The sequence below is a fragment of the Salvelinus sp. IW2-2015 genome, linkage group LG8 (assembly GCF_002910315.2).
Source record: "Salvelinus sp. IW2-2015 linkage group LG8, ASM291031v2, whole genome shotgun sequence".
Classification (NCBI taxonomy): Eukaryota; Metazoa; Chordata; class Actinopteri; order Salmoniformes; family Salmonidae; genus Salvelinus; species Salvelinus sp. IW2-2015.
In genome coordinates, this window is record NC_036848.1 from 5638289 (window position 1) to 5781440 (window position 143152).

Below are 143152 nucleotides of genomic sequence, written 5' to 3' on the forward strand. Positions count from 1 at the left end.
AGGGCAGAAATATGACAAACTGACTTGTTGGAAAGGTAGCATCTTATGACCGTGCCACGTTGAAAGTCACTGAGCTCTTCAGTAAGGCAATTCTAGTGCCAACATTTGTCTATGGAGATTGCATGGCTGTGTGCTTGATTTTATACACCTGTCAGCAACACGTGTGGTTGAAATAGCCGAATCTACAAATTTGAAGGATTGTCCACATACTTTTTTGTTATTTATATATAGTGTAGCTCAAAGAGGTAGCCTGTTTTTATATCCCTCATCTCTATGGATCTCTCTTCCAGCCGCATAATCCATTTATCTTTATTTCCTTTTACAGCAAACTGGCTTAAGGTACGGAGGGAGTAAATATACTGGCTTAAGCTATAGAGGGAGTCAACATACTGGCTTAAAGTAGAGGGAGTCAACATACTGGCTTAAGCTATAGAGGGAGTCAACATACTGGCTTAAGCTATAGAGGGAGTCAACATACTGGCTTAAGCTATAGAGGGAGTCAACATACTGGCTTAAAGTACAGAGGGAGTCAACATACTGGCTTAAAGTACTAGAGGGAGTCAACATACTGGTCTTAAAGTATGGAGAGTCAACATACTGGCTTATGGTATAGAGGGAGTCAACATACTGGCTTAAGTACGGAGGGAGTCAACATACTGGCTTAAAGTACAGAGGGAGTCAAACATGCTCGCTTAAAGTACGGAGGGAGCCAACATACTGGCTTAAAGTATAGAGGGACAACATACTGGCTTAAAGTACGGGGGGAGTCAACCTACTGATTTAAGGTACGGAGGAGCAAACCTACTGATTTAAGGTACGAAGGGAGTCAACATACTGGCTTAACCCTTGTGTAGTCTAAACATTCTATATACTCCCCTTGTCCTACAGGTAAAAAATGACTCGCCTTCACTAAACCCCTAAAATAAAGTAGCTTAATTGAATTTTAAACCACAAATATATTTTGCATGAAGAAGCAACCTGTCATTCATCACAAACTTTGTGAATATCTTTGGTTTCCCTCTTCACAATGCAGAAAGACTGCATTTAATCATTGGACACCACTCGTTTTTATTACAACACGTCATAATTATTTTCTTTACTAAAGTAGAGGTCTATTACTATTATTATTATTATTGCTAAAGGTACTGCAAACAGTCGTGGCCAAAAGTTTTGAGAATGACACAAATATTCATTTCCACAAAGTTTGCTGCTTTCAGTGTCTTTAGATATTTTTGTCAGATGTTACTATGGAATACTGAAGTATAATTACAAGCATTTCATAAGTGTCAAAGGCTTCACATCCTGACTGATGGCAGCCCATTCCTGCATAAATCAATGCTTGGAGTTTGTCAGAATTTGTGGGGTTTGTTTGTCCACCCGCCTCTTGAGGATTGACCACAAGTTCTCAATGGGATTAAGGTCTGGGGAGTTTCCTGGCCATAGACCCAAAATATCGATGTTTTGTTCCCCGAGCCACTTAGTTATCACTTTTGCCTAATGGCAAGGTGCTCCATCATGCTGGAAAAGGCATTGTTCGTCACCAAACTGTTCCTGGATGGTTGGGAGAAGTTGCTCTCGGAGGATGTGTTGGTACCATTTTTTATTCATGGTTGTGTTCTTAGGCAAAATTGTGAGTGAGCCCATTCCCTTGGCTGAGAAGCAACCCCACACATGAATGCTCTCATTGATTGCTTTACTGTTGGCATGACACAGGACTGATGGTAGCGCTCACCTTGTCTTCTCCGGACAAGCTTTTTTCCGGATGCCCCAAACAATCGGAAAGGGGACTCATCAGAGAAAATGACTTTACCCCAGTCCTCAGCAGTCCAATCCCTGTACCTTTTGCAGAATATCAGTCTGTCCCTGATGTTTTTCCTGTAGAGAAGTGGCTTCTTTGCTGCCCTTCTTGACACTAGGCCATCCTCCAAAAGTCTTCGCCTCACTGTGCGTGCAGATGCACTCACACCTGCCTGCTGCCATTCCTGAGCAAGCTCTGTACTGGTGGTGCCCCGATCCCGCAGCTGAATCAACTTTAGGAGARYGTCCTGGCGCTTGCTGGACTTTCTTGGGCGCCCTGAAGCCTTCTTCACAACAATTGAACCGCTCTCCTTGAAGTTCTTGATGATCTGATAAATAGTTGATTTAGGTGCTGGCAGCAATATCCTTGCCTGTGAAGCCCTTTTTGTGCAAAGCAATGATGACGGCACGTGTTTCCTTGCAGGTAACCATGGTTGACAGAGGAAGAACAATGATTCCAAGCACCACCCTCTTTTGAAGCTTCCAGTCTGTTATTCGAACTCAATCAGCATGACAGAGTGATTGCCAGCCTTGTCCTCGTCAACACTCACACCTGTGTTAACGAGAGAATCACTGACATGATGTCAGCTGGTCCTTTTGTGGTAGGGCTGAAATGCAGTGGAAATTTTGTTTTGGGATTCAGTTCATTTGCATGGCAAAGAGGGACTTTGTGCAGAAAGTAGTTTTGAATGCATTTTTTTGAAGGGAAACAACAACTGTCTTCAACGTTTTTGGCAACATAGTGATATATTCTCATATATTGTACAATGAGGAATTCAACTACAAAATACTAGTCTTCTCCCATTTTTTTAACCATTGCCCCCACTAGGGTTGCACATTTTGGGGAATATTCAGGAAGTGCAAACTTTCCGTGGGAATTAACAGGAATATATGGGAATTAACGAGAATATATTAACGGAAATATGTGGAAATTAATATTAATACCATTTAATTGTAATGTTTTTTGCATTGGATATATTTACCATATCATATGGAGACAGAAACATAAACCTTTTACCTTATCATAAGTTGACATAATTGCAAATGATTAAATCCTTCCAATAGAAATAAAAAATAAAAAAATTGTTACGAATTGAACTTTAATTAAATGAGTTGACTCTTCACACGGGATGATTTTACTGAACAACAAAAGAAAGGGAATACTGAATGATCCCCAATGATCCATCGCATCTCCCCAAAAAGTTTTCAACATACATCTGTAAAACGATAGTCCAGAAACTAAAGCTTTGGTTGTCTTCCTCTCAGGCTTCCATGTCTTCTCCCTGGATCGATGTCCAACTCTTGAACATCCGACTCTGAGTTCTCATCTTCACTGTCACTTTCCAACCTTGTTGAGGATGGCTCGTGGTCAGGCTCACAAAGCCTCAAATTTGCCTGGATGGACATCAATTTTTCAATCCTTGTATTGGTCAGCCTGTTGCGTGCTTTGGTGTGTGTGTTCCCCATCATGGACCAGTTGCGCTCTGAGGACGGCTGATGTTGGTGGGATTTGGAGGACGATGGAGGCAACAGGGGAAAGAGCCTCAGATTCACAAAGTCCCTTCCACCAGGTGGCTGATGAGATATGTTGGCACGACTGTCATATTGCATTTCCATCCCAAAGCCCTTGCTTGGAAGTGTACTTTGCCAGACTGTCAAGAACCTTGCCCTCATCCAGGCCAAGGTGGCGAGACACGGTAGTGATGACACCATAGGCCTTGTTGATCTCTGCACCAGACAGGATGCTCTTGCCAGCATACTTGGGGTCCAACATGTACGCTGCGGCGTGTATGGGCATCAGGCAGAAGTCTTCACGCTTTTTGATGTATTTCAGAACTGCAGTTTCCTCTGACTCAAGCAACAGTGGAGTGTGCAGGGCAGTACGGATTTCTTCTCTTACATCTGCAAGCAAAGTCTGAACATCAGACAGGATGGCATTGTCTCCCTCAATCCGTGCAATGGCTACTGCTATAGGTTTCAGGAGTTTCAGGCTGCTTACCACTCTCTCCCAAAATACATCATCCAGGAGGATCCTCTTGATGGGGCTTTCCATATCGGCAGACTGTGATATGGCCACTTCTTGGAGAGACTCCTTCCCCTCCAGGAGACTGTCAAACATGATGACAACACCACCCCAACGGGTGTTGCTGGGCAGCTTCAATGTGGTGCTCTTATTCTTCTCACTTTGCTTGGTGAGGTAGATTGCTGCTATAACTTGATGACCCTTCACATACCTAACCATTTCCTTGGCTCTCTTGTAGAGTGTATCCATTGTTTTCAGTGCCATGATGTCCTTGAGGAGCAGATTCAATGCATGAGCAGCACAGCCAATGGGTGTGATGTGAGGGTAGGACTCCACCACTTTAGACCAAGCAGCCTTCATGTTCGCAGCATTGTCTGTCACCAGTGCAAATACCTTCTGTGGTCCAAGGTCATTGATGACTGCCTTCAGCTCATCTGCAATGTAGAGACCGGTGTGTCTGTTGTCCCTTGTGTCTGTGCTCTTGTAGAATACTGGTTGAGGGGTGGAGATGATGTAGTTAATTATTCCTTGCCCACGAACATTCGACTATTCGAGATGATTGCAATACAGTCTACTTTCTCTATGATTTTCTTGACCTTCACTTGACATCTGTTGAKCTCTGCATCCAGCAAATTAGTAGATAAAGCATGTCTGGTTGGAGGGGTGTATGCTGGGCGAAGAACATTCAGAAATCTCTTCCAATACCTATTGCCTGTGAGCATCAGAGGTGAACCAGTTGCATACACAGCTCGAGCAAGACATTAATCAGCATTTCTCTGACTACGTTCCTCCATTGAGTCAAAAAAGGATGACCATGACCTGTTGCTATCGATAAGGTGTCTGATTCATAATTTTCACCTCGAATAGAAGTAGAGGGACTTTTGTCAGAGGTTTCTTGTTGTGAGCGCTGAGGGAACTTTATGCACTTGGCCAGATGATTCTGCATCTTTGTTGCATTCTTCACATATGATTTGGCACAGTATTTGCAAATGTACACAGCTTTTCCTTCTACATTAGCTGCAGTGAAATGTCTCCACACATCAGATAGTGCCCGTGGCATTTTCCTGCAAAATTCCTGGGCTTAACTTCCCATGGAAAAATTCCGGACATTTACCGAAATGTTTCCGACTCTTTGCAACCCTAGCCCCCACCCACAAGGTGTATAAACAACAACAATAAATAATAATAAAAGAATAGATACAAAACAAAAATGTGAAGAACATAAATCAATCAACTCGAATTAGCACACGTAGGACAGTATGCAAGTGTGTGTGCATGGACTTTGCAGATACATTTCTCACATGTGCAGCACATAGTATTTGTTTTACAGTCCTTCTTTGGGGGGCAGAATTGGCATCTCGTCCTCTTGCCTGCCCCAGCTGCAGCCTTAGGTGGATCAGGACAAGATTCAGCCCCCTGAACAGCTTTCACAAGCGCTTTAGAGGCTGCTGTGCGGGGGAGGTGCTCCCTTCTTTGAATGAGTGGGGTTACAAGTGCCTTTCCCAGCTGCTCCAGGAACACCCTCCTCTTGTTCCGCTGATCGGGCATCCAGGTAGGGATTATCTTGTTCCATATCACGAAGGCATTGTTTGAGGACACATCAATGATGTTATGGAAGATGACCAGGGGCCATCGGGCAGTCATCCTCCTGCAGCTGTAAGTTCCAATCACCTTGTCCAGGTTGTCCATGCCTCCTTTGTTGTGGTTGTCGTCCAGAATGATGGCTTGCTTCCTGTCCTCACGATCACTGATCTCAGCCGTTTTGTGCAGTGTGCTCAGGAGGACCACATTCTTGTTCTTCTTTGGGACGTGAGAAACTAGAGTGGTGGTGGGCTTGTTCTTTCTAACTGTGCCAACCATGGTGATCTTCCTCTTCAGGAGCTGCTGGCTGAGTTCATAAGAGGTGAAGAAATTGTCACATGTGACATTGTGCCCCCTCAGTCCATCTGTCACATCAAGCATAACCCGCATCCCCTGGTTCTTCTCCGGGCCTCCACTGGTCGGCTTCCCTGTGTAGACTTGCATCTTCCAAGCATAGCTGGATTGTGCGTCACAGGCCACCCATATCTTGATGCCATACTTTGCTGGCTTGCTGGGCATATATTGCCGGAAAGGACAGCGACCTTTTGACAAAAGAGATTACTATCAGTAATTAGTATCAGTGTCACAGATAAATCAAAACATAAATCAATGATATTACAGATATTACAGACACATAATAAAATTAACAGTGAAAATCACTTACATTACAGTTGCTCATCCACTGTTACTTCAGGCCCAGGGTTGTAGAGGTATGGCAGACGCTCCACCCACTTCTCCCAGACCTCTCTTATGGCCACCAGTTTGTCTCTCACACGTCTTGCAGGTCTTGACTCACGGTAATCAAATATTAGCATTCTTGAGAAAGTGTGAAAGACTTTCAGTGGCATCGTGGCACGGAAAACCGCTCTTCCACTTGCTGCATCCCAGAGATTACATGTAGACTCGCCTCGGGACCTATACACACCCGCTAAGATCAGCAGCCCTATGTAGGCACGCAGGTCCATCTCATCAATCCTTTCCATCAATCTCATCAATCCTTTTCCAGTTGTCTCCATATTTATGGAAATACTCCAAATGTGTCATCTCCAGGATGATTTTTTTGATGGCTGGTGTGATGAACATGTAGAATGTTGAGGCGATGTCCTGGGCAACTGCATGTTTTGTGGGCCCTGGGGTCATCCTTATGACATCTTGTGCTGCCATCCTGCCCTGGTTGTCATATGGTGACAAGGACAATGTTATTTTGCTGCTCTTTGACAAAAATGTCTCTCTTTCAGCTTGGGGGATTTCCTTTTCATCTGAAGATGATGCATCATACTCTGGGTTATATTCTTCCCCATCTTCTTCTTCAGACACCTCCTCCTCTTTTAAATCACTGTTCTCTTGTTCCTCCTGGACCTGTTGGGCACTGAAACGTGCATTCATGGATTCAGCAAAGAGAGAACTGGGGGGACTACCATCTGCAACACCTTTATAGCCTCTGACTGCATTCCCCATTAGTAAACAATGCTTTCAAGAAACGTTTATTTTGTCTGAAATTTTGTTTATTTTGTCTGAAATTGTGTTTATTTTGTCTGTGAACTTGAGTCATGTGTGGGGTCGTGGAGGGGTCGTGGAGGGGAGATGCTGCACATGCACAAGAAAGTTTTAGTTTTGTCTGTGTTTAATCAGTAGCACACAATTTCAATTTCTCATTGTGTGTGTGTGGTTGTTGTGGTGTGTGTGCTGTGTGTTGTGTGTGTGTGTGTGTGTGTGTGTGTGTGTGTGTGTGTGTTTTTTGTGGTGTGTAAATTATTTTATAACTGCCGGGTCAAAAATGACCCTAAGAAATCTTTTACCCTGGTAGTGTACAGCTTTCATGGAAATATGAACAAAGGCGATGTTTAACTTTTTCTAATGTTGGGGTCACTAGGAAAAGTCATACATATTCTCTGCTGGTTAAACATAGTGCGGGTCACTTTTGACTCTTAAAACAACACAAGGGTAAGGCAGTGGTTCTTACCTGGGTTCGATCGAACCTCAGGGGTCGGTGAGTCAGTCTCAGGGGTTTGGCGGAGGTCAAGACACACATCCGACTCATATGATTCGAGGTGACACGCCCCGCTTGGCCATCATTGCTGCAGGTGATCACGCTACATCGCTTGGCTATCTGTGCTGCAGGGAATTTGGTGCGCTCAGTAGTCGACTTGTGACTGTCTGATGAGTACGTCTGTGTGATTTCTTTCTTATTATTAATCCCTTCATACTTGAGTTACTATGTCGAGCAAAAAAAGAAGTGATCGGACGAATATGTACATATGGATTCACAGGTTATAACGGAACGTGATGGGAGTCAGCGTCCTAACTGCATGATTTGCACTGCCAAGTTGGCAATTCTAGTCTAGCACCGGCAAAACTAGAAGAACACTTCCTTAAGCTGACGATGGAGATGGAAAAGTACAAGAACACAAACGCTCGCTGAATTCAAGGTGAAGAGAGCCAGATTTCGATGAAAAGGCTACTCATGCCTGTTCTCGGCTTTGTACCCATCCACAAACCGATTCCTCACAGCATCGTACGAAGTTGCTTACCTGATCGCAAAAGCAGGGCAAACCACACACCATTGGTGAAAACACTCATAAAACCAGCTGTGTTGAAGATGGCGAATATCATGCTGGGAAAGAGGCTGAAGTTATAAGTATGTTGGCTCCCTCTGTTTCAATGACACCATCAGCCGACAGAAGAGGACATGAGCAAAGACATCTTGGCTCAAGTAGGTGCAGATCTGATTTCAAGCCCGGCAAAAATATTAGCCTTCAACTCGACGAGACCACAGACGTTTCCAATCGTAAGCCATCTTGCTGTATTCGTGCTCCAATGTGAAAGACGACGTGTTATAAAAGGAAGATTTTTTTATTTGTACAGACAAACAACTAAGGCAGCCGATGTGAAGAAACTTGTGGTGACTTCTTCAAAGACAAACAATCTTTCGTGGGATATGCGTTTCTGCAGTTTGTTCGGACGGAGCTCCAGTCATGCTGGGAGGAAAGTCTGGGTTTTGGTGGCTAGTGAAAGCCGATGCACCACACATCATTGTTACGCAATTGTATTCGCACAGGGCATTGCTGGGCAACAAAAACCTTGCTCACAAAACTGGCCAGAAGTATTAAAAATTGTAGTGGGAATGCGTGAACTATGTGCGAACTAGTGCTCTGAGGCACCGGCATCTTCAGTGAGCTGTGTAAAGGAAATGGCTCTGAATTCGAGGTGGTACTTCTGTACCATTCTAACGTTCGGTGGTTATCCGGGGACAGTGCTGAATCGTTGTTTTGCCGTGCGTGTGGAATTAGTCCTGTTTTTGCAAGACACCAACATTGTCATGCCAGGATTGTGTTCAAAAATTTCTGAGTTCATTCTCATTTTAGCGTACATGGCTGATATCTTCGCAGCTCTCAATCATCTCAAGCAAAAGATGGCAGGGCGTGGAGTCAAAATCATCGAAGCGGAGGAAAACCTGAGGCTTTTCAAAAAACCTACCGTTATTGAAAACGGCGAAACAGAGAACGATAACTTCGCAAACTTTCCCCTGCTGGACGACTGTGTAAAGTAAGATCGAAGATGTATCTGAATCGAGACATTTATGTACCCGCCAGAACTGAAGCAAGCAATTGCCACGCACTTAGATGAGCTTGCAAAGTCTCTCGACGGATACTTCCCTACAAGAGAGTCATATCCAGCATGGGTGAGACAGCCGTTCACGTTAGTGTTTGAGACAACAGATGTCAATGGATGAATAACCTCGATGAAATCATTGAATTCAGCGAGCCAGGTTTTCAACAGCAACTCTTCAGAACAACAACGCTTTCAACGTTTTGGTGTCAACAAATGGTAACGTACCCTGTTATTGCTAAGAAAGCTCTGGAGATTTTCATACCGTTTGTTACAACATATCTTTGCGAGCAATCCTTTTTCGAGTGCTGGACATGAAAACGAAGAAAAGGAACAGACTTTGTTGCGAAAATGACATGAGAGTGGCACTTGCCAAGTGAAGCCGCGCATTTCTGAAACTGGTCTCTGAAAGGCAACAGCAGAACGTCACCTGATTTGCAGTAATATTCATTATTATGTTTTTGTTTTTGGATGAAAATCATGTTTTGATGATTTTGTTTTTGAACACACGGTGTTGATGTTTGATGCACGGTCATTTTGATGCACCAGTAAAATATATACCTATGTTTTTGAATTTGAAAAAATCATATTATTTTTCCAATTAAGAAGGGTTCGGTGAAATGCGCGTATGAAACTGGTGGGTTCAGTACCTCCAACAAGGTTAAGAACCACTGGGTTAAGGTTTAGAAGGAAGTGGCAAGTACATCAACATACTGCTTAAAGTACAGAGGAGTCAACATACTGGCTTAAAGTACAGAGGAGTCAACATACTTGCTAAAGTACAGAGGAGTCAACATACTTGCTTTGAAAGTACAGAGGGAGTCAACATACTCTTAAAGTACAGAGGGAGTCACATACTGCTTTAAAGTACAGAGGGAGCCAACATACTTGCTTAAAGTACAGAGGAGTCAACTACTGGCTTAAAAGTACAGAGGGAGTCAAATACTTGCTTAACATACAGAGGATCAACATACTTGGCTTAAAGTACAGGGTGAGTCAACAGTTAACTGGCTTAAAGTACAGAGGAGTCAACATTACTTGCTTAAAGTACAGAGCGGAGTCACATACTGGCTTAAAAGTACAGAGGGAGTCAACATACTTGACTTAAAAGTTTACAGAGGGAGTCAACTACTTGCTTAAAGTACAGAGGGAGTCAACATACTTGCTTAAAGTACAGAGGGAGTCAACATACTGGCTTAAAGTTACAGGAGGAGTCAACATACTTGCTTAAAGTACAGAGGGATCAACTTACTGGCTTAAAGTATAGAGGGAGTCAAACATACTGGCTTAAAGTATAGAGGGAGTCAACATACTGGCTTAAAGTAAGAGGGAGTCAACATACTGGCTTAAAGTATAGAGGAGTCAACATATGGCTTAAAGTATAGAGGAGTCAACATACTGGCTTAAAAAGTAGAGAGGGAGTCAAACATACTGGCTTAAGGTATAGGAGAGTCAACATACTGTTAAGCTATGGAGGGAGTTGAGTCCACAACCGTTTAACCTCTCTCTGGGGGAATTAAATAGAAACTACCAAAAAAACATATTTTTCATGAATTTCTGTTCAGTGTGATTGCAGGCTGGACCTTTTAAAACACAATCTGTTTTGTCCATTTAGGGGGGGGGGGGGGGGGGAAGCGCGAGGGTGAGAGAGCGGGAAAGGGAAAGAGAGAAAGAGTTGTGTGAGGGGATGATAGGGAATTGTGGGGAGAGGAAATTGCAGGCTGGACCTTTTAAAACACAATCTGTTTTGTCCATTTAAACCTAAATGCCTTACCCTATGCTGCTGCTGCTGGCTCCACTTGGGGGATCTAAAGTGGCCAAAAAGTATGCAAAATGGCCAAAAATATGTGGACACCGGCTCGTCGAACATCTAATTTCAAAATCATGGGCATTAATATGGAGTTGGTACCCCTTTTGCTGCTATAACAGCCTCCACTCTTCTGGGAAGTCTTTCCACTAGATGTTGGAACATTGCTGCGGGCACTTGCTTCCATACAGCCACAAGAGCATTAGTGAGGTCGGGCACTGATGTTGGGCGATTAGGCCTGGCTCGCAGTCTGCATTCCAATTCATCCCAAAGGAGTTCGATGGGGTTGAGTTCAGGGCTCTTTCCAGGCCGGTCAAGTTATTCCATACCGATCTTGACAAACCACTTCTTTATGGACCTCGCTTTGTGCACAGGAGCATTGTCATGCTGAAACAGGAAAGGGCCTTCCCCAAACTGTTGCCACAAAGTTGGAAGAACAGAATCGTCTAGAATGTCATTGTGTGCTGTAGCGTTAAGGTTTCCCTTCACTGAAACTAAGGGGCCTAGCCCGAACCATGAAAAACAGCCCTAGGCCACTATTCCTCCTCCACCAAACTTTACAATTGGCACTACGCATTCAGGCAGGTAGAGTTCTCCTGGCATCCGCCAAACCCAGATTAGTCAGTCAGACTGTCAGATGGTGAAGCGTGATTCATCACTCCAGAGAACCGGTTTCCACTGCTCCAGATTCCAATGGCAGCTTACTTTACACCAATCCAGCAGATGCTTGGCATTGCGCATGGTGATCTTAGGCTTGTGTGCGGCTGCTCGGCTATGGAAACCCATTTCATGAAGTTCCCGACGAACAGTTCTGTGCTGACGTTGATTCCAGAGGCAGTTTGAACTCGGTAGTGAGTTTTGCAACTGAGGACAGCACTCGGCAGTCCTATTCTGTGAGCTTGTGTGGCCTACCACTTCGTGGCTGAGCTGTTTTTTCTCCTAGACATTTCCACTTCATAATAACAGCACTTACAGTTGACCGGGGAAACTCTAGCAGAGCAGAAATTTGACAAACGGACTTGTTGGAAAGGTAGCATCCTATGACCGCGCCACGTTGAAAGTCACTGAGCTCTTCAGTAAGGCAATTCTACTGTCAACGTTTGTCTATGGAGAATGCATGGTTGTGTGCTCAATTTTATACACCTGTCAGCAACACGTGTGGTTGAAATAGCCAAATCCACTAATTTGAAGGACTGTCCACATACTTTTTTGTTATATATATATATATAGTGTAGCTTAAAGAGGTAGTCTGTTTTTATATCCCTCATCTCTATGGATCTCTCTTCCAGCCGCATAATCCATTTATCTTTATTCCCTTTTACAGCAAACTGGCTTAAGGTACGGAGGGAGTAAATATACTGGCTTAAGCTATAGAGGGAGTCAACACACTGGCATAAGGTACGGAGGGAGCCAACATACTGGCTTAAGGTACAACGGGAGTCAACATACTGGCTTAAGGTACGGAGGGAGTCAACATACTGGCTTAAGGTACGGAGAGAGTCAACATGCATGTCTGGAATGCCTACTAATGAAAGGAAAGAAAGTGAAGTCCAGAATTCCAAGTAGGGCCAACAAAAGTATAATTCCTTCCAGTAATACTCTCTCTCTCTCGGCCTCGGCTCCGTCCGCTGACCAGCGGTGATTAACATTGTCAATGAGGTGTGACTGTCCTTGTATCCTGGAGAGTCTGGGCTCTGATCATAGACTGTAAGGAAGAGGAAGAATTCCACAGCAGATACACTGTCTATTGGCCAGTGAGTCCGGTAGGGGCATTTGGTCTGTCGAAGAGTCCAATGCACAACAAAGCTGTTGGCATGCGCCTGTACTCTGAGCTTGGAGAAAGGGAGTTGGGATCTGTGGAATGTTTTTGATTATGAACTCTTAAGCAGGACTTAGGTCTAATGTGTTCTCTGTGCCAGAGTCTTTGCCTTCAGGAGGTCAGGGTGAGCCTGGTGAAAACTGATAGTCCTACCACACCAAGACCACAGGATAACCCTACCATCCCCATAGGCTAACCCTACCACATCATCCCAGACCACAGGATAACCCTACCATCCCCATAGGTTAACCCTACCACATCATCCCAGACCACAGGATAACCCTACCATCCCATAGGTTAACCCTACCACATCATCCCAGACCACAGGATAACCCTACCAAACCATCCCAGACCATAGGTTAACCCTACCACATCATCCTAGAATATAGGTTAACCCTACCACACCATACCAGACCACAGGTTAACCCTACCACACCATCCCAGACCATAGGTTAACCCTACCAAACCATCCCAGATCATAAGTTAACCCTACCAAACCATCCCAGACCATAGGTTAACCCTACCACATCATCATAGAACATAGGTTAATCCTACCACATCATCCTAGAACATAGGTTAACCCTACCACATCATCCTAGAACATAGTCTAGTCTATATACAATAACACCAAGCCTAGTCTATATGTATTAACACCAAGCCTAGTCTATAGGCATTAACACCAAGCCTAGTCTATAGACATTAACACCAAGCCTAGTATATAGACATTAACACCAAGCCTAGTCTATAGACATTAACACCAAGCCTAGTCTACAGGCATTAACACCAAGCCTAGTCTATAGGCATTAACACCAAGCCTAGTCTATAGGCATTAACACCAAGCCTAGTCTGTAGACATTAACACAAACCCTATAGACAATAAAACCAAGCCTAGTCTATAGGCATTAACACCAAGCCTAGTCTATAGACATTAACACAAACCCTATAAAAATGAACACCAACCCTATAGACATTAACACCAAGCCTAGTCTATAGACAGTAACACCAAGTCTAGTCTACAGGCATTAACACCAAGGCCAGTCTAGACATTAACACAAACCCTAGACATAAATACCAAGCCTATAGACATTAACACCAAGTCTAGTCTATATACATTAACACCAAGTCTAGTCTATAGACAATAACACCAAGTCTAGTCTATAGACAATAACACCAAGTCTATTCTGTAGACATCAACACCAAGTCTATAGACATCAACATCAGGCCTATAGACATTAACACCAAGTGTAGTCTATAGACATTAACACCAAGTCTATAGAGATTAACACCAACCCTATAGACATTAACACCAATATGATGAAAATATGTTGTTGAACACAGCAATACATTTATAAAATGAATCCATTATTTAAGATCAGTGTGTGGTACGGAAAAGAAGGACATAGGCCTACATACTGGGTTGGACCTGGTCGTGAGATGATTTCACCAACAACTTGATGTTGTTAGGTGACTGTAGACATGTGATGGTGTTAGGTGACTGTAGACATGTGATGGTGTTAGGTGACTGTAGACATGTGATGGTGTTAGGTGCTGTAGAACATGTGATGGTGTTAGGTGACTGTAGACAATAGGATGCAAAATAGTAGAGAGAGACACTAGAGAGAGAGCGAGAGAGCGAGAGCGAGGAGCGAGAGAGAGAGAGAGAGAGAGAGAGAGAGAGAGAGAGAGAGAGAGAGAGAGAGAGAGAGAAAGGGAGAGACACTGATCCAGCCTGTGTCTCCTTCTCCCTCCAGGAGCCCTGCAATTCTGGGCTGGTGGAGGGCCTCAGTGTTAGCATCATAGGGTTCTGGGAAAGCTGAGGGGTGTGGGCACTGAGCAGATCCTGTTTCCACACCGACCAGTCAGCAAATTGCGCACAGTCTTTAAAGTTCCACTTGCTGTTTTCAGGAGCAGGGCAGGTCGGAGGTCCGTGTGAGCGTGTCAGGCAGGCAAAATGAAACATCAGTGCTCCTGTGACGCAGCCCTCCAACACTTTTTTCCTGAAATGATGTTTGAGCGATGCATCATTGTTCTGCCTGAGTAAGAACACTCTAACTGCCTGGTTTGGAAATAGGCTAACTCTTTAGACTCATCACATACGCGGCTGTTACTGTTTATTATCTATCCTGTTGCCTAGTCACTTTATCCCTACCTATATGTACATATCTAACTCAACTACCTCGTATCCCTGCATTCCTTGTGTTATTCTTTTTCTACTATTTCTCTTTTTTTTTTTCCTCTGCGTTGTTGGGAATGACCCGTAAGTAAGCATTTCACTGTTAGTCTACACCTGTTGTTTAAGAAGCATGTGACAAATATAATTTGATTTTGATTTAAAGAAGATGTCATGTGTCCATGGGATTCAGAGGGACAAAAGCCTGACCATGTCATCATGAGACCCACAAGCAGCAGGACTTCACCCAGACACTTACAGGTCTTTCTCAATACCACAGTGTGAACTCCATTGTCCTTGCTCTGAGTAATGGCAGTAAGTGATCTGAGTACTGGAAGTAATCCAGACCCCCCAATTTCCACTTGTTTTGTATAAAATCTACAAACACACCTGTCGTTTTTCAAGTGAACAGATCAACAAATGAAGAAATGTTGCCATCAGACCTGGAACATGCGCTGAACATACAGTGGGTGGAAAAAAATAGTCTCAGAAGCATTTTAAAAGAGTAACCAAAAAGGCAAGAACCCGAAGAAGAGTTCAATCAAAAAGGAATCTAGTGGAAGAAAACTTGGGCCTGAATGACAAGTATCCAGATGTATTGGAAGCGAAAGGAGTGATAAAAAAAAGTAAAGTTTACAGATAATTCCCAGGCCTGTGACCTGGGTTTAGGAGGGAAAGAAGCTGGCCGCAACTGTGTTAAAGGCTACAACTACTATTACACTGCCACTATGGAGCTTTACACAGTATTTCACTGGGGGTGGCTAAAAATGACCCTCCATGAGTAGCAGCCCATCCCCCCTCCAGCACTGGGTCCAGTGACTGACAGACAGACAGAGAGCGAAACAGAGAGCGAGAGAGAATACCTGACCACTGTGACTGACCCAAAATGAAGGAAAGCTTTGACTATGTACATACAGACTCAGTGAGCACATAGACTTGCTATTGAGAAAGGCCACGGTAGGCAGACCTGGCTCTCAAGAGAAGACAGGCTATGTGCACACTGCCCACAAAATGAGGTGGAAACTAAGCTGCACTTCTTAACCTCCTGCCAAATATATGACCATATTAGAGACACATATTTCCCACAGATTACACAAAGAATTCGAAAAACAAATCCAATTTTGATAAACTCCGATACCTATTGTGTGAAATACCAGTTTGCAATCACAGCAGCAAAATTTGTGACCTGTTGCCGCAAGAAACGGGCAACCAGTGAAGAACAAACACCATTGTAAATACAACCCAAATTTATGTTTATTTATTTCCCCTTTTGTACTTTAACTATTTGCACATCGTTACAACACTGTATATAGACATAATATGACATTTTAAATTCCTTTGGAACTTTTGTGAGTGTAATGTTTACTGTTCATTTTTATTGTTTTTTTCACTTTTGTTTATTATCTATTTCACTTGCTTTGGAAATGTAAAACATTTCCCCATGCCAATAAAGGACTTTGAATTGAATTGAGAAAGACAGCTGTAAGAGAGAGAGAGAGTGAGAAAGAAATCAACAGTAGAAAGTCTGAGGACTGAGATAAATTAATGCATCACTTCACCACATCCAACCTTTACTTTTTGGCCTGTACCTGTTTGATTTTGCTAAGGCAGCAGGACTTCACAGGACACAAAGAGTAACTGTGCTGAGAATAGGATACAAATAATTCAAGTATTCTGCTTCTCCAGCCTCAGCCTAGCATGCAGAGGCACATGGAAGGTAGACCAGGAGTAGTGGGCATATATTCTGAGGAGAGTTCCACCCACCCGCCCACCCACCCACCAACACACACACGTCAATATCTGAATTAGGTCTAGACAACTAGACTAGAGGAGCTTTGCATTTGCCATCTTAAAGACAGGAGAGAGGTCTGAGTTCATGAATCAAAATCAAATCAAATTTGATTTGTCACATGAGCCGAATAGATGTGTAGACCTTACAGTGAAATGCAAACTGACAAGCCCTTAACCAACAATGCAGTTAAGAAAATATTTACTCAATAAACTAAATTATTTTTTTAAATAAAAAGTAACAATATAACAACATAAAATAACAATAACGAGGCTATATACAGGGGTGTACTGGTACCGAGTCAATGTGCGGGGGTACAGGTTAGTCAAGATCATTTGTACATGTAGGAAGGGGTAAAGTGGGGTAAAGTGACTATGCATAGACAATAAACAGCGAGAAGCAGCAGTGTAAAAACACTGAAAAATTTGTAGACCTCCACATGTCTGATTCATCCTTGGGAGCAATTTTCAAACGCCTGAAGGTACCACATTCATCTGTACAAACAATAGTATACAAGTATTAACACCATGAGACCACGCAGCCGTCAAACCACTCAGGAAGGAGTGGTTCTGTCCCAAAACCACGTACTCTGGTGCGAAAAGTGTAAATCAATCCCGGAACAACAGCAAAGGACCTTGTGAAGATGCTGGAGGAAACAGGTACACAAAGTATCTATATCCACAGTAAAACGAGTTCTATATCGACATAACCTGAAAGGCCGCTCCGCAAGGAAGAAGCCACTGCTCCAAAACCACCATAAAAAAGCCAGACTACGGTTTGCAACTGCACATGGGGACAAAGATCGTACTTTTTGGAGAAATGTCCTCTGGTCTGATGAAACAAATATAGAACTGTTTGGCCATAATGACCATCGTTATGTTTGGAGGAAAAAGGGGGAGGCTTGCAAGTCAAAGAACACCATCCATACTGTGAAGCATGGGGGTGGCAGCATCATGTTGGTGGTGGGTCGCTTATTGTTGACAGTAAGGGGATGGTGACTTCACAAATAGATGGCATCATCAGGGAAGGAAATTATGTGATATATTGAAGCAACATCTCAAGACATCAGTCAGGAAGTTAAAGCTGGTCGCAAATGGGTCTTCCAAATGGACAGATGACCCCAAGCATACTTCCAAAATTGTGGCAAAATGGCTTAAGACAAAAAGTCAGGTATTGGAGTGGCCATCACAAAGCCCTGACCTCAATCCTATAGAAAATTTGTGGGCAAAACTGAAAAAGCGTGTGCGAGCAAGGAGGCCTACAAACCTGACTCAGTTACACCAGCTCTGTCAGGAGGAATGGGCCAAAATTCACCCAACTTATTGTGGGAAGCTTGTGGAAGGCTACCCGAAACGTTTGACCCAAGTTAAACAATTTAAAGGCAATGCTACAAATACTATTTGAGTGTATGTAAACTTCTGACCCACTCGGAATGTGGATGAAAGAAATAAAAGCTGAAATAATAATTCCTTCAACTATTACTCTGACATTTCACATTCTTAAAATAAAGTTGTGATCCTAACTGTTTTAGGTAATTTTCTCGAGGATTAAATGTCAGGAATTGTGAAAAACTGAGTTTAAATGTATTTGGCTAAGGTGTATGTAAACTTCCGACTTCAACTGTAAGCATTACTTTTTCCAGGTGGAAAGGGCAGTGTGGATTGCGATTGAGATTGCGTCATCTGTGGATCTGTTGGGGCAGTATGTGAATTGGTCTAGGTTTTCCGGGATGATGGTGTTGATGTGAGCTATGCCCCAGCCTTTCAAAAGCACTTCATGGCTACTGACGTGAGTGCTACGGGGGGGGGGGGGTACACGGACCATCTTCCGTATTGAGCGAGTCACGTGTACTTCCAGCTTTAGTTTTGCTTGTAAGCAGTAATCAGTAGGATAGAATTATGGTCAGATCTGCCAAATGGAGGGCGAGGAGAACTTGTACGTGTCTCTCGTGTGTGGAGTAAAGGTGGGTCTCGATATTTTCCCTCTGATTGCACATGTGACATGCTGGGTAGAAATGAGTTAAAACGGATTTAAATTGCCTGAATTAAAGTCCCGGCCACTAGAGCACCACTTCTGGATGAGCATTTTTATTGTTTAATTATGGTCCTATACCAGTTTGTTTAGTGCGGTCCTTAGTGCCAGTGTCGTTCGTGTGGTAAATAGACGGCTGAGAAAAACATAGATGAAAACTCTCTTGGTAGATATATGTGGTCTACAGCTTATCATGAGGTACTCTACCTCAAGCGAGCATACCTCGAGACTTCCTTAATATTAGACACAGTGCAGCAGCTGTGATTGACAAATACCAGCACGCCCCCCCCCCCCCCCCCCTTGTCTTACCTACGGCTGCAGCTGTTCTGTCCAGCTGATGCACGTATAACCCGGCCAACTGTTATATTCCGCGTGTCGACTCCGTTGTTCCGTTGTAGGATAGTCTCGAACCGAGCTATCCCAGTTTACCTTCCAGTGATTGCACGTTGGCCACCATAAAGACAGAAGAAGGTCTGAGTTCATAAAGCCAGAGATATGGATATACTCTTACATTAAATTTGTTATATTTAATAGTTGTGTTTTTCATGTGTGAATTATTACACCAAAAATGACTTCAAATGCTTAAAATTCAAATGCCACAATAAAATGATGTTGTAATTTGGTAAGGCTTTGGAGACGTGCTTCCTATTCTCTCTCCCCACATGTCCCTTCTCCTTATCCTCCTCCATGTTTCTGCTCCACTGGGTTCCTTGGTCTGACAGCATTCCCCCCACATCACACACACCTCCACCCTCACACGCCCATAATGTACCCCAGACCCCAGTCTCCCCCCTCACACACACACACCTCACCCCCCCACGCCCATATGTACCCCAGACCCCTACCTCTCTCACACATTCCTCACCTCCTCTCAGACATGACTAACTACATTTGTTATGCGCAGGTCTCTGTTAGAAGAGGTTTCATCCAAAATCTTCACAGTCAATTGAGTGCCGGGCAACCTGGCCCTGACAATGAGGCTAACTCTGTTCCTCAGGGAAACATTAAAATGATGTGTACCTACAGACAGAGACAAGCACTGAGGGGTATCTCCCTTTCTCATCTTGCACTCATCACTGACATCTTAATGAGGCATACATACAAACTAGCAGTCAGCTCAAATCGACATAGAAAGCATTGACAACATGTTTTTTTTTAAGAAAAGAGGTTAAGCCAGAGAAGTGATGTACACAATATGAGCTCACAAACATTTGTAATAGTTGAGCTCATCATATGAGATGACGGCAGTACTTGGCGCACACCCCACCAACGATGCTGTCCTTGGTGTGTGACTGTGTGTTGAGGGCCAGTGTGGATTGGCACAACTAGACATGAATGCCATGAGTCAGAGGCAGGGGCTGAGCCAGGTAGGGGCCCACAAAGTGACCATTGACACGCCGAGGCACTCACGGTGCAAACAGTTCCAGAATATCGTCTCAAATGAATCAGTCATCTTGCCACTTGTACCTGTCAGTGGAGGCTGAGTTTCATCCCCAGAGGAGTGGCGTTACGTCCCCGACGGAGTGATGTTCACCGCGGCCCTGGCGGAGTGGTACTCTGTTCATCACGGCCCGTCGATCTGTTCACCACGGCCTCAGGTTCGTTTCCCCCTCGGCTGCTGTCACTCAGGGGTCACACTCACAGAGACGACGACCGCGCCTCCCCAAGCCCCTCCTCTCCCCTTCTCAAAGTTAAAGTCTTAAAACCCAGGGCAGCTGGCCAGAAAAAATACTTAAAGGTCCTGCTAATATAGAGTATTTTGAAATATGGACCCTGAAGAATAGAGCTATTTTAGACTCTGACATAAATCTCAGTGTGATAATAGGTGACAACTCTGAGCCAGAATATGAGGATTATATATGGTTAATAGAGGACTTCAACATTGTGCTCGTGTAACTTTGTGCACAGAAAATAATCATGGCTAGCACTCAAGTTTTGCCATCTGCACAACCTGAGGGTGATGGTGGTGGAATTCCATACTGAAGAGACAGAAAGACAGACACAGAGAGAGGAAATGGGGGACGACATCAAATGTGCAGAGTTTAAATACCTTGTAGAGGATCTGCTTACGTCTCTCACTTCACGGTCTTTGAGAAACACACATTTCTCAGGCCCATTCAAATCCTTTTGAGGAAGACTGGGGGAGACAATAGATGGCGTTGCCCTAAGCTTAAAGACAAACCAACTGTGAGAACAACACCGTGAAATAGCGAGACCTCCAGCAGACAACGGATTTAAAACTGGGGGAAGAGACAGCTGCTCATAGTGAGCCACGGTCATATCACATGGTCCTTTTATCAGGCCTGATCCACCATGGGACTGGGGGAGAGATATAAGAGGCAGCAACAGATGAGAAATCCCACAGGTGCAAGCCTATTCACTCCAGACAGCCACCCTGACACCCAAAAGCTCCTCCACTGAATTCGGACCAGTCAGCCAGGTGGTTCAGATTTCCTGGTTGGAGCCTATGGGTTTGGCTGGGTCTGTGTCCCGACTGCATCCTTGAAAAACCCACAACACTGCACCTAACAGCCCAAGCAACACAAGCTCCTCAGTTGCTAAAGCCTTCAAATTCCCAACTTTCAAACCACCCCACAACTCCCACACTCCTTATACATTCCAACAGCAGTGTGGATTCCACTCCGACAGCTGGCGTAATGAACAAGCCATGTGTGTGTGTGTGTGTGTGTGTGTGTGCTATGCTTTTGATTCTCTGCCGACGTGAGACCGAAATCCATGTGGCTACGGGCAAGAACACTACAGATCCATTGTCAGTTCACTCTGGTGCTGTCCAACAAGAACCACACAACTATGAAACAACCTCTGGTGTGAGTGACATATTTCCTGATTTAAGGAGACAACAACCTGGGCTCTGTGATGTCATTCAGACATACATCACCTGGGCTTACGGGGGGAGGGGGCTCTGTGATGTCAATCAGACATACATCACCTGGGCTTGCGGGGGAGGGGGGGGGGCTCTGTGAGGTCATTCAGACATACATCAGCTGGGCTTTCGGAGGGGGGCTCTCAGATGTCATTCAGAAATACATCACCTGGGCTTATTAGGGGCTCTATGATGTCATTCAGACATATCACCTGGGCTTATGGGGGAATCTGTGATGTCATTCAGACATACATCAGCTGGGCTTATGGATGGCTCTGTGATGTCATTCAGACATACATCAGCTGGTCTTATGGGGGGCTCTGTGATGTCATTCAGACATACCTCAAACCTCTCAGACATTAAGTGGCTGTTTTTTGGGGGGTAATACAGCTGACCTTTCACCCTAGCACCAAAGGAAATGCCTTTGGAGGCTGATTGGTTCAGGTTGTTTAGAAAGAGCGCAGGGGGCACTGGGTTAGTCCCACACACTGAACAAACCAGCGGTATGCAGCGAAGAGAGAGACTGACTTAGTCTATGGCTGTGTCCCAAATGGTACCCTATTCCCTATATAGTGCACAACATAGGGCTCTGGTCAAAAGCATTGCACTATGTAGGGAATAGGGTGCCATTTGGGACACTTAGAAAAGTAGAAAAATAAAAAAATATGTTATAAAAATGTATGCACTCTACTGTAAGTCGCTCTGGATAAGAGCGTCTGCTAAATGACTAAAATGTAAATGTAATGTAGTGTAGAGCAGGGGTTTCCAAACCTCTCCTCTGGGACCCCCAGCCGTTCCATGTAGTTGAACTATTCCAGAGCTAGCACACCTAATTCAAATTGTCAACTAATCAGCAAGACCTTGAATAGGTGAATTAGGTGAGCTAGTTCAGTATTACAACAAAATTGTGAAATGTCTGGGGGTACACAAGGAGAGGTTAGAAAACCACTAGTGGACACAGTATGACTGCCATCCGTCAATCACGTTAATGCTCAGTTTAGGTCCCAGAATGCTTGCGGGGGTCTCTCTCTCTCTCTGTCTCATCCTTCCTTACAGTCTCACACACACACACACACACACACACACACACCTGCTTAGGGGTGCAGGCCCCAACACAAACTGACACAGAAAATCCAAAAGAAAACAAGGAGAGCTGTCTCCGGTCCCAGGATTGCTTTTCAACATCTCATTTGTAATGCGACCAGGAGAACAGCTGGGAAGGTGGGGGAGGAGGGAAGTACATGCATACATATATACAGTGCCTTCAGAAAGTATTCACACCCCTTGCCTTTTTCAAAATAATGTTGTGTTACAGCCTGAATTTAAAATGGATTAAGGTTTCGATTTTTGTGTCACTGGCCTACACACAATACTCCATATGTCAAAGTGGAATAATAATTTATTTATATTTTTACAATTGAATTGTCATGCCCTGATCCTTTTTATGTCTATTTGGTTTGGTCAGGGTGTGATTTGGGGTGGGTATTCTATGTTCTTTAGTTCTATTATTTGTATTTCTATGTTTTGGCCGGGTAGGGTTCTCAATCAGGGACAGCTGTCTATCATTGTCTCTGATTGAGAACCATACTTAGGTAGCCCTTTTTCCCACCTGTCTTGGTGGGAGGTTAACTCTGTTTGTGGCATTAGCCCTTTAGCTTCACGGTTGTTTTGGATTGTTTATTGTTTTTGTCGGCGTCATATAAATAAAGGAATATGTACGCTCACCACGCTGCACCTTGGTCTACTTCTGTTGACGGCCGTGACATGAATAAAAAATGAAAAGGTATTCAACCCCTTTGTTATGGCAACCTTAAATAAGTTCAGGACAAAAAATGTGCTTAACAAGTCACATAATAAGTTGCATGGACTCACTCTGTGTGCAATACTAGTGTTTAACATGATTTTTTTTATGACTACCTCATCTCTGTAGCCCACATTTACAATTATCTGTAAAGCCCCTCAATCAAGTAGTCAAGGTATTTTATTATTATTATTTTTCCTGATATCCAATTACCATCTTGTCTCATCGCTGCAACTCCCCAATGGGCACGGGAGAGGCGAAGGTCGAGTCATGCGTCGTCCGAAACATGACCCGTCAAACCGCGCTTCTTAATTAACACCCTCCCCTAACCCGGACGACGCTGAGACAATTGTGCGCCTCCCTATGGGACTCCCGGTCACAGCCGTTGTGATACAGCCTGGGATCAAACCCGGGTCTGTAGTGACACCTCAAGCACTGTGACGCAGTGCCTTAACTTCTTATGGCTGGGGGGCAGTATTGAGTAGCTTGGATGAATAAGGTGCCCAGAGTAAACTGCCTGCTACTCAGGCCCAGAAGCTAAGATATGCATATTATTAGTAGATTAGGATAGAAAACACTCTGAAGTTTCTAAAACTGTTTGAATGATGTCTGTGAGTAAAACAGAACTCATATGGCAGGCAATAACCTGGGAGAAAATCCAACCAGGAAGTGGGAAATCTGAGGTTTGTAGGTTTTCAAGTCTTTCCTAGTGCTCGCGCCTCATGAATTTGGATTTGTGAACTAAACGCGCAAACAAAAAGGAGGTATTTGGACATAAATGATGGACTTTATCGAACAAAACAAACATTTATTGTGGAACTGGGATTCCTGGGAGTGCATTCTGATGAAGATCATCAAAGGTAAGTGAATATTTATAATGCTATTTCTGACTTCTGTTGACTCCACAACATGGCGGGTATCTGTATGGCTTGTTTTGGTCTCTGAGCGCTGTACTCAGATTATTGCATGGTGTGCTTTTTCCGTAAAGCTTTTTTGAAATCTGACACAGCAGTTGCATTAAGGAGAAGTTTATCTATAATTCCATGCATAACACTTGTATCCTTTATCAATTTTTATTATGAGTATTTCTGTAAATTGATGTGGCTCTCTGCAAAATCACCGGATGTTTTGGAAGCAAAACATTACTGAACATAACGTGCCAATGTAAACTGAGATTTTTGGATATAAATATGAACTTTATCGAACAAAACATACATGTATTGTGTAACATGAAGTCCTATGAGTGTCATCTGATGAAGATCATCAAAGGTTAGTGATTCATTTTATCTCTATTTATGCTTTTTGTGACTCCTCTCTTTGGCTGGAAAAATTGATGTGTTTTTCTGTGACTAGGTGCTGACCTAACATAATCTTATGGTATGTTTTTGTCGTAAAGCCTTTTTGAAATCGGACACTGTGGTGGGATTAACAACAAGTGTATCTTTAAAATGGTGTATAATACTTGTATGTTTGAGGAATTTTAATTATGAGATTTCTGTTGTTTGAATTTGGAGCCCTGCACTTTCACTGGCTGTTGTCATAACGATCCCGTTAACGGGATTTCAGCAGTAAGAAGTTAAGATCTCTGAGCCACTCGGGAGGCCCAGAGTAGTCAATTTCAAGTACAAATTCAACCACAAAGACCAGGGAGTGCCTCACAAAGAAGAGTCTTGATGATCATCCAGGTGCTTTAAAAAAAAACTTGAGTCAACTTTTTGGATGACATTTGTTTTTGCCAGACATAATGTTACCAAACACTGCATACCACATTAAGAACCTTATTCCAACGGTCAGGCATGGTGATGGTAATATGATGCTTTGGTGAAGCTTTACTGCTTCAGGACCTGGATGACTTGCCTTAATAGAAGGAACTATGAATTCTGCTCTGTATCAGAGAATTCTACAGGAGAATGTCAGACCATGTGTCTGTGAGCTGAAGCTGAAGCACAGCTGGGTCATACAGCAAGACAATGATCCAAAACACACAATCAAGTCTACAGTGCATTCGTAAATTATTCAGACCCCTTGACTTTTTCCACATTTTGTTACGTTACAGCCTTATTCTAAAATTGATTAAAACATTGTTTTTTTCCGCACACAATACCCCATAATTACAAAGCAAAAACAGTTTTTTAGGAATTTTTGCCAATGTATAAAAAAAATATCACATTTACGTAAGTATTCAGACCCTTTACTCAGTGCTTTATTTAAGCACCTTAGACAGCAATTACAGCCTCGAGTCTTCTTGGATATGACGCTACAAGCTTGGCACACCTGTATTTGGGGAGTTTCTCCCATTCTTCTCTGCAGATCCTCTCAAGCTCTGTCAGGTCGGAAGGGGGGGCGACGCTGCACAGCTATTTTCAGGTCTCTCCAGAGATGTTCGATCGGGTTCAAGTCCGGGCTCTGGTTGAGTCACTCAAGGACATTCAGAAACGTGTCCCGAAGTCACTCCTGCGCTGTCTTGGCTGTGTGCTTAGGGTCGGTGTCCTGTTGGAAGGTGAACCTTCACCCCACTCTGAGGTCCTGAATGCTCTGGAGCAGGTTTTCATCAAGGATCTCTCTGTACTTTGCTCCGTTCATCTTCCCTTCAAACCTGACTAGTCTCCCAGTCCCTGCCATTGAAAAAGTGTCAGAGTGACACTCCCCTGAATACTCAGTTTGGCCGGGCAGCCAGCTCTAGGAAAAGTCTTGGTGGTTCCAAACTTCTTCCATTTAAGAATGACGGAGGCTAATGTGTTGTTGGGGGCATTCAATGCTGAAGAAATTGTTTGGAAGCCTTCCCCAGATCTGTGCCTCGACACAATCCTGTCTCGAAGATCTACGCACAATTCCTTCGACCCCATGGCTTCGTTTTTGCTTTGACATGCACGGTCAACTGTGGGACCTAATATAGACAGGTGTGTGCCTTTCCAAATCATGTCCATTCAATTGAATTTACCACAGGTGGACTCCAATCAAGTTGTAGAAACATCTCAAAGATGATCAATGGAAACAGGATGAACCTAGAGCTCAATTTTGAGTCTCATAGCAAAGGGTCTGAATACTTATTATTCTTTTAAAAAATTAAAAAATTTTGCTAAAGTTTCTAAAAACCTGTTTTCGCTTTGTCATTATGGGGTATTGTGTGTAGATTGATGAGCAAAAAATGTCATTTAATCCATTTTAGAATAAAGCAGAACATTACAAAATGTGGAAAAAGTCATGGGGTCTGAATACTTTCTGAATGCACTTTACATGAAAATGGTTAAAAAGTTTTGGAATGGCCTAGTCAAAGTCCAGACCTAATACCGATTGGGATGTTGTTGCAGGACTTGAGACAAGCAGTTCATGCTTGAAAACCCCCAAATGTTGCTGAGTGAAAGCAATTCCTCCACAGCGACGTGAGAGACTGATCAACAACTACAGGAAGTGTTTGGTTGGAGTCATTGCAGCTAAAGGTGGTACAACCAGTTATTGAGTGTAAGAGGGCAATTACTTTTTCACACAGGGGCATTGGGTGTTGCATAACTTTGTTTAATTAAATAAATAAGTATAATTGTTATTCGTTATTTGTAAACTCAGGCTCCCTTTATCTAATTTTAGGTTTTGGTTGAAGATCTGATAACATTCAGTATAAAAATAATAGCAAGAAAATCAGAAAGGGTGCAAATACTTTTTCACAGCACTGTACAGTATCTAATCAAGAAAGTGTTCAATTTTTCATTTTTTGTTTTGAAATTAATTTTATAATTTTTCTTCAAATTTGACAGTACAAATTTGACAGTATTTTGAGCAGATTATTGACAAAGAAAAGACAATCAAATCCATTTTAATTCCACTTTGTAACCCAACAAAATGTGGAAAAAGTACCGGGGTGTGAATACTCTCTGAAGGCACACAAAGAGGAGAAAAAGCAGAATCTGCAGGAGGACTGGTGTGTTATTGTAAGCCCCTGGTGAAAGGTCAGGCATGCACACTCCCTGCTGCCCTCTGACCTGTAGCAATGACCAAACACAGGCTCCAGCCACCAACAATAAACTATTGTTTCACCACTGTACGACACAATGCACTGTCTGTGAGAGTATGTGCTGCCCAGCCTCCTCACCCTCGTGCTGCCCAGCCTCCTCACCCTCCTGCCACCCAGCCTCCTCACCCTCCTGCTGCCCAGCCAAAGCTGTGTCTGACCTAGACTCAACAGACCTCTAGTCTGCCTGTCTATGTTGTGGCTATTTCAGGCTGGAAAGTATGTCAGTGTGGGTGTGGCATAATTCCAATACATCCGCAACAATATAAAGATGTTGCCTTCAGTGGCTAATGTGTTTGCAACATTGATTGACGCAGACTGGGGTAGATGCTTCTGGCTAGCCTAATGGAAGTCATGTCAGACAAGATTGGAGGACTGCAGGGAGGACTGGTGAAAACAGTAGGCCAGTTGGACTGCAGGAGAACTCTCCATCTTTCACTCCTCTATTCTAATTGAGCTGTTTCTCCTCATTCCTACACAGGGCACCTATCCCAGTCGCATTGAACACCATGATTCTGTACCAGGAGGACTAGTGCAGGGTGTCCCCATACCACCCTCTGCCATTGTGGGATTTAAAAACCATCAACCTACCCCTGAGGTGTCTTGATGGACACATTAAAACACAAACACCAGACGTGCTAAACTAACATTGACTTTATAGCTCCTGTTTAATTCAGTTCCTTTTGAAGCCAGACTTTGTTTCCTAATCACCACATCCTCAACTCAGCAACATGCTGTTCCCAGTCTTAAATCAATTTACGACCTCCTGGGTAACACAGCTTCATTACTGGGGAATGTGATTAGCAGCCCGGTGCTAATAAGGAGAAGCGAGAGAAAGATGGTTGCTGTGTAAACACCATCTGACATGCTAATAATCACTTTATGGCCTGTAGTCTGACAGAAGCCTTGCTTTATGGATCTATACTCCCCATTGACATGAACTGGAGCAGATCTCTCATTCCTCACTCACACTCAGCTCTGTTTGTCATGTCTGGAAGACGGCTTATGTCTGAGCTTTGCCTGATGGTTTTGTGTGCATCATTTCCTGGAAATGCCAATAGGAATTTATTATAACAGTGCAATATAGTATTTACATTTTATGACACATTTGTCTCAATACACACACTTTGTCATTGTTAATAACATTGACTTTAATCAAGACATATGCATCAATCCCTATTCTAAATGTAACTACTGTTTGCTTAACCCACACTCCAGGCTCTGTGGATATTCTACAGAGCTGTGAAGGGACCAAAGGCTACCCAGTGGCTCAGCTATGTTTCTCCAACACTCTAAATTAACTTCACACATTCCCTCTGGCTTAGAGCTAGCCATAAACTGCTGCAGTGGGAGGAGTGTGAGGTGGGAAGGGAGAGATGGAGGGAGGGACTGAGGGAGAGATGGACGGAAAGAGGGTGAGATGGAGGGAGGGAAGGAGAGATGGAAGGAGAGAGAGGGACTCAACCTCATCTATATTTCTATTGACTTTTAGAAGGCTCAGAGGAATACAAGATAGTTAGATAAGCAGACTGTATTTATGTTCATTGTATACGTTTAGAGCATCAGCCCATTTGGTGGTTTACTCTATAAAGATGTGTCCAGATGCTCAATCATGAATCCTGGAGGTCTGCCTCTCATTGACACACCAGCATGTAGCCGCACGGTGGTCCTAGTTTGTACAAACAGCACAGCAGGCCCCTACAAACCAAACAGCTCCACCTCCAAAAGCCCCCACATCTCCACGTGTCCATATGGCTGCCCGTCTCCATTGACTAAATGCAATGCTGGTAGTATTTAGTCTACCTTTTCTGCACCACGATCCTGTACGTCATAATGAGTCGGACTTTACTAAACAAGACAACGATACCAAATTGAATGCAGTTCAATTTCATTTGTGATCATAATTTAGTTTTTTTTAACTGTTATGGTAACTATCCCATGACTTACTTGTTTCCCCATTTAGTTGGCACAGATGTTAATACCCACATTTCGGCATTAATGGTCTCTCTCTCGACCATGCAGACCCTGAATCATTGCATAAGCTTATACAGTTCATATGCCTCTCTGGCAGCTGGGCCCAAACTGTGCTTCCGCATGTAGCGGAAAATATTTGTCATCTGACGTGATGTTCTGCATTCCCCGTGCACCAAGGACACACAGGACCAGCAAACTCTTATTTAGGAGGGGAGAACTCAAATGGGGTCATGGGTTATTGTTGTTCCTTTGGAATGACATGTTAGTCATTTAGCAGACGCTCTTATCCAGAGTTGGCTCGAGGCCAGGGTCATCATTGTCCAGCACCCCTGGAGCAATTAGGGTTAATGGCCTTGCTCAAGTGCACAGACAGATTTTTCACCTAGTCGTCTTGGGGATTCGAACCAGCAACCTTTCAAAATGCATTCCCTACTCCACATCATAGCAATCAACCTGAACTCTAAGAAAAGTGTTGTTACGTGTCCTGTAGTTTTGAAAGTATGTTCCTTTTCTACTCCTGAAGTTCCCATCTGAAGGTATGAAACTAAGGTCACAAAATAATTATAGAATGTCAGCATATGTTTTGATGTGGACTCAAAATGTTCTACTGTATGTTGAGTTGTCATTGTTGAACGCCCACAGTATGTCCAAAGCCCAGCATTGGGTCAAATGGAGTGCAAAGTATCTCAGATCACGTGGAAAATAATCTCTGATTCGGTTTTAGTATCTCTGAGCTATTTTGTTTTCTGTACAACCACCATGCTTGTTTCAGTCTTATCAAACCTGTCATATCAGACTTCATGAAGAAAGGAAGAAGTTTGTTTCTCTAATATCCGCATGCCATCGTCTATCTCTCCCTCTGTGTACCCAGTGAGGCGCTAGCTAGGCTAACCCCAGTGAGGCGTTAGCTAGGCTAACTCCAGTGAGACGCTAACTAGGCTAACCCCAGTGAGGAACCCCCTCCGATATCATCACCAGGAAGACCAGTAAGTTTGTCTCTTCTACCTTTAAGCCCACAGCTATCTTTGCCGCATTGCTCCATTCACGATCAGAAACGCTGTGGCATTGCACAGCAAACAAACATAAATTGCCTAATCTAATCGCATTGCTCTCTATGGGTCTCTGTTGACTTTTGCTTAAGCGTCTCCGTGACTGCTTGGCTGTGTGACTCACTGATCCTATCTGCCTGAGCGCTGTGCGTTTGGCTCCCCATGTCCCCTTGCTTTCCCCACAAACAGACAGACAGAGAGGCAGACATACAGAAAGGCAGGCCAGAGCAGGCAGCAGGAGGGGTGAGGTGTTTGGGCAGCAGGAGGGGTGAGGTGTTTGGGCAGCAGGAGGGGTGAGGTGTTTGGGCAGCAGGAGGGGTGAGGTGTTTGGGCAGCAGGAGGGGTGAGGTGTTTGGGCAGCAGGAGGGTGAGGAGTACACTATCTGCACACTGCGCTGCAGTCAATAGGTGTGATTTAGGCAGGGTCCATTAGAAAACAGAGGGTGCCAAAAGCTGTGTGATCTAGGCAAGGTCCGTTAGAAAATGGAGGGTAGGCCCTAAGCCCGAATGGACTATATCACTAACTTGAGTTACACAACCACAATTGTGTACAGAAAAATACAAAGTTGTGAATCAGCTGCTTGCCGTAGATATCATCAGTCCTCACTGTGGTGAGGCACTTTTTGAAGATTGTTGCCTACAGATCTACTTCAGGTGAAAGGTTGTGGGTAGAGGGAATTGCTCATAAATATTCATTTTTGTAAACTAATTGTATCTGATCCCAACACTTTTTCACTAAAGCATACTTACCAGAAGTCCACTGGAAAGCTCTGATAATAAAATGATGTGCATTGCGAGCAAATACGGCTCTAGACAGTTAGCGTACAGTGGTAAGGCGCTGAGTTCCTGCTATCTATTACCACTTGCAGTGTAAATTCTTTTCCCCATGGGGTGCAAAGAAAACATTTGAAACGTGGACTTACATTTATTGAGGTATTGTTTTGGAAAGAAAAGTGTAATACACACCTTGAAAATTAAGATTAGGGGCTCAATTCAATACAACCCGCATTGCCGTATTTACGGAGTAGCTCTTTTTCCCAATAGTCAAATTATCTCATAGATCCGTCTTGGGTACTGTATAAAAACCTACTACTAGGGTGACTACTCTCACAGGTATGCTTTCACTTTTCAGAATTAAAAAGTGTGTCGGCATGAGATGAATGTTGTCAATAAAGGATAAGACAAATGTATACCTGCCCCATGTGGTATTACAAATCTCAACCATTGAACTATGAGCCAACAGTCTTAGCAGCCTGCACCACCAGTCATAGCGGTTAGGAAAAAATACAATGAGTTGACACGACCACCATTGTCATCCATTTCTTGTTACGATGGATGTAGCTACGAATAGAAACATATAATCCTCATAGTTTACATGTTTTTTTTCCTTAGTAAAAGCCCATAGATATGTATGAAATGGTAAGCAAAAACGTTGTATTTGGTCATATGTGGAAATGTGCCCTACTGCCTTTTAGAATGTTGTGTAACGTCAGTAGTCTATTCAAGGAAGCATCGTGCAAAATATATTGGCACACTCCACTTACCAAGACCATTGGCAAATAAGGCCCGCTGTCACCTGCTTTTATAGTAAGCCTTGCGGTGGTACCACCCAGCACATCTAGAAGGGAGTGTATTTCACACCGAACCCCTACCTTAAGATGACGTAGAGGCACCTTCTCAAGGTGCCTCTACATCACAAAAGTTCAATGGTAGAGTTGAACCGCTAGGAGGAAAGAGCTAGATTTACTACTAAAAGACCAAAATATATCACTTTTGCAATGAACTGTCAAAACGAAGACCAGAACTCAGGTGTCTCACTATAACTTAGCCTTAAACATCTGGTTTTCCATCAAAAAAAGTTTTAATTAAAACACTTTCAGTTGTTATTGTTGCTTCCTACTAAGTTACTACTTACCCCGTGCACAGTCCGACAACAGGATTATTTCACAAATGAGCAGGCAAATCCATAAATGCCCCATTCTTTCTGGATCGCAGGTTTCAGCACTTCAAATCTGGGATAAGGAGAAAACAAGACAATTCACAGTGAGACGAGGTGCGACAACACATACTGGTTTTATCCACATCATCTCTAAGCTACTGGATACGGTTTTACAACAACAATATTATCTCAAAAACGTTTCTTTGGAAGTGGGAGAGTCAAGGCATTGAGTAAATATAACAGACTTACAGTCGTGTAACTAGTGACATTAAAACAAGTTGTTAATCATTTAACTGGAAAATACAAGACTTCTGTTCCCAACACTAGAAAATGTGTTTCTGGAAAAGCAATTTAGGCTTTTTATTTATGATCTTCATTCAAACGAGCAGCTCTTATTCTGTTCATATGACCCTCTGTTTCTGGATAGAGGAGTTATTCTTTCTGCCACTTTGTACATCAAATTGTAAGTCATTTGAAATTATGAACATCCTTTAGAGTTTTGAATGTAATCTTTGATAAGAATTATCAACATAACATAACATTGACTGTTATATTAAAGCATCTGCTATTGGGGAACTAGACATGTCCTCCTAACTCATTGTATTAGAATTGGTTATAGATGCTGATGTATAAACTAAAGTTAATCTACCTGCTAATGAACCATCCACATAGATCATAAAATAAACATGTCCTATGTGAGTTGGGTCGAGGCCAGGGTCATCATTGTCCAGCACCCCTGGAGCAATTAGGGTTAAGTGCCTTGCTCAACAGATTTTTCACAGAGTCGACTCGGAAGTTTGGAACTACCTTTCGGTTACTGACCCAACTCGCGAACCACTAGGCTACATTCCGCTCTAGATCAGTGAGACATGGTGAATCAGTGGCATGACAACATTCTACACTCAAAAGTGGACAACAAATAATAGCTTTTATAAGGTAATATAGACTAACTATAATGTATGATGAACACAAACATTTTGATTTATGCAATACAGCTGTGTACTGCCCTATTAGTAAAACATTAGTAATAATCTGTAGTAGCAATTAACAGTTGTCTACTTATGCATTTTCTAAAACAAACATGCATCCTTCTAAAATCAGCTGCTTAAAAATAATCACATTGTAACCAGGGCCAATAACACATCTTAAAATAATACAAGTTAGTAAGTAGTGACTTACCTGAAATGTCCTGCAGCAATGATTTGTATTGAATCGGTTTCCCACTAACGGCAAGTCTATCATTCTTATTGCCTTTACATTTGCATCAAAGGTGATCTAATCCAAATAATCAACAAATCAATATCCACTAAATGTTGAACTGCACGCACTGTCGCTCAAGTACCTGTGGCTCAGTTATTGAAAACAATTGTACCCTCCAATACAAAGAACACTATTGAACGTCAATATCAAACATTCGAGAGATCAAATCTAGTTAGTTTTTTGAATGACAGTCATCACATAACGCTCGTGCGAGACCACCACACCGGACAGAACGCGTGCGTAAAAACTAAATAAATAAAAGTCCTCTGCTCGCGGTAGGCTACAGTTAACTCCTACCCTTATGAATTTCGGAAGAGACCCTGTAGGCCTAACCTGTTAATTTATTTTTTATCGCAATTTTCATTTGCATCCAAATATCTTTTTGCAATAATTGAGCTAACAGACCTTGCCATCCAGTAATCGACCACAGGCAAACAAACAGCCGAGGGAAAGGCGGTCCATCCCAGCTCAGAACTTTTGCCCAATCACAGTGTAGCCCTAGTCACAGCTACTCAACAAATTTTAAGAATTAACTCTTTCGTATTAGCCTACACTTAGGGCAGTTCTGCTGAAAACATGGACTACATTATAATAATACATATGATAGTTAATATTCAATTGAATTTCTATTCCCACTATGTAATCAGACAGATTGATTAATTAATGAAATGGTATGGTTTGGGTGTTAAAAATACACACTTGGCTAGCATTAGAAAATTGGTCAAAAACATTCATAAGAGAAAATTGTCATTTAAAGAAAAAATGTAATATGACAGTGTCATTTTATCAGACCCAGATGAAGCATTATCCTGGATGAAAACAAGCTCCATGTAAAATCTCCATTGAGAATTTACTCCTGGACTAGGTTAAATCTGCGTCCAGGAAATCGGCCCCATGTGGTTCCTAATAAATTCATCAAGTAACACACCGATGCACTGAGAAGGAACATTAGATGAACCTGCATAACAATAATTAATTTAATTTGTAAGGCGCTTCTCACACCCAAGGTGCTGAAGAAAATAACAAATGTAGTACAAATAATAATAAAAACAATCCAAAACACAGACGATTGTAAGCAGACAACAATCAAAGCTATATACAGGTGTTGTCAGATTCGGTGGGCAGGAGAACTGAATTAACAGAGGTCTTTGAAAGCTTTTCTGAAGAGCTCTGTCTTTAGCTGTTCCTTAAATGAGGCCAGAGACTCTGCAGCCCTGACAGTGACTGGAAGTGCGTTCCATAGCCGAGGAGCTGCACAACTGACAGCCCTGTCACCCATAGTTTTTAGTCTGATGTCGGGATGCTGAAGGGAGATGGACCTGGAGGAGTGAAGGCTGCAGGATGGTAGGATGTCAGACAGGTACTTGGGTCAGAGTTGTGGATAGCTTGGTAGGTGTGAATCAGGATTTTAAAGTCAATGCATGAGCATATGGGGAGCCAGTGGATGTTGAACAGCACTGGAGTGATGTGCTCACGGAGGGAGGTGTAGGTGAGGACACGTGCAGCACAGTTCTGGACATATTGTAGCCTGTTTAGACACATGGCATACGCACCAACAAACAGAGCTATTCAATAGTCCAGGCAGAGCAAGATACAGACGTGGATGAGTCGTTCAGCTGCATGTTGTGAAAGCATAGGTCGTAACCTGGCAATGTTCTGTAGATGGAAAAATTCAAGTTTGGTCACACTTTTGATGTACGCCTCAAACGAGAGCGGACTGTCAAATATCGCACCCAGGTTGAGAACCTCACTGGAGGAGAGGACCTTGTCACCAATATATCAATTATCATTGATCCTACTTGAATGAAGGGACTTGTAGTCAAAACAATGTTTGCTTCTTTGCTCTCAAACTTTAAAGCACAGGAAACAACTGAAGGGGATTGTTACACAGACAAAGTTCAATAGTTGCCCTCAAATAAAAGTTGAATCCATTGACATAGAGCAGCTGCTATATTATCAATATATATTATAATATACTGTATATTGTTTAGCCCTCAAGCTTACAGTGCACTCGGAAAATAATCTGATTTTTCCCACATTTTGTTACGTTACGGCCTTAGTCTAAAATTGATTAAATTGTTCCCCCCCATCAATCTACACACAACACCCCAAAATGTGCAACTGAGCAAGAGGACAAGTACATTCGTTTTTGCTCTGACATGCACTGTCAACTGTGGGATCTTATATAGAAAGGTGTGTGCTTTTTCCAATCATGTCCATTCAATTGAATTTATTTAATTGTAGAAACATCTGAAGGATGATCAATGAAAACAGGATGCACCTGAGTGTCACGTTCCTGGGGAAATGGCTACCTAAATATGATCCCCAATCAGAGACAACGATAAACAGCTGCCTCTGATTGGGAACCACACCAGGCCAACATAGACATACAATTCCCCTAGATAACCCACCCTTAATCACACCCCGACCTAACCAACATAGAGAATAAACAGCTCTCTATGGTCAAGGCGTGACACTGAGCTCAATTTAGAGTCTCATAGCAAAGGGTCTGAATACTTATGTAAATATGGTATTTCTGTTTTTTATTTAATACATTTACAAAAATTTCAAAAAACCTGTTTTCACTTTGTCATTATGGGGTATTGTGTGTAGATAGATGTGGACCTTTGTTATTTAATCCAAAATAAAAATCTGAAATATCACATTTAAGTATTCAGACACTTTACTCAGTACTTTGTTGAAGTACCTTTGGCAGCGATTACAGCCTTGAGTCTTCTTGGGTATGACGCTACAAGCTTGGCACACCTATATTTGGGGAGTTTCTCCCATTCTTCTCTGCAGATCATCTCAAGCTCTGTCAGGATGGATATGGAGCATTGCTGCTCAGAGATGATTGATCAGGTTCAAGACCGACTATGGCTGAGCCACTCAAGGAACCTCAGAGACTTGTCCCGAAGCCACTCCTGCATTGTCTTGGCTGTGTGCTTAGGATCGGTGTCCTATTGGAAGGTGAACCTTCGCCCCAGTCGGAGGTCCTGAGCACTCTGGACCAGGTTTTCATCGAGGATCTCTGTACTTTGCTCCGTTCATCTTTCCCTCAATCCGGACTAGTCTCTCAGTCCCTGCCGCTGTAAAACATCCCCACAGCATGCTGCCGCCACCACCATGCTTCACCGTAGGGATGGTGCCAGGTTTCTTCTAGACGTGACACTTGGCATTCAGGCCAAAGAGTTCAATCTTGGTTTCATCAGAACAGAGAATGTTGTTTCTCATGGTCTGAAAGTCTTTAGATGCCTTTTGGCAAACTCCAAGTGGGCTGTCATGTGCCTTTTACCGAGAAGCGGCTTCCGTCTGGCAACTCTACCATAAAGGCCTGATTGGTAGAGTGCTGCAGAGATGTTTGTCCTTCTGGAAGGTTCTCCCATCTCCACAGAGGAACTCTAGTGCTCTGTCAGAAAGACCATTTTGTTCTTGGCCACCTCCCTTCCTCCCTGATTGCTCAGTTCGGCTGGGCAGCCAGCTCTAGGAAGAGTATTGGTGGTTCCAAACTTCTTCCATTTAAGAATGATGGAGGCCACTGTGTTCTTGGGGACCTTCAGTGCTGCAGATCTGTGCCTCGACACAATCCTGTCTCGGAGTTCCACAGAAAATTCCTTCGACCTCATGGCTTTGGTTTTATTCTGAAACGCACTGTCAACTGTGAAACCTTATATAGACAGGTGTGCCTTTCCAAATAATTTCCATTCAATTGAATTATCCACAGGTTGACTCCATCAAGTTGTAGAAACATCTCAAGGATGATCAATGGAAACAGGATGCGCCTGAGCTCAATTTCGAGTCTCATAGCAAAGGGTCTGAATACTTATGTAAATAAGGCATTTCTGTTTTTTAATTAATACACTTGCCAAAATTTCTAAAAACCTGTTTTTACTTTGTCATTATGGGGTATTGTGTGTAGATTAATTGCTGTTTTTTATTTCATCCATTTTAGAATGAGGCTGTAACGTAACAAAATGTGGAAAAAGTCAAGGGGGTCTAAATACTTTCCAAATGGCCTGTATATAAAAAAAAAATCCTGATAAATAAAATGGGTAAGAATTCAATGATATTATGCTATTTATATGCTTTAATTACATAAACAGGTAAATGTCTTAATGACCTTGGTAGGCTGCTTTTGTGTTTATCCTATGGATTCTTGGACAACTGAGAGCATGTGCAAAAAGATAGTGACCCTTAGTGGAGATTTGAGGGAATGCATGCCACAAATGAGTCAGCCAACAGTAGCTGGTAGTACAACATATTTAAATACTTAAAAAGTTACAAATTACCGTTCAAAAGTTTGGGGTCACTTACATATTTCCTTGTTTTTGAAAGAAAAGCACATTTTTTTGTCCATTAAAATAACATGAAATTGATCAGAAATACAGTGTAGACAATGTTAATGTTGTAAATTACTATTGTAGCTGGAAAAGGCAGATTTTTAATGGAATATCTACATAGGCCTACACAGGCCCATTATCAGCAACCATCACTCCTGTGTTCCAATGGCACGTTGTGTTAGCTAATCCAAGTTTATATTTTTAAAAGGCTAATTGATCATAAGAAAACCCTTGTGCAATTATGTTAGCACAGCTGAAACTGTTGTGCTAATTAAAGAAGCAATAAAACTATACTTCTTTAGACTAGTTGATTGTCTGGAGCATCAGCATTTGTGGTTTCGATTACAGGCTCAAAATGGCCAGAAACAAAGAACTTCCTTCTGAAACTCATGTCTATTCTTGTTCTGAGAAATGAAGGCTATTCCATGCGAGAAATTGCCAAGAAACTGAAGATCTCGTACAACGCTGTGTACTACTCCCTTCACAGAACAGCTCAAACTAGCTATAACCAGAATAGAAAGAGTGGGAGGCCCCAGTAAATAACTGAGCAAGAGGACAAGTACATTAGAGTGTCTAGTTTGAGAAACAGACACCTCACAAGTCCTCAACTGGCAGCTTCATTAAATAGAACCCGCAAAACACCAGTCTCAACTTCAATAGTGAAGAGGCGACTGGGATGCCGACCTTCGAGGCAGAGTTCCTCTGTCCAGTGTCTGTGTTCTTTTGCCCATCTTAATCTTTTATTGGCCAGTCTGAGATATGGATTTTTCTTTGCAACTCTGCCTAGGCCAGCATCCCGAAGTAACTTCTCCACAATCCTGTCTCGGAGATCTACAGAGAATTCCTTAACAGGTGTGCCTTGTTAAAAGTTGATTTGCGGAATTTATTTCCTTCTTAACGTGTTTGAGCCAATCAGTTATGTTGTGACATGGTATAGGATGGTATACAGAAGATGGTATTTTACCAAATAAGTCCATATTTTGGCAAGAACAGCTCAAATAGGCTTAGAAATGACAGTCCACCATTACTTTTATACATGAAGGTCAGTCAATACGGAACATTTCAAGAACTTTAAAAGTTTCTTCAAGTGCAGTTGCAAAATCCATCAAGCGCTATGGTGAAACTGGCTCTCATGAGGACAACACATGAAAGGAAGACTCAGAGTTACCTCTGCTGCAGAGGATAAGTTCATTAGAGTTACCAGCCTCAGAAATTGCAGCCCAAATAAATGCTCCAGAGTTCAAGTAACAGACACATCTCAACATCAACTGTTCAGAGGAGACTGCGTGAATCAGGCCTTCATGGTCAAATTGCTGCAAAGAAACCACTACTAAAGGACACCAATAAGAAGAGACTTGCTTTGAGATTTGAGATTTTTGGTTCCAACCAGTGTCTTTGTGAGACGCAGAGTAGGTGAACAGATGAACTCCGCCTGTGTGGTTCCCACAGTGAAGTATGGTGGAGGTGTGATGGTGCTTTGCTGGTGACACAGTCTGTGATTTATTCAGAATTCAAGGCACCCTTAACAAGCATGGCTACCACAGTATTATACCTAGGAGTGATGGAGTGCTGCGTCAGATGACTTGGCCTCCACAATCACCAGACCTCAACCCAATTGAGATGGTTTGGGATGAGTTGGACCAGAGTGAAGGAAAAGCAGCCAACAAGTGCTCAGCATATGTGGGAACTCCTTCAAGACTGTTGGAAAAGCATTCCAGGCGAAGCTGGTTGAAAGAACGCAAAGCTGTCATAAAGGCAAAGGGTGGCTACTTTGAAGAATCTAAAATATATATTATGATATGTTTAACACTTTCAGTTACTACATGATGCCATATGTGTTATTTCATAGTTTTGATGTCTTCCCTATTATTCTACAATGTAGAAAATAGTAAAAATAAAGAAAAACCATTGAATGAGTAGGTACATCCAAACTCAGGTTAGCATGAGTGCTCAACAATGCACTCTCCTACCTCGGGGTCTCTTCTCAGTTTCTGTCACAAAGATACCTGAAACAATACTTTCAAATCAACATTTTTATTGAACCTTAAATTAACGTATCCTTTATCTATCTCTATCCACACATACACAAAATTATTTACAACAACGGTGATGACCAAATTCAAGCAACACCCACCATTCAGACATCCACGCAGCAATAATCAGATGTTTCTACTGGAGCTAGAGTTGGGTCTCCTGTGGCAACATGTAACTTTTTGGGCAACCCGACCAAATTCGCACAGAAATTTGGGTTATAGATCTATTATTCTACTTTAAAGCAAGTCTAAGAAGCGGTATATCTGTTCTATGCTTAAGTTTTGTTTTTGAGTCTTACGTTCAGTTTTGTACACACGCTTAAAAAAGCTGAAACAATATGTTTGGCTATGGAAAATAGATTTCAATGGTTTAGATGTACAATGATTCTCTACACTATACTAGCTTATTTTGTTATATAAACTGATATTAGGCTAACTATTAAGAGTTTTAGCAACCAGGAAATGGTGGCGGGATTTCTGCATAGTGAAACTTAAGTGCCATTCACATGTGCTATTGCCATCGACACAACATGTGGCACCTTAAGATAAAAATAAAAAGAGCAAGTTGCTAAATGAAAATAAAATTCTAAAATGTGGCATTTCATAAAAACAGTATCTGATCAAAGGTAATATAGCTTCTGAGCTTAGTTTTTTCTTGGTTGTGGTCACTGGTGATGCAGATCCACAACGATCTGATTACTATGAAATGAATGACCAGCAGTAAGAGAATAGATGGAATACATTTTTTTTTTAAATGTAGGTGAATGTCTGCTGGCATAAGAGTGAGTCATTGTAGAAGAAACATCGGTTGAATGTGTATGTAAACGAAAAGGTATGCTTGTCCAGTAGGGAGCAGTGATAGTCGGCTATGACTCAAAGTGTCGCAGGTTTGGAGAGGGTGAAACCAGTGGATGAGTCATGGGTGTTTGGCTTTAGATGTATATGGGGTGGTATTGCTTGTGAGTCAGTTTCTTTCTGCAGGTTGGACAAGTGTGGGATCTCGACAGCGAGTCGCGGAGGCACTGACTGCAGAAAAGGTGACCACATTTTGTGGAGACCACTAGTCTGCCACTTTCAATGATCTAGAGGAAGAGGAAAACAGGATCTTAGTTGAAGAGACAACTTCACATTCTGGTAGCTACACAGCAATTACAGAAACAGTTTGGCATAGTCACCTTCACACACACAATGAAGTATGTTTCTCTTACCTCAGCATAGGAGTCCATACACACTGGGCAGCTGACTGTACCTGGCGTAGACCTGTGGAGAACAACAGACAATCAGGATCTACCGCAACTCAAGGTCATGATTTCAGTGGTCACATGCCAATATTATGAGTGGATAAATGGATGGATGAGATTGATGCTTTTATGTGCCCTAATGCAAATATTCTAGTAAAATTGTTTAAAAAAAACAATTTTATATGTCACCTGATAAGATTATCATGGTCAGAGAGGTTGTTAGTTAGTACCTGGCTCTACTGCTGGCCTGTAGAGAAGATAGGAGGTCAGCACTGAGGCTCCCATTGGCATCCCCCTCCTCATCACTGCTCAGCACGTAACTCTCACCGCCAAGTCCACGTCTGCCCCGAAGCCCTGATGTGCCATTTAGCAGATAAACATGCATTTTTCTAACTGAGTTTGTCTGATGTAGTGATGAATGATTACTTGAGGGTCAAAACGTATAGTTAATCTAAATATAAATCTCTGTGATTAAGGAAAACAATGAATTACCTTCATCGACAACCTGGTCTCCCCATTCGCAATCATAAAGTGGTGGAAAATAATAAAATAGAAACATAAAATGTCAACATTTCAGTCTTTAAACAGTGACAAAAGCTTATTGTTATCAATACATTTAAAACAGCTAATGCATACATCATTATTTGCATAGAGAGAGCTCCCAAACTCACCACCACAGAATCATTGTTGGTCAAGTCAACCACAGTTGACTCAGAACCTTCACATGTCAAGTCCACCACCTCCTCACCTGCACAGCCAAAAGAAGGGTTTGAAACATATCCATAATCAACAAGAGAGAAAGGCATAAAGCATTTGGTACTCACTGCTAGTCCTACTGCTCTCCAGCACAGCAATGGTCTCAGCAGCGGCTGCTGCACGAAGTGGCACAGTGGTGGTGACTCTGCTACTCTTGGCTGTGCGTCTGGAACTTGAGGGGGCTCCAGTCCTTCTCTTCCTCTGTGTCTGTGACAAAGTACTGCTTCTTAGTAACCAGACCACTTTGCTTAAGTGAAAATGAAACTTTTGGAGGGTTATCATGTGGCAGGAATGTAGGCCTACAACAAACACTACACATTGCCTGCTACCGTAGGCTGAATGCTAGAACAGCCATTTACATGTTAAAAATGTTATGGGATGCATTTTCTCTGTCGTTTTTGACGTTAGGCCACTCTGGTAGGCCTACATTATGATCAAATAGCCTCAGCAGGTACAGCCTCAGTGTACACAGTAAACGCACACTGAAAGTTGCAAGGAATTTTCACAAACAGAACTGACATTTTCTCTGTGCCTAAAAAAATGAGAGGGATGTAAAGGTGAGAACTTACTGTACTGCTCATGTTGTGATGGGAAAGGTGTGGATGAAAATCGGTAAAATATAGTACACGCTGAAAAATCTACATCTGTTCCAACTCAAGCTCTTGAGACCAATTTAAGAGTAATCTGGGGAAATAAAATAAACCAATGACGTTACAAAACAAGCAGTCACATCTGATAAACACAACACACACTAGGCATGAGCCTTTACAATATTTAGTTTTTTTGTTGTTGAAAAATAGAAACCTATTAACATTAGCTAGCTAATAAAACCAAACAGCACCACAATCCATCTCAGTCTCTGTGCTTCTCTGCTTAGAGAAAGAAGGTGAGTTTAGATACTAGCTACGTTTATCCACAAACATTATAAGTAACCAATTGTTGTGTGGTTTAGTTGCTGTGATAACAAAAACCACTGGTTAGCTAGCTAATGAGGTTAGCTTGCATATTAGTTGGGTCTGAGCAGGGCAGTTCATCAAGCGTAGGCTTATCCCGAGAACATGGTCATTAACACGGTTTATTAAGCATGACATGTGTCTAAACAACTAGCTAAAGTATCTGGTTATCACAAATGCAGTGGATAATGAAAAGACGAGCTATAGTAGCGAGAATTAACATTTTAGCTAACGAACAAAGCAAAGATAGCTAATTTAGCTAGTAACGCTAACACGCTCCTATGCAAACTCTACCTCCTTGTAAAATAGGCTTACAACCTGAGTCAGCTTTACCTAACGTTAACAAAAACATTCAACATTTGGGTGAGTGACTGGTGACAGCTAGATGTATCAAATTATAAATAGTCCTGGTTTAAAATGGGGTACATACCTTTTCAATCACTTTTTGAAAATCAACTTCCTCTCTCCTGCAGCCTGCTAACCAAATACAACCGGAAACGCTTCTTCTTCTTTGGGGTTGGGTTGGCGGATCGTATCCACACGCCCCCCCTTCATAGAATGAGAAAATGCAGCAGCAGCCCCGGTGGGCAGAGCTGGGCACGTTGGATTGGGACACGTTTTTTTTAAGCTTGTCATTTTACCATGGGTCCGCAATGGTCATGTGTAGCCTAGTTGAGATCAGTGTATTGCATTTAATTTCGTCTTTGAGTTAAGTAAAAATATATTTCAGTAGTAAACAGGGAAACAACAACGAGTCCCAGGCAGTTCACAATAGAAAATACCAGAGGGGCATCATTTACTAGGCTACCTAAATTATTGGGATCATCTGGTTACCACCAGTTTTTAATTTATTTGTATTTTATTTCACCTTTATTTAACCAGGTAGGCAAGTTGAGAACAAGTTCTCATTTACAATTGCGACCTGGCCAAGATAAAGCAAAGCAGTTAGACACATACAACAACACAGAGTTACACATGGAGTAAAACAAACATACAGTCAATAATACAGTAGAAAAATAAGTCTATATACAATGTGAGCAAATGAGGTGAGATAAGGGAGGTAAAAGGCAAAAAAAGGCCATGGTGGCGAAGTAAATACAATATAGCAAGTAAAACACTGGAATGGTAGATTTGCAGTGGAAGAATGTGCAAAGTAGAAATAGAAATAATGGGGTGCAAAGGAGCAAAATAAATAAATACAGTAGGGGAAGAGGTAGTTGTTTGGGCTAAATTATAGATGGACTATGTACAGGTGCAGTAATCTGTGAGCTGCTCTGACAGCTGGTGCTTAAAGCTAGTGAGGGAGATAAGTGTTTCCAGTTTCAGAGATTTTTGTAGTTCGGCCAAAGGAGGAATTGGTTTTGGGGGTGACCAGAGATATACCTGGAGTATTTGTGTTTGGAATACATTGAGTTAGTTGACAACACAGACCATGGGACGCTTTTTCTCACGAAGATGTATTTGTCAAAGGTCCGCGGTGGGTCTGTGTAAACTATACGATTATATTTGAGACAGGTTTATAGCAGTGCATGTCATCTATTCCTTTACTCATATAGCATTTCTAAGTAACAGCCATGTCAGCAAGGGAAAATAATGGTTCTCACTTTATGATAGAACATTCAGATTTTCTGCCTGACTGTGGCGCTCTTTACCTGAATTGTTAGGATTTTCATGTGATCACAACAAAAATACTTATTTTGCTCAAATAAGAGATATAATTACATTGTGTTTTTGAGAAGATGGGCCTGGCTGAGAATATAACATTCCGTTTTCTGCCTGATTGAGGCGCTGTTTACCGTTATTTTCTGGGTTGTCTAGTGAACAGAACAAAACCACTTATTTTACTCAGCTAGAGATTTAATGAAATTGTGTTTCTTTTAAAAGGTGGGCTGACACGAATAATACATTAAGGGGAAAGTATCCAGAGGCTGATTATCGTTTTGCACCTCTTTTTATTTACAATGCTGCCATGGTTTACACAAACACAGGACATTGAATGCTACCCAAATTGACTCAGCGAGGTCAAACAGGTGTGTGTCTGTGTTAGTCAGATTATCCAGTGTCCATAGCAACCCTATTGATTATTCTCTATCCCCAGTGCATGTGGTGTATTTGTATTTATTATGGATCCCCATTAGTTCCTGCCAAGGCAGCAGCTACTCTTCCCGGAGTCCAGCAAAATTAAGGCAGTTAAACAATTTAAAAAACATTACAATATATTCACAACACATTTCACAACACATTAAGTGTGTGCCCTCAGGCCCCTACTTTACTACCACATATCTACAACTAAAATCCATGTGTACGTGTATAGTCAAATCAAATTTTATTTGTCACATGCGCTGAATACAACAGGTGTAAACCTTACAGTGAAATGCTTACTTACAAGTCCTAACCAACAATGCAGTTTAACAAATACCTTTAAAAAAGAAGAATAAGAAATAAAAGTAACAAATAATTAAAGAGCAGCAGTAAAATAACAATAGCGAGGCTATATACAGGGGGTACCGGTACAGAGTCAGTGTGCTGGGGCACCGGTTAGTCGAGGTACTTGAGGTAATATGTACATGTACTGTAGGTAGAGTTATTAAAGTGACTATGCATAGATAATAACAGAGAGTAGAAGCAGTGTAAAAGGGGGGGGGGGGCGCAATGCAACCACTTGCCGGAAGCTTTGCCCCAGTGATGTACTGGGCCGTACACACTACCCTCTGTAGTTCCTTGCGGTCAGAGGCCAAGCAGTTGCCATACCAGGCAGTGATGCAACCCGTCAGGATGCTCTCGATGGTGCAGCTGTAGAACCTTTTGAGGATCTGAGGACCCATGCCAAATCTTTTCAGTCTCCTGAGGGGGAATAGGTTTTGTCGTGCCCTCTTCACGACTGTCTTGGTGTGCTTGGACCATGTTAGTTTGTTGGTGATGTGGACACCAAGGAACTTGAAGCTCTCAACCTGCTCCACTACAGCCCCGTCGATGAGAATGGGTGCATGCTGTCGTAGCTGACATGTATAGTGTTGAGTCATCCACATACATAGACACACTGGCATGTGGCATGTTGTTAGTAAAGATTGAAAAAGTAAGGGGCCTAGACAGCTGCCGTGGAGAATTCCTGATTCTACCTGGATTATGTTGGAGAGGCTTCCATTAAAGAACACCCTCTGGTTCTGTTAGACAGGTAACTCTTTATCTACAATATAGCAGGGGGTGTAAAGCCATAACACATACATTTTTCAAACAGCAGTCCATGATTAATAATGTGAAAAGCCGGACTGAAGTCTAACAAAACAGTCCCCACAATCTTTTTATTATCAATTTATCTAAGCCAATCATCAGTCATTTGTGTAAGAGCTGTGCTTGTGGAATGTCTTTCCCTATAAGCGTGCTGCAAGTCTGTTGTCAATTTGTTTACTGTAAAATAGCATTGTATCTGGTCAAACACAATTTTTTTCTAAAAGTTTACTAAGGGTTGGTAACAGGCTGATTGGTCGGCTATTTGAGCCAGTAAAGGTGGGCTTTACTATTATGTAGCTGAATTACTTTTTCTTCCCTCCAGGCCCGAGGGCACACACTTTCTAGTAGGCTTAAATTGAAGATATGGCAAATAGGAGTGATAATATCGTCTATTATCCTCAGTAATTTTCCATCCAAGTTGTCAGACCCTGGTGGCTTGTCATTGTTGATAGACAGCAATATTTATTTCACCTCTTCCACACTCACTTTACGGAATTCAAAATGACAATGCTTGTCTTTCATAATTTGGTCAGATATACTTGGATGTGTAGTGTCAGCGTTTATTGCTGGCATATCATGCCTAAATTGGCTAATGTTGCCAATGAAACAATCATTAAAGTAGTTGCCAATATCAGTGGGTTTTGTGATGAATGAGCCATCTGATTCATTGAACGATGGAGATGTTTGCCTTTTTGCCCAAAATGTAATTTAAGGTGCTCCAAGGCTTTTTACTTTCATTCTTTATGTAATTTATCTTTGTTTCATAGTGTAGTTTCTTCTTCTTTTTATTCAGTTTAGTCACATGATTTGTCAATTTGCAGGATGTTTGCCAATCAGTTGGGCAGCCAGACTTATTTGCCATTCCTTTTGCCTTATCCCTCTCAACCATACAATTTTTCAATTCCTCATCAATCCACGAGGATTTAACCTGACAGATGGGGAGCGTCGCTGCACCTGAGTTCAATTTCGAGTCTCATAGCAAAGGGTCTGAATACTTATTTAAATAAGGTATATATATATTTTTTATTCTAAAAACTGTTTTCGCTTTGTCATTATTTGGTATTATGTGTAGATTGATGAGGAAATGTATTTAATCCATTTTAAAACAAGGCGGTAACGTAACTAAATGTGAAAAAAGGGAAAGGATCTGAATACATTCCGAATGCACTGCATATACAGAATAGGGTGCCATTTGGTACACATCCCATCTGTTGATGAAGCCACCTGAAATCAATGGCTGCATACCAATTGTCCATCCCTCTCCTCATGGATATCCAAGCATTGGATAGGTGTAAACATTAGCTTCAGCTACTTTACATCATTGTTAAATCCCTGAGATGAGAAGAAATGTGCAAGTCCACACTTTGGAAGAAGGACAATGGATATGCAGCCAATGTTGATAGTCACACACCTTGGAGTCATTAGTAAAAAATAATATTCTATAAAAGGTCAAATGATTGACACAAGATGTTGCAGTACTAGGTAAGACAATGGATCCAGATCTGTACATGTTAATTATGGACTTTAAAGTAACAGGCAGGTAGAGCGGGGCCAGGTGGGATAGGGCCAGGCACGTCCAGGTGTCAGGCCAGGGTGTCCTCAGTCGCGGTCCAAGAGCCTCAGGCCCTCCGGAAGGGGAGACAGAGAAAGATTATAGATGACGGTTAGTGAGAACATGACTAACACCATAGTACACTACATACACTGGGGGTAGAGAATAATCAATAGTGTTGCTATGGACACTGGATAATCTGACTAACACAGACACACACCTGTTTGACCTTGTTGAGTCAATTCAGGTAGCATTCAATGTCCTGCGTTTGTGTTAACCATGGCAGCCAGCATTGTAAATAAAGAGATGTGCAGAATGATAATAAGACTCTGGATCCTTTCCCCTTAATGTCTTTAAAAATATATATACGTATATATATATGTGTTTTACCCGCTTTTCTCCCCAATTTAGTGATATCCAATTGCAATCCAATTACAATCTTGTCTCATCACTGCAACTCCCCAATGGGCTTGGGAGAGGTGAAGATCGTGTCCTCGGAAACATGACCCGCCAAACCCGCTTAACCCGGAAGCCAGCCGCACCAATGTGTTGGAGGAAACACTGTTCAACTGACGACTGAGGTCAGCCTGCAGGCGCCCGGCCTGCCACAAGGAGGTGCTAGAGCACGATGAGTCAAATAAAGCCCCCCGGCCAAAGCCTCCCCTAACCCGGCGATGCTGGACCAACTGTGCGCCACCCTATGGGACACCCGGTCACGGCCGGTTGTGACACAGCCTGGGATCGAACCCAGGTCTGTAGTGACGCCTCAAGCACTGCGATGCAGTGCCTTAGAACGCTGTGCCCCTCAGGAGACCCCTTAATGTATTTTCATGTCAGCCAGGCCCACCTTTTCAAAGAAACACCATTTAATTAAATCTGTAGTTGAGTAAAATAAGAAGATTTGTTCTGGTCACAAAATAATCCAGAGAATTATGGCAAACAGCGCCACATTCAGGCAGAAAACGAAATGTTAGATTCTCAATCAGGACCATCTTTTCAAAGAAAACTAATTATCTCTATTTGAGCAAAATAAGTATTTTGTTGTGATCACAAGAAAATCCTAACAATTCAGGTAAAGAGCGCCACAGTCAGGGAGAACATCTGAATGTTCTATCATATAGTGAGAACCATTATTTTCCCTGGCTGATATGGCTGTTACTTAGAAATACTATAACAGTAAATTAACAGATGACATTCACCGCAATAAACCTGTCTCCAATATAATCGCATAGTTTATTTACACAGACCCACCACGGACCTTTGACAAATAAATATCCGTGTGAAAAGGCGTCCCATGGTCTGTTATGTCAACAAACTCAATGTATTCCAAGACTTGTGGTAACCTATGATCCCAATAATTTAGATAGCCTAGTAAACGATGCCCCTCTGGTATGTTCTATTGAGAACTGTCTGGGACTAGTTGTTTTCCTGTTTACTACTGAAATATATTTGACTTATTAAGTAAAATATGAAATGAACTGCAATACACTGGTCTCAAATATATTAGCATAACTAGGCTACACAGAACCACGGCAGTCCCACTGTAAAATGAGAGGCTTTTATTGTATTAAAACGTGTCCCAGTCCAGCATGCCCAGCTCTGGGCTTCTTCTTTTCTTCTTTTTTTTCTTCTTCTTCTATGATATCATGGCGGTCCGCAAACAATCGTTTAAGTGCATGCCGCCACCTACTGTGCTGAATGTACGATCAATCGTGATCTGCCCAATTCTTTACTACCATGAACATAAAATAAAACCCAAAGAAATCCCTACTAACTTGTACCACACCATCCCCCTCACCTTCCCGCAAAACCCCTCCCTAACCCCTCCCCCAAAACCCCTCCCCAACCCCCCTACCCCATTAAACTTGCTCTATATCACGCTGAAACACTCCACCCTTAGGATTGTTCAGCATGTCAACAACCGTTTCAACAGTAACATATGTTACCCCCAATATCTCTTTTGCCGTCTCCACAATAACCTTCAACCCGAGTCTTATTGATAACCTTGAGCACAAGATTTCTGAACAGGCCTCGAAACCATGCCAGGACCATCAGAAGCACCAGCCCTGACAGTAGGTCCACTTACAGGTACATTTATGTACGCTCCATCAGTCCGCACTGTAGTTCTACCAATCTGTTTTACGGCCTCTGCATATGATAAATTATGACTGATCCTATATCTCTAACCTCTCTCTGTACCTGAAATTCACCAAATGCAGCACTGTGTTCTCCCCCACAATTACAGCACTTAACCTTGACATTGCTCCCACAACCACCGTAATCATGTGCACCTCCACACTTTTCTTTCCTTTACACTGAGCAGCTACATGTCCCATTCTTTGCCATTTAAAACACTGCAGTGCATATGGGACAAATTCTCTAACATTGAAATTAAGGAATCATTTCTGTTCTTTTTCCGGCAAGACTTTCTCAAACCTCTCCATCACTGATAAGCTTTCACTTCTTTGATCCTCTTTCCTACTGATCAACCTTTTGGCCTCAATCACTCTGCCTCCCTTCACATTTTCTTTAATATCATCTATGGACATAGATATTGGGACCCCGGTGATGACTCCCCTCAATCTAGCATAAGCACCAGGTACATGGCTTTTAATCTTCTTCCCATTAAGTTTTTCCATTTTCAAAATCTTCCCTTGCTGAGCCTGGCTACCACACAATATTAACAATCTACCATTTCCAATGAACCGAGCTAATTTCACTTCACCTACCTCTTTCTCTAAAGCATTAGTTAGTTGGATAGGGTGTAAGTGAGGCCCTGTGGTCTCATCAAACACTTTCACCACTTTCCACTCCAACACATCACCACTCCTGCTTCTTACCTTGGCCCTCTTTATGCTTTCTTTACTAGACGCTCCACTGCTTTCTGTCTCATGATCTCTCTTCTTCCTACGTCTTTCCACTACTGACCATTCCGGTCATTGACCCTCGTTCTCCCGCTCCATACCATCAGAACTGACACCCATATTGTTCTCATTCCAGCACAGCTGTTGCTTCACCAACTTTTTCTCCATTTTGTCCATTTAGTCCGCACTACTCGCCTCCATTTTCGACCTGCTCCCACGGCCGCCTGCTCCTTCTGCACCCCACTGGGGCTTCACTTCTTCTTCTTTACGTTTTTTGGGCGAATCACAACCAAATGACTGTTGCATACACCACCTACTGTACTGGAGTGTGAGGCCGGTCACAACCTATCTATACCTCTATATTCTCTTAACTAACCCAGAATTTCTAATTGAATAAAAGCATTCCCTACAAACCTCACTACTCCCATCACCGCACCCATCCACTCACCATTCCTGTCCAACTTCTCTGACCCTGTCAAACAACCTCTACCATTCCACATCATACATTTCACAAAATAATAATAAATGTTCAACCGTTTCCTCTACCAAACAGCCATTACAGATTCCAGTACCATGTTTCCCTATCAATTTCAAAGAGGAATTCAATTCTGTATGCCCTAATCTCATCCTACACAACATAACTTCCTCCCTTCTGTTCCCATTATATGACATTATCTCCCATACAGATTTCCTAGTACTATAAAAATGTCTGCCCTTACTACTTTCATCCCATTGTCGCTGCCAGAAATCTAACCCAACTCCACCTGTATATCCACAATATTATTTTTCTCAGCTCTTTTTGCTATTATATCTACTATATTATTTCCATTAACTCCTGTATGAGCCAGAATCCAACAGAACAACATTTTAATACCACATTTTTTTTGTTGAATATTGAATATTAAAACATACAATTTACCTGTAGTGAAGCCGCTCAACATTTACATTACATTCAGTCAACTAACAGACTCCCATCCAGAGCGACCCACAGGAGCAATCAGGGTCAAGCGCCCCGCCCAAGGGCGTGTTGATAGATCTCCAACCTGAACCATCGACCTATCGGCCACTGACCCATGCGCCTAACTGCCAGGCCAACAACCATCCAAGATCCCCTTCCACAGTTCCCCGAGAGCTGCCCCTCAACCATACGAGACCCCCCCCCCCAAAAAAAACCTCTCCCAATGCAACAACAACCAACAAAACGAACAAGAGAGAAACAAAGGAAAACAACAATGTAAAAACAAAAGACATCAAGGACAACAAAGGCCAACTGTATACGTTTGAGTGCATGTGTGGCACTATTTACATCCGTGTATGTGTGTGTGCGTCCATGTGTGTGTGTGCACGTGTGCGTTTGAATACAGGTGTGTGTATATGCATGTTTACACGTGAACAAACACCTGGGGCCTGTTGCACAAAACTAGGATAAGGGATTAAGCCAGGATATCTTGGTGATCCTGGCTCAATTGATCCGTAATCCGGTTGCACTAAAGATGGATAGGGGGCAGGAGGATATGTTATGGTATAAATTACCATGGAGATTTATTCTGTGGAGCTAGCCTGCTCCAGACCAGGCTAAATTCCAGGATCTATTTAATCTCATCCCTAATGTCAGTCAGCAGTCACCACAAATGGAAACCAATAGTTATTTCACTGCTCACTATACATTGTTATCACATATAACTAGACCCACTGTTATTATTTAAACGTTTGTGATCATTAATTTACATGATTTTGGATAAAAAATGATTTTTAGATGATGTTGCTATCATTAGATAATTTACAGTTTCCCATAGACTATAAGGCTATATATAATGATGAATATAGGGCCACAGAGGGGAAAAAAACACAAGTCATAATATTGTAACCAGTTGTTTTAAAGGAGGACAGTTGTTAAAATGACAGATGTGGGGCATTTCGTGAAATTGTACTTCAGTATGGTTTCATAAACAAAGACATGCTGATGTGCCAGAATATTAAGTAACATTGTCATAAGTATCAAAACTGTAAAAACAATATGTAGCTTTTCTGCAGAAAGAACCAGCCTCATAAATTTATGACTTTATCTTTTTCTTCAGTGTGGCCCTAGTACTCTGTCATATAAAAATACACATTCCATATGAATATAAAAACACAATGTGTAACATTATGTTCCTTTATTGAATAAGGACAAAACAAAGCAGGTAAACCATCAGCTCCTTTCGAAACTGAAGTCCCAGTGACTCTTACAAGATGGAAAGCACAGAATCCAAGCATATTATACAAAATGATACATACACATTCAAAGGTCTGTATTAACACACCCTGCATGTCTGCACACTAAATAAATGCAGGACAAATCCATAACACTCACTGAACAGACAAATGAATGGATGCAGTAGCCTCCCTGCCCTTGTATTACAACACAGTATACCCGCACAAACTCATAAGAGGCCAAATTCGTCAAAAAAACGAACCAAAAAAAAACCAAATTCCTCTGCCACCGCAGGACATATTTAACCAAAATTGAAAGCACACATACTAACTAAATAATTCAACACATTTGGTCCTAGGCAGCCGACCACTTGTCGTTCCAGGGAAGATTGCCGGATTGTCCCAGTCCATGGCTGGTGGCACTCTGGGGCCTCTCCTTCCTCAGGCAGGCCACATTGTGGAGGACAGCACAGCCACAGTAATATCAATGCCTAACAGGGCTGACCTTAATTTGTGAAGGCAGTGAAAGCGTGCCTTCAGGAGGCCAAGGTCTTTCAACTCTGGCCCTGGTCCTGGCATGGGCATGGTTGTAGGCCTGCTGTGCTTCCTGGGGGTCTGGTGAAAGGTGTCAGGAGAAAAAGGCTGGCCCCATACCCCCCTGTCTCCAGCAACACCAACCAGAGAATTCGACACTGTCAACCACAAAATCTCATCATTACTACCTCATAACACAGTGATATTCTTGACACAGCATGATGGTTATAATAGGGTTGTGTGGCTTACCTTGTGATAGGACTGATAGATTTCAGAGCCCGAAAATTCTGGAGTCATGGACTGAGCCAGGCCATTCTTGCCACAACTTGCTGATCACACAGTCAGCATTGCAGACCATCTGAATCATAAGATGAGGAATATTACACCAATCAATGACATCACTGGAATGCAGAGTGTTCCGTACAATGGACAATATCAAAAAGTTTATGTTCACCTGACCATTAATGCTGTGAAAGGATTTCCTATTCACAAATCGGCCTCATGGGCACCTGAGGGGCTTTTATCTTATGTGTGTGCAGTCCACTGCACCAATGACATGGGAAACCTGTCACACAAAGTAATGAGTATCCTACTATGTGTTAACAGTTGTCCTGTAATTTGTAGATCCTCTTACGCAATCCTATAGAACTCTCTTTGTGTCACAGAGTCTTCTGTGGCAGGAAGGAGATGAAGACATCTGCTAATGCTTTGATAGCCAGACACACACTCCTTATTGTGCGGCAAATTGTGGCCTTGTTCAAGCTGTTCTGCATCCCACTGAGTACAGGAAGGCTCCACTAGCAAAAAAGCGCAAGGCCACACAAACCATTTGCTCCACACTCAGTGCATGGCTCGTGCAGTGCGGTGCTTAATCCTGGACCAGTATGTCTGCATAGATACCTGATGCCATCTGCAGAAAACCTGTATCTTTTCATATAGATGGTCATCAGGGAAGGCCAGTGGGTCCAACGGCCCTGAAGACCCTTTCTCGCCTGAAGGCTCTCCTAGCACAAGTGCTTCTTTCATCCACCCATCTCGCACGAATGGGCATGCCATTGTCAGAGCAGAAAGGAACACACAATTTTGGGGCCTTCATAATAGGCTAGTGGCCACACCTGGTGCTGGGGGGGTGGGCAAAAGAGGGCGATGCCTTATAACGATGACTTGGTTGTACTGATTGCTGGGAAATAAAAAAAACTTAGAAAGATGCCACCGTCCTGTGTGCTCACAATAGAGCTCATATGTCATGGCTCACTTGACTTTACGAGAATATACCTAATTTTTATTTTGAGCTGTGTCATCTTCTTGGCTGGGGGAGGAAAGAAAAATAATGATTAATAACTTTGTGTTACAGTTAGCATACAGCGTGTACATTGAAGGCATATCTCACCTCCCTCTCAATTTTTTTTATTTCAAGGTCCAGTTTCCTAATTGTCCTCTTTTTTATTTCGGACTCCAGTGCAAGATTTTCCATCTTTTTCTTCTTGTACTGAATGTCTATGTCTGCCAGTTCTATTTGGCGCCGGAGGTGGTTGGCCATATCACACTTTTCTGATAGCTTGTGAGCTTCTGTGAACACAATACAATTAGCGCAGCTGGAATTTGGCAGGATGTGGTGTCCTTTTATTAATACGCACTATGTTGCCAGGCTGGTTTCCCCTGTTATACGCATCTGGGTCCTGTAAAAGAAATTAGAATTTTTTGATTTTGATGAGGACTCCTCACCATTGTAGAGTAAATAGTACTTTCACAGTCTAACATGATACCTCAATGCCTTCTGGAATCCAGAGAGATGGTCTCCTCCTCATCATCGTCTCCATCATGTGCTGTTGCTGCTGCACTGGGGCTTCACCTATCACATTTAATCGGATTCATATTGAAGCTAGTAGACAAGACATGCCAGGCCTACAGTATGCCTTTGATGGAGTACTCACTGGATCAGCCATCGTCTGGTGCTTGTGCTGGTGGCTCTAACAGGAAACAGTGCTGCCAGACCATGCAAGGCAATAGGTAAACCAAAGTCAGACAGTCCAAATTGATTCAATATGAATGTGGTTGTATCCCATGTAGAGATGGAAGGACATACCTTGAATGAAGCGGGTGGCATCTTGGGAGGAACCTATGCTCGTCTCTTTTCCCCCAGGGATCCCCTCTAAGACGGGCCTGCCTTTATTTAGCTCCAAAGGCAATGCCTCTGCTGGGGTAGAGTCAGCCTTTGGTGACCCACCACCGTGCTTGTCTGTGGGTATTCTTTTTCACTGCTAAAACAGTACAGACAATGTGTGAGCAGGCACCTTCTGGGTACAATATATCCTTGTGCTTTGTTAAATATTAGTCAGGGACCATACCATTCTGCAGAATGTTCTTGTATTTGATTTTGACCTGCTGCATGTCCGTTTTGGCCCGTTCATGTTTAATCTACACACACACACACACACACAGCAACACACACACAATTTAATGGAGTCACACTGCAAAAAATTACTTGGTATTTTGTCTTGTTTTCAGTAAAAATATCAAAAAATGTATCATAGCTTTATACAGTGTGATGGAGTTACTTTACACAATTTCACTCATATCTGCAGTGCATTTCAATTAAAAATAACCGTTTCATAATTACAGTACAACTGCATTTTTGGAGATGTGAATTAAATATTTGAATTGTAATTGTGATGTTTTCAGCGGAGCGGTGAGTGTGTAATTGTGCACTACTTACGCATTCAGGCGGTCTGCAATACTTTGCACGCTTTTCTCTTTTGCTTTATCACTGTGGCGGTGTTGCCTTTCTTCTTTAATTATATTCTTTCCTCTCGTATGCCTCCATGAGGATTTGTGCTTCCGACGGGGAAAAGTACGCGGCTCTAGTTGCCATGGTAAATCAGTTAATCTGTGATCTGTGGCGGGGTCTATTTGAGTGAGCGTGAGCGCGCACCTATCCAGGATTGGTTCACCTGGCTTAATGAATCCGTGTCTGCTCATCCTGGCTTGGTCTTTGTGCAACCAATTAAGCCTGGACGCACATGTTTTGGCTTCATTGAGCTCAGCTGAGTCATTATCCCGATGTCTTAATTCTACTTTTGTGCAAACAGGCCCCTGCACGCATTAAATGTAAGTGTGTTGCACCTCAGTGTCATTCAAACTCTTTCTTTGTTTATTTTGACTTTTATCTTTCTGTTATTCTATCCTCTGTCCAGCAACTCCACTCCCACATGTCTCCAGTTCCACATCCCAACCCTCATCAAAAGATGAGAGGCCTGTAATTTTTCATCATAGGTACATCTTCAACTATGACAGACAAAATGAGAGAAAAAAAATCAGAAAATCACATTGTTAGGATTTTTAATGAATTTATTTGCAATTATGGTGGAAAATAAGTTATTGGTCACCTACAAACAAGCAAGATTTCTGGCTCTCACAGACCTGTAATCTTCTTCTTTAAGAGGCTCCTCTGTCCTCCACTCGTTACCTGTATTAATGGCACTGTTTGAACTTGTTATCACAGTATAAAAGACACCTGTCCACAACCTCAAACAGTCACACTGTCCAAACTCCCTATGGCAAAGACAAAGAGCTTCAAAGGACACCAGAAACAAAATTGTAGACCTGCACCAGGCTGGAAGACTGAATCTGCAAAGAGGTAAGCAGCTTGGTGAAGGAATCAACTGTGGAGCAATTATTAGGAAATGGAAGACATACAAGACCACTGATAATCTCCTCGATCTGGGGTCCACGCAAGATCTAACCACCGTGGGGTCAAATGATCACAAGAACGGTGAGCAAAAAATCCCAGAACCACACGGGGGGACCTAGTGAATGACCTGCAGAGAGCTAGGACAAAAGTAACAAAGCCTCCATCAGTAACACACTACGCCGCCAGGGACTCAAAATCCTGCAGTGCCAGACGTGGTCCCCCTGCTTACAGCCAGTACATGTCCAGGCCCGTCTGAAGTTTGCTAGAGAGCATCTTGGATGACCCAGAAGAAGATTGGGAGAATGTCATATGGTCAGATGAAACCAAAATATACTTTTTTTGCTAAAAACTCAAACACGTCGTGTTTGGAGGACAAAGATGGCTGAGTTTGCATCCAAAGAACACCATACCTACTGTGAAGCATTGGGGTGGAAACGCATGCTTTGGGGCTGTTTTCTGCAAAGGGACCAGGGACGATCTGATCCGTGTAAAGGAAAGAAATGAATGGGGGCCATGTATCGGTGAGATTTTGAGTGAAACCTCCTTCCATCAGCAAGGGCATTGAGGATTGAACGTGGCTGGGTCTTTCAGCATGACAATGATCAAACACTACAGGCAAACGCCCGGGCAACGAAGGAGTGGCTTCGTAAGAAGCATTTCAAGGTCCTGAAGTGGCCTAGCCAGTCTCTAGATTCAACCCCATAGAAATCTTTGGAGGGAGTTGAAAGTCCGTGTTGCCCAGCAATCAGCCCAAAAACATATCACTGCTCTAGAGGAGATCTGCATGGAGGATGGGCCAAAAATACAGCAACAGTGTGGTGAAAACTTGTGAAGACTTACAGAAAACGTTTGACTCTGTCATTGCAACAAAGGGTATATAAATAAAGTATTGAGATAAACTTTTGTTTATTGGACCAAATACTTATTTTCCACCATATAATTTGCAAATAATTCATAAAAAATCCTACAATGGTGATTTTCTGGATTTTTTTTTCTAATTTTGTCTGTCATAGATGAAAGTGTACCTATGATGAAAATTACAGGCCTCTCTCATCTTTTTAAGTGGGAGAACTTGCACAATTGGTGGCTGACTAAAATCCTTTTTTTGCCCCACTGTATCTTATGAAAGCACCTTGAAACAGATAACTTGAAACCCATGATAAAGACCATTCCTCTACTGCTACACGCAAACCTTGATACAGGATAACTTGAACTCCATGATAAAGGACCATTCCTCTACTCGCTACACATCCACGCACCATGATAAACAGATAACTTGAAACTCGATGATAAGGACCATTCCTCCTGACTGCACTGGACTATTATTCACAGAACCATTGATTGCGGTGTCCACGTATATACTTAGATTATTTGAAAAACAAACTGGTCCAGTGCGATACAGGAGCTTCTTTGCCTGTATTTATTAATGTAGCTCGCTTCTACCGTAGACCATTGACAGCTATCAGCACCTTCATACAAATCCAATGGGATAAGTACTTTTGATCACAGTTTCAAATGGTATCAATGGGACCTATATCTCTCTACAAGGTTGCTCACCATGTATGTAAGACAGACGTACGTATGGATGGTCATCAATCATGATGTAGAAGTCTTGAAATCTCCATCTGATAAAGTAGTGACACTACTCTCTTCTGACTGCCACATTATCGGAGGCACTTTGCATTAGTCTTAGTAGATCAAAGTCAGTGGGAATGACCCTCTCATTGAAAGAAAAGTGAACCATGTGCAGTTTCTAAGTCTGCTTACTACTGTACAGACTTATGGGATGTTGATTGTAAGCAAGTATAGCTTGCAAGCCCGGAATCCATGGGTTCTTATTAGTAAGACCATTCCTCTACTGCTACAACAGCACCTTGATACAGATAACTTGAAACTCCATGATAAGGACCATTCCTCTACTGCTACAACAGCACCTTGAATCAGATAACTTGAAACCTCATGATAAGGACCATTCCTCTACTGCTACAACAGCACCTTGATACAGATAACTTGAAACTCCATGATAAGGACCATTCTCTACTGCTACAACAGCACCTTGATACAGATAACTTGAAACCCCATGATAAGAGACCATTCCTTCTACTGCTACAACAGCACCTTGATACAGATAACTTGAAACCTCATGATAAGGACCATTCCTCTACTGCTACAACAGCACCTTGATACAGATAACTTGAAACCCCATGATAAGACCATCCTCTACTGCTACATCGGTGCGCTACATCCCAGCTCCCCGCATCTGCCGGGCTAGGGTGAGCATCCAGCCAGGACGGATGGTGCCGGCTCAGCGGTGCCTGGTCTCCAGTGCGTCTCTTCGGCCCAGGATATCCTGCGCCGGCTCGGCACTGTGTCTCCGGTGCATCTGCACAGCCCAGTGCGTCCTGTGCCAGCGCCCCGCATTTGCAGGGCAAAGATAACCATCCAGCCAGGACGGTTGTGCAGGCCTCTACGCTGGAGACCTCCATGCACCTCCACGGCCCAGTTGTATCCGGTGCCTCCGCCAAGAACCAAGCCTCCGCTGAGCCGGCACCATCCGTCCTGGCTGTCTCCCCAGCCCTGGTGAGTCCTGTGCTTGCTGCCAGAACCAGGCTCCTGTATGTCTCCCCAGCCTGGTGAGCTCTGTGGCAGCTCCACGCACCAGGCTGCCCATACGTCTCCTCACTCCAGTGATGATCCATGGCAAGAAGCCTCCAGTGATGATCGTTGGCAAGAAGCCTCCATTGAGTATCCATGGCAACGAAGCCTCCAGTGATGATCCATGGCACGAACCTCCAGTGAGGATCCATGGCAAGAACCTCCAGTGAGATCCATGGCACGAAGCCTCCAGTGATGATCCATGGCACGAATCAGGCTCCAGTGCATGATCATGGCAACGAAGCCTCCAGTGATGATGCATGGCAAGAAGCCTCCAGTGACGATCATGCACGAAGCCTCCAGTGATGATCCATGGAGAAGCTCAGTGATGATCCATGGCACGAAGCCTCAGTAATGATCCATGGCAAGAAGCCTCCAGTGATGATCATGGCACGAAGCCTCCAGTGATGATCCATGGCACGAAGCCTCAGTGATGATGCATGGCAAGAAGCCTCCAGTGACGATCCATCGGACGAAGCCTCCAGTGATGATCCATGGCAGAAAGCCTCCGTGATGATCCATGGCACGAAGCCTCCAGTAATGATCCATGGCAAGAAGCCTCCAGTGATGATCCATGGCACGAAGCCTCCAGTGAGGAGTCATGGCACGAAGCCTCCAACGACGGCCTCCAGTCCGGAGCCTCTAGCGACGGTCTCCAGTCCGGAGCCTCCAGCGACGGTCTCCAGTCCGGAGCCTCAGCGACGGTCTCCAGTCCGGGGCCCGCAGCAAGGGTGCCCAGTCTGGGGCCAGCGGCGAGGGTCCCCAGTCGGGGGCCCGCGGCGAGGGTGCCCAGTCCGGGGCCCGCGGCGAGGGTGCCCAGTCCGGGGCCCGCGGCGAGGGTGCCCAGTCCGGGGCCAGCTGCGAGGGTCCCCAGTCCGGGGCCGCAACGAGGGTCCCCAGTCCGGGGTCGGCGACGAGGGTCCCCGCACCAGAGGTGCCACCAAAGTGGGGTGAGCAAGAAGTGGAGCAGGGTCTGCGTCCCGCACCTGAGTCGCCACCGCGGATAGATGCCCACCCAGACCCTCCCCTATAGGTTCAGGTTTTGCGGCCGGAGTCCGCACCTTTGGGGGGTACTGTCACGCCCTGACCTTAGAGAGCCTTTTTATGTCTCTATTTGGTTTTGTTCAGTGTGTGACTTGGGGTGGGCATTCTATGTTTTGTTTTCTATGTTTCTTTATTTTTATGTTTTGGCCGGGTATGGTTCTCAATCAGGGACAGCTGTCTATCATTGTCTCTGATTGGGAACCATACTTAGGTAGACCTTTTTCCCTCCTTTCAGTGTGGGTAGTTAACTTTGTTTGTGGCACTATAGCCCTGTAAGCTTCACGGTTGTTTCTTTCCGTTTGTTGTTTTGTTGGCGACATTTTAAATAAAAAGGAAAATGTACGCTCACCACGCTGCACTTTGGTCTTCCTTCAACGACGGCCGTGACAAAACATAATGCAGCATAATCGATCTTCACCTGGAGCAGTGCAACCACACCCCTCCAAGGCCCTCGTTATTTCAAACATGGTTAATTAAGCATTCAGTGACACTCCAGAATCACACTTCTTACGGTATACACCTTCATGCATTCGTAGCTTTTCTTCCTTACGTCTTTTACATTCATCACTTAGATTGTCAACTTTATGCACTGCTGCAAAAGCTCGTCCTAGAGCACCTGCTTTTTCTTTGTTTGAAACAGACATAACATTTTCCTCAGCCAACACAGGTATCTGTACTGTCTTTCCTTTCCCCATCATTCTCTTTAACATTTTCCACATATCCCCCAGTTGTTTCCCTTCCTAGAAGAACAGAATTCCCGCCTTGCACCTTTCTTTGCATTCTTAATGACTTTCCTAGCCAACACTCTCTTTGCTATCAAATGTAAAATTATTCTTCAAAGTTTTAAAAGCATTATCACAATTGATGGCCTTAGTACATGCTTCAGTCAACCAAGGAACTATCTTTAGTCTACCATTCCCCCCTCTTATTGGAATAGCCAATAAGGAAGCATCCAATATGACTGAATGCACAGATGCAGCACAGTCTTCTACCGACCTTTCCATTGACAATTTATGACCCTCCTTTTCACACAAAGTATAAAAAAGTTCTGAGTTTACTTTGTTAAAGCACCAATTTGAAACCAGTTCCCTTTTCTGAAACTTACGTCAAGATCTCTGTTGCACATGACCAGTGGCGACCCGCCATTCAGGGCAGATGGGGCAGTGAAAAGCTCTTACAATATTCAATGATTATATTTCTCAAAAACAGGTTATAGCTACATGTGCACCACCAAGTCAGAACAGTAGGCGAAATTAAGAGGTAAAAATAGACTAAATTATTAGGCAGAGACATATGGGCTACTAACAGCTTACTACACAACATACACTTAGTATTACTTTCTTAGCTATAGTATTTGTTTTTGTTGTACTGTATGTGTGTTTAAAGTTTGGTTTAATGTTGTGTTAGTGTATGTAAGTTGTTTTGTCTGAAACGTTGTTCCCCCTGCTGCTATTGGACCAGGTCTCTCTTGGAAAAGAGATGTTATTTCAATGAGAAAAACCTGTATAAAAATTTAAAAAATCCTGTTTTATTTATTTATGTCTTAATCGAAATGATGGATTGCCTCTTATCGGCTTGTTGTCCCCTTATGCCATAGTTTGTACATCTCAAATGTCAGTATAAACCAAATTTGTTTAAGCAAGTCAGCATATCAGCTATGTTTTTTTAAAAGGTAGTAAATGAGGCTGAATGAACTGGTAAGGTGTTGGGACTCTGCTGTTGGGACAGCTTTATGTAGGCCCTAACAGTTTGTGGGCACCGTTTGTCACCGTTATAGTGCAATTAATGTATTGTTTAGTGTTGTGTAGTGGCTTTGCTGGCATGCAGCCCACTTTTTTTTTTTTTGCCCCACCAAGATTTAGATACTAAAATCGCCACTGTAAGCTATGTTTTTTTTAAAGGCAGTAAATGAGGCTGAATGAATTGTTTCACTGCCAGACAAGGCTCCGCTGATAGCCAGGTGTAGCAGTGGTAAGGTGTTGGGACTCTGCTGTTGGGACAGCTTTATGTAGGCCATAACAGTTTGTGGGCACCATTTGTCACCGTTATAGTGCAGTTCATGTATTGTTTAGTGTTGTGTTGTGTAGTGGCTTTGCTGGCATGCATCCCACATTCTTTTGTTTGTTTGCCCCACCAAGATTTACGTGCTAAAATCACCATTGCACATGACTGGGAAATTATCACTACCTATTGTGGATTCTATCTTCACATCCCACTCACATATACCAGCAATGGAGGACACCAGCAATAGAGGACATGACGATGTACCTCTCATTCAATCTTCAACAACTGAACCATTGGAATTTGTGGTATTGCTGCCCCACAAGCTGTTATGAGCATAGACATTTCCACAACATATCTCCTTATCACTTGAACTGGATTTCGCAACCGTGTCTAATTTAGATACAGAAATGGGTTTACAAGGATTATAGTAATTCAACGACGTGATATTACCCCCTTCTCTACACATCTCCACCGCTCCACATTCATGCTCTTTGAAACCATGTATCACTCTATCTGCTACACCTTATTTGATAAATGTAGCACACCCACCACCCGGACCCTCTATTCCATCACCTCTCACAGAAATAAACCCAGGTACAATATAATCCAACTGAGGTTAAAACCATGTTTCTTGTATACACACCACGTCCAGTAAAACATGTATAAACTTCTTAAATTCTTGTCCATTGGCTATCAACTCCCGGTATGGGAGCGGCTTTTTGGGCTCCCGAGTGGCGCAGCGGTCTAAGGCACTGCATCTGTCCCTGGTTCAAATCCTTGGTTCAAATTGATTTTGGATTGGAGATGTTAAATATGAGTCTGGAAGGACTCATAGACAACGATAGACAGCTGCCTCTGATTGGGAACCATACCAGGCCAAACACATAGAAATACAAAACAAGGACAACATAGAACACCAGACATAGAATGCCCACCCAAACTCACGCCCTGTCCAACCAAAATAGAGACATAAAAAGGATCTCTAAGGTCAGGGCGTGACAGCAGAGGTGTATTTGGAGGGCAAGTTGGTCAGGATAATGTCTATGAGGGTGCCCATGTTTACGGATTTAGGGTTGTACCTGGTGGGTTCCTTGATGATTTGTGTGAGATTGAGGGCATCTAGCTTAGATTGTAGGACTGCCGGGGTGTTAAGCATAACCCAGTTTAGGTCACCTAACAGAACGAACTCTGAAGCTAGATGGGGGGCGATCAATTCATTCTAGGGCAAAGCTGGGAGCGGAGGGGGGTCGATAACAGGCGGCAACATTGAGACTTATTTATCTCTCGGGAGAGACTTATTTCCGGAGAGATTAATTTTTTAAATAAATTTTATTTTTTTAAATATTTTTTATTAACCCCCTTTTCGTGGTATCCAATTGGTAGTAGTTACTGTCTTGTCTCATCGCTACAACTCCCGTACGGGCTCGGGAGAGACGAAGGTCGAGAGCTATGCGTCCTCCGAAACACAACCCAACCAAGCCGCACTGCTTCTTAACACTGCGCGCATCCAGCCCGGAAGCCAGCAGCACCAATGTGTCGGAGGAAACACCGTACACCTAGCGACCTGGTCAGCATGCACTGCGGCAAGCCACAGGAGTCGCTAGTGTGCGATGAGACAAGGATATCCCTACCTCCCTAACCCGGACGACGCTAGGCCAATTGTGCGTCGCCCCATGGACCTCTCGGTCGCGACAGAGACTGTACTCGAACCCAGAGTAGCACAGCTAGCACTGCAATGGCGCCTTAGACCACTGCGCCACCCAGGAGGCCCTATTTTTTTAATTAGAAGTTTGAACTGTTTGGGCATACACCTGGAAAGTATGACAGAACTTTGCAGGCTATCTCTGCAGTAGATTGCAACTCCTCCCCCTTTGGCAGTTCTATCTTGACGGAAAATGTTGTAGTTAGGTATGTAAATCTCAGAATTTTTGGTGGCCTTCCTAAGCCATGATTCAGACACGGCAAGGACATCACGGTTGGCGGAGTGTGCTGAAGCAGTGAGTAAAACAAACTTAGGGAGGAGGCTTCTGATGTTAACATGCATGAAACCAAGGCTTTTTCGATCACAGAAGTTAACAAATGAAGGTGCCTGGGGACACGCAGGGCCTGGGTTTACCTCCACATCACCCGAGGAACAGAGGAGGAGTAGGATGAGGGTACGGCTAAAGGCTATCAAAACTGGTCGTCTAGAGCGTTGGGGACAAAGAATAAAAGGAGCAAATTTCTGGGTGTGGTAGAATAGATTTAGGGCATAATGTGCAGACAGGGGTATGGTGGGGTGCGGGTACAGCAGAGGTAAGCCCAGGCACTGAGTGATGATAAGAGAGGTTGCATCTCTGGACATGCCTGTTATAATGGGTGCGGTCACCGCATGTGTGGGAGGTGGGACATTTCATTTGTTCTTTATTGTTTTGTTTTGTGAGTTTCTCTTTATTATAACTACGTGGAACTCTATGCACGCTGCGCCTTGGTCTCATCATTACGACGAACGTGACAAGTGGCTAACAATGACTAAATAGCATGTGGCTAATTAGATGGTTAGCTGCTGATGGCTAGCTTCTGATGGCTAGGTGGTTCTGGCTATAAAGTCAACCGCAAAAAATTGCGGTTCCATATCGTATTGGGTGAGGCAGGTTACCGGAAGGTATAATTGATTTAAAATGGAAAAGAGTTTGTAAATAAAATGTAAATATATACAAAAAAGGACGAAAAATACAAAAGTACACGAGAGGACGAACAAAACATGTCTGCACTGCTACGCCATCTTGGAATGTATGAGCATTTATGTACAAGCATTTATGCTCGCATATCACAATAACAATCGGCTGAGGTTCCACTGGCGTCCTCGGCGCGGCCACTATCTGCCGATATGTTGTATCTGGAGTATTTTGAACACTAGGTTCATTATTCCCTTTCCGAACAGCCTCAGCATAGGATACATTGTTAGTAAATTTGTACCGCTGCGCTTCCATGGCTTTGAGTTGTACGTCACATCCTCCATATACTGCATGTTCTCTGTCCAGTTACAACATTTAACTTTAGCATCAGTCCCACATTTCCCATACTAGTGATCCCCAACACACTTTGCACATTGTCACGCCCTGACCTTAGAGAGCCTTTTTATTTCTCTATTTGGTTAGGTCAGGGTGTGATTTGGGTGAGCATTCTAGTTTTTCTATTTCTTTGTTGGCCGGGTATGGTTCCCAATCAGAGGCAGCTGTCTATCGTTGTCTCTGATTGGGGATCATACGTAGGCAGCTTTTTTCCAACTTTAGTTTGTGGGATCTTGTTTTTGTATAGTTACTGTGTAGCCTGCAGAACGTTACTTTCGTTTATATATATATATTTTTTTGGTGTGCATCTAATAAAGAAAGATGTACGCTTACTACGCTGCGCCTTGGTCTCCTCATTCCGACGACGAGCGTAACAGAAGATCCCACCACAAATGGACCAAGCAGCGTGGCCAGGAGGAGCAGACATCCTGGACATGGGAGGATATCTTGGACGGTAAGGGATCCTGGACGCGGGAGGAGATCCTGGTCGGAAAGGATCGCCTTCCATTGGAGCAGAGGGAGGAACAACGACGACACCGGGGTTCGCGACCACGAAGGAAGCCCGAGAGGCAGCCCCCCCAAAAAATGTTTGGGGGGCACACGGGGTGGTTGGCGGAGCCAGGTTTCAGACCAGAGCCAACTCCCCGCACTCGCTTTAAGGAGCGTGTGACCGTTCAGGCACCATGTTATGTGGTGATACGCACTGTGTCTCCAGTGCGCATTCACAGCCCAGTGCGTCCTGTGCCAGTGCCCCGCACTTGCCGGGCTAAAGTGAGCATCCAGCCAGGACGGGTTGTGCCAGCTCTACGCTCCAGACCTCCAGTGCGCCTCCACGGTCCAGTACGTCCTGTGCCTGCTCCACGCACCAAGCCTCCAGTGATGATCCATGGCCCGAAGCCTCCAGTGATGATCCTGGTTGAAGACCTTCAGTGCATGACATTGGCATGAAGCCTCCAGTGATGATCGCATGGCCGCGGAGCCTCCAGTGACGATCCATGGCCGGAGCCTCCAGCGCAGGTCTGCAGTCCAGAGCCTCAGCGACGGTCTGCATTCCAGAATCTTCAATGACGGTCTGCAGTCCAGAGTCTCCAGCGAAGGTCTGCAGTCCAGAGTCTCCAGCGACGGTCTGCAGTCCAGAGTCTCCAGCGACGGTCTGCAGTCCAGAGTCTCCAGCGACGGTCTGCAGTCCAGAGTCTCCAGGGACGGTCTGCAGTCCAGACTCTCAGCGACGGTCGGCAGTCCAGAGTCTCCAGCGACGGTCGGCAGTCCAGAGCTCCAGCGACGGCCGGCCGGTCCAGAGCCTCCAGCGACGGTCGGCAGTCCAGAGCCTCCAGCGACGGTCGGCGGTCCAGAGCCTCCAGCGGGGGTTCCCAGTCCAGAGCCTCCTGCGACGAACCACGGTCCGGAGCCTCCAACGACGAGCCACGGTCCGGAGCCCCAGGCAACGATCCACGGTCCAGAGCCCCCGGCGACGATCTACGGTCCGGTTCCTTCGGCGACGATCTACGGTCCGGTTCCTCCGGCGACGATCCACGGTCCGGAGCCTCCGGCGACGATCCACGGTCCGGAGCCTCCGGCGACGATCCACAGTCCGGTTCCACGGAAGCGGAGGGATCAGTGAGCGGAGCGGGGTCTACGTCCCGAACCGGAGCCGCCACCGAGGCTAGATGCCTACCCGGACCCTCCCCTATAGAGTCAGGTTTTGCAGCCAGAGTCCACACCTTTGGGGGGAGGGGGGGGAGGGGGGGGTACTGTCACACCCTGACCTTAGAGAGCCTTTTTATTTCTCTATTTGGTTAGATTTGGGTGGGCATTCTAGTTTTCTATTTCTTTGTTGGCCAGGTATGGTTCCCAATCAGAGGCAGCTGTCTATCGTTGTCTCTGATTGGGGATCATACTTAGGCAGCTTTTTCCACCTTTAGTTTGTGGGATCTTGTTTTTCTATAGTTACTGTGTAGCCTGCAGAACGTTACGTTCGTTTATATATATTTTTTGGGTGTGCATCTAATAAAGAAGGATGTACGCTTACCACGCTGCACCTTGGTCTCCTCATTCCGACGACGAGCGTAACACACATCTCATTTTACCTTTGCACACATTAGCAACATGCCCCATCCGTTGGCACTTGAAGCACAGAAGTAGAGGTGGCACGTACTCTTAAACTTTTTCAGCCTGGGACCCAAATTAGAAATGTTTTTCCTGGGACCCAAGCTTAGGAAAATACGCAACTATACGTACACTACTGTTCAAACGTTTGGGGCCACTTAGAAATGTCCTTGTTATTGAAAGAAAAGCAAAAAAAATTGTCCATTAAAATAAAAATGGCACTTTAAGTTAGCTAATCCAAGTTTATAATTTTAAAATGCTAATTGATCATTAGAAAACCCTTTTGCAATTATGTTAGCACAGCTGAATAGTGTTGTCCTGATTAAAGAAGCAATACAACTGGCCTTCTTTAGACTAGTTGATTATCTGGAGCATCAGCATTTGTGGTTTCGATTACAGGCTCAAAATGGCCAGAAACAAAGAACTTCCTTCTGAAACTCATCAGTCTATTCTTGTTCTGAGAAATGAAGGCTATTCCATGCGAGAAATTGCCAAGAAACTGAAGATCTCGTACAACGCTGTGTACTACTCCCTTCACAGAACAGCAGAAACTGGCTCTAACTAGAATAGAAAGAGGAATGGGAGGCCCCGGTGCACAACTGAGCAAGAGGACAAGTAAATTAGAGTGTCTAGTTTGAGAAACAGACACCTCACAAGTCCTCAACTGGCAGCTTCATTAAATAGTACCCACAAAACACCAGCCTCAACGTCAACAGTGAAGAGGCGACTCCGGGATGCTGGCCTTAGTTAGTATGATAAAAATGTGAAAAGTTAACCTAGGGTCCATACAAATAATATAGTTTACCACCATCTTCACTGGTCTGACAAAATACAGGTGGGAAAAAAACAATTAAGAAGAGAATGTATTTTTACTTTAATCTGGTTTTAGATCTGCAAAGGTGTAGGGAAGAAATAAACAGATTAAGTCTAAATTAGATATTAATAAACAAATGAAACAACTGACTATGAAAACATAATTTAATAAGTATTCCAAGTACAGGAAAGAACATGACAGGTATGTGTTTAAAAATGTTTTTTTTTTAATTCACTATTGAAAGAGGTGTGCATGTGCGTGTAAAAATACAAAAATGTATGTGTAGCCTGTAATCTGTAAGAGAACAACAAGAGCATGTATTTTTGGCACAACTGCAGACAGATACAGGGACTTCTCATAAAGCCTATGAGGGGAACTTCAGACATGGCCATAAAGAGAGAGAGGGCAGGGCACTGGAGATCTGAGGTACAGAGAGGAGTGGAGGAGAGGTGTGTGTGTCTGAAAAAAGTGAATGTGTAGCCACAATACAGGTTAACAGACATTTCACCTTAAGTCTTGTAAAAGAACAAGAGCATCTGAATTCTCCGGTGTGTCAGTTTCAATTCAGTCAATTTTCATGCAATCTATGTACAACTAATAATGAATGCTATCCTAAGTATTGAGAAACTATTTACTTTATGAATTCCATTAATTGTATACTAAAAAAGCCTACAAACAAGGACATAGTAAGTGGAATAAGGACAGTTGGAAAATCTCAATTGAGGACAGTTGGAAAACCTCAGTTGCATTTCCTTGATTCCTTGCGTCCTCTCTCCTCACCTCCCACTCAAAACCCATTGGAGGAGAAGGTCTTCCTGTCCTTCCTGTGAGCTGGTCGGCTAAATTGACTCTATCTCGGGAAGGGAAAAGAAAAACAACACATACAAGCATTACATAATATAACACCATAAAAGGTGAGATTTATGTTAACTACATACTGCTTGTATGGTGTAGTTGGTGGCATAAATATTGGAACAGTGCAGTAAAGTTGGTCATTCTTGCTGTTTACTCATGGAATTTGTATTTCAGATCAAAAGATGAATATGACAGGCAAATATTTAGACAGCAAACTATTGTTTTAGTATATTTTCTAACCCAGAAAGAACAGCTATACATTTCCCTCATATGAATACTTTGATCTGAAATACCAATTAGCCTACATGAGTATACTGTAAAAATGACCTACTTTGACCTACTTCCCTGTCGCAATACTTATGGCACTACCTGTGTTGTGGAGAAAAAAAACGTACCATTGAACTCTGCATCGAAAAGCAGCTGATGAATTTTAACCTTGACTGCTGCTTGTCTTTGCTGAGGCAGCCTCTTCAGGGTTGGCACCAGGCTCATGGCAAAGAGGGTCTCCTCATCCTCCTTCCTGTGAGCATCAGGTTGGGCTGCATCCCTCTCGACGGCTTGGAGGAGCCTGCTGAAATGAGTTGAGTGGATCTGGGGGCTGGTACCTCCGATGACGCCTGGTGTGACGTTGTTCCTCTTCATTTCTCCATGTTTCTCTCCCCGTTTGTCTCTGTAACAGTATAACTTTAAACCTTCCCCTCGCCCATACCCGGGTGTGAACCAGGGACCTTCTGCACACATCAACAACAGTCACCCAAGAAGCGTCGTTACCCATCGCTCCACAAAGGCCGCGGCCCTTGCAGAGCAAGGGGAAACCCTACTTCAAGTCTCAGAGCAAGTGAAGTAACCGATTGAAACGCTATTAGCGCGTACCCGCTAACTAGCTAGCCATTTCACATCCGTTACATCTCCACGGCCACATCCTGTTCAAGGTCCTCAGTGGTCACTTCCTTGAGGGTCATAATAATCTCAAGTAGTCCTAGATCTAGAGGTTCTTCCTCCATTTCATCATCTTCCATGGCTGCACCGGTGGTGGTCATACTTGTGGACGTTGTAGAGGATCTCGCTGCACCGGTTTGGGGTGGTGGTCTCACTTGTAAATGACGTAGAGGGTCTTGATGCACCGGTGGCGCCCACACTTGTGGATGAAGTAAAGGGTCTGGCTGTAAAATTGCCACCCGTTGCCCTAGGCACAATAAAAAGATCCAGAAAAGAAAGAATGTGACAGAAGCGCCAAGGCTGCTGACCCGAAGCTGCTGACCCTGACCTCTTCTTCTCTTTCTCTGCCCTTCTCTCTCTCTGATACCTGTCCCCGAGTCCTCTCCACTTCCTCCTACAGTCTTCTTCTACATAGACATGAACATGATAAGCCAAACCATCACCTTGCATTACTATAGTTATTAGATAGCTATCATGGACATGTCACCTACTGTACAGACAGACACACACACACACAGTTATCTGACCAAATTATCAGGGGTACAGTAGTATCTACCATCATTTCTATTACTATTTATCTGACATACACACCCACACACTTTCAAACATGATTATTTGGGCAAGTTATCAGGGGTAGTAACTAGCATAATTATATTACTATTTCTTTCACACACACCTCATTGGTTAGGTTAGCAAGCGAGGTATCTAGCACAAGCTCACTACTTAACTGACCTGGCAATCCTACTATCGTGGACACCTGTCTCCAAGCAGCATTTTGTGTGTTTATGTCCCTGTAGCTGTCAGCAGTTGTGTCAAAAAGACACGGTTTTGAGGATACTGCGAGAAGGATTCTCTCCTCCATGTGTCCATCCGCATGCGACCGTCTGCAAAAGATACATGCATCAGTTTAGTTGTCTAGCTAAGCAAAATGTTATGCAGTGTTGATGCAACGCTGCATAACTTGGCCAAATCCATTCCAGTAATTAATTAAATAATTATACATTTACTCTGACACGTCGCGACCCATACTGTTGGCTGCTTTAGCTAACCGGATAACTGAGTAGTGATCCTAGCTGCACTCGGCAGGTTCCCCTCAATGTGTAACAGTACAGTTGTAGTGTCCACTTGACCGCCACTTTTTTTTGCTTTTCATCCTTTTCGTTTCAATAACTTTTCCTCCTTTCAGGGAAGCCTTAACGTCTTCCATGGTCATTTCCACTGGCATCCCAGCAATTACTCCTCTCAGTTTAGACATAACATCATGAATGTGACATTTCACCCGACCCCAATATAGTGAGTATATATATTGTTTTACTATTTGCAATGATCAGGACCTTCCCATAACCCAGTGGTTTGGCATCCCTAATCACCCCAATCTTTTTCCTAATTGATTTTGTGAAATGCAACGGATGAAAGTACTTACTTGCTGGTTCTGGGAACACTATCATAACTTTATAACGTTCTACTCCAACCTCTTTGTCTAGAGTGGTCCTTTACAGGTCTACTCTCAACACTACTCATTGTTTCCCCAGCAGTATTCATCCCTCCATCACCCTCATTTGTAAATGTCTGATCACTACTGGTTTTATCATCATTATCATCATCAATTGCCCTAACGCTACCATCTGAACTATACGAAATGCCGACCTCAGTCACAGTACAGTTGTTCCAAATCCGCCAAAAACAAAGATACAGCTCGTTGCCGGTGTCGTCCGAAAGACCATCCAGGCGTCGCTTACGGAGCGCTCTCCGACGTTATTTGTTTAACTTAGGGCAAGGAAATTGGCTTGTTCCAGTAGTAATGAGTAGAGTTGTAGTGACGTTTTGGGACTTAGAGATTCAGTATCTCTATGGCTTTGAATGCTTCAAAGTAAAAAAATAAGAAAAAAATTATTTAATATATTGTTTAAATAAATAATTAAAAAAAAAGTAGAGTTGTAGTTGGGGGCAGGTAGGCTACTTGTTTCAAAAGTTAGAGAGGGCTGTGAGTTATTGTTCAGGAGAGGGACTGTAAGGGTTTTCTACAAGGACCTTGAGCATTCCCTTCAGTGGCAAACTATTGTTGGGGGAGGGGTCTATAAATGTGTCATAAATGTGAGGATTATTCCATTGACATTTTGTGTGTCTCAATCCTAAATGTCATGAGGTGTTACTCAATTTAAATGAAGGGAAGTTACATTGTGAGAAACATGATTAATCATATCACCTTTGTAAATTATTTTAAAGGGTTAATGACCTTAGGTTTGAGCATCTGTGGTCTCCATTTCAGAAAATCCAAATTGACCTAAAATGTATCATTGGTGTTACTACTCTGACAAGTGGCACAATATTATCATAATGGTAAAACCTATTTAAAGTATTTAAGCTGCCATAGTAGTTGATTTAGAATGAGAAGAAGTACACAAATGCATTTCAGTAAATACAAATAGAGAAAATGGAAGTACATGTTTTCCAAACTCAATGGATTACTTTACAATAATGGATTAATTCAGTAACCAAACATTTCATTAAGTCATTCATGGTTACAGGTTCCTGTAAATCCATATATCAAGGTAGTCTATGCCCCGCCCATACATGTGCAGGTAAGGTCAGGTAAAAAGGGTGAGAACAGGCAAGTCTCCTTTGACAATCGTGTGGTTGAAGAAGGATATGCTAGCACTGCTGCTGCTGCTGCACTAAAGTCATCTGGAACGGCTTTGACAGAAATCTTGGGATTATTGTTGATTTGAATATTAGATTGGCTAGATTAAATTAAGGATATAGACAAGGTGAACATTTTCAACCATGAACAGATTTCGAAAGTGGTTTCACAAACCTAAGGTAAGTGTCTTTTTATTTTATTTAACCATGCAAGTCAGTTTAGAACAAATTCCTATTTACAATGACAGCCTACAGTGGAACAGTGGGTTATCTGCCTTGTTCAGGGGCAGAACAACTGATTTTTACCTTCTAAGCTCAGGGATTCAATCCAGCAACCTTTTGGTTACTGGTCCAATGCTCTAACTACTAGGCTACCTGCCACCCATCACAATCTTTTGGCCCTATCAAATGTCTTACTCTTTTTTGGAAGATTTTATTCAAATCTAATCATTCATAACCCTTGATTATTTGAGGTATTTTAAGAACAAAATATATTCTTGCATTTCCTAGCAGTTTCTTTGTCTTTTTTTGTGAGAAACACATTTCCCATTATTTAAAAAAATGGAGCAGCAATAATCTTATAAACATTAGCATTACTATTCCATGTAGAATATCCTGTATTTGAGTCAGACATGCTAGCAGTATTTTTTTTAAACTTCAAACCAGTGGGATGTCCATGTTTCCTCTGTAAACACGGACATATAAACTGCTGCGCAGCTAATTACAGTAAGGGCTCCTTTGTTGGTGGCTGCTGTGGCTTTGTAATAGAGACACAGCTTATCACCTCGTTCAATAGCTCTGCTTCTTGGCTTTTTTCAGCTAGCCACAAGTCATACCCCAGGGGCATTGTTCTCTCTCATTTGTTGAGCTCCTTTTGTTTGTCCAAAGTGTAGAGTCTTACAGAAAAAATATGTACTGTTACTCCCTCCTCAGTCCTTTTACCGTAAAAAATTTGATTAGTCTATTCAGTCTTTAATTTCTTAATGTTACACTATTTGTTTGCCTGAAGAAATCGGACCAACAATTGCTTGCCCAGTTCTACTGTGCTGATGAAGAGCTGAGCAAAGTGGCTGCCAAGCTCAACAGCCTGAATGGCAAGAACGAACCCCAACGCTGTGCCCTGCTGGTCAGCCAGTTCCGCTCATGCCAGGTAAAGAAAGGATGTATCCCAAATGGAACCCTATTCCCTATTTGGTGCACTACTTTTGACCAGAGCCCTAAAGGCCCTGGTCAAATGTAGTGCACTACTAAGGGAATAGGGTGCCATTTTGGATACTGACAAGTGAATCATCATCACTTCCTCTTATTGTAATGATAAAAGCATCAGTAGTGACCTTTAAGATAATGATTCACAAACTGTAAAATAGTATGTGCTATCTTCAATGGGATTTCAATTCCTCTTCTTGGATTTACAACAGGACAATGTGCTGAGCATCCTCAACCAGATCATGAATGAGTGTATCCCAGGCGAGAGAGCCAACCGAGACTTCTATGTCAAGTTCCCAGAGGAGATCCAACAAGAGAACCTGGAAGGCCAGCTGTGGTTTGGAGCTGAGGTACCTGCTAGCACAATCTTATCTTGACACTTCAGAAGTTCATGTTTCGGCGACAGCATAATAGAACAATTGCTGGTCATAGCGATTTTAGCTATCATCTTTGAAAAGCTGACTATGTAGAATAACACATTTATGTTATCTCCCTAGTGTTTGGCTGCTGGCTCCATCATCATGAACCAGGAGGCTGAGAGCGAGGCAATGCGTCCCCTAGCAAAGAAACTGACTCGCTGCATAGATGAAGTACGGAACATCGCCCGTGACCAGGCTCTTCGCAATCGGAACATCTATACAGAGCTACTGTGCCAGGCCTTGAGAAAATTTGACAACCTGTTTGCAGGTTTCGAGTTCAGGTGAGACGGTGAAAATTATATTTTACTCCCACAGGAAAAGTGGGTTTCATAGCGTAACACACTCACTCTATTTTTCCTTCTGTACCTCAGCTATGTTTCAGCCATGGTACCAGTCAAGTCCTTTAAACAGTATGACATCCAACAGGATGTCACTGTGCTGTTCTGTGAGACAGTGTCCAGGTGAGAATGTATACATAGTTCTCACCTATATATGCTTCCTATCAGATAATTGTTTTATTAATCTACTAATAAATGTTACTAAGTCACTTTTCCCCTCATGGATTCTGTTAGGGCACTAAAACGGGGATATATCACTCAAGACATGATCGATGACTATGAGCCTGCACTCATGTTTACAATCCCACGATTAGCTATAGTGTGGTGAGTGTTCTGAAAACACTCTCCAGTAAATACCTTTTCAATTGTCATTTTTATTGTACAGTATTTGAACAATCTACGTCACTACAAATTCTCAAACCAAATGCCATATGTCTGTCTAGTGGTCTAATGGTGTTTCCTGATGGCCCCATGAAGCTGGATGGTGAGTTGGAGGACATGTCTGAGTTATTCAGGCCCTTCCACTCTTTACTGAAGAAAATTAGGTACAGTACCTCCATTTCAAAGCCCAGTTTTAACAATAGCGTTATTCTTGATGAGGTATTTCCAAAAATCAACATTTTGGTATATGAACAGGACTCTCCTGCGCACGCTCAAGGAAGAAGAGCTTCATTCGTTGGAACGCAACCTCTGTGTCACTCATGAAGAGGGTTTGGTTGCCCGCCGCTGTTCTTCAGCCATACCACATTCAGCCATCACTCTGGCCCAGCAACTGGAGCATACCATGCATGGGAAGCAGGGGGCAAAGTCCCAGTCAAATGTTCCTCCTCAGGCATGTGTTGTGATGGAGGAGGACAAGGAGGACAACCCTTCCCTCCTGCAAGCTGAACCTGGCCGTTTAGAGTGGGACCCAGAGATTGAGCTGTCATCCTCCATGCAGGCTGACATCACGGAGATGGAGCTGCTCAGCATGATGTTCTACCAGGCGGGAGATGAGATGTCCAGCTTTCTGTCCCCAACATCTAGCCAGACTTCATCTCCTTACCCCCAGAGGAGGGGGGCTGCCAGCCTCACCCCCAGCCCCATGGCCTCTCCTCTCAGGCTCCGCAGGGCTGGGAGCAGAGTGTCGTCTGGTGGTTGGTCGTCTGGTGGGTCAAGTGTAGACAAAGAGGAGAGTGTCTTCTACATGGATGACTTGGACGGGACACAGAAGCAAGGCTATTCCCTTCCTAACTCCCCATATCTGAATATGAGGCGGAACATGTCTTGCCCTTCTTCACAGTGGACCAGCTTGTCCAGGAAGTGTGCGGAGGCAGCCCTCCAGCGCAGCAAGAACTGGCCCAGCAGTAGCAGGCTCTCGAACCCAGACCCTGGGGCTCTCTCTGTCCCCCCCATCTACCTGAATGGGGAGGGGTTGAGCCAGAATGTGAGCCAGGATGTTTTAGAGATGTCAGAGCTGATTGCACTGAGGATGAAGGGGATGAAACTCTCTGCAACTGTGATCAATCCCCCATCTCCCAACCTGTCTACCTGGACTGAGAAGGTGAAAGAGGAAAAAGATGACGATGAAGATGACGACGAAGAGGATTCACAGCTGCAGTCTCTGAATGAAGGGGCCACATACTGCCAGATCAGCCCCTGTATCTGCCTCCAGTGCCCCAGTCTGCATATATTCCCACCAGACCATGACACCTATGGCTGCCTGACTCCCCAAACCCAAGGTCCCCCCTTATCTGCTGTTAGAAGCCCAGCTCTGAGCCCCAGGGAACAGGGGAATGAGAGGAGCCATGTGCTGGGCCCACGGTTCTCTTCACTACGGGCCAAGGGTCAACAGAGAGATGGTGTTCCAGCATCTGTTGCCTGCCCCAGCCTGACCCAGTGGAGAACCAATGGAGATGGGAAGGCTGAACAGAGAGTGGTAGAGGCAGAGCCAGAGGAATACACCCTGTCTCAGTTCAGGTAAGTGCTAACCTCATACTTGCTCTAGTTTGAATGACGTAACCCAAAAGTTGATAAATTATACTACTATTACACTACTATAAACCAGCAGATTATACTATTTTCTCTAGTGGCACTTTATAAATGACTGAATTTTTATAATACATGACAATAACAGTTTTAGCCTAGTTTTCAATGACTGAGCAGAACCTAATGTTCCCTATGTCCCTTACTTCTCTCAGCTATCAACCCAGCAGTAATAACACAGAGGGGTTTGAGCATCCTGACATCCAGTTGGCCTGCCACAATATCCGATCCCGTTTCAATAGCAGCGGTGACCTCCTTCACCGTCTGTTTGTATGCATCTCAGGTACAGTAGGTCCTCATTGTCTTTCGCTTTGTCAATATTGTAAAACATTTGCTAATTTTTTCCCCTTTAGATCCTCGTTATTAGCCACAAATGTTTTATTTTTCACAAAAAAAACAAGTTTGACAGGCCCACTACGCAAAAAATTAGCGATGAGCTATTAGTGCTTTTTGAGGTCGTTTTGGTTTCGGTTCAATAATTAAAAAAATTATCACGGTTTTCAACGCACAATGCATTATGTGGGTTGAATGCTGTAACAACACTGAATAAAAACAATTAATAAAAGTCCCATGATGGTAGTGACTGTCCATTTATTAACCATAATGTATTCACATTACTTTACTTTCATAAAATATTTCAGTTGTTGTGTATATTACATTTATTTTATTTGATGACTTTATTATTTCATTCCAAGTCATCATCTTTATAGAGCTTCTACCTATGCTGTCTAACAACTCCCTACTACATCGCACAGTTTGGGCTTGATCTGATTTATCTCTAGAGAAACTGCGCATCGGGCAGAAAAAAACTGAACGAAATGGCATTCAAATAATTTAACCAATATTTCGGTTAATCGCTCAGCACTACTAAAAATGGACCAGCCCATCTGTCAATTGCCCGAAATGCCAGATGGCCAGTCTGCCCCTGTATTATGTCATACAGTATCTGGATATGCCTATCCCTCTGTTTGACATAGCTCTTACATCATAAGACTGAGGGGACAAGTGATCTTAGTCTCTGATAATGTATCAACTCTAACCAGGTGTTGCAGACCAGCTACAAAGCAACTACTCTAGTGACCTAAGAACCATATTGAAGACACTCTTCCAGATAATGACGACTAAGACAGTTCTTGCAGAAGAAGACAAGCAAAGGAAAGGTACTACAGTGCTTGGGCATATAATGTGACATAACCATGACACGAGAGATTCTACACTGCAAAAGTTCAATCTAAGCATGCTTAAATATCTTATATTGAGTGATAACTCACTTTAAAAAAAAATCTTACCAAGCTAAATCATCTAACATCATTGGCAGAAATGTTTTCTTATTTTAATCTAAAAGGGCTTTTCTCTTATTTTAAGAAATGTTACCTTAATCATATTATTTGCAGTGTCCGTAGACCACAGGTTGGTGAAACATATGTTGTGGACAGGCTCGTGGTAATGGCTGGAGCAGAATAGGTGGAATGGTATCAAATACATCCAACAGATAGGTTCCATGTGTTTAATGTCATTCCATTTGCGCCGTTCCAACCATTATTATGAGCTGTCCTCCCCTCAGCAGCCTTCTGTGACGTAGATGCATCCAAAATCTCTCGACTCCCAGTTCAATATGGTCTGTGTCCTGTCTCACCAGCATCCTTAGGCCTGAGTAACAAGGCTCTGGAAGACTGTGCCTTGTGTATGGAGTGGCTGTCCTCCTCCCCATCGATGGAGCAAGATGTCCAATGTGAAGGTGATGTCTCCTTTTGGTCTTGTCATTTTAACTGTCCCTATTATAATTTTCTAACCATACATCAACAACCTCAATCACATGTAGCGCTCCCAAACTGGGTTCCTGATGAGGCCTGTAGTGTCTGCACAGCATGTAACGCCCCCTTCACCTTAATACGCAAGAAGCACCACTGCAGGAGCTGTGGCAAGGTACCTGTAAATACCCAGACAAGGGTACCATATAATCACCACTCAACAGTCTCACTTCCAGCCATACAAACATAGTCACACACAGACTTGTGAATAATTTTGAAATGTATGTCGTCTCAGATCTTCTGTTCTCACTGCTCTGCCCGCTCAGCGCCTCTACCGCGGTACGGCCAGGTCAAGGCTGTGAGGGTATGCACCCACTGCTACATGTTTCACGTCACGCCATTCTGCCCCTGGAACAGCAACTGACTCAACCCTGGCCCTTATTATTCTATCAATCCAACTGTTTAAGGTAGTTTACTAGCTTATCAATTAAATAGGCATTCACAATGTGGTACCTGTTTGTGTCTTTTAGATGTTGAAACATTTTGATACTCTTACTATTACACATGTGGAGGACCTTCAATCATTTGTATTGAATAATATTTTATATTGAGTGTTTTTCTTTCTACATCATCACAACTGGGCACTGATATGAGTGAAACCTCTCAGAATGTTTATTACTTTAAGACGAGACAGATATTTTATTCTGCTTCAATCCTTGAGTTGTAGCCACACCATCTGATTTCACACACATATACAAGAACAAGGGTGCTTTCTCACACTACTTAGGAGTGGTTGACAATGTCAAACTGAGTGAGAGGGATCATTAGATAACAATACCATTTCATTCAGCGAGCAGTGCTTTCTTTAACCACAAGTTCACGAAGATACAATATAACTGTTGTGTTGCACAATATCCACTAATTTGAATTGTTAGGCAGCTGGGCACGTACAGCTTAACTTTCTTCCGTCCTACTTTTACATTGTCAGCAACCTGGTTGGACAATTCATTGTACTCAAAAAACACATCAAGCATCTCCACTAGAAGATCCATCAGACAGAATTACCATTAAAAGTAACAGTGAGCAATTAGCCCTCTCAGATAAATTTTCTTCCCCCAAAAACAACTATTTCAATCATGAATAACATCTGAAAGATAAGAGCTGTAAAAAAAGAAAAAGCACATTCAAAGACTTCCAAGCATTTCAAACAGAACTGATTTTGTCAACTCAAGCAGGACAGAACAAGCCCTCCCCCCAGTGTCCCCAATGTAAAGGTTCAGACAGTCAAGGGAGACTTGACACAGAACGGCTGACTGAAAAAACAACCACCCCATTACAAAAGCCCTTGGTACAACAGCAGTGCAAACCATTAGCTTTCTTTAACTAAACCACTTATAGGACTACCCTGGAGGACACAAGACACATCACAGTAGCCTCTTAAAATAACATATTTCAAATTTGCTCACAAAATATCTGTATTGTATATGAGAGGATCTTGTCATCCAAGCCAGCTAGTGGCATGCTTATTTTTTGTTTAGATCGAGGACACAGGAGCGTTTCCCAAGGCAGAGGAAGTGTGGTCAGTGGCAGGGACATCCAGCCTGGCCTCACAGCAAGCTGTTTGCAGACCAAGCCTTCATTACACCACAATGCAGTCCCACTGACCTGAGCAACTGCTTCAGAGACCTGGGATGGAAAAACAGAGCAGGCTGTTAACGAACACTTGCCCCAGACTCCATGTCTAAGATAACACAAAGAACAATAAGATACATCGACATGCTTCAGTCTGTGGATGGCAGATGCATTTCATTACCTACTAATCTTCTTAAACGTCAGCACTACAGAGATGGAAAGGAGATCTTGTCAACTTGATTCATCTTAATGTGATTATCAAGGATTTGGAAGATCTCCTGAATGTTGGGTACGTATCCTGACTGCAGCTTGGACCAGATTGGTACATCTAAAAGGGAGTGTAGAAAAGATAGGAGACAAAGATGTTTACATATAATTTAACTGAATTTCATCATCACTGAATTAGTTGTGTACATCCATGCAAAGTGAAGACAGTGTTTTCAGTGACCCCATTCAACTCACCATTTAGTGTGATTTCAAATGCACCGGTGGACAAGAAGTGGGTCTCCAACATGTTACTGAGGAAGAATGTCATCAGGCACGAGAATATCTGGAAGACAAACAAGTGTGTTTAGTCAAAATCTATTTTAGTTGAAACCGTAAAACCTCACCTTATTTTCTTGAGTCCACGTCCATGCTCTGGGAGTCTCCAGTCCAAGCATAGCGAAGGGATTTTGTCCACTGACAACCAGGGCAATGGCAAGAAGTTTGAAGTAGGAAAATACATTTCCGAGATATCTGGTGGAGGGCAAAAACAGTGGTGATCAGAACACCAAATAAACACCAAAATAAATATGTTGGCTACATGGCAATGACGTGCCATCTTACTTGTTGATGGTTGTGGGAGGGTAATTTTCCCCTTCTATGCGGATGTCCGGGTACAACTGGCTGATAGACCGGGAGTACTCCTGGAACACCTTGTTATACCCTCAGGAGATGCTGTAACACAGAAACTGGTTAGAAATTTGTGTATTTGACATAAATTAGGTACCTTTGACGTTATATTTAGGGGCTCCCGAGTGGGGCAGCGGTCTAAGGCACTGCATCTCAGCGCTTGAGGCGTCAATACAGACAACCTGGTTCGATTCCAGGCTGTATCACAACCAGCCGTGTTTGGGAGGCCAAGGGCAGTGCACAATTGGCCCAGGTTTGGCCGGTGTAGGCCGTCATTGTAAATAAGAATTTGTTCTTAACTGATTTGCCTAGTTAAATAAAGGTTACATTAAACAAATAAAAATAATACTGTGCCACCAAATTCCAGACTACCAGCCTGCATATAGTTAGTTACTTCAGGTAATATGGCTGTTCTTTCATTCTATATTAAGAGCCAAAAAGGCTGTATATAGCGAGGAGGATTAGCGAGCAAGCTCAGCTAAGAACTTACTAGCTAACTAGCTAGTAGCTAGCATCAAACAATGTCCCCAAACGATCAAATGGCTAGTTAGCATAAGCTAGTTAACATTGACTAGCTAACTGCACCTGCTACCTAACGTTAGCTAGAAAAATAACTACATAAGAGAAAAAACGATAATCTTACCAAAACTGGAATTTCAGCACTGGCCCAGTGTAGAGGGCCTGCTTGCTGAGCCTCTGTGGGTCGGCATCCCGCAAACGATCAGCCCCCATATTCAGGCTGTCAGAGGCCTGCGCTGGGTGTTGAGTCATCATGGACCTCCCGACGTAAATGTCTTTTACAGTGACAACTGTGAACAGCAGAAGCGCCGTCAAAATACCCGTTTGGCTATATTCTGCCATTTGAAACGGGGTTTAGGGGACCAACGCCCCGCTTTACAGCCAAGTCTATCGACTGGCAAACTACTGTACACCTGACAGTTTTCTTCTGACTCGTTTCCACTGGCAAGCGGCTACAAACTGGCTAGCTTGATTAGCAGCAGCTTCACCCTCTTCCTGTAGTCTGTGCACCACATCTCTGATATGCTGCCCCCTGCCGGAGTGGATGCAGCAATATTTGTATGAATACGTTATACTGTATCTCTAATTTTATGGATACACTGTACAGTGCCTTCAGAAAGTATTCATACCCCTTGACTTATTCCAAATGTTGTTGTGTTACAGCCTGAATTCGACATGGATTAAATCGTATTTGTTTCTCAACCATTCGCACACAATACCCCATAATGTCTAAGTGAAAACATGTTTTTAGAAAAGTTAGCAAATGTATTGAAAATGAAATACAAAAATATATAATTTACATAAGTATTCACACCCCTGATGTTAGAATCACTTATGGCAGCGATTACAACTGTGCGTCTTTCTGGGTAAGTCTCTTAAGAGTTTTGTACACCTGGATGTACAATATTTGCCCATTATTATTTTCAAAATTCTTCAAGCTCTGTCAAATTGGTTGTTGATCATTGCTGGACAACCATTTTCAAGTCTTGCTATAGATTTTTGAGCAGATTTAAGTCAAAACTGTAACTCGGCCACTGAGGAACATTCACTGTCTTCTTGGTAAGAAAGATCCAGCATAGATTTGGCCTTGTGTTTTAGGTTATTGTCCTGCTGAAAGGTGAATTCATCTCCCAGTGTCTGTTGGAAAGCAGACTGAACCATGTTTTCCTCTGTTTATTTTTTATCCTGAAAAACTCCCCAGTCCTTAACGATTCCAAGCATATCCATAAAACGATGCAGCCACCACTATGCTTGAAAATATATAGAGTGGTACTCAGTAATGTGTTGTATTGGATTTGCCCCAAACATAACACGTTATATTCAGGACAAGAAATTAATTGCTTTACCAAAAATAATTCTGTATTACTTTAGTGCCTCAGTGCCTTGTTGCAAACAGGATGCATGTTTTGTAATATTTTTTATTCTGTACATGCTTACTTCTTGTCACACTGTCAATTAGGTTAGTATAGTGGAGTAACTACAATGTTGTTGATCCATCCTCATTTTTTTCCAATCCCACCTATTAAACTCTGTAAATGTTTTAAAGTCACCATTGGCCTCATTGTGAAATCCCTGAGCGTTGTCCTTCCTCTCCAGCAAACAGAGTTAGGAAGGACACCTGTATCTTTGTAGTGACTGGGTGTATTGATACACCATCCAAAGTGTAATTAATAACTTCACCATGCTCAAAGGGATATTCAATGTCTGCTTTTTTATTTGTACCATCTAGGTGCCCTTCTATGTGAGGCATTGGAAAACCTCCCTGGTCTTTGTGGATGCATCTGTATTTAAAATTCACTGCTCGACTGAGGGACCTTACAGATAATTGTATGTGTGGGGTACAGAGATGAGGTAGTCATTCAAGAATCATGTTAAACACTAGTATTGCACACAGAGTGAGTCCATGTAACTTATTATGTGACTTGTTAAGCACATTTTTTCTCCTGAACTAATTTAAGCTTGGCATAACAAAGGGGGATGAATACTTATTGACTCAACATGTAAAAAATTTACTTTGGCATTATGGGGTATTGTGTCTAGGCCAGTGACAAACAAATCTGAATTTAATTAATTTTAAATTCAGGCTGTAACACAACAGAAGGTGGAAAAAGTAAAGGGGTGTGAACACTTTCTGAAGGCACTGTAGCTCTGTATGCAGCTATCATCACTGATGATGTTGGGGAGGTACTTTTGGAAGGTGCTGAATCTCAGTATGCAGCTATCATCATTGATGATGGGTGGGGTTATATCTTGCCTGTTTGGCCCTGTTCGGGGGTATCGTCGGACAGTGTCTCCCGACCCCTCTTGTCTCAGCCTCCAGTAGTTATGCTGCAATAGTTTATGTGTTGGGGGGCTAGGGTCAGTCTGTTATATCTAGAGTATTTCTCCTGTCTTATCCGGTGTCCTGTGTGAATTTAAGTATGCTCCCTCTAATTTTCTCTTTCTCTCTTTCTCTTTCTCGCTCTCTTTCCCTAGGACCATGCCTCAGGACTACCTGACCTGATGACTCCTTGCTGTCCCCAGTCCACCTGGTCGTGCTGCTGCTCCAGTTTCAACTGTTCTGCCTGTGGCTATGGAACCCTGATCTGTTCACCGGACGTGTCACCTTGTCCCGGACCTGCTATTTTGGACTCTCTCTCTACCATACCTGCTGTCTCTAACTCTGAATGATCGGCTATGAAAAGCCAACTGACATTTACTTCTGAGGTGCTGACCTGTTGCACCCTCTACAACCACTGTGATTATTATTGTCTGACCCTGCTGGTTATCTATGAACGTTTGAACATCTTGGCCATGTACTGTTATAATCTTCACCCGGCACAGGCAGAAGAGGACTGGCCACCTCTCAGAGCCTGGTTCCTCTCTAGGTTTCTTCCTAGGTTCTGGCCTTTTCTAGGGAGTTTTTCCTAGCCATCGTGCTTCTACATCTGCATTGCTTGCTGTTTGTGGGTTTAGGCTGGGTTTCTGTACAGCACTTTGTGACATCGGCTGATGTAAAAAGGGCTTTATAAATACATTTGATTGATGATGTTGGGAAGATACTTTCGGAAGGTGCTGTAGCTCAGTATGCAGCTATCATCATTGATGATGTTGGGGAGATACTTTTGGAAGGTGCTGTAGCTCTGTATGCCAGCTTATCACATTGAATGATGTTGGGGAGATACTTTTGGAAGGTGCTGTAGCTCAGTATGCAGCTATCATCATTGTGATGTTGGGGAGATACTTTTGGAAGGTGTGTAGCTCTGTATGCGCTATCATCATTGATGATGTTGGGGGATACTTTTGGAAGGTGCTGTAGCTCTGTATGCAGCTATCATCATTGATGATGTTGGGGAGATACTTTTGGAAGGTGCTGTAGCTCTGTATGCAGCTATCATCATTGATGATGTTGGGGGATACTTTTGGAAGGTGCTGTAGCTCTGTATGCAGCTATCATCATTGATGAGTTGGGAGATACTTTTGGAAGGTGCTGTAGCTCTGTATGCAGCTATCATCATTGATGATGTTGGGGGATACTTTTGGAAGGTGCTGTAGCTCTGTATGCAGCTATCATCATTGATGATGTTGGGGAGATACTTTTGGAAGGTGTGTAGCTCTGTATGCAGCTATCATCATTGATGATGTTGGGGAGATACTTTTGGAAGGTGCTGTAGCTCTGTATGCAGCTATCATCATTGATGATGTTGGGAATACTTTGGAAGGTGCTGTAGCTCTGTATGCAGGAAAGGTGCTGTAGCTCTGTATGCAGTATCATCATTGATGATGTTGGGGCGATACTTTTGGAAGGTGCTGTAGCTCTGTATGCAGCTATCATCATTGATGATGTTGGGAGATACTTTTCTAACAAATAGTAAGTAGGAAAATTGAACATGTCATTATTTTAATAAAGTAAATAAAGTAAATTCTTACTGAAGGTTTCACATAATATCAAATCAAATCTTATTTGTCACATGCGCCGAATACAACAGTTGTACCGTGAAATGCTTACTTACGAGCCCTTTCCCAACATCACAGAGTTAAAAAGTAAGAACATTTGCACAAAAAAAAGAAGGAAATAGTAACACAATAAAATAACAATAACGAGGCGATATACAAGGAGTACCGGTACTGGGTCTATTTGCAGGGGTATGAGGTAGTTGGGGCGATTGAGGTAATATGTACAGTTGAAGTCGGAAATTTATATACACTTAGGCTGGAGTCATTAAAACTCGTTTTTCAACCACTCCACAAATGTCTTGTTAACAAACTATAGTTTTGGCAAGTCGGTTAAGACATCTACTTTGTGCATGCCACAAGTAATTTTTCCAACAATTGTTTACAGACAGATTATTTCACTTATAATTCACTGTATCACAATTCCAGTGGGTCAGAAGTTTACATACACTAAGTTGACCCTGCCTTTAAACAGGTTGGAAAATTCCAGAAAATGATGTCATGGCTTTAGAAGCTTCTGATAGCCTAATTGACATAATTTGAGTAAATTGGAGGTGTACCTGTGGATGTATTTCAAGGCTTACCTTCAAACTCAAGGCCTCTTTGCTTTAAATATTGGGAAAATCAAAAGAAATCAGCCAAGACCTCAGAATTATTTTTGTAGACATCCACAAGTCTGGTTCATCATTGGGAGCAATTTCCAAACGGCTGATGGTGCCATGTTCATCTGTACAAACAATAGTACCCAAGTATAAACACCATGGGACCACGCAGCCGTCATACTGCTCAGGAAGGAGACGCGTTCTATCTCCTAGAGATGAACGTACTTTGGTGCGAAAAGTGCAAATCAATCCCAGAACAACAGCAAAGGACCTTGGGAAGATGCTGGAGGAAACAGGTGCAAAAGTATCTATATCCACAGTAAAACGAGTCCTATATCGACATAACCTGAAAGGCCGCTCAGCAAGGAAGAAGCCACTGCTCCAAAACCTCCATTAAAAAGCCAGACTACGGTTTGCAACTGCACATAGGGACAAAGATTGTACTTTTTGGAGAAATGTCCTCTGGTCTGAAAAATAGAACTGTTTGGCCATAATGACCATCGTTATGTTTGGAGGAAAAAGGGGGACGCTTGCAACCCAAAGAACACCATCCCAACTGTGAAGCATGTTGGTGGCAGCATCATGTTGTGGGTGTGCTTTGCTGGGAGGGACTGGTGCACTTCACAAAATAGACGACATCATGAGGAATGAAAATTATGTGGATATATTGAAGTAACATCTCAAGACATCAGTCAGGAAGTTAAAGCTTACACAGTTACACCAGCTCTGTCAGGAGGAATGAGACAAAATTTACCCGACTTATTGTGGGAAGCTTGTGGAAGGCTACCTGAAACGTTTGACCCAAGTTAAACAGTTTAAAGGCAATGCCACTAAATACTAATTGAGTATATGTAAACTTCAGACCCACTGGGAATGTGATGAAAGAAATAAAAGCTGAAATAAATCCTTCTCTCAACTATTATTCTGACATTTCCTATTCTTAAAATAAAGTGTTGATCCTAACTGACCTCAGACAGGGAATTTTTACTAGGATTAAATGTCGGGAATTGTGAAAAACTGAGTTTAATTGTATTTAGCTAAGGTGTATGTAAGCTTCTGACTTCAACTGTACATGTAGGTTGGGGTAAAAGTGACTAGGCAATCAGGATAGATAATAAACAGTAGCAGCAGCATATGTGAAGAGTGTGAAAGAGTGTGATAGTGTGTGTGAGTGTGTGTTTGGCGTCAATATGCATGCATGTGTGTGTGTGTGTGTGTGTGTGGTGTGTATTGGAGTGTCAGTGTAGTGTGTGTGAGTGTGGGGGTAGAGTCCAGTGAGTGTGCAAGAGAGTCAGTTCAAAAATATTCTGAGTAGCCATTTGATTAATTGTTCAGCAGTCTTATGGCTTGGGGATAGAAGCTGATCAGAAGCCTTTTGGACCTAGACTTGGCGCTCCGGTATTGCTTGCCATGCGGTAGCAGAGAGAACAGTCTATGACTTGGGTGGCTAGAGTCATGTACAATCTTCAGGGCCTTCCTCTGACACTGCTTGGTATAGAGGTCCTGGATGGCAGGGAGCTCGGCCCCAGTGACGTACTTGGCTGTATGCACTACCATTTGTAGCGCCTTGGACTCGGATGGCAAGCAGTTACCATAAGAAGCGGTGATGCAGCCATTCAAGATGCTCTCAATGGTGCAGATGTAGAACATTTTGAGGGTCCGAGGGTCCATGCCAAATATTTTCAGTCTCCTGAGGGGGAAGAGGCATTGTCGTGCCCTCTTCATGACTGTGTTGGTGTGTTTGGACCATGATAGGTCTTTAGTGATGTGAACACAGAGGAACTTGAACCTCTCAACCCGCTCCACTTCAGCCCCGTCGTGCTCGGCCCTCCGTTTCCTGTAGTCTACAATCAGCTCCTTTATCTTGCTGACATTGAGGGAGAGGTTGTTGTCTTGTCACTTGTCTTGTTTCATCGTCGTCGGTGATCGGGCCTACCACCGTTGTGTTGTCAGCAAACTTAATGACGGTGTTGGAGTCGTGCGCGACCACGCAGTCGTGGGTGAACAGAGACTACAGTAGGGGACTAATATGGAGCACTGAGATACTTAAAACAGGCTTAGTGTCTCACTGTCTTATGAGCAGATCCAATAAATATCACAAAACATCCAATAAACAATTGAGATATTATGAAGTGTGTCAAATTTGACTCTTCGGCTAAGTAATATGAAATGTTATTTTCATGAAAGTCAGACTGCGACTACCAATTTCTGCAACATCTAGTGGAGAATCTTCGCACTACATTTTTTTAATAACCTTGAAAATTGTGTCAAGTGAAAGATCCTCACCTCAAAATGTTATCTTTAGTAGTATGTGCTTTGTGATCACCAGCTGCAAAATGCAATAAAGGACACATGATATTTGTTGAATATTTAATTTTGAAGCAAAGACAGGAAACGGTCACAAATTGCATGTTTTGATGACGATCAGAAATATGATGATGATCAATGGAGAGAAAACAGAAAGCAGAAATAGCAGACCTGATGCCAGAGAAACCCCTGGTGGGGTGGGGGAGGGTATTGGGCTAACTAGCATCGTTGCCTGTCCATCCTCTGCATTATGGTTATGACAATTCAATGTGAAGGATTATTAGCGGATATTTCTTAAAATATAGTTAAAAAACACAAACAATATACTGAACAAATGTAAAACGATTGCAGCACATATACAGTACGTCAGTGTGAAGCCCAAATAGTCTTTATGAAAGTCCCTTTGTGAGATTGTGACAATCATGTTACACACAAGTATATTGCATGAAACAATAATACTGACAGCAGACATGTACATACATGATAATACTGACAGCAGACATGTACAGACATGTACAACTCAAATACAAAATAAATAAACATACTTTACAAACACCACTGGATGATCTCTCTTGACTTAAGGCCATTATTACAGAATGTGATAATGATAACATATCAAAGAAAGAGAGTAAAACAAGAGAGCGTCAGACAGACAGACAGCAAAACACTATTATCATTTTTAAGAAGAAATTGAAATAACTGCAGGCACATTCTTTCAAGAAATGTTAACATTAGAACAGTATCTTTGCCTTACGTTGTTTATGTTAAATTGTTCAATTCAAGTCACAGCAGTATTAAAAGGAGATAAGGAATAATTGCAGAGTGGAGGAGCCTCAACAAGGGCAGTTACTCTTATTAACATCTGTCTCTTGTGAAAGCCTAACCCTTCCATCCTCCCTCTCAACATCCCTGTACAGCAGGGACTTCTGGGCTTTCAGCCGACATGCCAGGCACATGAAAATGGAGTCCACATTTTGGCTCTCCTTGGGGTCCTTCGCCGAGGTCTCAAACAGCAGCATGTTGTGGGCGTCTGCAAACTTGAGGGCAGTGTTGGAGGGTACTTGGATATGACTAACCAGGTCACACTTGTTACCCACCAGTACCCGAGGCACAGTGGGTGAGACACGGTGCCCGTTGCACTCCTGGATCCACGTCTTCAGGTTCTGGAATGAGGCCATCTTGGTGACGTCGTAAACGAAAACGACAGCGTGCACATTGCGGTAGTAGTGTTCTACCATGCTCTTCCTGAAGCGCTCCTGTCCTGCAGTGTCCCACACCTGCACCTGTTGAGGAGTAATAACACATCCAGTGGTCAGAGAGGAATCGTGTGTATTGGTCAGAGAGAAATGGGAAAACATCTCTAGATAACGCATCACAGTAAACACGCACACCTTTGGCTGACGTATCGAATTGCATAGGGAATATGTAGTTGGTAGAGTGTTTGCACATTGGGAAGATGTCGCCAAGACATCAGAATATAATGTTGACGCCTGGCCAACATATAAAAGATGTAGAACTGTAGAATTTAGAATGTAGGTATTCTACACACATCTGAAAGACATCTTGCCAATGAGCAAACAATGTCTAAACACCATCTTCCTGATGTATCCAGTATATATCGTGCCTATGATGGACAGACATATGTGTGTTATCTGGGATTACGAGGGTTGAGACATATCAGAATAAATACTACACTGGAAAATACTACCTAGGAAAATGCGCATTATGTTTGGAGGACCATTGCGTTATGTTTGGAGGACCATTGCGTTATGTTTGGAGGACCATTGCGTCATGTTTGGAGGACCATTGCGTTATGTTTGGAGGACCATTGCGTTATGTTTGGAGGACCATCGCATTATGTTTGGAGGACCATCGCGTTATGTTTGGAGGACCATTGCATTAAGTTTAGAGGACCATTGTGTTATGTTTGGAGGACCATTGCATTAAGTTTAGAGGACCATTGTGTTATGTTGGAGGACCATTGCATTAAGTTTAGAGGACCATTGCGTTATGTTTGGAGGACCATTGCATTATTGTTACGTTCCCCAGTGTCAGTGTTGTTGTGGGTTTGTATGTGTTTGTTTCAGGATGGCTTCCTGGATTCCAAGCAGCTGATTGGTCGGCCCCATTGCAGATCTGACCCTGCCCTCTCATCAGGGGATACAGCTGTCTGCAATTACCGACTCCTTCTGCAGCTTTAAAAGCCAGTGTTCCTTTGTTAAGAGGGAGAGCTTCTTTGTATGTGCTGTGTTGGTTGTTGGTCTGGTAAATTTGTTGTAAAGTATTTTGTAGCAGGTCCTGCAGAGGTATGTGTTTGCTATAGTACCTAGTGTTTTTGGTTTATTCAAATTGTTCACGGAGTTTGGTGACTTATTCTGTTTAATTTGTTCCCAGGAAAGCACCTTGGGAGTGTTTAGGCAAGAGGCCTGCGAGCATACATATACCCGTAGTATGTACTCTGTCTATGCACACTAGGTAAGACCTGAGTGGCCCACCCTCTGTATTTTGGTTAGCGTGCCAGGTGGCGTTGAGAGTGGGTAGGCAGGTAAGATAGGAGAGGGGACTTTAACTTTAACTTTCTTTGTTTTGGTTCTGTCCAACCCCTTTTTGCCACTTTACCGTGTGAAGAGAATAACTTCCCTGTAAACGGTAATATTCTCTGCCTCTGTCATCCTTACCCGCACCTACAGTCACATACCTCTTTCACTCCACGGGGAGTTGAGTGTAGCAGGGTGTTGCGTACACCTCTTGGAGGAAGGAACGCAACAATTATGTTTGGAGAACCATTGCGGCCTGTGGGCATGAACCATTCCCAAAAGGGCTGACTATTAGAATAATTCCACATTGATGCTTTATCATAAGAGATCAAACCCACTGGTCACACCCGTCATTTCAACGTGGACAACTGGGTAATATCTGGTTGAGATGTTGACAGATGAAATTACAACCTACATGCACTCACTCAAAAAGACAGACAAAAGTTAGTTGAATTCCCAATGTGTTATCACTATGCTTTCAACCATCTAAAAGCACATCCAAATTACAATTGAACAACAAAGTCAAATTTTTGGTTTAGTTGTCATCTAAATGTTTTATCACTGGGATTCAACCATATAAAAGCAAAGTTGAAATAGGAATACAATGACTGACATGTTTATTTATATATCTTTGTCATCACTGCCCTTCATCTAATAGCACAGCCACATGACCTGTACTGCTGTTGATTACATTAAAAGTATGTACCCTATGCATAGTATAAGTGATCAATGCTGTTTGAGGTACTTTATTATAGCAGCTGTGACGATCTCCACAGACCTGCGACCTTTGCATGCTATCTTGAACATGAACACGTTCTATGATTACATAAGAGGACATTATAGTTACAGTAACCTCAATGTGGTCACAGATGTGTTACTCTTTAGGCCATTAACTGTATAATAAAAGTAATTTTGAATTGTGTTCTGTTGACCAGGCAACCAAATATCAACATTTAAAGGAGATCTACTGCTTGGATAGTTCCATCTGAGCCATTGACTTAATCCCATTTAACTTTTATTTTTGGTTGAGTTGGAGATGTGAATCCAACATATTTTTTTAATCTATTGCAAAAGTGATATTGAATTGTGTTTTGTTATCAACAAAACCAAATATCAACATTTAAACAAGATATACCTACTGGCTTCAGTTCCAGTTTGTGGTATGATTGTGAAACAGAGATTGTCTGGTGAGTGGCTGAATGAGTCAGAAATGTTGTTGTAGCTTAGTTGTGAATGTCTGTTTGAGAGAAATGTTGTTGTAGCTTAGTTGTGAATGTCTGCTTGAGAGAAATGTTGTTGTAGCTTAGTTGTGAATGTCTGCTTGAGAGAAATGTGTTGTAAGCTTAGTTGTGATGTCTGCTTGAGAGAAATGTTGTTGTAGCTTAGTTGTGTATGTCTGCTTGAGAGAAATGTTGTTGTAGCTTAGTTGTGAATTGTCTGCTTGAGAGAATGTTGTTGTAGCTTAGTTGTGTAATGTCTGCTTGAGGGAAAATGTTTGTAGTACTTAGTTGGTGAATGTCTGCTTGAGAGAAATGTTGTTTGTAGCTTAGCTGTGAATGTCTGCTTGAGAGAAATGTTGTTGTAAGCTTAGTTGTGTATGTCTGCTTGAAGAAATGTTGTTGTAGCTTAGTTGTGTATGTCTGCTTGAGAGAAATGTTTGTTGTAGCTTAGCTGTGAATGTCTGCTTGAGAGAAATGTTGTTGTAGCTTAGCTGTGAATGTCTGCTTGAGAGAAATGTTGTTGTAGCTTAGCTGTGTATGTCTGCTTGAGAGAAATGTTGTTGTAGCTTAGCTGTGAATGTCTGCTTGAGAGAAATGTTGTTTGTAGCTTAGCTGTGAATGTCTGCTTGAGAGAAATTTTGTTGTAGCTTAAGCTGTGAATGTCTGCTTGAGAGAAATGTTGTTGTAGCTTAGCTGTGAATGTCTGCTTGAGAGAAATGTTGTTGTAGCTTAGCTGTGAATGTCTGCTTGAGAGAAATGCTGCCCTCCAGAGTGTTGTTCTGTCCCTATCCCAGTCTGTTGTCCCCACATGCTTCAAGATGTCCACCATTGTTCCTGTACCCAAGAAAGCAAAGATAACTGAACTAAATTACTATCGCTCCGCAGCACTCACTTCTGTCATCATGAAGTGCTTTGAGAGACTAGTCAAGGATCATATCACCTCTACCTTACCTGACACCCTAGACCCACTTCAATTTGCTTACCGCCCCAATAGATCCACAGATGATGCAATCGCCGTTACACTGTCCTATCCCATCTGGACAAGAGGAATACCTATGTAAGAATGCTGTTCATTGACTACAACTACAACCCCGCCCTGTGCAACTGGGTCCTGGACTTTCTGACGGGCCTCCCCCAGGTGGTGAAGGTAGGAAACAACACCTCTACTTCGCTGATCCTCAACACTGGGGCCCCCAAGGATGCGTGCTCATTTCCCTCCTGTACTCCCTGTTCACCCATGACTGCGTGGCCACGCACTCCTCCAACTCAAGTTTACAGACGACACAACAGTAATAGGCCTGATTAACAACAATGACGAGACAGCCTACAGGGAGGAGGTGATGCCAAAAAGATCATCAAGGACAACAACCACCCGAGGCACTGCCTGTTTACCCCGCTATCATCCAGAAGGCGAGGTCAGTACAGGTGCATCAAAGCTGGGACCGAGAGACTGAAAAACAGTTTCTATCTCAAGGCCATCAGACTGTTAAATAGCCATCACTAGCACATTAGAGGCTGCTGCCCGATACAGAGACTTGAAATCACTGGCCACTTTAATAATGTTGATATATTTTGCATTACTCATCTCATATGTATACTGTATTCTGTCCTATTCTACTGTATCTTAGTCTATGATTTGATTTAGTCCTATTGTTTAACTTACATTGTTGATTGAGACGGAGATCAGAAAACCAACATATTAATTACTAACCTGTAGATTAAATTTGAAATCAACCAGAGCTTGAAACCCTAGGCCTATTGTATTGTTTATTTTTAGTTGAATTCTGGGTTGAATTGTAACAATAGCTGTTGATGACTTTACAAATGCTATATAGGCCTAAATAGTATCATTAATGATATTGATTCATCAAGTATGGTTACTGTTAAACCTACTATTTGAAATGACTTTGATAGCAACAGTGAATCTATTTCATTTTTCAGTGGAGGATTCTCAATAATTATTCTCACAATAGCACATTGCTAAGAGTCTGTGACAAATATGAAAGCTGAGCACGACTGGCCTTGTTTAAAACTGTGGATGCCCAGCCAATTGTTTTTTATCTCATAGTTGATATAACATTGAAGATTTGCCTATGTTTAAAATTGATTCCCATCATGACATAATCCTGGGGTTGAAATTTCACCTTCAAAACAACAGTTTAAGTTGATGATATGTTGATGAATTTTTGCAAATCCAATGTGTTTTAAACAGATTCCATGTCACAATATGTTGGCAAATGACATTGAAACAACGCTGATTCAACCAGTTTGTGCCCTGTGGGAAGGCACTATATTTTGAAGACTGTATTAGTGCATGTCTTCCATTTCTGAATAAAATAAATAAAATAACTGATACTTGAACAAAGATGCTCTATTTCTTATGTTTTCATACTGAGGAAAGGTTTTTATTTTGAGGGTGAATCTCAATGAGAAGTCATGATGAAGAGATAATATTGTAAAAACCTCACAATATCTATCATGTCACTGTCTGTTGCTAGATACACTGGGATTAGGTCATCATGTTTGGGGCGGGGGCATTCAGAGGTTGTACTACACTGACATTTTGTGTTTTTATATACACCGAATAAAAGTATAAACGCTACATGTAAAGTGTTGGTCCCATGTTTCATTTTTTCATGAGCTGAAATAAAAATATCCCAGACATTTTCCATACGCACAAAAAGCTTATTTCTCTCAAATTTTGTGCACAAATTTGTTTACATCCCTGTTAGTGAGCGTTTCTCCTTGCCAAGATAATCCATCCACCTGACAGGTGTGGCATATCATTAAGATAATTAAACAGCATGATCATTACACAGGTGCACCTTGTGCTGGGGGCAATATAAGGTCACTCTAAAATGTGCAGTTTTGTCACACAACACAATGCCACAGATGTCTCAAGTTTTGAGGGAGCGTGCAATTGGCATGCTGACTGCAGGGATGTCCACCTGAGCTGTTGCCAGAGAATGTAATGTTAATTTCTCTAACATAAGCCGCCTCTAATGTAATTTTTTGTTGTTGAAAATTTGGCAGTATGTCCAACAGGTTTCACAACCTAAGACCATGTGTATGGAGTCAATGTGGGCGAGCAGTTTGCTGATGTCAACGTTGTGAACAGAGTGCCCCATGGTGGAGGTGGGGTTATGGTATGGGCTGGCTTAAACTACGGACAACAAACACAATTGCATTTTATCGATGGTAATGTGAATGCACAAAATCCGTGACGAGATCCTGAGGCCCATTGTGAGGCCCTTTTTTTTTTTTAAAGGTGACCAACATATGCATATCTGTATTCCCAGTCATGTGAAATCCATAGATTAGAGCCTAATTTATTTATTTAAATTGACTGATTTTCTCATGAACTGTAACTCAGTGAAATATTTTAAATTGTTGCATGTTGCGTTTATATTTTTGTTCAGTATAGTTACTAGGCCTTAGTGGCACATGCAGAGAAAACGGTTGGTGAACTGGGGATATGATGGTGATGGTGATCTGAAATTAAACGGTAAATTCCGTAATTCGAAAACCATGCCAACATTGCTGAAAGATCTATTAATTAAAAGAAAGATTCAACCTAACAGGCCATTAAATATAAATTGATGGACTCGGGAGAGAAATAATTCTCTACTCGGTTTATTGACATGTCATGCATAGATTTATAACGGTTAAAGCCGAACACATTGTCAATTGACCCAAATAAACAAATAAAAACGTCCCTGTCTCGACCAGATGCTAAATTAGGCTATTACCTTTATTTTTTCGCCCTCTATTTCCACTGCTTTCTCCCTGAAATCCACACCGATTGTCGCCTCAGTCTTCTCGGGAAAGCTTCCCCCAGTGAAGCGGAAGGTTAAGCAGGTCTTCCCTACATTTGAATCCCCGATTACAATTATTTTAAATATTCGAGTCTGAACACTTGAATCTAAGGACGTGCTGAGATCCACAGATGATGTGAAATTTGTATTTCTTGAGTTTCTCGAACCGGTACCTCCCTCATTTTCAAAAGATTCATTTGCCATTACGCTAAGATGATGTACACAGTTGTGCACTGGTCTCGCGGATGGGGGAAGGTGAGGCAGTCAGGCACGGCAACAACAGCGACCCACTCCCTCACAAGCAGCTTCATTGAAGAAGGCAAAATGCAATTATTGCAATGTTCCCCTATTTACAAATAGTGTAAATATGCATAGAAAATAGTTTCTAGTCAGTAAACACAATGGTAATGTTTAATGTGATTTATAGCCTATATCAAAGAGGAAATGAATAAGGCTACATACAGTAGGCTAATATTTAACAATCTTAAGATTGTCAACACAAATCTGTCAATATTGTTTATTCCTCTGCCATAGACATTTTTACATGTATTCAAATGTAACCTACAAATGTCTTTCACTCAGGTTTGATTTCACACTTGAAAAATCATGTGATCCATCCAGCTGATCAGATGCCATCATCCAAAATGGCGCAAATGCATTGGCCTCTAACCTGTTGTCCAGATAAGACAAGTGTCTGCTGTATAATGGAGCTTGTAAGGTGAAAATCAATACTGAGAGGTTTCACGTAAGTGAGTGCACCAGTGATGCATGTTTTCCACATTGCACTGGATATCCTAGGCCTGTTATAATTAAATATTTAGGTCTAGTCATTAAGTAAAATTTCCCAAATATGTATTAACAATGTATTAAATAAATTCATAGCTGGTAGAATTAGTTGCTGGGTCTCCATTTTGATTAGCTCTGTAGAACAATTAGAACATTTGTATCACACAAAGCTTCCTTTTACGCCCTCTATGAAAGGCTCATTTGTTCCAAATGGTTTGCATAAAATCTGAAAGCATGCCTCAGAATGGGATTCGCACAATCAGAGAGGGCGTACAAACAGATAGATTCCTGTGTAAGTGATACACTTTTATTTTTTCTATTGTCAGAAGTAACACTAGGCACCTGCAAGCTGTATCTTGGTAAAAAAGGCATATAGATAAACCAACAATGTGAGTTCAGTCAACACAGTATACTTAGATATTTACATACAGGAATATTTATAAATTCAAAGAAAAGAGAGCATTCCCTAAGTCACATCTGTCAAGTTTTTATATGCTTATATTTCTGCCAACAATTATAGCAGACCTTTTTCTCCTTTCCTTGTAAGTGATATTAGAGTTCACACTATTTTACCTCTTATAATATGCACATTAATGGTAAGGTTACATAATTACACTGTACATATGGTATTCTAGAGGATTAGGTTTAACATTCAAGTGTAATTGTCAGATTAGATTAGGCACTTCTGTTTGGTTGTGGCTCAGATCACCTGAAGATATGTTGCTTTGAAGTCACTTCCTAGAGCATTTTTTGCATTGCATTTGTAAATCCCTGAGTTCATAAGCACTGGGTCTTGTATGACCAAGCTGCCCTCAACTGTCATGTGAATTCCTCCCTGTGCCGTGAAACGGTTGTTGGGAACAAGTGTGGTTCTTCCAGGTAGAGTCCATGTTATTTCAGGCTTTGGTATGCCTGCAGCGATGCAGCTAAGTGTTACTGATGAACCTCTGTGGACTCTAGTGATGGAAGGGGGTGCGTTTGTGATACTTGGAGGATACACCATAACTGCAACTGGGTATGACAACGCAGATGACCCAAATGTGTTGGTGGCCTTGCAGACGTAGGTTCCCCTGTCAAATGTGGCGACCTCTTTGAGTTGAAGCGTGCCGTTTGATAAAAATGTAATTCTCCCAATAACCTGGGGCTTGTCCAGGACCAGGCCGTTTGGTAGGGTCCATGTGATTGAGGCCTGTGGCCAGCCATCCACAGAGCACGGCAGGTTCAGAACTTGGCCAAACGTGATCTTCATGATCCCTGTTGTGCCTCGAATCACAGGCTTTCTTCCTGGTTCTAGAGCGTATCGCTTCTCTGCAGTCCCAGCCACGTTTTTCGCCAGACAACGGTAAACCCCTTTGTCAGCCGTCACTGGCTGGGCGATGCGCAACGTCCCGTTTCCTCTATAGTGAGTGAAGTGTTGATGTCTAGTGCCTGGCATCAGCGCTGTGCCATTTGGCAGGATCCAAACAAACTCTGGGTTTGGCTTACCGCGGGCAGGACACTCCAGAGTGACATCACTTCCATCTTGTTTTATTGGTAAAATCTCAATGTTCGGCATGGCGAAGCTTGGCTTCTCTGCTATGGATGCCACTTCAAGCTCAATTGCCAGGCTTGCTTCTCCCAAGTGATTTTTGGCCAAACACACATACTGACCCTCGTCTGTCTTCCTCACTCCACGTAGCTCTAGACTCCCATTCTTGTGGACTTGAAAGCGTCCTCCCAGGTAAGGTGTTGGCAGAGAGAGGCCGTAGGGTGCGGCCCAGGAAACGCGTGGCTCAGGCTTGCCCTCCGCTCTGCAGTCGAGCAGTGTTGTCTGATAAGATACTGCCAACACTTTCATACTGCTTCTTCCACCTTGTTCATTGATGTGTGGCTCTCTTGATTCTACTTGTATCTTAATGTTCTTGATGTCATCCCCAGCAGAACTCCTTGCCACACAAGCATACTTCCCTTGGTCGGCCAAAGTCACCTTCTTTATCACCAAAGTCCCATCATCTAAGATTTGGTATTTGGTTGAAGAGGATGTGAGGATGTCATTGCTTGGGGAGAGCCACACAATGGTTGGTGGAGGCTCCCCAGTCGCCTGACACGTCATATAGGCAGACTCTCCTAGTCGGGCCGTGAGCAACAACTGAGCCTTGGATGTGATTCGGGGAAAGTCAGGGCCTACTTTGATGCTCACCTTCATCTCATCCTCCCCCAGTTCATTCTTAGCATGGCATGTATAGTCCCCCTCATCCTTCTTTCCCATCTGCTGCAGCAACAGTGTTCCATTCCCAAAGATGACATAGCGGCGAGAACGGGTGCCGCTGTCGTCCGACTGTAGGGCGTTGTTGATCATGGTTCCATCAGGGAGGCTCCAGGACACCTCTGGGTCAGGGAGGCCTGAGGCAACACAGTCCACCTGGAAGTTCTCCCCGGAGGTCACCCTCTTCTGAGCTGTGAACAGATGTTCGATCTTAGGTGGCATCATGAGCACCTGCACCTGGAACAGCTCCATGTCCTCACCGTTGGGCCTCTGGAACATACACAGGTAGCTACCTCCGTCTTTTTCAGTCAGCTGCAGGATCCGTAAGGTCCCATTGGAGAACACGGTGACAGGTCTCTCAGGGCTGATTATGAAAGAAATAGACACACAATATTAGTGTTTATAACAAGGGTTGGAACCGGTTCAGAGTACAGAACCGAAAACCAGAAAATAACAATTACTTGAAGAACAGAACCCGAACCGAAAACAAAAGTGATCTATACTGTTCCGGAACATAACTGTTATTTTAGAAGCATGGGAACCAGTTAATAACATTATTTTATGTTACTGGCAATTTTTTCCAGTCCCACAAAAATCACAACAAAGTGCTTCAAGGCAAGCTTCCTCCATCCTCTCTCCTAACCATAAACATTTCTGTTGCATCTCACACCCTACACTGTGACTGGCAGCACAGTGTGTGTTTGTCTTTCATTATGATTAAACCATGCTGTTATGACAAAATGCAATTTGCTCTTAATGACTTCACTATACAGATTAAACCACTTAACCACTACATAGCAAACTCCTCTAATCCTCCCTGATTGGTGTAGTAATTTAAATTTGAGCAAAATCTGTATGTAAAAAAAATAATATATATATTTTACATTTAGCTCAACATTAAATTACTTCACCAATCAGGGAGGATAGAGGAGTTTGCTGTGTAGTGGGTAAGTGGTTTAATCTGTATAGTGAAGTCATTAAGAGCAAATTGCATTTTGTCATAACAGCATGGTTTAATCATAATGAAAGACAAACACACACTGTGCTGCCAGTCACAGTGTAGGGTGTGAGATGCAACAGAAATGTTTATGTTTATATATATATATATGTAAGAGGTTTGAAAAGGAACAAAAAGGAATGATATGAACCGGTACTTTTTGGGGGGTTCTAACCGGTTCAGAACTTTATTTTGCTGCTCAGAACAGTGGAACATAACAAAAAAAATTATGGTTCTGTTCAGAACGAAACAATTAGAAAATAATTTTGGTTCCAACCCCTGGTTTTTAATCACAAATATAATATGATTTTAGTGACATTTTAAAATGTATTATGTTGTAAGATACATTCTAATCAAATTATGTGCGATAATTTACACCATTTAGTTACACTGGATTTTCAATTATAGTGTAATTACATAATGTAACTGCACAATAGATACTTTGTATTTGTACAATGGTGCTTCTCCCATTTCCTGCTTCTCTTGTCTTACTGAATTCTGTGCCACTAGTGTTCCACTGTTTGGGAACCATGTTGAGCAGGAATTAAATTGGGTGTACTCAACAGACGCCCTGCAAATTGACCGTAAGGATATTTTTACACTGAAATAAAGGTTATTTTTTAAAGGTTCTTCCTCAACTCTTAAGGTTCCTTGGAGAACTCTTGCCCGATAAAGAACCTTTGAGTTCAGTGTGGGGTTCTTGACGTGGCATCTAAAATTCTAAAAGGTTATTTAGATGGAAGCATGTCCATTTAATAGCACACAGCAAATTGGCCAGTGTTAACTAATGTTGATATTTCAGTGTAACATTTCCAGTATTGATTCAAGAGTTAAATTAACAATCAGTGATGTAAAAGAACCCCCGTGTTGGTGTTAATAACCAGAGTTGAACCAAAACCACGCCTATCATTACCATATTTCCCAGCATGCTCTATAGCAGGTTGATTTTTGGTTTATATCTATGTTTTTGCATGTTTCTTGATTGTATGTTTTTTCATGTACAATATTATGCTACTGAAATATAAATAACATAATTTTTCTAAACTAATCAAATCTGTTACTTGGACTTATTGCACCCGTTATTAAAATGGTTGTTCCAGTTTAGATGTTGGCTATCCCCACTCTGGGTGGCTTCCAATAGGAATTACACATCACTTTGCAAGCCAGAATAATGTGACTGGTATGCCTGATATGGCCTGTAAACTATGAAAGGCCATTGTATTAGAGTAAAACGGACCTAAACATTTGGCTTTATGAAATTATTATTATTAGGTATTGTATTGTCTTAAATCATTGAATTTTAATGATAACTCATTCCCTTAGGATCTCACTTGGTGAAGGCCATAGGCCTGAAAATGAATGAATGCAGCAACCATTTCTCTTTCACTATCAAGCACAGTCATGGGTGGTACTGGTAACTAAAATTCACTCAAAAAGCACCCTGGGAAATATGAAAATAATGCTCAACACCTTATTTGCATAAAATAAGGTGCTGAGTGTGTGTAATTCTTCAAAGAACCATCCCATTTAAGGTTCTTCAGAGAACCTAAAATGGTTCCCCTATGGCATTGCTCTGAAGAACCTTGTTTTTATTTTTTAAGAATGTAGTCTCTGACAGTGGGACCCATCAGCGTTTCTGACCCTGAGATCACAGGCAGGTTGACCTTGGTCAGGCTCCAGCAGATAGCTTGTTTTGAATTACACTAATTGTGTTTGAAAAAAATAATTGCATTTGATTAAACCTCCCTGAAATTGAGGACTGTAATAGAGTTGAGAAGTTCTTTATAAGGTCACTGAAGGGAAAGCGATTAGAATGATAGTACAGAATCTCAACCGATAAAACGAATGGAAATAAGGACTTCTAAAGGTCTTGTGAAATAATTTAGCTTAATGAATAATTATAGCTATTCTTCAGATCTCTGATACCTAATCAATATCAGCACAGTGTATTATTTTTATAGGAAAACTCCTATATAGGTTTGATTACTAGCATGGTGGAGTTACCTGTAGCGATGTTCCAGCAATGTTTTGGACGGTAGCTGCCACAGAGTGCCACGGGGAGAGCCAGTGGACTCTGGACAGTGCAGGTATACAGTGGAGCCATACATGGCTGTGACTCTGTGCTGTTGGGAGGGGTGGTGTGACAGTCGCAGGCTGGGGACCTCCTGCCTGGTCTTCAGGTACAGAACTCTCCTGGCCGCGCCCACTGCGTTGGTCACAGAGCACTCATACCTCCCAGAGTCTTCCGGAGAGATGTTCTTGATGTACAGCGTCCCATTGGGGAAGACAAACAGTCTCCTGCCGAGGAACTGAGAGGGTTTGACATGTACCCCTGCAGGGAGGGTCCACTTTAGCACGGGTGCAGGCTCTCCCTTGGCAGTGCAGTGGACGTACACACTTCTCCCTTCCTGGATGACGATGCTCTCCGAGGCCTCCTCGTTGATGGTGGGCGGTAGCGCTGCCACGTGGATGTGAAAAGTCACTGTGTCAGCCCCGGCCGCATTGCTAGCGATACACCTATAGTCGCCTTTACTGGAGAAGTTAGCTGATTGGATCCTCAGGGTGCCGTTAGCCAGCAGAGAGGTTGACCTGTCAAAAGCTCCCACATCACGCACAAAGGTCCTGTCTGGAAGAATCCAGGAGATCTGAGCCTGGGGCTTGCCAGAGGCTACACAGTCTAAGCTTATAGCCTTCCCCAAATACACTGGGACCTCTCTGGAGTGGGGACCTATGATTTTGGGAGGCTGGGTCAGCACAGCCAGGGTAATGACCATTCGGTCCGAGCCAAATGTGTTCTGTGCTGTGCAGAGGTACTGGCCTCTGTCCTGTAGCTGAACGTTTTTAATCACAAAGGTGCCGTTCTTTACAACTTCAAATCTCTGTCCGTGTTTTGTGTTGGCTTGGACGGTTGCACCTGTTGTTGAAAGGAGAGAGAAGCTCATCATTGGTACTCTGGATTAGGCTTGCGTCCTAATGTTAATGCAGTGAATTATTTTGGAGTTTTTGTCAAGGGTCTCTCTGTCAAATATTACAGCATGAGTTGAGCACACTTAGGTGGTGCCATTTTGTTAATATATTTTACAAATGTCTTTATTTTATTTTTATTTCACCTTTATTTTACCAGGTAGGCTAGCTGAGAACAAGTTCTCATTTACAACTGCGACCTGGCCAAGATGAAGCAAAGCAGTGCGACACAAACAACAACACAGAGTTACAGATGGAATAAACAAACATACAGTCAATAATACAATAGAAAAAGTCTACATACAGTGTGTGCAAATGAGGTAGGATAAGGGAGGAAAGGCAATAAATAGGTCATAGTGGCGAAATAATTACAATATAGCAATTAAACACTGGAGTGATAGATGTGCAGAAGATGAGTGTGCAAGTAGAGATACTGGGGTGCAAAGGAGCAAAATAAATAAAATAAATAACAGTATGGGGATGGGGTAGTTGGATGGGCTATTTACAGATGGGCTATGTACAGGTGCAGTGATCCTTGAGCTGCTCTGACAGCTGGTGCTTAAAGTTAGTGAGGGAAATTTGAGTCTCCAGCTTCAGTGATTTTTGCAGTTCGTTCCAGTCATTGGCAGCAGAGAACTGGAAGGAAAGGCGGCCAAAGGAGGAATTGGCTTTGGGGGTGACCAGTGAAATATACCTGCTAGAGCGTGCACTACGGGTGGGTGCTGCTATGGTGACCAATGTGCTGAGATAAGGCGGGGCTTTAACTAGCAAAGACTTATAGATGACCTGGAGCCAGTGACTAATATGAAGCGAGGGCCAGCCAACGAAAGCATACAGGTCGCAGTGGTGGGTAGTATATGGGGCTTTGGTGACAAAACGGATGGCACTGTGATAGACTGCATCCAATTTTCTGAGTAGAGTGTTGGAGGCTATTTTGTAAATGACATTGCCGAAGTCAAGGATCGGTAGGATAGTCCGTTTTACGAGGGTATGTTTGGCAGCATGAGTGAAGMATYCTTTGTTGCGAAATAGGAAYCCWATTCTAGATTTAATTTTMGATTGGAGATGCMTAATGTGAGTCTGGAAGGAGAGTTTACAGTCTAACCAGACACCTAGGTATTTGTAGTTGTCCACATATTCTAAGTCAGAACCGTCCAGAGTAGTGATGCTGGACGGGCGGGCAGGTGTGGGTAGCGATCTGTTGAAGAGCATGCATTTAGTTTTTACTTGCATTTAAGAGCAGTTGGAGGCCACGGAACGAGAGTTGTATGGCATTGAAGCTCGTCTGGAGGTTAGTTAACACAGTGTCCAAAGAGGGGCCAGAAGAATACAGAATAGTGTCGTCTGCATAGAGGTGGATCAGAGAATCACCAGCAGCAAGAGCGACATCATTGATGATGAAGAGAGTCGGCCCGAGGATTGAACCCTGTGGCACCCCCATAGAAACTGCCAGAGGTCCGGACAACAGGCCCTCCGATTTGACACACTGAACTCTGTCTGAGAAGTAATTGGTGAACCAGGCGAGGCAGTCATTTGAGAAACCACGGCTGTTGAGTCTGCCGATAAGAATGTGGTGATTGACCGAGTCGAAAGCCTTGGCCAGCTCGATGAATACAGCTGCACAGTATTGTCTCTTATCGATGGCGGTTATGATATCGTTTAGGACCTTGAGCGTGGCTGAGGTGCACCCATGACTAGCTCAGAAACCAGATTGCATAGCGGAGAAGGTACGGTGGGATTCGAAATGGTCGGTGATCTGTTTGTTAACTTGGCTTTGGAAGACCTTAGAAAGGCAGGGTAGGGTAGATATAGGTCTGTAGGTCTGTCTAATCCTTTGCAGCCTTAATTAGCCTATGCATATATTATTTCTGCTACTCCTTGAATGTTAACAAGCTTGTAAAATATAGTATTTCTGTTGGATATTATTCTTTACCATGGTAAGCTCACAAGAGCCTGAAGTCAAAATATTTATGCCATGCATTACAGAGAAACTATACTGTAATTCACTGCAGAGAGGCAATAATTGTTTCTACCCTACAAAGTCTTTCACAATAAAAGTGTTTAAATACCTGTGGAGACTTTAGTCCAGGAGAGCGCTGGCTGTGGGTCTCCTGATGCTTCACAGGGCAGCAGCACATCGCCCTCAGCCAAGGCAGACACACTGACTGTGTTCACAGAGCTGATCCTAGGCTTCACCCCACTACCCATCAGGTTGGGGAATGGCAGGGCCGTGCTCAGCCTCCTCGGGCCCCAGTGGCTGTAGTGCCAGCGGCTGCCGTACAGGACACTGGCTGTGGAGTAGGGCCTGTTGGTGGGCACGGGGAGGGAGGTGGTGGGGGGCACAGGCCAGTAGTTGTATGATGGAGTGGGAGGCTGGTAGTGAGGTCTAGGTGTAGGGTGACTGATCTTGGGCTTAGTTGTCACTCTCTTCCCTAGCTGTAAAATACGGTCCAGCTGAGCCTGTCTGTATCTGTTTCTGAGCTTGGAGAGCATTAAGAGGTCCTGCTGTCGGGTCCTGCTGGCTGGGCCTGGGCCCCTGTGGGGTGGGTGGGAGGTCAGTGAGGCTGCCATGCCACTGCCCGGTGAAGCAGAGATGAACGCTGTGGGCCTGACAGTCTCAGCTGTGATTTCTGGTCGATTGGTGACCCCAACGCCCCGGCCCCCTGGGTGGGGGAAAAGCATGGGCCTCTCCGTAAAGGCAGGATGTGGCCCTGAACCATGACCTGAGGGCCACACTGGGAAGCGGCTATAAGGCCAATAGGGGGTGGGAGCGCGGGGTGGAGGGGTGGTTTGAACTCTCATTTGGACGTTCTGTTGGTAGATCCAGGGGTGGATGGGGAGACTGGGACTGTCAGGTTTCATTTGAGAGTGATCCTCCTCCTTTTTATACGAGTTTCTGTGTGTGTTCCTCAGAATGTCCTCCCGAGCAGCACTGCCTTTTGCAACGGTTCTCAAATGTGTTTGTGTCTTATCTTGTGATTTTTTAGGAGTTGGATTTAGAAAATGTACTTTAGTTAAAGGGGTTTCTGGCTTTGCAGCTCCTTTATCTGAAACGTCAAATTTAGTCAGGACGGGTGTTGCCATAGCAACCGTATCATGTGACAAATTAGGTTTTAAATGAATGTCATAATTAATATGAGTGGGCTTTGTTGTTGTTGTTATCTTTGGGGATGTTTGCCTGTTTTGGGTAGTCTGTCTAATAACATCCTGTTTATTTAAGTTCTCCCATGTCCTCTCCTGTCGAGGCACCTCAGTTGGGGGAGGTAGATTTTCTGCTGAGGTGATTGTCTCTGGTGCAGGCACATGCTCCCTGTTTGATGGGTTAACTAAACTAGGGTCTTTCACCTCTGGTGTTAATGATTTTATGTCAATGCTATCTGATTTGTCTGTAGCAGTGTTGGGCTTAATGATCGGGTCAACAGGCTCATTGTCATCATGTGTTGAAATAGTGGGTATGTGTTCTGTAATATTGTCCTCCATTTTAGAATTGTCGTTTTGCGATGCAGTAGATTCTTGTTTTTCCACTGTTGTTGTGGGTTGAGGGAGTGTCGTCTGTGGTTTGTGTGATGAGGGGAGGGAGGGTTTCTGAGGTCGAACCCGTCTCTGTGGGGGTCTGCCCCGTCTGTAAGGGGGTCTTCGTCTGTTTGTCCAAACAGGATTGTTCTTCTGGTTCACTCTCTCTCTCTCCCTCCCCACATGCTTGTCTTCTAGCTGCATTGGTTGTGTGACGGATTGAGGAGCTTCTGTAACAGACAGGTTTATGACTGAGTCTGAATCTGGGTTTGGACCTCCTCTACCTCTACCACGGTCCACAAGTAATGCTTTCCCTCTTGGGGCCTGTGTCACATGTTTTCTAGGTGGAGGACGTAAAGGTTCAGGTTGCTTTTCGGAAAAGTCCAATTCACCTTCTGTTTCTGTGTGGTGACTTGTTTTAGAATGGCTCTTGGTGGGCTTTTTAGTTGTGGTTGTTCTGGTAGTTGAAGGAGGAGCAGTAGTAGTAGTTGTTGTAGTTTTTCTCGTGGTAGTGGTAGTAGGAGTAGTAGTGGGTTTAGGAGTAGTCGTAGTGGTAGTAGTAGTGGGTTTAGGAGTAGCAGTGGTAGTAGTGGATTTAGGAGTAGTAGCAGTGGTAGTAGTGGGTTTAGGAGTAGTAGTAGTGGTAGTAGTAGTGGGTTTAGGAGTAGTAGTAGTAGTAGTAGTGGGTTTAGGAGTAGTAGTGGTAGTAGTAGAAGTAGTGGGTTTAGGAGTAGTAGTGGTAGTAGTAGTAGTGGGTTTAGGAGTAGTAGTAGTGGTTTTGGCTGTCATTGTCGTTGCTGTTTTTGTTGTTGGTGTAGTTGGTGGTGGTCTTGTAGGCGGTAGTGTCGGAGGTTTAGCGTTAGCTTTGGCTAGGATCTCAGCCCAGCGGTTGGGGTCGAGCTCCTTGACAGACTTATTAGGTTTCCTCTTGTTATCCTTGATCCTCTTCCCTTTCATACCAGGGCGTAAAAACCCTCCAGGGTACCTCTGTTGTCCACCCACCCTCTTAGGAGACTGTGTAGCATGGGGGCCTTTTATCTCCTGGAACCCTGACCCCTCACCTTCATCCTCCTTACTCCCAAACAAAGGTGATTCTCCTCTGGCTGTTTCAACACCAGGTGATTCTTTCTCAAACTCTTCTTTTGCATCCGAGTCTTTCTCCCCTGTGACGACCACGAGATGAGCCAACATGTCTACTCCATAGAGGTTAGCAGCCAAACAGCTGTACTCCCCAGCGTCCTCATGAGTTGTCTTTTTGATCACCAGGGATCCATTTTGATTGACGTAGACCCTCCCCTTCGGTTGCGACGGTTGTAGGATCTGATTTTTAGGGAGGTACCAGCGTGTCTCGCTAGGCTGTGCTGAGTTCACATAGCAGGGGAGTGAGAGGGACTCCCCACTCTCCACTTCCATCTTCTTCCCATTTAGAGTGTTCGGACTGAGCAGGCGTTCTTTCACTGTCAACCTCACAGGCACCATGTCCACATCAGTCTCTGTGCGGACTAGACAGTGATACAGCCCAGAGTCAGACACACTAGCATTTCCAATGACCAGTCTGCCTCCCTCAGACACCAGCCGGAAATTAGATTCTTCCAGGATAGATAGATCTGGGAGCATCCACTCCACAGACTGTGACCCTGAACTGATAACTGTACACCCCAGACTGACCTCAGAGCCCTCCAGCACAGATTGAACTCTCCCAGGGCTTCCTCTCTGTATTAGGGCCCAGGAGGAAGTCACATCCTCCTGCTCTCCCCTACCACTGATGTGCTTGGAGATGAACGTGGTAAAGTCCAGCACCAGTTTTTTCGTGGTGGTTTGCCGTCTGTTCAGCTGCAGGGTGACCCTTGGTTGGAGGAGCCATGTCGGTTCAGCCATTAAGTGTCCTTTGAGATCTGTAAAGTAAGGGGATTCCTCGTTGTGTCCCTGGGAGTACTGAAACGTGACTCTGCTGGTGTTCTCCCTCCTCATTCCCCTCTCCAAGAGGGCAGGGCTCTCGTAGTAGTAGGCCACCAGCCTCCAGAGGTTCTGCAGAGCGTCCCGGTCGATCTCACACTCCAGCAGGCTGACCAGGCTCACGTTGACCGCCACCTCCCCGGACGTCCGCAGGTTCTCCCATGTCATGGAGGAGCTCTCGCTGGGCCGCCGGACATCGCAGGCCACGTGTGCTTTGTTCCCGTGGTTGTCAGTCAGGACAAAGGTGAGGTGGCCCAGGGGACGTTCCAGGTCCCTGGTGTAGGGCAGGTCGGGCTCTGAGTCCGCGTCGTCCCAGCCGGGGCTGTCCCACTGCTTCAGATGGGACACCAGAGAGGGCCGCTCACAGGCCAGCTGGCCAGCAGACAGTCCCAGGACCTGGCTGCCATTTAAGGACTGAGGTGAGGAGCAGACAGCACAGCTCTCACCAGAGGCAGCGTCCCGCTCCTTCTTACACTTAATCACTCCTGACAGAGAGAGACAGAGAGAGAGAGAGAGACAGACAGAGAGAGAGAGAGAGAGAGACAGACAGACAGACAGACAGACAAAAAACACAGCACACAAACAAAACAGACAGACAGACAGACAGACAGACAGACAGACAGCAGACAGACAGACAGACAGACAGACAGACAGACAGACAGACAGACAGACAGACAGACAGACAGACAGACAGACAGACAGACAGACAGACAGACAGACAGACAGGACAGACAGACAGACAGACAGACAGACAGACAGACAGGACAGACAGAACAGAAGGAGAGAAGGAGAGACAGACAGACAGACAGAAAAAGATAGAGCGTGAGAGAGAAAGATAGAGAGAGAGAGACAGACAGACATAGAGAGAGAGAGAGAGAAAGAAAGAAAGAAAGAGAGCAGAATTGTCATTTTTCAGTTTGTTTACCTTAAAGTTGGTTCAGAGAAAGTTACAGATTACTGCACGCTAATTAGAGCATTGTTTAATGATCGAGTCATGCAACTATTTATAAATATTAGCAGTCCAACTGGGTCAGAGGAAACAGCACATAAACACTCACATTGATGTATTATACACATGGGCCCAATCATTGTTGTGAAGTGAATGACAAATATTTAAGTGTTGGAGTGTATGGCAGACACTGGAGAAATATACAGCACAAACAACTAAAGAGAGAGGGAGAGGGAGAGATGGGAGAGAGAGATAGGGCAGAGAGACAGAAAGAGAAAGAGACAGAGACAGGAGAGAGACAGGAGAGACAGAAAGAGAGAGAGGGCAAAGACAGAAAGAGAGAGACAGATAGACGGGAGAGAGAGAGCGAGAGAGGTCAGAGAGACAAAGAGATAGATAGAGACTGGAGAGAGAGAGAAAGAGAGAGAGAGAGAGGCCTCACCCTCATGTTTGTTGTTCCACTCTAGCAGCCACTGGAGATGGCAGTCACAGGTCCAAGGGTTGCCATGCAGGGAGAGCAGCTCCAGCTTGCTGAGGGGCGTCAGGGTCCCAGGCTGGAGGTAGTGCAGCTGGTTGTCCGACAGGTGGAGGTGACGCAGCCCAGAGCTCCAGAAGTTCCCCAGGAGAGAGAGGGTGATGAAGCTGTGTGGGTGGAGGTCCCTCAGCTTGTTGCCCTCTAGCTGTAGGAGTTTTAATGATGTTAGCCCACTGAAGGTGTACGGCTCGATGAAGTCTATGTTGTTGCGGTCCAGGTGGAGTCGCACCAGGCTGACCAAGCCCTCAAACATACCAGGGGTGATGGCCTCCAGCTTGTTGTAGCTCAGCTTCAGAATCTGTCAAGAAAGAGAAATTGGTTAAAAAAATGTAACATTTAAATGTTTTACAATATGATTGCCTGTAGACAAGTGACTGAATATTTAATAGTGAGACACAATCCCCTGACTGTTATGCATCTATGTAGGTTATCTTTCTGGTCTTGAATGAGATGACAGACTCCCCTGGTGCCAGCCTGTCTGTCGGGGAAACTCACCTGCAGAGAGCGCAGGCTGTAAAACGCTCCTGGAGACACGGTCGTGATATCATTCCCATGGAGCATAAGCATCTCCAGCTGGCGGAGTTGTGTGAACTCTGACCCCCCCACTGCCTGGAGGCTGTTATAGCTACACAGAGAGACATAGAGAGGGAGGGACAACATGAGAATGTTGCAGGAGCTGCCTGCCTGTGTGAAATATAAACAAGTAAAGAGCCAATCATCCTGAGAAATCCTCAAAGACATGGAACAGATCAAGCAATCCTTTGGCAGGGAAAGTTGCTTAAAATATGTTACACCAGTGTGAGCCATTCCAACCCCCCACATGTACCGTAGATTGTTGGGTGCAAGTACAGGGCGTTCTTTAAAAACGGTTGAATTCCCATAACCCAGAGCACCACATAGTTTCTTGTAAATAGGCTACCATGTTATACTGGGCTGTCAAATAAAGTGTAACCAGAACATGTTGGCCTATTATATTGGATATTATTAAGATAGAGGACCCAACAGTCTGCTTACACTGAACAAAAATAGAAACACAACATGTAAAGTGTGGGTCCCATCTTTCATGAGCTGAAATAATAGATATTTCTCACAAATTTTGGGCACAAATTTGTTTACATCCCTGTTAGTGAGTATTTCTCCATTGCCAAGATAATCCATCCACCTGACAAGTGTGGCATATCAAGAAGCTGATTGAACAGCATGATCATTAAAAGGGTACCTGCTGTCTCGACCTCTGAATGCTCGGCTATGAAAAGCCACCTGACATTTATTCCTGAGGTACTGACCTGTTTGTTGCACCCTCTACAGCCACTGTGATTATTATTTGACACTGCTAGTCATCTACGAATGTTTGAACATCTTGAAGAACAATCTGGCCTTAATGGCCATATACTCTTATAATCCCCACCCGGCACAACCAGAAGAGAACTGGCCACCCTGCAGAGCCTGGTTCATCTCTAGAGTTTTTCCTAGCCACGGTGCTTCTACATATGCATTGCGGTCCACGAAAGTAAGTCCACAAAGTGAACAATTTCTTTATGGAGGTCAATGAGAGAGTTTTGACTTTTGTTAACATATTGTTAATTTGCTACGTGAGGCGTAATTGATAGAATAGAAGTTTCATCATGGTTAGGCTGTTATGTTTTTATTTAAATAGGCAAGTTAGTTAAGAACAAATTCTTATTTACAATGACGGCTTACCCGGGCTAAACCCAGACAATTCTGGGCCAATTGTGCACCACCCTATGTGCCTCCCAATCACAGCCAGATGTGATGGAGCTTGGATTCAAACCAGGTACTGCAGTGACACCTCTTGCACTGAGATGCGGTGTCTTAGACCACTAAACCACTCGGGAACAATGGCTATGAACGTGTTGATATAAGTGGACTCACGTGACATTTTGGCAACTTAAAAAAAAAAACTTTATATTGGAGTTGTGCCTGTTGTCAGAGATAGAGGACTCATCATGGATATTATCTGTTTTAGCATGGACACTGCCATTGGGGGCTTCCTCCATTTTAAAGTAGTCACTTGGGTGGGGATTCATCTGAGTTGGGAGCAAACAGCCAATGAAGAAGAAGAAAAATGGACTACATTAACATGGAGATAGACTCAGTAGCGCTGCCCATGCTGTCACAGACACTATAATGTTCACACGCATATCTTCCCTCTTATTGCCTAAAATGGTCCCACCTGATTTTGCTGCCTCCCTCCCGCCTTCCATCTTTCAGTATTACCATTGTTAGAGCGGTCACTTGACTGTCTTGACAATATAATAGACAATCTTTGGGAAGGTATACACTTGTTTCCCTGTGGACCGCTTTGTCCATTAAACATTCTCCATTCAGGCTACAAAGGCGCAGATATCCTCATTAACTCTATTTAATGGCGTGCTCTCTGGACAGACGAGTCAAACGTATAACTTTTGGCCTCAATTAGAAATGTTATGTTTTTTTCGAAAACCAAACACTGCGTTCAAACAGAAGAACCTCATCCCAACCGTCAAGAATGGTGGTGGGAGTGTGATAGTTTGGGGATGCTTTGCTGTCTCAGGACCTGGACCTATCATTGACACAACCATGAATTCTGCATTGTATCAGAAGATTCTAGAGGAGAATGTCAGGCTATCCGTTCTCGTGCTGAAGCTGAACCGAAAGTTAGTCATGCAGCAAGACAATGTTCCTAAACTTACACGCAGATCTACAAAAGAATGGCTGCAGAAGAAGAAATTCCGCATTTCAGAATGGCCTAGACAAAGTCCGTACCTAAACCCCATGGGAATGTTGTGGCAGGACCTGACGCCAGCTGTCCATACAAGGAAACCAGAACATTACATTTTGCAAACACTCCAGAGCATGACATTTTGACATCACATGACTATAGCTCACAACCTTGTCACACTCCAGAACATTACATTTAGACATTGTCACATGACTATAGCTCACAACCTTGTCACACTCCAGAAACATTACATTTAGACATCACATGACTATAGCTCACAACCTTGTCACACTCCAGAACATTACATTTAGACATCACATGACTATAGCCACAACCTCGTCACACTCCAGAACATTACATTTTGACATCACATGACTATAGCTCACAACCTTGTCACACTCCAGAAACCATTACATTTAGACATCACATGACTATAGCTCACAACCTCGTCACACTCCAGAACATTACATTTTGACATCACATGACTATAGCTCACAACCTCGTCACACTCATTAAATAGAACATTTATACAGTATTTGGAATACAGGAGCAGTCTTACCCCAGGTTAACCCTCTCTGTGTCCTTGGGCAGGTTACGTGGGGAAGAGGTGAGGTGGCGGAAGGTGCAGTGTACCTCCTTGATGCCGGGGCAGCTGCAGCCCCTGGGGCATGGGGCACACAGGGCCAGCGGGGAGAGGAGCAGCACCAGCAACAACAGCACTGCCCTCAGTCTCAGCCAGGGAGCCAGGACAGTGACACCCTCAGCAGCCATGGCAGGTCTCTCACGCCATCATCCGACCTGGGACAACATGAAGACACAGGAGGGAAGTTTAGTGTGCTTCAGCAGTTTCACTTTGTAAACGGTATAGCTATTGTTATTGTGATTGAACATTTGCAAACTCTAGAATTCCTGTAATAGTGCAAATAAATCAAAATCTTCTTCAGTGGTAGTACAACATGCTAACATTACAAAAGCAGGGCTGGAGATGTATTCAACTGTTGAAAGTAGGCCTAGCTACAGTGTTTGGTTGTATTCATTGCTGCATCTCTTGCTTTCGTAACGTTGTCCTTCACTCTTAGAAAAAAGAGTTCCAAAAGGGTTCTTTGGCTGTCCCCATAGGAGCATCCTTTTTGGTTCCAGCCAGGTAGAATGGAACCCAAAAAGGTTCTACTTGAAACCAAAAGGGTTTTACTTGCAACCAAAAAGGTGTCTTCAAAGGGTTCTCCTATCGAGACATCCGAAGAACCCTTTAACGTTAAGAGTTTAAGAATTATGGGAATGAGTTTTAGAATATTGTTTTAGATGTTTCATATCCAAATGCATAGAGCTGCTGCTGAATTCATAGGGGAAAAAACCCATAAGATTCTTCCTTAGAAAATGCAAAGCATTAAATACTTATTGCATGCCTGTGCTAGCAGGCCTACGCATTCGAGAGCTCAATTACAAAATCCCCCTTCAAAAGGTTGATGACAAGTACAGTACCTCCCAAACTGCAAAATATTCACCTTGAGGGCAAATAAAACAAGCTACAGTTTCTTGTGTTGTTGGTGCATTGCCTTGTGCGGACCTTGGTGGTTAGAGGCTAAGCTGTTTGTCATGCCGTGTGTGCAGAGGGTCTATGAGGGAGCCATGATTTATCATGTCTGTCGTTGGTATGATAATGACCCATGATGAGTGTGCCAATTTTGGACAGTTTCCTCCCTCCCTCCCCTCTTCCTGCCCCACCACCTTTGCTGACTCCAGCTGCATGTTGAAATACCCATCTGAGTGAGAATATAACATACTGACAGCCTAGGCCAGGCCAGGCCAGCCCAACCCAGCCCAGCCCAGCCTAAAGGGACCCTGTAAGAGAGTGAAAATACACTCTGTCTGAGGATGACAGGAGTTAGTGTACGAGTAATACGACCATAATATAGTCTACAATCTGACTCCATTATCATGTGAATGCTGTTGGTCCATAAGCGTATCCGATGGGTCTAGTCAAGGGAGCTAGCCTTGCATCACCACTCTGAATACTGTACACTGAGTTTACAAAACACCTGCTCTTTGACATAGACAGACCAGGTGAATCCAGTAGAAAGCTAAGTGGATTCACCCTTATTGATGTCACTTTTTAAATCCACTTCAATTAGTGTAGATGAAGGGAAGGAGACAGGTTAAAGAAGGGTTTTTAAGCCTTGAGACAATTGAGACATGAATTTTGTATGTGTACCATTCAGATGGTGAATTGGCAAGACAAAAGATTTAAGTGCCTTTGAATGGGGTATGGTAGTAGATGCCAGGTGCACTGGTTTTGTGTCAAGAACTGCAACGCTGCTGGGTTATTCATGCTCAACAGTTTTCCGTGTGTATCAAGAATGGTCCACCACCCAAAGGTCATCCAGCCAACTTGACACAACTGTGGGAAGCATTGGAGTCAACATGGGCCAGCATCCCTGTGGAACGCTTTCGACACCTTGTAGAGTCCATGCCTCGACAAATTAAGGCTGTTCTGTGAAGACGGTGAGGTACAACTCAATATTAGGAAGGTATTCCTAATGTTTTATACACTCAGTAAGATACATGTGTCCAAGATAACCGTTATGCAATTATTAAGAAGCTGAGAGACAAAGAGCTAACACTGTATCTAGCGATTAATGTCAGCATTAAATGATTGAGTTAACCTTGGCTCAGTTAAGAGGCCAAGCATATCTGCTATGTGTAGTGTGAATAATGTTTATCATTAGACCATACATAAAATAATAATTCACAGAATAATACTCAGACATATGAGGACTACCTTTCATATTCATTTAAAAGTAATCAGATTTATTACAGTTATGCAATAAGAATACACTTGGTTCCTACCAGAAGTCTTCGATGTCAAAAGATACTAAATATCTAAAACTCTAAACGTATAAAAACCCACTGTAGTGTAATGGAACGCTACACCAGGAGGTTTACAATGACTCCATGAACAAAGTTTCCACCAGTCTTTTGTTCTCTGTGGGAATGTCCGGCGCTGGAGAAAGCCACGGATAAGGTATGTTTGACTCTTGTGATAGATGTCATATGGTCAGCCATCCAGGCATTGCCATAAATCATGATGGAGTCATCACGCTGGGCCTTGGCGCCTGCAAGTCGCTAGACGCATCTTCATCACTGGACTTCATCATCATCTCTCTATTTTTAGACTACAACCCAAAACACATCACACACAAATCACTGATGACAGGAGTGAAAATAGAGAGAGGTTTGTGGTTACAGCAGTCTATGCTACATGTTTGCTAGTTGTAAAAGTTTGTTAGCTGTGCTTTTATATCATTGTCAGTAGGTGATCATGCAGGCTTTGCTGGGTATAAACCGTATTGTGTGAAAATGTACAAATGTATACCACAGTACTGAAAACACCCTCCAATCTTTGGTGCACACCTGATGACATGTCACGTACCACCAAAAGTTCATAACAAGTAACTGCCAGTCAGTTGGTCCTTACATTGATGGGTTTAACACAACCCACAGCTATACACTAGAGAGGAGTTTCTCTCCAGTCATAAATCACCTGGCAGAGCTGAGGCACCACATGCCTGTAATGTATAATATATCTAATTCAGATCAAAATCACATGTGCTGTCTGGGAGTCAAAATAACACATATATGACACCCATATGTTTCCCATATATGACGTAATGTATGTTATGAAGAACCTTCACACTTTTTATTGAGATTTCAAGCAAATTGAAGATGCCATTTTAAATATTCCGTTTTAGGGATATAATAAAATGAATCTCTCGGACTGTAAAATGTTGGACTAAAGCCCCTTTTCCACATGTCTGTCTTTACTCTGAATTGTGATTAAGCGCTTCACTATGAATTGCGGTAATGTATATCCTAACCACAGGTCAATCAGTCCAAAATGACAGGAACCATATAAAAATAACATTAATGTATGTCTTGATTTAAGTGTTGAATTAGTTTCCAACTAGAATTGACTGTTTCTTATAGGTAAATGCTGTGTGTTTAAATAGCCTATATGTTGACAAATCAAAGATTCTTCAGGCAATTGCTCTTTTGATAACGTATGGTAAATTAATTCAATCAGACTTGGCATCAGTTGATTATTCACCTAAGAAAGGAATTTTGTGCATCAGCAATAACTTCTTGCACCAACAACAATGTGATCTTTACTATGTGGCGATATTCTTCAACTCTTGTCAAATACTGTATGTTGCTTACCTGGAAATTCCTCCAAGAAAAAGTTGGTTGACAGCAGTGTTCACAGTAGCCAGGACAATAAGACACCAGTTCGGTAGAGGAGTGAGGTATCCAGTCTGTGTTTAGTCTTGTTGTGACGCTCTGAGGTAAACCAAGCAGCACTAGGTCTGTGTTAGGAGTGATGGAGGAGAGTTGGGTCTGTTTTAGAGAGGTGGGACCCTAGCTGCGCCTGCACTGGTCCACCCAGCCACACACATCTGGATTAGAGCTTAACTCTGACCCACTCCTCTCTTCCTGAGAGCCTGGCTATACAGGGGAGGAATGCTGTGCTCTGGCTCTGCCTTTGCTTCTCTCTCCTCCACCCCCTCTATTCTCTCTCTCTCTCTCCACCCTCCCCTCTCTTATTCTAACACTGTGATTATTTCTATCCTGTTGGCTTGTCTGGTTGGTTTTTACATAGAATATCATGAATGTAAAGATGATACATTTATAGTGTTTTGCATATTTTCAGATTATTTGAACAGGTTGGTATCAGATATATTCAGATGAATACCCCCAAAGATAATCGCATTGAAAGCAATGTTGTCAAATACTTTTGTGAATTTTCCAAATTGTGAGGTTGCAATATACGATATGCAACCCCCCCACCCGAATATACACTCCCCACCCTCCCCACTCCAATATACACCCCCCCCACCCATCCATCTCCCCATTGTAAATATGAGTCAGGCAGGTATTATTGTCAGATTGGGCTCTGACATTCCTGTCCCCCTTCTTCCTTTCACCTCCTAAACGTATCTTCTTCCCCATGTCTGTGATGACAGGCTTTGCAGTTTGCACCCATCATCCATCCACAGTACCCCCCCAACCATCCATCCCCAGTCCCTCCCACCATCCGTCCACAGTACCCCCCCCACCATCCATCCACAGTAGCCCCCCACCCCATCATCCATCCATAGTACCCCCCCCCTAACAGATTCTGTTCTGTTTTTTTTCTGTATTCTGCTGTTGTTTCATTTTCTGTGTTTGCCCAGCAGTGTCGGGACAGGATGTGTCTGCTCATCATCATGCTGACCATGTCTCTCAGCTGCATCTGGCAAATTAATTTGGCTCTCTCCACCTTTTACTGTTTCTCAGCGATAGTCAGACCTTGGAAAATGTTGTAAAGTGAAGAAATAGCAAAGCAGCCAATCACTCTGAATTTGCTAAATAGATTAGATACACAGGCCAATACCTTGTAGCTACAGTACATGTAGCAGAGGAAATAAGACATCTGAACCATGGAAGCTGGCACAACAGCCTCAATCACTCCTAACCAAAAGAGAGACAGTCAGGGTACGTCCATTTCTAGACTGAACGTTATTTTGGTATTAGTTTATCATTAATTCATCCTCCTTTTCTCTACCAACACAGATAAAGCCATGCCTGCCCTCTGCTTGTGGTACTGTGAGGGTTGACAGGGGAACAATGCTATGAAAGAGATCATGCACAGGAGAGGTCTCACCTTACATGAGTGGGCTCGTCTTGCATTCCCAGAACACTGCTGTCAGTACGCTGTCTAACTGATATGCAGACAACCCACCATGTGCTCTGATATTAATGCATGCACTCTCTGTGTCATCTGTACAATGGACTTAACACGTGTAAAACAACATGCTAGGGACAATTTGGGACTAAATAACTAACTCTCTCTCACTCACCCACTCACTCACTCACTCCTCCAGGGACAGAGTTCCTTTAGATATCTTAGGTCATTACCCCAGCTAGCCCAGAGCTAAGTGGCAGCAGCATACCAAATCAGGCCCCTCAGCTCTGCTCTTCATCAACTGGGCCTGGCTGTCCTTTTGAGCGTGTAACTGCTATGTAATGCTGTGGTGGTGCTGTCCTGGACCAGGTCCATTTGAAGATCAAAGTATCATTGGGTGTTTGATCCAACTTTACTTGTATGTAAAGGGATCAGGTCTTGTTTTGCCTGCTGACCTAAAATCGATGGCAGATAGAACTACTACACCAGAAACCAACTTGCTCTACCAACTTGCTCCGTAAAGAGCTGGAGCAGTTCACCTCAGGCCTACATCATTAAAAAGGCATTATCAACCATGAACATTCAATTGAGCATTATGCACTCACACAATGAGACCACTCAATAATGGCTATGGTCTATGCGCACCCTGAAAGCACATTCTTAAGATTCCACTCCATCCTGGGATGGCATGATCATGCATTCCACATCTCAATTCATAAAGATGCCAATGATATTTACTTGCAGTTTCACAGTGAGCCAGCCCATCATTCTAATGATCTAAAAAAAAATCAGGAGTGGAAATACTCTCCTCCATTTGCCAGTGTTGAACAGAACCCAGCAGTGTGATGCATGATAACCTTTTCACTTTGGGCTACAGTGCTACCACATCTCCAGCAGAGCTGAGTCGAGCATTTAATTACCAAATTAGGCTCAGGATGATTGGACTTCCTGTGATACAAATGGAGAGTTTCACCAATCACATACTAAGGGGGGTCTCCTAAATCACAATGAAACATACAGTTCATTATCGATGCCGTGCTCTGTCTCTCTCTCACCTCTCACCTTGTCCCTACCCTGTTCATCTCAGCCCCTGGCTGCCTTCTCTCCCTCTCTCCCTCTCTCTCTCTCTCTCTCTCTCTCTCTCTCTCTCTCTCTCTCTCTCTCTCTATTCTCCCTTTCTCTCTGTCTCTGTCTGTCTCCCCCATGTAATCCGTGACCCCCTTTGACAGCCACAAATCAAGTGGTCAACAGCTCAGTGGACAGGAAGTTAAAAGTTCACGGGACATGGTTATCACAACTTCTACTGAATGTGTTTGGCTTGTAATCTTCTCCCTGTGAAGTCAATAAGAGTTTATTCTTCTGTAAACCTGTGTGCCGTGCCAGTTTATTCTTCTGGAAGCCTGTGTGGGCCGTGCCAGTTTATTCTTCAGGAAATCTGTGTGCCGTGCCAGTTTATTCTTCTGTAAGCCTGTGTGTGCCGTGCCAGTTTATTCTTCAGGAAGCCTGTGTGTGCCATGCCAGTTTATTCTTCAGGAAGCCTGTGTGTGCCGTGCCAGTTTATTCTTCAGGAAGCCTGTGTGGGCCGTGCCAGTTTATTCTTCAGGAAGCCTGTGTGTGCTGTGCCAGTTTATTCTTCTGGAAGCCTGTGTGTGCCATGCCAGTTTATTCTTCTGTAAGTCTGTGTGCCGTGCCAGTTTATTCTTCTGTAAGCTTGTAGGCCATGCCAGTTTATTCTTCTGGAAGCCTGTGTGGGCCGTGCCAGTTTATTCTTCTGTAAGATTGTGTGGGCCGTGCCAGTTTATTCTTCTGTAAACCTGTATGGGCCGTGCCAGTTTATTCTTCTGTAAGCCTGTGTGGGCCGTGTTAGTTTGTTCACCTCTTCTTCTATAGAGTTTTGGGGCGTATCCAGGTTTCCTGGGGAATAATCTCATCTCTGACTGGATTGTATTTGTCTCAGTAATTGATCTACCCAAGATCTTGGCATTGACACTCATTTATAATGCTTAACCCTTTCACAGGTCACTGCTCTTTGTGACATTCTGACTTCATGGTGGGATGAATTATCTGAATAACACGTAACCCTTCTGGGACACCGTACCTTCCTTTCTTTCCTCCAGTGTCAATGGAGAAAGCCAGGTAGAGAAGCGCTGAGTCACTGAGAAATGTCTCCTTATCAATTAGAAAAGAGTTAGGCCTATGGCCATTTGTTATCAATGTACCTCGTTGAGACAATGAATATCCATTGTGAATCTGTCCAACAGTGTCCTCATCAAATGACCCATCCCTCCATGTATTTCACACTTCGTTTGTTCTCACCCATATTGCCCCCAATTCCAATAACGTGGCGGATCAAGTCTGTCCTTCAGGAATGGACCAATGGAAATCTCTCCTAACCGAGACCAGCTGCAGACAGACAGGATGGAGCAGGGCCAAGAAGAAGGTTATCCCTGGGTAGATAAGTCCATGGCTCCTCAATGCTCTGTCACCCCTCCCTCCTCTGCAGAGCTGTAAATCTCTCTATAGTCAGACCAGACCAGACCAGGGCAGGATAGGACAGGCTACACCGTGCCTGCCCTGTGCGTGTGTGCAGCCCTGGCAGCTGGACTGTAGGGGAGCAGTCAAACACACTCATGGCGGTCAAGTCAGCCAAGTTCACTTCCATAGCAGGAGTTTTATTGGAACAGGACTATCCATTATCAACGCGACTTGACATATTATCCATCATGATTTAGGCTCCAATTGTTTTATAGAGATGGAGCACGATTAGGGAGACAGCAGATGTCTTTGGTAGTGATATTACCACCGAACAATGCACAACAACAAAACCTTTCTTGGTCACACGTTGTGCATTTAATAAGAACGGGCTCCCGAGCGGCGCAGTGGTCTAAGGCACTCCATCTCAGTGCAAGAGGCGACACTACAGTCCCTGATTCAAATCCAGGCTGAATCACATCTGGCTGTGATCAGGAGTCCCATCGGTTGGTGCACAATTGGCCGGGATAGGCCGTCATTTTAAGTACAAATTTGTTCTTAACTGACTTGCCTAGATAAATAAAAAATGCAATAATAATATGGCATTTTGTGTGTGTGAGAGCGTGAAAGAGGGCAAAGCAGGATGTCTTTCATTTCCCGGCTGTGGGTGCCAACCCTCTCTCTCCGCCCCCTTTCCCCGCCTAGGGTAGCTGAGGGCCAGCCAGCAGGTGGTGCCGTGGCATCTCCAGTACCTCATCACTCCCAGATGAAGGTAGTAAAGGGATTTGGCAGATCCACTTCTTAATAACGCTCACCTGCTGAGAGGCCCTCTCTGGGAGGCTTATCATCAGCGATGGCAGATAGAAAGGATGCCTTTCAGGGGCCCAGGGTTATCATATCTCTCCCCTCTCTCTTCTCTCTCTTTATGTCTCTCCCTTTCTTTCTCTCCCTTTCCCTCTCCCTCTCCCTCTATCACTCCCTTTCCTGCACTGTGCGGGCCAGGTTGTGCAGAGGGAGAGAAAAGGGGTCTTTAACATCTCATCAAAAAACAGATATATGATAGTTGATGCCAAAAACATTGTTTTGTATTTTTTATTGTTACCGTTGCCACAATATGTTGTTCACAGCATACAGAAAGTATACTATTGTCTGACTTCACCTTTAATATGGCATGTATTGGTAACATATGTAAAGGAAAATATATTTAAAAAAATAAAACAATATTTTATAAACAGTACCAGTCAACAGTTTGGGCACACCTACTCATTCCAGAGTTTTTCTTTATTTTAGCTATTTTCTACGTTGTAGAATAATAGTGAAGACATCAAATCTATGAATTAACACATATGGAATCATGTAGTAACCATAAAAGTGTTAAACAAATCAAAATATATTTTATATTTGAGATTCTTCAAAGTAGCCACCCTTTAGGGCTATCTTCTGTATACCACCAATACCTTGTCACAACACAACTGATTGGCTCAAACGCATTAAAAAGGAAAGAAATTCCACAATTTAACTTTCAACAGGGCATACCTGTTAATTGAAATGCATTCCAGGTGATTTTGATTTGTTTAACACTTTTATGGTTACTACATGAGTCCATATGTGTTATTTCATAGTTTTGATGTCTTCACTATTATTCTACAATGTAGAAAATAGTAAAAATGAAGAAAAACCCTGGAATGAGTAGGTGTGTCCAAACTTTTGACTGGTACTGTATATATATTTACAAAAAATGTATATATATATGGTGGATTGGAAATGATGCAGACAATTACATTGATGGAAGCCACAATCTATCTGCAATATTTAAGCAGATCTACCGCCTATTTTAAAAAATTACATTAAAAATACATATGTCCCGTTCCCTGTAACAATACATAATAAATATCCTACTAAGACATTATTGAATTATTGAAAAAAGTAACAGCAACTAGACTATTCATTATATCATGGATTCTTCCACGGAAGAGGCAGAATTATATCATATGTATCTATGTGAGTGGGGTGATATGTGCACTTCACAGAGACCTAATAATTAATACAACATGCAGCTTATGGTACAAAGCTTCCGGCAAATGCTTTGGATGCATTGCCAATTTTCCGTCCATGATACACTACAACAAATGGGCCGCAAAGCATCAAATCGAAGACTCTTGAATGAAAAGCATTGACCTATTATGACAAGTTGCTGAAAGGGCTGGCATGTGGGTGAATCTCTACCGGTCGGGACTCAAAACAAGCCTTGTCTCATTAGAACAGGAGAACAGATGTGTATAGGAGACATTTCCACTGTATCTCTTTACGCCCTCGAGGAGAAGCCAACACTCCGCCAATCAGAATTGCAGTCTGAGCAGTAGGCTCCACATCAGATGTGTGGAAATGCCTTTCCTCATTACTTCTGCATCCCTGTAGTTTCTCTACCATTCTGTAGTATGGCATCTCAGCCATTATGTGAATGGAAATCAAGTTGAAGCAAACAGGTATGAGTCAGAGCATCCCAGACCCTCTAACAGCACGTTTAAAACATAGCACACAGCAAGACTAAGACTTGGCGACTGGCCATTGTTTCAGTAGTTCAATTATTTTTGGCTAAGGGAGATAACAGTTATATGGGACAGGTGTGTTCAGATTTCAGTTGGAGATAATGGGATCCGAGAGGAGGGGTATTGTACAGTATATCTCGCCTGCTAAGCAATGTAACATTCACAAGTGGTTTGACCAGATTCTGGGGGAAATCTCTGCAATATAATATGCTGAGAAAACAGTGATGAAATACAATTTTTATATCCTTTTCCATTATTTTATCCAAAAGGCTGTGGATACCCCTCTGAAGTTATTTTGTGTAGTGTTGCTGCAGTCAAGCATCCCCTACTGTTGGCTGGGGGTGTTACGGGAGACTAAGGCATTGTCACGCTTTGCTGCTGATTGATGGTGTGGTGTGTGTGTGTTTGTGTTTGTGTGGTGTTCTTGTTTTGCAGTCATGTTACAGTTGGGTTGGCGTGTTCTATGGTTTTCTCCATCATAAACTTGACTGTGTTCCATTCACGTGTTTTTCCTCAGTGCGTGTCATTAGCCTCAACTCACCTAGGAAGCTAATATAGTTTTTGTTCAGTGCATGTCATTAGCCTCAACTCACATAGAACGCTAATTTAGTTTTTCCTCAGCGCGTGTCATTAGCCTCAACTCACCTAGGAAGCTAATTTAGTTTTTCCTCAATGCATGTCATTAGCTTCAACTCACCTAGGAAGCTAATTTAAGTTTCCTCAGTGCGTTCATTAGCCTCAACTCACCTAGGAAGCTAATTTTAGTTTTTCCTCAGTGCATGTCATTAGCCTCAACTCACCTAGGAAGCTAATTTAGTTTTTCCTCAGTGCATGTCATTTAGCCTCAACTCACCTAGGAAGCTAATTAGTTTTTCCTCAGTCGTTCCATTAGCCTCAACTCACCTAAGAGCTATTTAGATTTTCCTCAGTGAGTGTCATTAGCTTCAACTCACCTAGGAAGCTAATTTAGTTTTTCCTCAGTGCGTGTCATTAGCCTCAACTCACCTAGGAAGCTAATTTAGTGTATTTTGGTCTCGGTTGCTGCTCTCCCAACTGCCTGAGGAAGACCAACAGTGTGATGAGGAAACCATCTGCTTCACGTCTTTCCTCTCCCCAGAGTCCACATGTTGGGAGATGATGTGGCCTCGTTTGTGATTAAACTGCCGTAGTATGGAAAATGTTCACTGGCTTTCTTCCTGGCACATCGCTTGCTACGTGAACACAGGCATCTGTCTTTCAACCATCATGTTTTCATGGACTAAATCAGTCACAGTTTTTGATTTGTGAATTTATAATTTGAGCTCAGGGGTTGGATGAGCTCTCCATTGAACCAAAACACAGGTTGCTTCTTTAACCTCCATAGCTCCATGATGATCCACCCTGGGAAGCCGTGTAGTTTCTGTGGTTGGAACAAAGCTGTGAATATTCAGTATGGTGGACTGGGTAGAGCCACTGATCTGATCTGAACTCATCTGACATTGCAGTTTACTCAATTCAATATTGAATATCTGTGTTGTTTCCTTCCTGTAACATATGCCCAGATATCCACAGTCACTGCCCCTCTTTGGCAAACTTCACCATCAGGCCCGTATGGAGCTACACAGCTCCGACTTCCTTGGGTTTGATGTAAAGACAATGTATGCTTTGATCAGCCATGTTCCATCGCTATAGCATCTCCTTCTGTGTTGAGTGTAAGAGCAAACGGGAGGAGACAGCTGCTTGACTGTACATAACTTTGCCCCGGGCCAGAACACGCCCACCAGATGAGTTGGAAATTCTTATACATGTCCATAAATATGCAAATGGGAAACAAGACTCAAAGACTTCATACTTCATCATCAATTATCATGATATATATTTTTTTTAACGCTGTAGTACTATGTCAGAGAAGATTGGAGTCGGAGCGAGGTGTAGAGGGATATTATATGCACACATTTGACACAATTATAGGATACTAGCATACAATAGTTCCATTATACTGAATCCAAATTACACTGCATAACAGTAACCTGTAATGACCTCCCTTCAGCAGAAAATTGTGCATTGTATAGAATCGCTGCCATTTGGCTCAGAGGCAAGTGAGTGCCGGTGCACGCACATTCCAACACAAAACATCCAACAAGCCGTCTCATGTATAAAGCAGAGGTGGGGTAACATCACTCATCATCTCGACTCCTAATAAGTAACAACCTAGAGTCATTGGAGTAAAGGAAAGCAAAGCCTGAGAGACATCATTCCCTCTGCTCTCGTTTGCTGCTGCGGACTGCAGGATGCTTGACAAACTGATAGTATCCAGCTGCACAACCTATGTCTTATCAGAGGGCTTTTCTTAGGGAGGATCAGTGTCTGTCTGTGGTTGGAGGGCTGGGCCTCCTGACTCCCTCCCTTGATAGGTTAACAATGCTTGACTGCCAGGCATGAATCCAAAAGGCATCCAGAGGATCGTATTGGCTGAGTTGATCATGCAGAAGGAGCATGCATGGAGACTTAGCTAGTCTGGCACCTTTCTCAGACTTTTCAGCCGAGGATTCACATGTTATGACTGTCACAGGAGTTCACACACTCAGTTACACACGCATGCAGACAGAGTGTTTGGGCCATAGAGATATACTGTACTATGTTCTATATCTGTAGTTTGGGCAGTCTTTCATGCCGATTAGCCCATTGCGCTATGTATTTTTCTCAGGGAACGATTACAGTCAGTCAATATTACTGGAGACGAGATTTAATCTGTAGGATATGATCCATGTTTCCTAGCTGGGTCACCATAAGGTACACTGAACAACTGTGATACTGTCTAAATAGTTCCAGGCTTCCCTTGTTATTTTTACCTGAATGAAGTGGTGCAGCTGGAAAATAAATGGCATTTTACACCCATCTCATGACTGAGCCTAGTGAGATGGAAAGTCAATGAGGAGTAGAAATCTGTCGGGCTTTTCATTGAAACTGACTGAGTGATTCTTCAATTCAAGCCCATTCACTAACAGTTCCAGTAAGGCTGACTTCCAGCCATCTTGTGTGGCGGGCGGATGACGCATTGTGCTGGTGCTCGGCGGCGCAGGCTAACTTGCTAAATGAACAGCAGACATGGAAAAGCCATTGTGCCTGCCAGGGGAGGAAAGTGAGAGCTCAGCACTCAGGCTTTGAAAGTACGCTGTTTGAAATGTAGGCCACCGAAAGAATCGGCACAGCAAATTAGTAGCTCAGGTTGTCGAGCAGACACACAATAGCAGGACAGGCTCATATATCAGCTCAGTGGCTCTAGCTCATAGTAGTAGAGGGAGTAGTAGAGAGTATGGAGGGGCCAGGGTGGCCTGGTGGACGGCCAGGCAAGGTTTACAGTACCTGAGGATGAGGCCCATACAGAGACAGAGGCTCTCCTGTCTGATGGCAGGCCCAGATGTGAATGCTGAGCTGCAGGCTGCAGGGACAAGGCACGTCAGGCCAGTCCACAGACCCCCCTGGGGACCACCACGTGATTTATGGGACTCAAACCCCCACTTCCTATTCCCACTCTGCTCCTGCCCCAGAACGATCTTTATTTGTCCAGGCCGCTCTGTTTCCGTATTCAGACCCAGCCAAGTCTCCGGGAATGAAATGCCTGCCTGCAGGAGAAGTGCACCTTTAAAATACATCAGCTCCCTGTTTTAAAATGTGGCGCTTGTTGGACCTTAGGGACTGGATAATATGGGTGAAGCAGAAGAGGCTGGTGGGAGGAGATACAGCTGGATGGGCTCATTGAGCCCATCCTACTGTAGCTCCTCCCACCAGCCTCCTCTGGGGTCAAGGCCCATGGAGCATCTCTGTCAACAATGAGGATTTTTGTGGCCAGGAATATGGACTGGAAAGCTGGCAGCCTCATGTGCAGGATTCTATACTGTTACAGCTCAGCCTCTGCTGTAGTCAGATCAGGAAATGCCTACATGCACATTGGCAACACATGGCATGGGTTTCCTCTGTTCATTCACCTCTCCTCCAGTAGATGGTGCTCCATTCCACTCAAAATCTTTGATGTCCTCCACTAGACTGCACAAAGCTGCATAAGGACATTTCATAAAAGCCCACAATCCGAAAACATGAAGTCTATTGTTATCGTTTTCTGGGATAATGATAAATTACAGGAAACGCTATGTTATATTATTATATATTGCTATGTTTTATGATGTCATGATATCATCCTCATTAAAGAACATGGAAGATCAAATTTGAGGCCTTGTGTCTTTCAGACAAGGCCCGAATTCCCCCCCCCCCCTCCACACACACATGCAGTCTTGTACAGCTAACCATGTGGGGACACACAATTCAGTCCCATTCAAAATCCTATTTTCCCTAACTCCTAAACCTAGCCTGTACTCTTACCGTAACCCTTACCTTAACCCTAACCCTAACCCTAGCCCAAAAACATAACCCTAACCTTAATCCAAAAACCTAACCTTAACCCAGCTCCTAACCCTAACCCTAAAACTAACCCTAGCTCCTAACCCTAACCCTTAACGGAATTCTAACCCTAACATTAATTCTAACTTTAACCCTAAACCCCCTAGAAATAGCATTTGACCTTGTGGGGACCAACAAAATGTCCCCAGTTGGTCAAATTTTTGTTAGAATTCCATTAAGGGTTAGGGTTAGGAGCTAGGGTTAGTTTTAGGGTTATGGTTAGGAGCTAGGTGTCACGTTCGTCGTAGTGAGGAGACCAAGGCGCAGCGTGATGTGAATACATACTTCTTTTAATAAAGAAATAACACTGAACAAACTAAACAAAATAAACGTGAACGCTATATACAACGAGTGCAGACAAGCAACTTCACATAGACAATACCCCACATAACCAAAATGGAAAATGGCAACCTAAATAGGAATCCCCAATCAGAGACAACGATAAACAGCTGTCTCTGATTGGGAACCAATTCAGGCCACCATAGACCTACATTTACCTAGACAATACCAAAACCCCATAGATATACAAAAACCCTAGACAAGTCAAACACACATACCACCCTCGTCACACCCTGACCTAACAAAAATAATAAAGAAAACAAAGATAACTAAGGTCAGGGCGTGACACTAGGTTTAGAGTTAGGGTCCCTAAACCCCTAGAAACAGCATTTGACTTGTGGGGACTAACAAAATGTCCCCAGTTGGTCAAATTTTTGTTTTGTTTTCTATTCTGTGGGGAGATCTGGTCCCCACAAGAATAGTTAATAGTCCACACACACGCACGCACACACACACACACACACACACACACACACACACACACACACACACACACACACAACACACACACACACACCACACACACACCACACACACACACACACACACACACACACACACACACACACACACCACAACACACACACACACAACACACACACACACAAATCATCTTATCTTTTCCTGTCTTCTCAGTACCATACTCTCCCTATCTGCTGTAAATCCCAGCAACGGGGAGTGTGTGGCAGAGATGATTGAAGTATGATTGTGTTTGGTTAGGGACGAGCTCAGGTGATCCATATCCAGTGAGTGTATTGCTCCGTGGGCAGGTTCATAAGGACCACAGTTATTTGTGTTTGCCCTGGGATCTATATGAAATCGATGTCTGTGTGTGGTGTTCTACGTCAAGCCCAGCTGGGCCTCTCTGTGCTGGGCCTGCCTCCACTGGGCCTCCCTGGGTGGGTTGGGGGTTGGATTTGCCTGGGAGATCAGCACATGGCTCTCACCCTCTCAACTGACAGCTGCCAACACTGCAGTCTTCTCCCCTGGCGAGTGTCTGACTCTGAACCTCCACGTCACAAACTTAAGCCCCGTGGACGTGTTCCTCCATAAACTCCCCCCGCAGCTCACTGCTATCCTGTGCTAGAGGTGACTTCTCTGAGTGGGTTTGGGTATGTACTGAATCAAAGATAATTATATTAGGGTCTATACTGGATCAGATATTATATTAGGGTCTATACTGGATCAGATATTATATTAGGGTCTATACTGGATCAGATATTTCCTCCCTCATGATCTGTTTTGTTTTACTAATCTTGTTCTGGTTTATCCCTGCTTAACAGAAAGTCAGGATTTCAGTGGCGGTGTGGCTGAGTTATGCGTGGTCTCTGGCTCAGTCTGGTGCCAGGACCTGTTAGCAGACAGAGGAGCAGGGGAGGTTTGTGTCTGAAGGGGAGAGTTGTATGTCCCCCCTGCCTCTACATCGTAAGGAACACAGCTGTTTACAAAACATTTGGAAAGCAAAAACACACTCCAACATGAAAGAGCTCCCATTTTCCGTTCGGACTAATACATCTGTGACCCTCTGAGCCCTCAAAGCTGGGGCAACACAATTATCCCGTAGGACGTGATTCTCATCTAAGAATTACCACTGTTTTTCTCACCTTTTGGGATTTTTCCTGGCGGCATGCATACATTATTGCAGTGCTTGTGCTGGGCAAACCTCTTATGGTGTAATTATATTAAATTGCGTTGTCATGCAGAGGTATAACACGGTTGCAGTCACTTTTAAGATTGAAAAGGAAATGCGCATATTATAAAAACGTTCACACTCAATTGCGAAACCTCCAAAAAAACAACAACAATCCACATTTAAATGTTCTATTACATTAAACTTTCAGGTCAGCCACATTATTTTCACTTGACTGCTCCCTTGTCCTTCACATTACTTACACAGAGTCAATAATGTCGCTCCCAAAGGAAAACGGGCTCATTTTAATTTCCTGGTTAGTTGGCGTTCTTGTCTCCTTCAGTAGGTGTCGTTGTGGCTCTCTGTTCAACTCATGTCGCCCAGGCAACGGGGGCACTGCTGTGCACAAGGTTCTCATCCCCTTACCTTTCCAGACTACAGCAGCAACAATAGTAGCGGTTTGAAACTCCCCTTAATCTGACTAATCCCCTTCCACTGAGTGGAGACCTCTCCCCTGTCTTTGGACCAGTGGTTGTTATTAAACTGTGCTATGCCCCTGAGGCTCCTATAGCCCTGAACCGGGCATATCAGGCTGGGTGCTGGTCGGGGGGGGGGGGGGGGGGGGGGGGGGCTTCCTGACACCCCACAGTCATCATAGATCTACATTCACCCCATTGTGGAAGATGTGCTATCATTTAAAACCAGAGGGGGATTCCAATAACCGCTGCCAAACCAAATCATTACACGCTTCTGCGGCTTTCTGTTACTGTGCTATTAACTCTCATTATGAACACAATGGTAGCTACCCACAACGCCGCTCAGGAGTGGAGGGAACAGGCCCCGTCTTCTGGCTGCTGTAAACTGTGAGAAGATGGTTGTTCCTGGCTGATACTGAGACGGAAGGAGGCAAACATTGGGTGTCGTGACCCTTGTCCCTCTGCTCTGCTGGGATCCACCTAAACACTGTTGAGGCCTCAGACGTGGGCTTTGCCAAGGCTAGGCCAGGTCTGAAGTGAGGCAAGGCATGTTTCTCAATATGCATACTACTGTGCTCCACACTCTCATGCGCTTAGTGCATTCTTGTGAGGACAAGAGAGTGTGGAGAATGCATAAAGCAATACATTTGAGAAGCACTCGCACTTCCACCACTGTATTGACTTACACTTCACCTCCCTATTCACTGAACCTTCTTCCAGCCAGGACAATGGCAACAATAGACGAAACAAGATATACACAAAGCAAAAGTTTTACTTAATAATTATCAGCTAGATATGTGAACCGTAATAATCTAGCTAGCCAGCTAGTTAAACAGGCAAAAATTACCTAAAACTAATGTTATTCAAGGTAGCTACCAATTCTTAATGGCTAGATAGCTAGCCAGTTAGCCAGTTAGCCCTATTGACTTACTATGGACTTACAGTACCCATTCACTGAACCATCTTCCAGCCAGGACAACAATGGAAATAGAGACGAAACAAGATATACACAAAGCAACCATAGATGTAAATTTTTCGTGGGTAGCTAGCTAACAGTTCTTTGTGGCTATATAGCTAGCTAAGAGTACTAGTACCTAGCCAGTTAGCCCTATTGACTTATTATGGGCTTGCTATCTCAAATCAAATACAATTTTATTGGTCACATGCACGTGTTTAGCAGATGTTATTGCGGGTGTAGCGAAATGCTTGTGTTTCTAGCTCCAAGAGTGCAGTAATATCTAACAAGGAGTATCTAACAATTTCACAACAATACACACAATACACACAAATCTAAAGTAAAGGAATGGAATTAAGAATATATAAATATTTTGATGAGCAATGTCAGAGCGGCATAGAATAAGATACAGTAGAATAGAATAGAATACAGTATATACGTATGAGATGTGTAATGCAAAATATGTAAACATTCTTAAAGTGACTAGTGTCCCATTATTAAAGTGGCCAGTGATTTCAAGTCTATATAGGGGAGCAGCCACTAATGTGCTAGCGGTGGCTATTTAACAGTCTGATGAAGCTGTTTTTCAGTCTCTCGGTCTCAGCTTTGATGCACCTGTACTGACCTCGCCTTCTGGATGATAGCGGGGTGAACAGGCAGTAGCTTGGGTGGTTGTTGTCCTTGATGATCTTTTTGGCCTTCCTGTGACATCGGGTACTGTAGGTGTCCTGGAAGGCAGACAGTTTGCCCCCAGTGATACATTGGGCAGACCGCACCCCCCTCTGGAGAGCCCTGCAGTTGTGGGCGGTGCAGTTGCCGTACCAGACGGTGATACAGCCCGACAGGATACTCTCAATTGTGCATCTGTAAAAGTTTGTGAGGGTTTAAGGTGCCAAGCCAAATTTCTTCAGCTTCCTGAGGTTGAAGAGGAGCTTTTGTGCCTTCTTCACCACACTGTCCGTCTACAGTATGTAGGCAGGTAAACATGCCTAAATTAACACGTGGATTTATTAACATATGAGATGTGAATAGGCAACATTTCATTGCGAAGTCGGAGTGTATTTTCTCCCGCTTCAGTTCAAATAATGGCCGGCATTGATTTCAAGAAATTGTGCATAACATTTTATGTGTTTGCGTCATATTTCTTTGCATACTATCCGTTTGCATCGATGCATGCTTCAAAATATGTACAAATGGAGTACGCATTCGAGAAGTGCCCTCTGTGCTCTGTTTCGCATACCTTGATTTGGACTCATACTCCGACCCTCCCGTGCTCCAATTTGAGTGCTCGGAGCACAGTAGTATGCATTTTGAGAAGCACCCAAGGCAGCATCCCAAATGGCACCCTATTCCCTATGAAGTGCACCACCTGACCAGGGCACATTAAAGCACTATATAGGGAATATGGTGCCATTTTGGGACGTCACAGCAGCTAGGTTAGCAGTACTTAGGTTAATAGTAGCTAGCGATACAGCAGCTAGGGTAGCGGTAGCTAGAGACACAGCAGCTAGGGTAGCAGTAGCTAGAGACACAACAGCTAGGGTAGCTTTAGTTAGAGTCACAGCAGCTAGGGTAGCAGTAGCTAGAGTCACAGCAGCTAGGGTAGCTAGAGTCACAGCAGCTTAGGTAGCAGTAGCTAGAATCAAAGCAGCTAGGGTAGCAGTACCTAGAGACACAGCAGCTTGGGTAGCAGTAGCTAGGGTAGCAGTAGCTAGAATAGCAGTAGCTTGAATCACAGCAGCTAGGGTAGCATTAGCTAGGGTAGCGGTAGCTAGAGTCATAGCAGCTAGGGTAGCAGTTGCTAGAGACACAGCAGCTAGGGTAGCAGTTGCTAGAGACACAGAGAAGCCAGTTAAATGACATTAATGATCCTCTGGGTGTGAAGTGGCTGTGGATTTGGACAGGTGCTCTCCCCAGCTACACTCACATTTATAGCAACGCTTGCAGCCAACCCTCTCACTGCCTAGCTGGTGAATAGGACTCTATTCTCTACTTGCCTACTGGTTGGTTACCATGGCTCCTGACTGCTTTCATTTTGGTCTTGGAAAGCACAGATAAATAAAATAGAAAGAGGGGAGTGGTGGGGGGTGGAAAGGTTTCCCGTTGTTGGCGTTATGAGCATTCTTCCTGTAGGTCTGGGGCATGTACAGTTAAACTTTAAATTGTTTATTCTATGGCCTCCCGAGTGGCAAAGCGGTCTAAGGCACTACATTGCAGTGCTTGAGGCGTCACTACAGACCAGGTTCGATCCCAGGCTGTGAAAGACCCATGAGGCGGCGGACAATTGTCCCAGCGTCGTCTGGGTTAGGGGAGGGTTTGGCCGGGCGGGATGTCCTTGTCCCATTGCGATCTAGCGACTCCTTGTGGCTTGCCGGGTGCATGCACACTTACTTCAGTCGCCAGTTGTATGGTGTTTCCTCCGACACATTGGTGAGGCTGGCTTCTGGGTTAAGCGAGCAGTGTGTCAAGAAGCAGTGCGGCTTAGCAGAGTCGCGTTTCAGAGGATGCATGGCTCTTGACCTTCACCTCTCCCGAGTTCATACGGGAGTTGCAGCGATGGGACAAGACTGTAACTACCAACTACCAATCACAAAAAAGGGGGATTTTTTAAAACAATATTTAGCCGTCTCAAAATGCATATCAGCCAATTAAAATCTTTGATTTACTTGCACGTTATAGAACGCTACATTGTAGCTGGTCCCATCAGATAACCTGGCACACGTTAGCCCTATGCTAACCTCACCAGCTCACAGTGATTATTTCCTGTAACAAATTCCTCAACAACCTATCAAAGATCTTAGACTTTAAATCCATGAATCAATAGCATTTCTTAAAATAGGTCAACCCTGGCCACCAGAGGGACATTTTAAACCTACAAATTCAAGGTTTACTTTCGTTCTGTTGGTCTGTAACAAAATGTTGTGTGCCAATATTGCATTGATGCATCCATGACTAGGCTACTAGCTAGCTGCTAGTACTAACATAAGACAAACATTTTTGTTTTTACATAAATTAGGACCTTACAACATGTTCGTTTATTGTACGTCATAGGAAAAAAAAGAGGAAGAGACTTATTGTGAAATAGCAGTCCTGTACCATTACCACTGCTTCCTTGTGCCATATACTGTGAATAGAATAGAATAACAGAAGCATTCTATTCTGTGAGGCATGTTGTACACATGGAGAAGGATGAAATCTCAGGGACACATCCTTTCTACATTCTCGGTACATAACCATACCTTGAAGCACACAGACTGTATGACATTGGCTTAGCCAGGAAAGAAGATAAAAAAAAGCTTTTACTTGACAGATTTTTATCACGATCTGATTGATTTTTGCTGGGTTTTTCCTTTTGCTTAGTAATGTTGTTGGCTTCTGAAACTATACACACTTGAGGGGAGATACATAAATATACCTTTGAATCAATGGTGAACTGAATTTATATCAGTTACCTTGGTAACGGGAGGTTGTGCTATGCAATAAGAGGGAATACATTCAGTACAGTAGGCTAGATGAAGAGCAAAGACTGTTTTTCATGTAAAAGTTCAAATGAATGTTGCGAAACCTAGCCAAGGGAAGGAGATAAATCCAAATCTGGAAGTTGTATAACATCATTCATAACCCCAGTTAACCTGCTGGATGCCAATCACGATCAAAGCAATATTATTTTTGATTTACAATAATCAAGGCCATTACTGGATCCGAGTATAGCTAAATACAATTGAGAGACGCATAACACCAGGCCTGGAATTGACATATTTCTGGAAGCCCATAGCTAATTAGTCCTAATTCAAATATCATCAGAGGTACAGTGTGTAATAGTTAAACTGCATAGTGAGCAGCTGTGTGCTGGTGATTTGGAGCTAGATTTTTCTCTCTTGTTTTGGATGAGTGGTCACCAAGCTGCAGTGATGATGGAGGGGAAGGCCCATGCCTGGCAGGGCACTACGCTGGCCATTGAAAAATGTAGGCGCACACAAAGAAATGTAGGATCACAATGAAAAATATTTGAGGTAATAAAGCTAGAATCTTTAATTTTTCTAGGCGCACTGGTGCTCCTAAATTTAAATTCCAGGTCGCACAGCAAAATATTTAGGCGCATATGCGAGTAAATTGGTCGCACTGTAGAGCCCTGCCAGGTATGGAACTCTGGGGCACGGTGGGTTTGGCCCAGGCGGACTCGCTGAGGGATTGATCAGCATGTCTTTGAGAAGGAAAGAGCAGTGAAGCAGTTTATTGAGTAGAAGGTGGGGGTTAGGGAGGATATTGGGCACGGCTCAACAACTTTTCACTCCCTGTTTGGGGCAGGCTCGCCCCCCTCCTATGGCCCAGTGACATTTGGAGCGTCAGCCTGAGAGACGCATGGCAGAGGCAGATAGATTTACTACTTAATGATCCGCCGATGCCCAGATGGAAGGACAGGACAGAATTGGGGACAAAGTCTTTGGAATTTGTTTTGTTTATCAGTGGAATAGAGGTGTGAATCAGCAGAACACTGTAGTCTATTGGTTCACATCCTCAATAAAAACAGTAGATGTTTGCTCCCACATCATTAAGAGCATGAATCATGATGTTGTTTATTAGTTTGACAGGGACATGGTTCTACTCATGGTGGATGATGCTACAGAAATATCTGGCATGTCAACCCATTCTCATCCACCCCTAGCTGAGCTATTCTTAGCATCTGATTAAACATGCTCTTTGTGCCAACAAAATGAACTTACCCATTTTTCATACAATTTGTGCTCAATAGTCCTAGGTCTGTAAATACACCATATCACCAAGAAAGATTGCGTTATACAAAACGCTGAAAGGCACTATATCTATCAGAGTTTGCATATTTAGGCTGCCAAGACACGTAATCCTCTCTTGCATGTAATTCATGTGAGGCAATTTACTTATTTGTACATAAAAAAGCCATCCGGCGAATAGACAACAAACCACAACCAAAGGTTGAAATGATCATGCTCTAAGTACGTTGGGAGTTATGTGGCTGGAAGCCAGAAATGGGCGTTGATACAAGAGCTTTTGGAATGGGGTTATCTTGATTTCATTATTTAGGCGTGGGAACACACTTTGTTCTTCCTGTTATCAGGGAAAACACTCTCGGTTCTTCCTGTTATCAGGGAACACGCTGTTCTTCCTGTTATCAGGGAACACACTATGTTCTTCCTGTTATCAGGGAACACACTGTTCTTCCTGTTATCAGGGAACACACTATGTTCTTCCTGTTATCAGGGAACACACTGTTCTTCCTGTTATCAGTGAACAAACCAAGACACGTAATCATCCGCTTCGCTTCAAGTCCTTAGGGACTGTGCAGTATTGTGTTTTTTAATGTATTATTTCTTACATTGTTAGCCCTAAAACCTTAAGTGTTATTACCTACAGCCGGGAAGAACTATTTGATATCAGAGAGACGTCAACTTACCAGCACAACCAGCAATACGACCAGGAATACAACTTTCCCAAAGCAAATCCTTTGTCTGCACCTCCCTGCACCTCCCTGATTCCAGAGGCCGACGCAAAACAACGCCGTCGGAGGAGAGGGTGCCGGAGCTGTCTTCAAGTGAGGTTTCGGATGCGCACACACCACTCACCGCTTCTGAGAGTATTACTCGCTAATGTCCAGTCCCTAGTTAACAAAGTCGATGAAATTAGGGCAAGAGTTGCTTTCCAAAGAGATATCCTGGATTGTGACATACTCTGTTTCACGGAGACATTGCTAGCTGGGGACAGGCTGCCGGAGTCCGTACAACCAATGGGATTTTCAGTGCATCGCGCCGACAGGAACAAGATGGCCATCAAGGAACTTCACTGGACTTTATGCAAACTGGAACCATATATCCTGAGGCTGCATTTATTGTAGCTGGGGATTAAAACAAAGCTAATCTAATTAAACAACTTCTTTGCGCGCTTTGAGGAAAATACAGTGCCACTGACACGGCATGCTACCAAAGACTGTGGACTCTCCTTCTCTGTGGCCAACGTGAGTAAAATATTTAAATGTGTTAACCCTCGCAAGATTGCCGGCCCAGACGGCATCCCTAGCCGCGTCCACAGAGCATACGCAGACCAGCTGGCTGGTGTGTTTACGGACATATTCATTCAATCCCTATCCCAGTCTGCTGTCCCCACATGCTTCAAGATGGCCACCATTGTTCCTGTTCCCAAGAAAGCTAAGGTAACTGAACTAAATGACTATCGCCCCGTAGCACTCACTTCCGTCATCATGAAGTGCTTTGAGAGACTAGTCAAGGATCATATCACCTCTACCTTACCTGACACCCTAGACCCACTTCAATTTGTTTACCGCCCCAATAGGTCCACAGACGATACAATTGCCATCACACAACACACTGCCCTATCCCATCTGGACAAGAGGAATACCTATGTAAGAATGCTGTTCATTGACTACAGCTCAGCATTCAACACCATAGTACCCTCCAAACTCATCATTAAGCTTGAGACCTAGGGACTCGACCCGCCCTGTGCAACTGGTTCCTGGACTTCCTTACGGGCCGCCCCTAGGTGGCGAAGGTAGGAATAAACATCTCCACTCCGCTGATCCTTAACACTGGGGCCCCACAAGGGTGCGTTCTCAGCCCTCTCCTGTACTCCCTGTTCACCTACGACTGCGTGGTCATGCACGCCTCCAACTCAGTCATCAAGTTTGTAGATGGTAGGCTTGATTACCAACAATGACGAGACAGCCTATAGGGAGGAGGTGAGGGCCCTCGGAGTGTGGTGTCAGGAAAATAACCTCTCACTCAATGTCAGCAAAACAAAAGAGATGATCGTGGACTTCAAGAAAGAGCAAAGGGAGCACCCTCTATACACGGGACAGCAGTGGAGAAGGTGGAAAGTTTTAAGTTCCTCTGTGTATATATCACCGACAAACTGAAACGGTCAACGCACACAGACAGTGTGGTGAAGAAGGCGCAACAGGGCCTCTTCAACCTCAGGAGGCTGAGAAGATTTGGCTTGTCACCGAAAACCCTCACAAACTTTTCAGGTGATCAATTGAGAGCATCCTGATGGGTTGTATCACCGCCTGGTGCGGCAACTGCACCACCCACAAACACAGGGCTCTCCAGAGGGTGGTGCGATCTGCACAACGCATCACCGGGGGAAAACCAGCTGCCCTCCAGGACACCTACTACACCCGATGTCACAGTAAGGCAAACATATCATCAAGGACAACAACCACCACTACCTGTTCACCCTGCTTCCATCCAGAAGGCGAGGTCAGTACAGGTGCATCAAAGCTGGGACAGAGAGATTGAAAAACAGCTTCTATCTCAGGGCCAACAGATAGTTAAACATCCACCACTAGCACAGAGAGGTGGCTGCCTACGTACAGACTTGATATCATTGGCCACTTTAATAAATGGAACACTAGTCACTTTAATAATGCACTTTAAGAACGTTTACATATCTCGCATTACTCATCTCACAATTACAGTTGAAGTCGGAAGTTTACATACACTTAGGTTGGAGTCATTAAAACTCATTTTTCAACCACTCCACAAATTCCTTGTTAACCTTTTCGGGCTAGGTTGCAGTATTTTCACGTCTGGATGAAAAGTGGGCCCAAAGTAAACTGCCTGCTACTCAGGCCCAGACGCTAGGATATGCATATAATTGGTAGATTTAGATAGAAAACACTCAAAAGTTTCTAAAACTGTTTGAATAATGTCTGTGAGTATAACAGAACTGATATGGCAGGCGAAAACCTGAGAAAATCCATGGACATTTTGGAGATATGACGATGGAATTAATCGAACAAAAGGACCATTTGTGATGTCTATGGGACATATTGGAGTGCCAGCAAAAGAAGATCTTCAAAGGTAAGGCATGAATTATATCGTTATTTATGCGTTTTGTGTCGCGCCTGGCGGGTTAAAATATGAATGTCATGTGTTTGTTTAGTGGGGTGCTATCCTCAGATAATCGCAAGGTTTGCTTTCACAGTAAAGCCTTTTTGAAATCTGACATGTTGGCTGGATTAACAACGGATGTTGTCGAGGGGTTCCCTAACGGAACGTCTAGCCATAACAAGTTTTAACAAACTATAGTTTTTGCAAGTCGGTTAGGACATCTACTTTGTGCATGACACAAGTAATTTTTCCAACAATTCCAGACAATGAGGCCTTAGAAGCTTCTGATAGGCTAATTGACGTCATTTGAGTCAATTGGAGGTGTACCTGTGGATGTATTTCAAGGTCTACCTTCAAACTCAGTGCCTCTTTGCTTGACATCATGGGAAAATCAAAAGAAATCAGCCAAAACCTCAGAAAAACAATTGTAGACCTCCACAAGTCTGGTTCATCATTGGGAGCAATTTACAAACACCTGAAGGTACCACGTTCATCTGTACAAACAATAGTACGCAAGTATAAACACCATGGGACCACGCAGCTGTCATATCGCTCAGGAAGGAGATGTGTTCTGTCTCCTAAAGATGAACGTACTTTGGTGCAGAAAGTGCAAATCAATCCCAGAACAGATGCTGGAGGAAACAGGTACAAAGTATCTATATCCACAGTAAAACGAGTCCTATATCGACATAACCTGAAAGGCCACTCAGCAAGGAAGAAGCCACTGCTCCAAAACCACCATAAAAAATCCAGACTACGGTTTGCAACTGCACATGGGGACAAAGATCGTACTTTTTGCAGAAATGTCCTTTGGGCTGACAAAAATAGAACTGTTTGGCCATAATGACCATTGTTATTATGCCCAAACACGGGGAGGCTTGCAAGCCGAAGAACACCATCCCAACCGTGAAGCACGGGGGTGGCAGCATCATGTTGTGGGGGTGCTTTGCTGCAGGAGGGAGTGGTGAACTTCACAAAATAGATGGCATCATGAGGGAGGAAAATTATGTGGATACATTGAAGCAACATCAAGACATCAGTCAGGAAGTTAAAGCTTGGTAGCAAATGGGTCTTCCAGGTGGACAATGACCCCAAGCATACTTCCAAAGCAAAATGGCAACAACAACAAAATCAAGGTATTGGAGTGGCCGTCACAAAGCCCTGACCTCAATCCTATAGAAAATTTGTGGGCAGAACTGAAAAAGTGTTTGCGAGCAAGGAGGCCTACAAACCTGACTCATTTTCACCAGCTCTGTCAGGAGGAATGGGCCAAAATCCACCCAACTTATTGTGGGAAGCTTGTGGAAGGCTCCCCGAAACGTTTGACCCAAGTTAAACAATTTAAAGGCAATGCTACTAAATACTAATTGAGTGTATGTAAACTTCTGACCCACTTGGAATGTGATGAAAGAAATAAAAGCTGAAATAAATAATTATCTCGACTATTATTCTGACATTTCACATTCTTAAAATAAAGTGGTATCCTAACTGACCTAAGACAGGTCATTTTTACTTGGATTAAATGTCAGGAATTGTGAAAAACTGAGTTTAAATGTATTTGGCTAAGGTGTATGTAAACTTCCGACTTCAACTGTATATACTGTATACTGTGTCCTTCACTATCTATTCTTCACTATCTATTGCATCTTAGCTGCTCTGTCACTGCTCAACCATATTTTTTATACTTATATATTCTCATCCTATTCCTTTACTAGATTGTGTGTATTAGATTTTGTTGTGGAATTTGTTTAGATATTAGGTTTGTTGTGGAATTGTTAGATATTACCTGTTAGATACTGCTGCACTGTCAGATCTAGAAGCATAAGCATTTCGCTACACACACAATAATATCTGTTAACCATGTGTATGTGACCAATACAATTTGATTTGATTTGACACGGTTCTTCCTGTTATCAGGTAACACACTCTGTTCTTCCTGTTATCAGAGAACACTCCGTTCTTCCTGTATCAGGGAACACACTCTGTTCTTCCTGTTATCAGGGAACACACTCTGTTCTTCTTGTTATCAGGGAACACACTCTGTTCTTCCTGTTATCCGGGAACACACTCTGTTCTTCTGTTATAGGGAACACACTCTGTTCTTCTGTTATCAGGGAACACACTCTTTTTTCCTGTTATCAGGAACACACTCTGTTCTTCCTGTATCAGGGAACACACTCGTTCTTCTTGTTATAGGGAACACACTCTGTTCTTCCTGTTATCAGGTAACACACTCTGTTCTTCTTGTTATCAGGGAACACACTCTGTTCTTCCTGTTATCAGGGAAGCACCAAACTCACCATCAAGGATTTACACAGCGGGAGGTCAAACAAGGAACTGACCGCTCTGATTTCCTTTGGGCTAAATGTGATGCGTAGGAGATTTAAAAAATGAAATGCACTTTTACTGTCTGGGCCTCTGTGACCTGAGCTTGTGTGTGGGCTTTTGTGAGTGTGTCAGTGTGTGAGTGTGCAATATGTGTGTGTGTGTGTGTGTTTCTGAGTGCTCCTTCCCCCATGCTCATTAACTCTCTCCTCCATCTCCCTCTGGGAGCAGACGGTGGTGTGGTTCTTGATGACTACTGGGAGAGAGAGAGATAAAGATAAAAGGTTATTCCTATTATACAGGAGGGGACATCAAAGACACTACCACTCCCTGCATTTCAGAGTGGTTTCATTCTCTCATTGTATTTGCTAATCCTAAAAAGTGGACTTGTCCACTAACAATGAGGCTGGGGAATCGTTTGAAGTTTCAATTGAGGCACTCAGACATGTACGAGGGCGATAGCACCGCAAGGAAAGCATCGTTTCCCCAAAAATCTTCCGTGTCATTAACATGACCACGAGGATAGGAAACCTACAGTACCGCACAATTTCTTCCAGTCTTTGAAAGAGAGACTTGCAGTGAAGTCACTCTCCTCCCATTTACGTCACACAGTGCTTCCAGGCCCTCTGAGTCTCTCTCTCTGGGCAGGTTTTTAGAGTATTTTTTAGCTGTAGCTCCATGGCTGTCAGGTAGAAGCAGCATTGCTCATTAAAGGGTAATGGAAACACTAAGATTTAGAACGTGTAGTATTAGTGGATTGAGTACATCTCTTTCCTTAGATTTACTTCCTAAAGTGTTTCCATTCTCCTTTAATAGCTATATCTCGCTCTGTCTTGTTTCATGCCATCCAGCCACCCAGCCAGCTCCAACAGATAGATTACTGTCCCCTCGACAGACAGACAGACAGACAGACAGACAGACAGACAGACAGACAGACAGGCAAGGCAGGCAGGCAGGCAGCGCAGGCAGGCAGGCAGGCAGGCAGACAGACAGACAGACAGACAGACAGACAGACAGACAGACAGACAGACAGACACGACAGACAGACAGGGCCTCTCTCTCTATGTGTGAATCTCAATTGGCACCTTTTCCCTATCTAGTCCACTACTTTTGGGCTTTGGTCAAAATAGGGCCCTGGTCAAAGTAGTGCACTGTACATTGAATAGTGTCAATAGGTGCAATGTGGGACACAGACCGGGGACCGGGGACCGGGGAGAGGGGGATCGGAGGGCTGCCCAGATGTGCAGAGAGCATCTCAGGCAGAGGGTGTAGGGATCAGAGGGTTGCCCAGAGAGCCTCGAAGGCAGAGGGTAAGGATCGAAGGGCTGCCAAAGTGCAGAAAGCCTCCCAGGCAGAGGGTGAGGGATCAGAGGGTTGCCCAGAGAGCCTCGAAGGAGAGGGTAAGGATCGAAGGCTGCCCAAAGTGCAGAAAGCCTCCCAGGCAGAGGGTGAGGGCTCGAGGGTTGCC

The 143152-nt window shown here is 43.4% G+C and overlaps 6 protein-coding genes and 2 long non-coding RNA genes across 11 annotated transcripts in view; 1 reads left to right on the forward strand and 7 right to left on the reverse strand.

The window, feature by feature from the left end:
- The window catches only part of LOC111967324 (fibroblast growth factor receptor-like 1), an 82873-nt gene extending 48883 nt beyond the window's left edge, over nucleotides 1-33990 (reverse strand). For both annotated transcript variants that reach the window (XM_023992264.2, XM_023992262.2), the window contains exons 1-2: nucleotides 33459-33990; nucleotides 32256-32352 (exon numbers count right to left, since the gene is read on the reverse strand). In XM_023992264.2, the coding sequence (XP_023848032.1) occupies nucleotides 32256-32319 (64 nt within the window). In that variant the 5' untranslated portion in view covers nucleotides 32320-32352; nucleotides 33459-33990. The remainder of the gene's footprint in view (nucleotides 1-32255; nucleotides 32353-33458) is intronic.
- A 5907-nt stretch (nucleotides 33991-39897) lies between these two features.
- Nucleotides 39898-43399, reverse strand: LOC111967325 (E3 ubiquitin-protein ligase RNF4). 3 transcript variants are annotated; one of them, XM_023992265.2, is made up of 8 exons: nucleotides 43293-43399; nucleotides 42479-42593; nucleotides 41978-42116; nucleotides 41825-41901; nucleotides 41646-41658; nucleotides 41384-41507; nucleotides 41121-41172; nucleotides 39898-40994 (listed from the first exon to the last, which is right to left on the reverse strand). In XM_023992265.2, exons 2-8 carry the CDS (start codon nucleotides 42488-42490, stop codon nucleotides 40845-40847), a joined length of 567 nt encoding a protein of 188 aa, XP_023848033.1. In that variant the 5' UTR covers nucleotides 42491-42593; nucleotides 43293-43399; the 3' UTR covers nucleotides 39898-40844. The 3 variants fall into 3 exon arrangements, with proteins under 3 accessions (XP_023848033.1, XP_023848034.1, XP_070300810.1); XM_023992266.2 differs by lacking the exon at nucleotides 43293-43399 and adding an exon at nucleotides 43196-43285; XM_070444709.1 differs by lacking the exon at nucleotides 43293-43399 and adding an exon at nucleotides 43157-43179.
- A 10914-nt stretch (nucleotides 43400-54313) lies between these two features.
- On the reverse strand, nucleotides 54314-54790 carry LOC139028076 (uncharacterized). Its single transcript, XR_011480250.1, has 3 exons — nucleotides 54627-54790; nucleotides 54512-54545; nucleotides 54314-54416 (listed from the first exon to the last, which is right to left on the reverse strand). It is a non-coding gene; the product is annotated as an uncharacterized lncRNA (long non-coding RNA).
- Nucleotides 54791-68796: 14006 nt separating this feature from the next.
- Nucleotides 68797-72331, reverse strand: LOC139028077 (uncharacterized). The gene is made up of 3 exons (XR_011480251.1): nucleotides 72045-72331; nucleotides 69854-71281; nucleotides 68797-69453 (listed from the first exon to the last, which is right to left on the reverse strand). It is a non-coding gene; the product is annotated as an uncharacterized lncRNA (long non-coding RNA).
- Nucleotides 72332-74103: 1772 nt separating this feature from the next.
- On the forward strand, nucleotides 74104-80070 carry LOC111967099 (lateral signaling target protein 2 homolog). Its single transcript, XM_023991989.2, has 12 exons — nucleotides 74104-74187; nucleotides 74456-74593; nucleotides 74741-74943; nucleotides 75034-75123; nucleotides 75235-75324; nucleotides 75444-75545; nucleotides 75637-76959; nucleotides 77181-77308; nucleotides 78069-78185; nucleotides 78665-78763; nucleotides 78848-78951; nucleotides 79072-80070. Exons 2-12 carry the CDS (start codon nucleotides 74486-74488, stop codon nucleotides 79198-79200), a joined length of 2493 nt encoding a protein of 830 aa, XP_023847757.2. The 5' UTR covers nucleotides 74104-74187; nucleotides 74456-74485; the 3' UTR covers nucleotides 79201-80070.
- selenot2 (selenoprotein T, 2) lies at nucleotides 79427-82322 on the reverse strand. Its single transcript, XM_023992267.2, has 6 exons — nucleotides 81946-82322; nucleotides 81237-81347; nucleotides 81020-81146; nucleotides 80871-80958; nucleotides 80590-80736; nucleotides 79427-80462 (listed from the first exon to the last, which is right to left on the reverse strand). Exons 1-5 carry the CDS (start codon nucleotides 82161-82163, stop codon nucleotides 80615-80617), a joined length of 666 nt encoding a protein of 221 aa, XP_023848035.1. The 5' UTR covers nucleotides 82164-82322; the 3' UTR covers nucleotides 79427-80462; nucleotides 80590-80614.
- Nucleotides 82323-88712: 6390 nt separating this feature from the next.
- Nucleotides 88713-96551, reverse strand: rab33a (RAB33A, member RAS oncogene family). The gene is made up of 2 exons (XM_023992269.2): nucleotides 96170-96551; nucleotides 88713-89946 (listed from the first exon to the last, which is right to left on the reverse strand). The coding sequence occupies exons 1-2, from the start codon at nucleotides 96437-96439 to the stop codon at nucleotides 89497-89499; spliced, it is 720 nt and encodes a 239-aa protein (XP_023848037.1). The 5' UTR covers nucleotides 96440-96551; the 3' UTR covers nucleotides 88713-89496.
- A 79-nt stretch (nucleotides 96552-96630) lies between these two features.
- On the reverse strand, nucleotides 96631-117395 carry LOC111967329 (matrix-remodeling-associated protein 5). The gene is made up of 7 exons (XM_023992270.3): nucleotides 117118-117395; nucleotides 113462-113700; nucleotides 110676-110805; nucleotides 110088-110478; nucleotides 105297-109181; nucleotides 102268-103177; nucleotides 96631-99630 (listed from the first exon to the last, which is right to left on the reverse strand). Exons 2-7 carry the CDS (start codon nucleotides 113671-113673, stop codon nucleotides 97722-97724), a joined length of 7437 nt encoding a protein of 2478 aa, XP_023848038.3. The 5' UTR covers nucleotides 113674-113700; nucleotides 117118-117395; the 3' UTR covers nucleotides 96631-97721.
- Between the last annotated feature and the right edge of the window lie 25757 nt (nucleotides 117396-143152).

Excerpts from the sequence above, each read along its gene's own strand:
- LOC111967325 (XM_023992265.2), bottom strand. Across the intron at positions 41,902-41,977 it reads GGAGAGCAGTAGGACTAGCA|GTGAGGAGGTGGTGGACTTG; the intron begins GTGAGTACCAAA and ends TTGGCTGTGCAG. Across the intron at positions 41,173-41,383 it reads CAGGCCAGCAGTAGAGCCAG|GTCTACGCCAGGTACAGTCA; the intron begins GTACTAACTAAC and ends TGTTCTCCACAG.
- LOC111967099 (XM_023991989.2), top strand. The coding sequence starts at position 74,486 with ATGAATGAGTGTATCCCAGGCGAGAGAGCCAACCGAGACTTCTATGTC. Across the intron at positions 74,944-75,033 it reads TTTGCAGGTTTCGAGTTCAG|CTATGTTTCAGCCATGGTAC; the intron begins GTGAGACGGTGA and ends TCTGTACCTCAG. Across the intron at positions 76,960-77,180 it reads TACACCCTGTCTCAGTTCAG|CTATCAACCCAGCAGTAATA; the intron begins GTAAGTGCTAAC and ends TACTTCTCTCAG.
- rab33a (XM_023992269.2), bottom strand. The coding sequence starts at position 96,439 with ATGGCAAATGAATCTTTTGAAAATGAGGGAGGTACCGGTTCGAGAAAC. Across the intron at positions 89,947-96,169 it reads TAGAGGGCGAAAAAATAAAG|GTGCAGGTGTGGGACACTGC; the intron begins GTAATAGCCTAA and ends ACTCCTCAACAG.
- LOC111967329 (XM_023992270.3), bottom strand. The coding sequence starts at position 113,673 with ATGGCTGCTGAGGGTGTCACTGTCCTGGCTCCCTGGCTGAGACTGAGG. Across the intron at positions 110,479-110,675 it reads ACAGCCTGCGCTCTCTGCAG|ATTCTGAAGCTGAGCTACAA; the intron begins GTGAGTTTCCCC and ends CTTTCTTGACAG. Across the intron at positions 109,182-110,087 it reads GTGGAACAACAAACATGAGG|GAGTGATTAAGTGTAAGAAG; the intron begins GTGAGGCCTCTC and ends TCTCTCTGTCAG.